This window comes from Rattus norvegicus, chromosome 14, assembly GCF_036323735.1.
Source record: "Rattus norvegicus strain BN/NHsdMcwi chromosome 14, GRCr8, whole genome shotgun sequence".
Lineage (NCBI taxonomy): Eukaryota > Metazoa > Chordata > Mammalia > Rodentia > Muridae > Rattus > Rattus norvegicus.
The window spans coordinates 57457116-57601294 of record NC_086032.1 but is presented as its reverse complement, the minus strand read 5'-3'; the positions used below and the strand labels follow the sequence as shown (position 1 = coordinate 57601294).

The 144179-nt window shown below is 36.7% G+C and overlaps 1 pseudogene; it reads left to right on the top strand.

Annotated features, from left to right (window-relative positions):
• Window positions 1-30111: 30111 nt before the first annotated feature.
• On the top strand, window positions 30112-138266 carry Dnaja3-ps1 (DnaJ heat shock protein family (Hsp40) member A3, pseudogene 1; annotated as a pseudogene).
• The last annotated feature ends 5913 nt before the right edge of the window (window positions 138267-144179 follow it).

The window sequence follows — 144179 nt, the reverse complement described above, 5'->3', positions numbered from 1 at the left end:
TTGGATGCCGTTTGGCCAAATAACAATGTCCTTTGCCTTACAGAAGCTTTGCAATTTTATGAGGTCATATTTTTCAATTCTTCACTTTCTAAGCCATTGGTGCTTTGTCCAGAAAAGTTTCCCCAGTGCTCATGTGATCGAGACTCTTCCCTACTTTTTTTTCTATTAGTTTGAGTGTATCTGGTTAGATGTGGAGGTCCTTGATTCACTTGGATTTAAGCTTTGTAAAGGGAGATAAGAATGGATCAATTTGCATTCTTCTACATGCTGACCTCCAGTTGAACAAGCACCATTTGTTGAAAATGCTACCTTTTCCCACGATATGGTTTTAGCTCCTTTGTGAAAGACCAAGTGATCATAGGTGTGCGAGTTCATTTCTGGGTCTTCAATTCTGTTCCATTGATCTACCTGCCTCTCTCTGTACAAATACCATACAGTAGTTATCACTATTGCTCTATAACACAGGTTGAGGTCAGGGAGGGTGACTCCCCAAGAAGTTCTTAAATTTTTGAAGATAGTTTTCCCTATCTTGGGTTTTTTGTTATTCCAAATGTATTTGCAAATTGCTATTTCTAACTCTATGAAAACTGAGTTGGATTTATGATGGGGATTGCCTTGAATTATGATGGAGATTGCTTTGTCAAAATGGACATTTTTACTATATTAATCCTGCAGATCCATTTACAAGGGAGGTCTTTCCATCTTCTGAGATCTTCAAATTCTTAAGAGACAAATTTCTTGTTATACAGATTTTTCACTTCCTTGGTTAGAGTCACACTGAGGTATTTTATTTTATTTGTACTATTGTAAAGATTGCCATTTCCCTAATTTCTTTCTTAGCCTGTTTATCCTTTGAGTGGAGGAAGGCTCATTGTTTTGAGTTAAATTTCTATCCAGCCCCTTTGCTGAAGTTATCAGGCTTAGTAGTTTTCTGATGGAACTTTTTGGGACACCTTAAATGTACTATCACATGATCAGCAAATAGTGACATTTTGACTTCTTTCTTTCCAATTTGTATCACATTGACCTAATTTTGTTGTGTGATTGGTCTGGTTAGATTTTGAGTACAATATTCAATAAGTAGGAAGAGAATGGGCAGCCTAGTCTAGTCTCTGATTTTAATGAGATTACTTCAATTTTTCTCCATTTAGTTTGATGTTGGCTACTGATTTGCTGTATATTGCTTTTACTATGTTTACTTTTGGGCCTTGAATTCCTTATCTTCCCAAGACTTTTAACTTTGTCAAATCATTCTTCAGCATCTAATGAGTTGATTGTGTGTGTGTGTGTGTGTGTGTGTGTGTGTGTTTTAGTTTGTTTTCATAATGGATTACGTTGAGGGGTTTCTGCATATGGAACCCTCCCTACACCCCTGGGATGAAGCCTATTTAATCATAATGGATGAACCTGTTGATGTGTTCTGGGATTCGGTTTGTGGGAATTTTATTGAGTATTTTTGCATTGATATTCTTTAGGGAAATTGGTCCGAAGTTCTCTTTTTTGATGGGTCTTTGTGTGGTTTAGCCATAAGCATATAATTGTAGCTAAATGGAAGGAATTGGGTAGTGTTCCTTCTGTTTCTGTTTGTGAAATAATTTGGATAGTATTGGTATGAGGTCCTCTATGAAAGTCTGATAGAATTCTGCACTAAACCAATCTGATCCTGGGCTTGTTTTGGTTAGGAGAATATCATAACTGCTTCTATTTCTTTAGGAGTTATGGGATTGTTTAGATTATTATCTGATCCTGATTTTAACATTGGTACTTTGTATCTGTCTAGAAAAATGTCCATTTCAACCAGATGTTCCAGTTTTTTTTTAAATATAGACTTTCATAGTAGAATTTGATGGTTTTTTGAATTTTCTCAGATTCTGTTGTTATGTCTCCCTTTTCATTTCTGATTTTTTAAATTTGTATATGCTCTCTGTGCCCTCTGGCTACCCTGGCTAAAGGTTTATCTATCTTGTCGATTTTCTTAAAGAACCATCTCCTCGTTTTGTTGATTCTTTGTATAGTTCTTTTTGTTTCTACTTGGTTGATTTCAATCCTAAGTTTGATTACTTCACGCCTTCTACTTCTCTTGGGTTTATTTGCTTCTTTTTGTTCTACAGCTTTTCAGTATGCTGTCAAGCTGCTAATGTATCCTCTCTCCAGTTTTTTTTTTTTTTTTTGAGGCACTCAGTGCTATGAGTTTTTGTTGTAGTATTGCAGTCATTATATCCCATAAGTTTCTGTATGTTGTATGGAAACTCATTGTCATTATATTCTACAAAATCTTTAATTTTTTTCTTTCCTTATTCCTTGACCAAGTTATCATTGAGTAGAGCATTGTTCAACCTCCATGTGTATGTGGGCTTTCTCTAATTTTTGTTGTTATTGACCAGCCTTAATCTGTGGTGATCTGATAGGATGCATGGAATTATTTTAATCTTCTTGTATCTGTTGAGGCCTGTTTTGTGCCTGATTATATTGTCAATTTTGGAGACGCTACCATGAGGTGATGACAAAAGGTATATTCTTTGGTTTTAGGATGAAATGTTCTCTAAATATCTGTTAAATCCATTGGGTTCATAACTTTTGTTAGTTTCTCTATGTCTCTGTTTAGTTTCTGTTTCCATGTCCTGTCCATTGATGAGATTGGGGTGTTGAAATCTCCCACTATTGAGGGAGGTGTGAGGTGCAATGTGTGCTTTGAGTTTTAGTAAGGTTTCTTTTACGAATGTAGGTGCCCTTTCATTTGCAGCATAGATATTCAGGATTGAGAGTTCAATTTGATGGATTTTTCCTTTGATGAATATGAAGTGTCCTTCCTTATCTTTATTGAGAACTCTGGTTGATAGTTGATTTTATTCAATATTAGAATGGCTAATTCAACTTGTTTCTTGGAACCATTTGCTTTGAAAATTGTTTTCGAGTCTTTTACTGTGAGGTAGTGTGTTTCTTTGTCACTGAGATGTGTTTTCTGTATGCAGCAAAATGCTGGGTCCTCTTTAGGTATCCTGTCTGTTAGTCTACATCTTTTTATTAGGGAATTGAGTCCATTGATATTAAGGAGCAGTGATTGTTGCTTCCTTTTATTTTTGTTGTTACATGTACATTTTTATTTCTGTTTCTCTCTTCTTTTGGGTTCATTGCAAGATGATTAGTTTCTTGCTTTTTCTAGAGTGTATTATGATCCTTTGTAGGGCTGGGTTTGTAGAAAAATATTGTGTAAATTTTGTTTTATCATAGAATATCTTGGTTTCTCCATCTATGTTAATTGAGAGTTTTGCTGGATAGAGTAGCCTGGGCTGGCATTTGTGTTCTCTTAGGGTCTGTATGACATCTTCTGGCTTTCATAGTCTCTGTTGAGGAGTCTGGTATGATTCTAATAAGTCTTCCGTTATATGTTACTTGACCTTTTCCCTTTACTGCTTTTAATATTCTTTCTTTGTTTTGTGCATTTGGTTTTTTGATTATTATGTGATGGGAGAATTTCTTTTCTGATCCAATTTATTTAAAGTTATGTAAGCTTCTTATATGATTATGGACGTTTCTCTCTTTAGATTAGGGAAGTTTTCTTCTGTAATTTCATTGAAGATATTTACTGGCCCTTTAAATTGGGAATCTTCACCCCCTTCTATTCCTATTATTCTTAGGTTTGATCTTCCCACTGTGTCCTGAATTTCTTTGTCTGGGTTAGGAATTTTTTTGTGTTTTACATTTTCTTTGACTGCTGTGTCAATGGGCTCTATGCTATCTTCTGCCTTTGATATTCTCTCTTCTATCTCTTGTATTCTGTTGCTGATGCTTGCGTCTATGACTCCTGATCTCTTTTCTAGGGTTTCTATCTCCATTGGTGTCTCCCTTTGGAATTTCTTTATTGTTTCTATTTCTATTTTTAAATCCTTGTTTGTTTGTGATTTCCCATAATTCTTTAAGGGATTTTTGTGTTTCCTCTTTAAGGACTTTTACCTGTTTACCTGTGTTTCTTTAAGGGAGTTATGCATGTTCTTCTTAACATCCTCTATCATTATCATGAATTGATTTTAAATCCAAGTCTTGGTTTGTCCAGTTTGTTTGGATAGCTATAATTTTCTTTGGTGGGAGAACTTGGCCCTGATGATGCCAAGTAGTCTTGGTTTCCTTTGCTTTGCTTCCTGTGCTTGCCTCTCGCCATCAGGTTGTCTCTGGTGCTGGCTTGTCTTGCTGTCTCTAACAGTGGTTTTACCCTCCTGTAAGCCTGTAGGTCAGCACTCCTGTAGAGCTGATTTTTTTTACAGCCAGATCTGAGTACCGAGAGCTGTGGGGCTAGACCATCTCAGGGCACAGGCCAAAACCAGAAGGGTCCTGTCCTAGACTCCTCCTGGCTTTGTGTTTCCTGAGGCCTCCAGGATTGCTTAGAACAGAAGAGTTTGTCTTACCTGTGCTCTCAGCTGTGTCAGTGCTCCTGGTTACTGGCTTTTAGCTCTGGATGCAGGCAGAAGCTTGAAGAGTCCTGCCCCTGACTGCTCCTAGCTTCCTGTGTGGAGATGGCACTAGGCAGGTTCTTCTGAGACCAGGAATGTGAGCAGAAGTGGAGGTCTCCTCTGAGTTCTTAGGAATATCTGCACTTCTGAGAGTCCAGCTCTCTCACAATGGGATTTGGGTACAGAGAGCTGTGGGACAGGTTCATCTCCTGAAGGGTCCTGTCCCAGACTGCTCCTGGATTTGTGTGTCATTAGACCTGCAAGCGGGTTGCTTGGAGCAGAATAGTTGGTCTCTGCTTTCAAGTGTGTCAGAGCTCCTGGCGACTGGTTTTAAGTTCATAATCTGATTTTCTTAAATGTTTTGTAATAGTTTCATATTTTCTCACTATAAAAAACAAATAAACTTTAAATTCATGTCTCAACATATACAACACCTGAACTATTCATAGTTTCATTGGCCATGATTTTTAAATTTTATACATATTGCATATTTAAGAGAACATTGTCATTGTCATATGCACATATTTACAGATACATATGTATACATATAGCCATCAAAATATATTTTTAAAGAAGTCTAGATTTAACCACAGTACTTAAAAATGTATATCTGTCTTGAATTATTCTCTAGTTTTACTTACATATACTGATAACAGTATCTTATCTTAAATCTTGTACTTTTCTTGGCAGAAAGAATATTTGTGAGTTCTTTTGCAGACATTTTTGCATAAGTATAAAGTCTCAGTGAAGTAACTAGGTGAACAAAACCATAATCAAATGAATAATTTTAGGTGTGTGGGTGTGGGGGGATAAACTCAAATTCCTCCAACCTCTGTTTCTCAAATGCTGGATGCACAGATGTAACTAGTGTTTCTTCTTTATCTCTTCTGTGAATATACCTAAGTGCATTCAGTAATAATTCTATTTGATCAGCACTTCTGAAAACGTAACTTTTCATTTTTAATGCCACTATATAGCACTTTAGTAAACAAACTTAAAGTTACATTTTTTTCGATGCAATAAGCAAGAGGTTTAATGATCCAGTGTACTGGGGTGGCCCTGTAATGGAGACAGAGGTGACCTCGAAGAACAAAGACACACACTCTTTAAACTTTTTCAGGTTTAGGTTACAACATGAGTTGGCTATTTCTCATTGGCGGGGCTTATTACCTTTCGATTTCATTGGTGGCCGCCTATTGTCACACTTATATCTTTAGGAATGCACGGCTAGGCATGACTTTGAAAGGGTTAATGTTAACTTAGCTTTTATTGAATGTCACTATTATTGACAATGTTATTATAGAAAAAGCTTGTTCATATTATATCTCTAGGAACATTTCAAAATTTAGGTGAATGAAATCTACACAAATTGATGATAAAATAGTAATTTCCATTATTAAACTGGGAACTAAGCTTGGCGATGTGGTACAGTGGATGAAGGTGGTTGCTGCCAGCCTGATAAATTCAGGAGTTATAAAAAAAGAATATATTTCTGTAAATTGTCCTCTGAAATCCACCCTTGCACACAACATACATACATAAACACAAAAACACACTCACTCATAACCAAAGACAGGGAGAGAGAGAGAGAGAGAGAGAGAGAGAGAGAGAGAGAGAGAGCCAGAAACAGCGTGGTAGAGAGGAAACAGAGATAGAGAAGAGTGAGCACTGGGCAAGAAATGTAATAAGATGGAATAAAATATTGAATAAATTGACTTATTTCATAATTTGTGTACAAACCTTCATGATCCTTGCTAGGATTTCAGAATGTGTTCTTCATATTCTGTGAACATTTTTGGTTAGTCATCATCTCTTGACACTCAGAAAATTGCTATAATCTGGAGATTCACATTGCCAACAAAGTACCACTGTCTCATAGATACATATCTCCAGATGACCAGAAATAATTAATATAAATTCAAACACTAATAGTGAGGTAAACTTTCTTTTTTGTTATTCATACATTTTTTTAAAATTTCCCTTCCTGTATTTCCCCACCCTCATGTACTTCCAACAATCTCTACCTCTCAAGTAGAGCCCAGCAGTTGAGGTGAACTTATGGCAAGTCACTATGTAACTGGTACCATGCTGTGTTTTATGACCATTATATTATTAACTCTTCTAAATGCCATTGTGAAATATTTGGCATTATGATTTTTTACTCTATAAGTAAAGTAATTCTGTTTGAAAGGCTTGTTTGAGCAAATCCTACATTGAGAAAAGACCCATTATTTTATCCCCAAATCCTTGTTTTTTTACTACACACTGCACTTCAATTCTTCTCAAAGACTCAACAACACTTTGATCTCCTTAATATATTAGCAGTGAAGATGTCTGTTTGGGATCTATTGACCTATGAATTGATTTAGAGGAAATCCCATATATGGTGTCTTCTTAATTGGATTTATAGCTAATTTTACCTATATTATATATTCTGCATAGGCCATAACTTCCATAGGAAAAGTCTCAACCCTCATACTCAGGAATCTCTAAGATTCAAGTCCACACTAATACATGAATGTGCTCTGTTGTAATCATTATCCTTATTCATGCTAGATGCCCACAACTGGTCTATACAGACCTCTTTCTGGTTAAGTCAACTGAAACAGATTATTAAATAGACACTTGTTCTTTGCTGACAGCTACAATAAAGAGTGTTGTTTGATCAGTGGAGACACTTTATAGAGCATGAGCTTTGTAGTATTGTTCTTCATTGCATACATTACTATTACTCCCTTTCTTACATTTCTACTCTCTGATGAACATTTCCTTTTAAATGTATACATCATTTTTTCCATATTTCACTTCAGATAATTTGAGCAATTATGTCTTTTGTCTTTTGGTTCATCCGTATATCAAAGATTCCAACAGTATAGAAATTCACATCATATCAAGTCCTAGAATATTGGATTTTTAAAGGAACATAGTAATTCAGATGAATTACTATAGCATATATTAAAAATTAATAAACTCTGTATTGCTTTTGAGTTGCAACAAAATTTTGCTTTGGATATTCATGGGGTTCGAATGTTAACTTTTCTACATATTACTTTGTGTATCTCTATACAAAGCTCTTCAATGATTTTTGTCTTCCTGATTTTGACCTTGAATAATTTATGTCTGTTATCTTCTTTCATAATGCTAAACATATTTATAATCAGTAATAAAATATTGGTCATTCATTAATCTGATTATCGCTCCAAGCACAGGGTCTGAGCCTATCTTGCTTATCTTGCTTATGAAAATATTTTCATGCTTCCTAGCAAAGTGGTTGGTTCTAACAATTATGTATTAGAAACTTCTAAATGAATACTTGTTCCAGGTATATGATCACACTGTAAATGCTGAAATTCCTCTGTTTACTGGGGAAAGTAAAACTATTTTTGTTTTGGTGTCCCTCAACCCTAACAAACATCCCTAATCCAAGAGCTTCCTGTTTATTGTAAACAGTATTAAATAAAGACATCTATAGGTTAAGAGTTAAACCAAACATCCAGTTGAAAGGGAGTAGGGGATGGACATGGAGAAATAGAGAGGAAGACAGAAGGAAAAGTGGAGAGACACAGGGGAAGTAGAAGAAGGGAGGGATATTAAGTTTGAAGGATTTTTTTGTTTTGTTTTGTTTTTTTTGTTTTTTTGTTTTTTTTTTTGATGAATTGAAGAACTTTGTCTTTTTTCTGGGACATCTGCTGAGGAGAAAGGTCAGCCTTGTGCTTTGTCTCTCTGTTCCAGCCGGTTTTCACCCTACCATCTGGCTCCAGAGTCCTTATTAGTAAAATAGAATGTTTAAGATTTTGATAAAAAGCAGCAAATACTTAAACTATGTCAAAATACAGAAATTGATGGATAAAATGCTTTAGAATATTTATATTTTATTAATTCTACATAATCGTATAGTATGGTTTGATTCTGAAGTTTTATTACAGGTTAATTGTTTGAATGCTTATTCTCTAGCTAATGGTATTGTTTTAGAAAGCTCTAAAAACTTTGGAAATGGAACATCTGAAGTAAAATGGTCACGAGGCAGGGATTTGATGCTAGACCCTAGCCTATAGGCATAGCTTTGTTGTTATCTCCTAGTCTTCAGGTATATAACAGTCTTCTTCTACTGTCTCTTACACACCATGACAGAAATGCATGAAGGGTAAGCAAACCCGAAAGTTATTTTGGCAAGGTATTTTATCACACCAATGCAAATACAATTCCTAGAGTTCAAAATATTGTCACTTCCATAGTAAGCACAGATGTGTTTAATCAAGAATTATGTAAAATCGAACAAAATAAAAGAAGGTCCAGTTTTGTACAAGTTCTAACACTCATTTAATTACATTTATTTTAAAATTCTAGAATAAATAAATTACATTTATTTTTAAATTACATATTATAGGTTCTGAATACTTTTAGTCTTTACATATTTTACCTGTTTATTGTAATATATATATATATATATATATATATATATCTTTGTTATTCCTCCCCCCTCCAACTTCCTTTAGCCTTGTGTTTCATTCTTAATATCCCTCTTCCCTCTACCTCACTCCAAGAGAGTCTTCCCTTCTGCTTCAAATATACATAATTTATATAATTTTTGTTCCCTTTCTTACATTTCTACTCTCTAATGCATGGTCTTTTAATATGTAAAACATTGTTTCCATATATCATTTCATATATTTTTAGCAATTCTAGTTGTTGCTATTGGTTCATTCATATAACAAAAGATTCTAACACTGTAGACATAGACATCATATCAAGTCATAGAATATCAGATTTCTAAAGCAATATATATATGTATATTTCTATGTGTATGATTATATGTGTATATGATAAAAATGAAATCAGTCTCATTATTTCTAGAAATAATATTCAGAACTTCTGTGGTTACTATGTCTATCTATATTGTTTCATATGACATATTAATATATAATCAATAAATATCCTTACATATAGTATAGATTAGCTTTAATAACTAACATTGTATAAGTAATACATAAGTAAATACTGTGTTTACATAGTTAATTCTTACTGGAAATGAGAAGTAAAGAATTGCCTCTTTCTGTGTGTGTGTGTGTGTGTGTGTGTGTGTGTGTGTGTGTGTGTGAGAGAGAGAGAGAGAGAGAGAGAGAGAGAGAGAATTAGATGAGGAGAAATAATCAACTCAGGACCACAATCAATACATGGAAATAAAAGAACAACAACTACTACACAGCGATAACAAGAAAACACTAAAAGAATCCATGAAACATGGAGTTGATTCTTCAGGATAATCAATAAGACTGATAAACCCAAATCCAAATTAGCTCAAAGGTATAGAAAATATCCATATTAACAAAATTAGAAATCCAATTAGAAATTAGAAATACATGAACATACAAACAGAAATTGACACAATCCAGAGAATCATAGGGACATGCTTTAAAAACCTTCACTCTACCAAATTGTAAAATCTTTTTTCAAAAATTGATAATTGTCTGGTAGTAACAATTTAACAAAGTTAAATGAAGACCTGATAAGAAATTTAAACATAAATAGATAGACCATAGTAAAACAGAAGTAGTCATATCATTAGAAGACTTCCAGCTGAAAAAAATCCCAGGGCCAGTATACTGTAGGGTAAAATTCTACTGGACCTTGAAAGAACAGTTAATGCAAATGCTCTTCAAATTATTCCACAAAATAGAAGCAGAATGAACATTGATCATTTCCTACCTGAGGCCACAGTTATCCTGATACTCACCGTACATAAAAGAACATAGATTACAAAATCATTTATTTATTTATTTATTTATTTATTTATTTATTTATTTATTTGCTTGCTTGTTTGTTTGTTAACAACCCATATGCTGTCATTCCTTCCCAGGACTCCTCTCATAGATTACTTCCCACCTATTCTACTTTTCCTCTGAATGGGTACCCCTGGGTAACCCATCACCTTGGCACATCAAGTCTGTGCAGGATTAGCTATAGACTCTTCCAATGAAGTCAGACATGGGCATGGCAGCCCAATAGGGGAGCAAATTCCACAGAGAGTCTATAGCTTTACTATAAAAGATGCATGGGCTGACAAAGAAATTATGAAATAAACACCCTTCACAATAGCCACAAAAATATAAAATATCTTGGTATAACTCAGACCAAGCATGTGAAAGATCTATATGACAAGAACTTCAAATCCCTGAAAGAAAGAATTGAAGAAAATCTCAGAAGATGAAGATCTCCAATGCTCATGGATCAGTAGAATTAACATAGTGAAATGGCCATGTTACCAAAAGCAATCTACAGATTCAATACACTTCCCATGAAAATTCCAACACAATTCTTAACAAACCTTGAAAGAGCAATTTTCAGCTTTATATGAATAAACCAAAAACCCAGGATAGATAAAACAATCGAGAACAATAAAATAACTGCTGGATGAGTCATCATCCCTGACGGAAGGCTGTACTCGAAAGCCCCAGATATAAACCCACACAAATATGGGCACTTGATTTTTTTACAAAGAAGTCAAAGTCATACTATGGAAAAAGAAAGTATCTTTAAAAAATGCCTGTCTAGTTAGATGTCTGTATGTAGATGATTGCAAATAGATCCATATTCATCACCCTGCACAAAACTCAAGTCCAAGTGGATCCATGACCTAAACATAAAGTGGATACACTATATCTCATAAAAGAGAAGTGGGAAATAGCCTTGAATGCATTGGTACAGGAGACAATTTCCCTGAACAGAGCACCAATGGCTCAGGCTCTGAGATCAATAATTGATAAACACAACTTAGGAAACTGAAAAGATTCAAAATTTTTTAATGTAATACTTGCAAACTAAATCAAAGACCCAATCAAAAAATATCCATATGATCAAATAGGCCCTAATCCATGCTACTGGTATTGTTAAAAATACATAAATTGAAATGATAAAAATCATTGAGACATTAGGGATGCAAGGTTTATACCTAAGCATAATAAAGATAGTTTACAGAAAGCCCATAGTCAACAGCAACTGAAAGGAAGAGAAACTCAAAGCAAACTAAGGTAAAATAAGGAACAAGACAATGTTGTCCAATTTTTCCATACCTATTCAATATAATAATTGATGATTTTGCTAGAGACATAAGAAAACTAAAGGATTCCATGGGGAGAACAATTCGAAAGATGAATTTAAAGCATCTTTATTTTCATAGTAAATAATAGAATGTATAAGTTACCCTAAAGATTCTACTGAGAAAGTCTTACAACTGATAAACAATTACAAAAAAAACAGTAGCTGGTCACAAAATTAATTCAACAAAAAGTACCCCTCCTATATACAAATTATAAACTGACTGAGAAAGAAATCAGAGAAACAATGCTTTTCACAATATACAAAAATTATATAAATATCTTGGAGTAATTCTAACACAGCCAGTAAAAATTTCTATGATAAAATCTTTAGACACGGAAAGAAGAAACTGAAGAAGATACTGGAAAATGGATAGATATCCTGTGCTCATGGATTGGGAAGATTAATATGGTAAAATAGTTATTCCACCAAAAGGAATATACATATTCAATGCCATATTCATCAAAATTTCAATATAATTTTTGAAAAGAGTCTTCATCTTCACATAGGAAACACATACACACGCACAATAACAATCCTAATAACAACAAAACAGTTTGCATACAATTATCCCGAACAATAAAAAAACAGCTGCAGATATTACGATTCCCAATTCAATTGTAATAGATAGTTATAGCAATAAAAATTTCATGGTACTAACACAAAAACAGGAAAATTGATCAGTATAATACAATTGAAGACTAAGACATACATATACACGCCTTTGGTCATATGATTTTTCATAGAAAAGTCTCTCTCTCTCTCCCTCTCTCTCTCTCTCTCTCACACACACACACACACACACACACACACACACACACACACACACACACACAATAAAGAAACAGCAACTGAAACATAAAATACGTAACACAAACACAAAATAACCATAACAAAAATAATCTAGCATCATCAACAAATCATGCTGGTAAATAAGTTGACTAGATGTAGAAGTATACAAATAAATTTGTACTTGTCACCCTGCTCAAAATTCAAGTCCAAACAGATGAAATACCTCAACATAAACCCAGACACACTGAACCTGATAGAAGGGAAATTGTCAAACAGCCTTGAATGTATTGGCACAGGACACAACTTCCTGAATATAACACCAATAGCTCCGGCAATAAGATCAACAATTAATAAATGGGATCTCATGAAACTGAAAATCTTCTGTAAGACAAATAGACCATCAATAGGACAAAACTGCAGCATGCAGAGTAGAATTTCTTCTTTTCTTCTTCTTCTTCTTCTTCTTCTTCTTCTTCTTCTTCTTCTTCTTCTTCTTCTTCTTCTTCTTTTTTTCCTTCTTCTTCTTCTTCTTTGATATTTCTTTATTTATATTTCAAATGTTATTCCCTTCCCTGGTTTCTTGTCCATAAGCCCCCTATCCTATCCTCTTCCCCTTCTTCTATAAGGGTGTTCCCCTACCCATCCACCCCCTCACATTTGCTTACACTGGGGGTCCAACCTTGGCAGGACCAAGGACTTATTTCTGACCAGAACCATGTTACCACAATCAATAAATAATAAATAAGATCTCATGTGACTGGGAACCTTCTACATGACAAAGGATGCTGTAATTCAGACAAGTGGCAGACTATAGAATGGAAAAATTACTAATGACATAGCTAATGAAGAACTAATATCCAAGACATGAACAGGGTGAAAATAATCAATAATTAGATATCAATAAAAGAAATAATGGAATTTAGAATAAGATAAAGATCAAAACAGAGAATTCCAAAAAGAGGCATCACAAGTGACTAAGAAAAATGTAAATAAAGATTCAGTATCCTCAGTCATCAGGGGAAAATGCACATTAAAAAATATTTTTGAGATGTTTAATCTTAAACCCATCAGTAAGGGTAAATTAAATGAAACAAGTGATAGTTCATACTGTCAAGAATTGAGTGTACAGGGAACACTTATCCATTGCTGGTGGCAGTGCAAATTTGACCAACATACAATAGAAATTAGTGTGGTGGCTCCTCAAGACTGTGGGAATCATCTACCCTAGTAGGCAGCTATATATGTACTGGGCATTTACTCAAAGGTTGTTTTGTCCTATCACAGAGACACTTGTTCAACCATGATTTTTTGCTGCTCTATTCATAAAAGCAGAAACTGGAAACAAACTACATATCTTTCAGCAGAACAATGAGTGAAGAAAATACAACACATGTACATAATAGATTATTACTCAGCAATTCAAAAATTGAAATGGAATTCACAGTTAAAATGTATAGAACTAGGAAAGAAAAAAATCATCCTGAGTGAAGCATTCCTGATTAGAAAGACAAATAAGGTATATATAACTTTATATTTGATATTAGCTATAAGATGATAACAGCCATGCTATAATCCATATGACCAGAGATGGCAGGTTTGGAATAAGGGTCTAAGAAGTACAGAGAGATCGTCTTAGGAAAGGGAAATAAAAGATTTAGGAGAAGTGGGAAGATCAAGTTGGGAGAAGGGGAAAGAAAGGTAGAAGAGGGAATATGGTGAAAGATATCTACAATTAAGGGTTATTATGTGTGTGTGTGTGTGTGTGTGTGTGTGTGTGTGTGTGTGTGTGTGTGTGTTTCAAAAAAGTAGAAAGAAGTAGGTGGATGCCACTTCTCTAACATAGAGGATATCTCCAGTAGATAACTACATACAAATAAAAATTTAGTTTTATGCAAGGGAATTTCAATGAGAAAAGCAACCTAGTCTTTCTGGTAGATTCATGCCTAACAGTGTATGGTCAAAAGAAGAAAAATTCGGTAGCATATTTGGAGGCACTTTTTATAATACTATGTAAGGTTAGGGCTATTTCTTGTTTGGTTGCCTGTTTGTATTGCCATATTTATTTATTTTTGCTTATGTATTATTTTTCTTTTCTCCTTTTACCTTACTCGTACTCTGCATACACAGTTTATTTCCAGTTTATTGTTCTCATGGGATTATGCATAAATGAGAGAGCAAGCCTCTGCACCTCCATCTGTTTTTCCATCTTTACTAAACTGGGTATTTCAACCCAGTGGTTTTTTTTTTTTTTTTTTTTTTTTGGTTCTTTTTTTCGGAGCTGGGGACCGAACCCAGGGCCTTGCGCTTCCTAGGTAAGCGCTCTACCACTGAGCTAAATCCCCAGCCCCTATACTGGGTATTTCTTATTTACATCTCAAATGTTATTCCTATTCCCGGTTTCCAGGCCAACATCCCCAAACCCCTCCCTATTCCCTTCTACATGGGTGTTTCCCTTCCCATCCTCCCCACATTTCCGCCCTCCCTGCAACAATCACATTCACTAGGGGTCCAGGATTGGTCCAAGGACTTCCCATTCCACTGGTGCCCTTCTAGACTATGCATTACTACTATGCAGTTGGAGACCAGGGTCAGTCCCTGTATAGCCTTTGGGTAGTGGCTTAGCCCCTGGAAGCTCTGGTTGGTTGGCATTGTTGTTCATATGGGGTCTCAAGCTCCTTCAAGCTCTTTCAGTCCTTTCTAAGATTCTGGCTCAGCCTTTAAAGGCTAGACTCACAACCAAAACTTTTGTTTTAACTTCACAGAAATTTAGACTTTTGCTGCTGGCATTCACCTATGTATTTGCCGTATTCTGGCTATGACTACATCCGGTTCCTGTCATCCTGTTCATTTGCTTCATCCATCTTATCTACTTTGGTGGCTGTTTATGTATGGACCACATGTGAGGCAGGCTCTGAATGGATGTTGCTTCGGCCTCTGTTCTAAACTTTGCCTCCCTACACCCTGCTAAACTTATAATTGTTCACCTTTTAAAGGAGTGAAGCATCCACATTTTCGTCATCCTTCTTGAGGTTCATGTGTTCTGTGCATCTTGGGTAATTCAAGCATTTGTGCTAATATCCACTTATCAATGAGTGCGTACCATATGTGTTTTTCTGTGATTGGGTTCGCTCTCTCAGGATGATATTTTCCAGTTCTATCAATTTTCCTATGAATTTCATAAAGTCATTGTTTTTGAGAGCTGAGTAGTATTCCTTTGTGTAGATGTACCACATTCTCTATATCCATTCCTCTATTGAGGGGCATCTGGGTTTTTTCCAGCTTCTGGCTATTATAAATAAGGCTGCTATGAACATAGTGGAGTACGTGTCTTTGTTCTATGTTGGAGCATCTTTTGGGTGTATGCCCAAGAGAGGTATGGCTAGGTCCTCGGGTAGGTCAATGTCCAATTTTCTGAGGAACCTCCAGACTGATTTCCAGAATGGTTGTACCAGTTTGCAATCCCACCAACAATGGAGGAGTGTTCCTCTTTCTCACATCCTCGCCTGCATTTGCTGTCACCTGTGTTTTGATCTTAGCCATTCTCACTGGTGTGAGGTAAAATCTCAGGGTTGCTTTCATTTCCATTTCCCTTATGACTAAAGAAGTTGAAAATTTCATTAGGTGCTTCTCAGTCATTCACTATTCCTCAGTTGTGAATTCTTTGTTTAGCTCTGAACCCCATTTTTAGTAGGGTTATTTGTCTTCCTGCAGTCTAAGGTCATGAGTTCTTTGTATATTTTGGATATAAGCCCTCTATCAGTTGTAGGATTGGTAAAGACCTCTTCCCAATCTGTTGGCCACCTGTCCTAAAAACAGTGTCCTTTGCCTTACAGAAGCTTTGTAGTTTTATGAGATCTTAGAGCATAGGCCATTGGTGTTTTGTTCAGGAAATTTTGTCCAGTGCCCATGTGTTCGAGATTCTTCCCCACTTTTTCTGCTGTTAGTTTGAGTGTATCTGGCTTGTTGTGGAGGTCCTTGATCTTCTTGAATTTAAGCTTTGTACAGGGTGAATAAGAATGGTTCAATCTGCATTCTACATGCTGACCTCCAGTTGATCCAGCACTATTTGCAGAAAATGCTGTCATTTTCCATTGGATGATTTTGGCACCTTTGTCAAAAATCAAGTGACCATAGGTGTGTGTGTTCATTTCTGGGTCTTCAGTACTATTCCACTTGTCCATCTGCCTGTCTCTGTCCCAATACCATACACTTTTTTTTACCACTATTGCTCTGTAATACTGCTTGAGTTCAAGGATAGTGATTTCCCCCAGAAGTCCTTTTATTGTTGAGGATAGTTTTAGCTCTTCTGGGATTTTTGATATTCCAGATCAATTGGCAAATTGTTCTGTCTGACTCTATGGAGAATTGGATTGGAATTTTAATGGAGATTGTATTGAATCTGTAGATCGCTTTTGGTAAAGTGGCCATTTTTGCTATATTAATTCTGCCAACCCATGAGCATGGGAGATCTTTTCATCTTTTGAGATCTTCTTCAATTTCTTTCTTCAGAGGCTTGAAATTCTTATCATACAGATCTTTCATTTCCTTGGTTAAAGTCACACCGAGGTACTTTATATTACTTGGGACTATTATGAACTGTGTCATTTCCGTAATTTCTTTCTCAGCTTGTTTCTCTTTTTTGTAGAAGAAGGCCTGTTACCTGTCTAGGAAATTGTCCATTTCCTTCAGATTTTCAAGTTTTTTTGAATGTAGACTTTTGTAGTAGGATGTGAAGATTTTTTGAATTTCCTCTGATTCTGTTATGTCTCCGTTTTCATTTCTGATTTTGTTAATTTGGACACACTGTCTTAGTCCTCTGGTTAGTCTGACTAAGGGTTTATCTGTCTTGTGGATTTTCTCAAAGAACCAGCTTTTGGTTCTGTTGATTTTTGTGTAGTCCCTTTTGTTTCTACTCAGTTGGTTTAAGCTCAGAGTTTGATTATTTCCTGCCTTTAAATAATACTGCGTGTGTTTGCTTCATTTTGTTCTAGAGCTTTTAAGTGTGCTGTCATTCTGCTAATATATGCTAATATAGTCAGGCACTCAGAGCTATGACTTTTCCTATTAGCACAGATTTCATTGTGTCCCATAACTTTGGGTATGTTGTACCTTCATTTCCATTAAATTCTAAGAAGTTTTTAATTTCTTTATTTCTTCCTTGGCCAGGTTATCATTGCGTAGAACATTGTGCAACTCCCATGTATATGTGGGTGTTCTTAATTTATTTTGATTTAGACCAGCTTTAGCCCGTGGCTGTCTGATAGGACGCATGGGATTATTTCTATCTTTTTGTATCTGTTGAGACCTGTTTTGTGCCTGACTATATGATCAATTTTGGACTAAGTACCATGAGGTGGTGAGAAGAAGGTGTATCCTTTTGTTTTAGGATAGAATGATCTCTAATAAATATCTGTTAAGGCCATTTGGTTCCTAATTTCTTTAGTCTGTCTATGTCTCTGTTTAATTTCTGTTTTCATGATCTGTCCATTGATGAGAGTCGGGTGTTGAAATCTCCTACTATTATTGTGTGAGGTGCAATGTGTGCTTTGAGCTTTAGTAAGGTTCCTTTTATGTATGTAATTACCCTTGTATTTGGAGCATAGATATTTAGGATTGAGAGTTCATCTTGGTGGATTTTTCCTTTGATGAATATGAAGTGTCCTTACCTTTTTTGATGACTTTTGTTTGAAAATCGATTTTATTCAATATTAGAATGGCTACTCCTACTTGCTTCTTCAGACCATTTGCTTGGAAAGTTGTTTTCCAGCCTTTTACTCTGAGTTAGTGTCTGTCTTTGTCTCTGAGGTGTGTTTACTGTAAGCAGCAAAATGCTGGGCCCTCATTATGTATCCAGTTTGTTAATCTGTGACTTTTTATTGGGGAGTTTAATCTACGGATGTTTAGAGATATTAAGGAATAGTGATTGTTGCTTCCTTTTATATTCATATTTGGATGTGAGATTATGTTTGTGTGCTTCTCTTTGTTTTGTTGCAAAACTATTAGTTTCTTGCTTTTTCTAGGGTGTAACTTGTCTCCTTTTATTGGGCTTTACCCTTTATTATCTCTTTTAGGTCTGGATTTGTGTAAAGATATTGTGTAGATTTGGTTTTGTCATGGAATATCTTGGTTTCTCCATCTATGATAATTGAGAGTTTTGCTGGATACAGTAACCTGGGCTGGCATTTGTGTTCTCTTAGGGTCTGTATGACATCTGTCTGGGATCTTCTGGCTTTCATAGTCTCTGGTGAGAAGTCTGCTGTAATTCTGATAGGTCTGCCTTTATATGTTACCTGACCTTTTCCCCTTACTGCTTTTAATATTCTTTGTTTGTGCATTTGGTATTTTGACTATTATGTGGGAGGAGTTTCTTTTCTGGTTCAATCTATTTGGAGTTCTGTAGCCTTCTTGTATATTTATGGGCATCTCTTTCTGTAGGTTAAGGAAGTTTTCTTCTATGATTTTGTTGAAGATATTTACTGGTCCTTTGAGCTGGGAGTCTTCTCTCTCTTCTTCTATACCTTTTATCCTTAAGTTTGATCTTCTCATTGTGTCCTAGATTTCCTGTAGGTTTTGGGCCAGTCACTTTTTCTGTTATACACTATCTTTGACAGTTGTGTCAATGATTTCTCTGGAATCTTCTGCTCCTGAGATTCTCCCTTATTTCTCTTGTATTCTGTTGGCGTTGCTTGTATCTACGGCTCCTTGACTCTTCCTTTGATTTGCTATATCCTGAGTTGATTCCCTTTCTGATTTCTTTATTCTTTCTCTTTCCATTCTCAATTCCTTCACCTATTTGATTGTGTTTTCCTATAATTCTTTCAGGGATTTTTGTGTTTCCTCTCTAAGGGCTCCTCCTTATTTACATTTCTTTTCCTGCATTTCTCTAAGGGAGTTCTTTATGTCTTTCTTAAAGTCCTCCGTCATCATGATCAAATGTGATTTTAAATCTTGATCTTGCTTTCTGGTTTTGTTTGGATATTCAGTGTTTGCTTTGTTGGGAGAATTGGGTTCTGATGATTCCATGTGGTCTTTGTTTCTGTTGCTTAGGTTCCTACGCTTGCCTCTCGCCATCAGGTTGTCTCTGATGTTACTTATTCTGCTATTTCTGACAGTGGCTTGACCTTTCTATAGGCCTGTGTGTCAGGAGTGCTGTATACCTGTTTTCCTGTTTTCTTTCATCCAGTTATGGGAACAGAGTGTTCTGCTTTCACACATGTAGTCATTCCTTTCCACTGGCTTTTAGCTGTTCCTGTGGGTGTGTGTAGCTGAGTCCACCGTGCAGGTCACTTGGAGCAGAAAAGTTTATCTTACCTCTGGTCTCAGGCCTGAAGTCGTTCCTTGGGGTTGGGTTTCAGCTCTCCTTGAGGGCAGCAACCAGAAGGGCCTGCCCCTACTTCTGGGTTCCTGTGTGCAGGAGGTCCTGATGGTGCTAGGTGTTTTCCTCTAGAGTCAGAAATGTGGGCAGAGTAGTCTCCTCTGGTTTCCCAATCATGTCTGTCCCTCTGAAGGTCTAGCTCTCCCTCCCAAGGGATTTGGGTGCAGGGAGCAGTTTGACCGTGTCTGTTCAGATCCAGGTGCAGTCTTGACTGCAGGGCTCCTGCAGCTTGACCGCCCCTATCTTCCTGTGCCCAGAGGCCCTATACAGTTTCCTCTTGGACCAAGGATGTGGGCAACGGTGGGCAGAAGTGTCAGTCTCTCTTGCCCTGCAGTCTCAGGATTGCCCACATGTCTGGGCTATGAGTTCTCTCTCCCACAGGGTTTGGGAGCAGAGAGCTATGGGCCAGTTTCAGCGAGGTTCGGGTGCCAGCTAGAAACCAGAAATGTCTGGTCCCAGAAATATTTTGCTTTGTGTGTCCTGAGTCAACCAAGCATGTCACTTGGAGCAGAAAAGTTGGTCTTACCTCTGGTCTCGGACCTGAAGTCGCTCCTTGGTGCTAGGTTTCAGTTCTCCGTGAGGGCAGCAACCAAAAGGGCCTGCTCATACTTCTGGGTTCCCTCTGTGCAGGGCACCTCCATCTTTTTTGTGTCTTTTCTTGAGATCTCTTTCCTCTTCTTTTCTTCCTTTTGTCCACATTAGTTATTATTATTATTATTATTATTATTATTATTATTATTATTATTATGTTTAGATTATTTTATTTTATTTCATTAGTATCATAAGCCTATTTTCTCTAGTTCTCATTATTTTTTAATGTTATACATTTCATCCCAAATACATTTTTCAATCCTTCCACTCATTCCTATCCTCTCCTTTCTCTACCTTCTTTTCCCACCAAATTCATTCTTCCTCTGTTTCCCTCTAAATAAAAGCATATCTCCCAGGGATAGCCATAGAACATTTCCTCTCATGTTACAATAAAACTAGGCTCAAACCCTCATATCAAGGCTGAATGAGGTAACCCAGTAGGAGAAAACATGTCCTAGTAACAGGCAATAGAGTCAGTGATACCATGCTACAACTGTTGGGTTCCCAGCAGAACACCAAGATACAAAACCATCAGGTATATCCAGACGACCTGGTTTTGATCCATAGAGAGTCCATGTTTGTCTTGAAGCCTGTTTTCTAATTAGAGACTGAAAAAGGATGGCTCTCCACAGGAGGGGAGTTGTGAAAGAACAGAGGAGGGGAAACAATAATCAGGAAATATTGTGTGAAAAAATCTATTTTCAATAAAAAAATGAACTTTATTTTTCCAATAATTTTATTTTTCTTGGATATTTTATGTATTTATATATCAAATGTAGTATTATTCCTTATCATTGCAAGAGTTAAATATGTCAAAAATGTCATGTATTTAAAATCTTATTAGCTGAGACTCAGTGGACTAATGTGGAACAGAAGAATATTAATGAAATTACAATAAGTATTAAATTATCTCAATTCGAGACTACCTCTGTGTATTTGAGAAATCTTGAGAAATATCATTCAAATTTAATTGTCAATAGTTTTAATTAATAGTAAAGGTATGAAGGGGAAATATATTAAATCCTTTATCCAACACTGTTTTCCAGACATGAAACACAAATACTTTCCATTCAGACCATGAAAAAGCACTGTGCAGACTTTAGAAACTGGATTAAAATAACCTGCCATCTCAAAAAACATAACTTTATCAGTATGTAATCATGATTAACCTACAATTTTTGTTGACATTTTGCTCACTGGTACACAGATATCCACTTTCACTATGTATTACATAAGAGATTCTTGATTTCATGCTAGTTTTTTCTGTAAGACGGCGGAGGTTATTACACAGACGTACACTAAACAAAGATTCTCAACACTGGTATTTCCAATTTGTTAATGTATGAATTTTGTGGAAATTTATGTTTTAGGTATTATGCGTCATTATTGACCATGACTAAGAAGAAGATACACTGATATTTAGTTTAAAATCATTGTACTTCCATTTCAGATCCTTTATTCTTAAGTCAATTATCTTAACAGACCTTATTAACTCCTATTCAAGATTAGTACTTTGCTTTAATTTTGTTATACAGGTCTTAGTTTTGATAATGTGTAAATGAACAAATAAAAATAAATATGATATTGAAGTTAATAATATAATGCAATTTTACCCACAAAACAATACTAGTATTTTTATCATATCAGACTAATGACTTAGTTTAATATATAAAGAGAATTAAAACTCAAACTTATAAAATTCATTTATTTTGATAAGTACTCTTTTAGTTTGTATTTGATAAGCAGGAAAGTAAATAGGGTTAATTGCGGCTAAATCAGTGATTAGCAGGATATGAGTAATATGGAAAAAACTGGAAACACACAGATGAAGATCAATATAAAGAGGAAGAAGGAAGAACAAATTACACTCAGGATACATGATAAAGCTTCAAAGAATCATATTGCTATATACGCACCTAAAATGTCACATGTATTTAAATGGCCTGAAAATGATGTCTACAAAAGTCATAGACTTTGTCACAAAAATCCAAGTTAGGGTTCTCTAAGAGCCTCTTAAAACAATATAGGCTCCTACTATCGCACTTGTGGCTTCTCAGAAGTTGTCAGTAAGACCCAGTGTTGACAGTAAGTTCCCTTTGGACACGGGATTCATAAGATTCAATCTGGACAGAACCTGAAATTCTTTCCTCTGAGAACTAACAGAAAGTCCAATGCAAGCTTTCCTGGAAGAAAATACTCACTACTACTACTACACAGATATAAATATCTACTAACAACAACAATGAAAAGTGTGGCAAGGTATCACTAACAGTACCATAATGGTATGCATATAATAACTGTAAGAAACAACTATTTAATTGGAATTAAAGCCTCCTCATGAGGAAAAAATCTATGCATGCTATTGTAAATTTAAACAAACGCAATCTACGGATTCAGTGTAATCCCCATGTCTCAAACACATGCACACTGGGGAAAATTTCCTGAACAAAACACCAATGGCTTATGCTCTAAGATCAAGAATCGACAAGTGGGATCTCATAAAATTGCAAAGCTTTTGTAAGGCAAAGGACACTGTCAATATGACAAAACATCAAACAACAGATTGGGAAAAGATCTTTATGAATCCTACACCCAATAAAAGCCTAATATTCAATATATACCAAGAATTCAAGAAGTCAGACACTAGAGAACCAAATAATCATATTAAAAATGTGGTAGAGAGTTAAAGAAACCATTCTCAACTGAGGATTATTGAATGGCTGAAAAGCATCTAAGGAAATGTTCAATATCCTTAGTCCTCAGGGAAATGCAAATCAAAACAACCCTGAGATTCCACCTCACACCAGTCAAAATGGCTAAGATCAAAAACTCAGGTGACAGCAGATGCTGGTAAGGATGTGGAGAAAGAAGAACACTCCTCCACTGTTGGTGGGAATGCAAGCTGTTAAAACCACTCTGGAAATCAGTCTGGGGGTTCCTCAGAAAATTTGACATAGTACTACCTGAGGACACAGCAATTTCACTCCTGGGCATATACAAAGAAGATACTCCAACCTATAATGAAGACACATGCTCCAATGTGTTCATACCAGCCTTATTTATAGTATCCAGAAGCTGGAAAGAACCCAGATGTCCTTCAGCAGAGGAATGGATAGAGAAAATTTAGTGCATTTACATAATGAAGTACTTACTACTCAGCTATTGAAGACAATGGCTTAATGAAATTCTTAGGCAAATGGATGAAACTAGAAAATATCATTCTGAGTGAGGTAACTCAGTCACAAAGGAACATACTTGGTATGTACTCACTGATAAGTGGATATTAGTCTAAAAGCATGGAATGCCCAAGATACAATTCTGAACTATCTGAAACTCAAGAAGAAGGAATACCAAAGTATGGATGCTCCTTTCCTTCATAGAAGGGGGAACAAAATACTCATGGGATGAAATACAGAGACAAAGTGTAGAGAGGAGCCTAAAGGAAAGGCCATCTAGAGTCTGCCCCACGTGGGGATCCATCCTATATACAGACACCAAATCCAAACACTATTACTTATGCCAAGAAGTGCTTGCTGACAGGAGCCTCATATGGCTGTCTCCTGAGAGGCTTTGCCAGAGCCTGACAAAAATAGAGGCAGATGCTTGCAGCCAATCATTGGACTGAGCAAGGGGTCTCCAATGGAAGAGAACGGATTGAGTTAGAGAAAGGACAAAAGGAGCTGAAGCATCCCCATTTAAAAAAAAACGAAATTAACCAACCAGATCACCCAGAACTCTCAAGGAGTAAACCACCAACCAAATAGTAAACATGGAACAACCGATAGCTCTAGCCACAAATGTAGCAGAGGATGGACTTGTTGAAGATCAATGAGAGGAGAGACTCTTGATCCTGTGAAGCCACAGTGTAGGGGAATGCCAGGGCAGGGAGGTGAGAGTGGGTGAGTAGGCAGGGAAGGACCTTCTTAGAAGCAGGAGAAGAGGGATGGTATAGGGGGTTTCCAGAGGGGAAACTGGGAAAGGGGATAACATTTGAAATGTAAATAAATAAAATATCCAATATAATAAATAAAACATTAAAACAAAAAACAAACAATAGTGAGGTCATGAATTTTAAATGAGTATTTCGTACCACCTCTTCACTAGATCAGAATAATTTTCCAACTATATTATGAAACTTATTCCTTTTCCTACAAGGAATTGCTCATTTCATTCCATGTCAAGAAATCTTTCTCTCTGCAACAAACAGAGAAAGTGACAGTAAACAACAACTGGACACAATGCAGGCAGCAAATCATCATGGAGAGCCCAGGACCAACAGATGCATATTCAGCACATCTTCTGCATCCAAAGCTCAGAGGACACCAAAGAATAGGAGGAGGAAATTTAGTTAAAATATGAGAATAAGAAATCTGCTGTGAAGTTGTTTCCCTGATCAAAGACAGGGAAACTATACTCATGATACTTCAAAAATATGACTGCCTAATCAAGACCTGAACAAGGCCAACACCAATAGTCATGGTAAAATAGAAGGGGAAAATGTCATAGTCCCACCCTTAGACAAAGAACAAAAGAACTAACAATCAGAAATAATTTCAGAGACAGGGACAATTTATTCCTTCCTAGATATGAGCTCCCTGATTGCTTATCTAATAAAAAATCATCCCTGAAATATACATACATGAACAAAAATGAGCAGACTGAGCAGGTACAGGTTGAATTCACAAATATATACATAACTATTGTATGTGCACATATATACGCATACATACACAAACATACATAACAATAATAACACTAAAAAGGAGGCCATGAATTTGAGAGGGAATGATGGTGGTACGTCATGGGGACAAAAGGGAGGAGGCATGAGCATGGATAGAAGGAGAAAAGAGGGGAGAGAAGTAATATAATTATATTTTAATTAAATATTTGAAGGAATGATATTTTATGCTCAGGGTTTTTTGTTTGTTTGTTTGTTTTTTCAGTGCTCTTTGTTCACTTCAAAACATGTGAAGTAACGTTGAAATGTTAAACATACTAAAAATAGTGTTCTGAAGACACATCAGATCGACCTTTACACTAAACCTAACTTTAATAGTTTTATTCTAGGATTTTATAAGCTGCAAAACACATGTAAAGAGTGATCACCACTTGTTAATGTATTTAATTTTAATCTTTTATTAAAGTAATGTTACACCATTTTCTAATTTTCTATTTCTTGACATTTATAATATGAAGTGCTGATATTTAATCTTTATCTAGTACTAGAGAGTAATTCTATGTATATGATTGACCCTTTATAAATCTGGCAAATGATTTTTGATGGATGTTTTTTTTCTTTTTGGATTTTCCACAATTTGTAATGCTGTCAATGTCCTTGATATTTAACTCTCAGTTGCAAGTACAGAACAACATAAACCATTGTCAAATATTGTATTTATAAAAACTGTAGGCTATAGCCAAGCATGGTGAGAATTATTTCTCTGCAGGTGTCTTAACAAGTACAGATGGTACAATCTATTCCCTGTTACTTACCACTTTATTTCAAGAGAAACATGCAATAGTAAAGTTTGCACCTTAAAAAGCACCCCCAGGAATTTGGATAAACTACAACAGCTTGAGGGGATAGATTATTGAGTGTCTTTTCACACGATGTTAAAACAGGAGTGAGAGTTTCAGTAACCTAGCAGTAAACAGTCTTGGTATCATAATGGAACACCTATTTGCAGCTGTTTCTCCTTGTTTGCTTCTAAAACACCACAAGGAAGTGGGAAGGGAAGGAGAACAAGAGGCGAGCATGTGGGTGACATCAGACAATTATGTGAGCTGCCTAGAAAGTGGCATGCCTGCTCCATTGCTAAGCTATAAGTGGAGGCATATCTGACCTTGGATTTGAGTTTTGTTCCTGGGATCCTAGTTTCTCCTGTGCCCTGCCTGTTTTCTTGATATTATCCTTACACCTTCTCCTTACCCACTACATTCACCTACAATGTAATAACATTATTTCTTGTCCTGAATATGGATCTAAGTGAGACTCAATGACATTCACTGAATTAGACAAACTTGTTGATGTTAAAGTCAGGGTCAGATCAATCGGTCATCTTTGATTCCCAGTTTGGCTCTAGTCTGGGGAGACTGTAGCAGAGACAGATTATATTTACTAAGAGAAAAAACAAACAAAAACAAAAACGCAAATCACTACACCAAGGTGGCTGAAGCCCTCTTCTTGTTCAGGTAAACCATACAATTATCTAAACCAACATTTTAGAACAGCAATTACTTCTTTTTCTTTTACTTTTTCATTTCCAGTTCTTAAGTAAGTACTGGTTTTGAGCCTAGCCTCTTCTTGAACATGGTTCTTTACAACACTAGCTGCCACAAACACAGCATAGAATGTACTTCTCTAGCCTCCATTCTAATTTCTTTTTAGAGTTTGAACCAAACTAATATTAGTATGAAATTATATGTACAGTATTCTCCATGATGCCAGATAATTAGAGCATTCTCCATAAACTATAGACACATTACAGAATACTTAACTGGAGACTGCTAAGCATACAGCAAAGAACAGAAAATTCCATCAAATTTTGATTAGAAATAAGATACATAATTTTCTTTATCTTTATAAGACTAAGGACCTAGCTCTATTAAATGGCCTTAATTATTTTATTGAGCAGACATTCATTGACTTCTAATTTTTATGATATATATGGAAACGTGTAAAATGATAAATTCATACAAGAAAGAAAGTCACATGTTAACGATTATGGTTTGATATTAATGACTGCTAATCTGCTTTAAAGAATCTCCAGTCTGTGGAAACAATACTCATAGTTACTCCAAATAACTCATACTAAAAGCTAAATTTACAACATAAAAGATACAGAACTCTTCCTTCAGAAGGTGTTGAATACATTTAAAATGACTTTAATTTGGAATAGGGCCATAAATGACTCTACTCACTGTGGTCTTCTGTGATTACAGTTACCCTTTGTGATTCCCTCTCCCACCCACTGAGGTCACTTAGCCATCAAAATCAGCCTGGATCACCTGGACAGCTTGAGCAATGGCCATCCCATCACATTTTCAAAATTGCTTAAAACATAGCAATCATTTAAATGGACACTTTGCCCAAAGAATTATTTAATGCATTACGAAAACAGAATAGGCATTAAGAAGGAGTTTTGAGTGGTGGTAAGTGGAATGAACATTTTTCCTTCTTGCATTTATGTCCCAAACAAATGCACACTAAACTATCTGACATTTCAGCTTTCAAACTTCAAAAATGTATTTCTATTTTTTACTCAAATGTTATTTCAGTGCAAAACAGCAGTGAAGATTTCTAAGTTTTGAAGGTATTCTTTAATGTGGACATCTTGTGATTGATGTGTAGTTAATCATAGTACTTTTACACAGTACTATTTATCAGAAGTGCCTGGAGTGCTTTAAAGTCCTTTATTTTTAACGTTATGGGGCAACTGTTGCATTATAATTTTTTAACCTTTGGGGTAAAAAGGAAAGTAGAAAGTAATTTGATCTTTTTGACTTCACAGAATAAAAGGCAACATATAAACACAAATTATTAGGTACTGATTTGTTTATAATTCACAAACCGAGTTAGCTGGGAATGTCTGTCAATAGAAATGTAAGAATTGGCTCTCAAATATTTTACAAAATGAGTTGTTGAGCACTATTTCTTTGGTGACAGTGGGGTGTGACCCTTTCGGTTTTAAGAAGCATTCATAATCTAACATCTGACCTTTCCTTTCAGTTTGTCAAAATATTTCTTAAAGCTAAATAGAAAAGATTATAAAAATTTATATTAAGTGGAGTATTTGAAATACACATTCTTTATCTTATTGCTTTAAATTTTTGCATAATTTAACAAGCATATTGTCAAATTCTAAATTTAATTATTTTGTGCTCATAGAATGGATGGTTTTTCACTGCATATAGTATAATCCACTATACCTAAATTTTCTAGATATCATAAAGATTTACATTTTTATTGGACTTTTAGAGTTGTGTTCTTGTAGGTTTTCTTTTACAATTATAGCAAAAATTAATTTAAGGAATAAAATTAAGTCTATAGCAAACTCACAAGTTAGGTAAATTTTTGTCACTACAGCAGAGGAAAACCAATTAAAGCCAAGGAGTTCGAAGGAAGGAAATACCTGGAACAAATTTATCTTTAATATTTGCAGTCAGTACTTGTACCAAAGAGAACGATATGAGGGCATCAAATTGGAATGTGTGTGCATAATGAATGCCTATAATCTCAGCACCTGGGAAGCTCAGACAGCTGCATCTCTGACATTTGGAGGATATTTGGGGATAGGTAAGAAAATTGCCTCACAAACACCAAATGTGTGAAGAAATATATAAAATATATTATTAAACATTTATTTAAAATCTGACATGAAATAAATAGTAGTTAAATAAAGAAAGTCATACATATAATGTGATTTTGGGAAAGTATCAGTATGCCTCTCTGTAAGTTTATTAACAATTAATACATGGGCAATAGAGAGATGAGTTGGCAGTTAAGAATACTAGCTATTCTCCCTGAGGTCCAGGGTTCAATTTCCAGCTCTCAGAGGATGGTTCACCACCATTTGAAGTTGCAGTTTCATACTTTGTTCTAAAACATGCTGCAGACTCCATAGGGACTAGGCCCTCCTGTGATACAAAAGCATACCACAAAACATGTAAACACATTCTCATAAAACATTTAAACAAGTATAGAAGAAGAGTATATGCATACAAACTGAAGCCACTGTGTAAATTCTTGGAGATTTCATCTTCTTGTTAACCTACTTATGTTTCTAAGGATTTTAGGTATAGAATTAAGTATTTATAAAATTGAAAATATCAGAGATGCTGCTGTCTGAGCTTCCCAGGTGCTGAGATTATAGGCATACAGTTATGTACATCCATTCCAATCTGGTGGATCTACAGTGTGTGTTTATTTAGAAAGCTTCATTATCAGTTCTTAATTTTACTTTGGATAATAAAGGTTTAAAATTTGTAATCATAATTTGATTTGTAATAGATTAATTTCATTTAATGATTGAGAATAAATGCAGAATGCAATGAATTTACTATCTCCAGAAAGTGTTACATTTACCACAGCTATTCTCTATAGACTACCTCAAAGAAGTCAAAATAATTGAGGATATTAATATTGCTTCATAACAGGGTTGGGGATTTAGCTCAGTGGTAGAGCACTTGCCTAGCAAGCGCAAGGCCCTGAGTTCGGTCCCCAGCTCCAAAAAAAAATATTGCTTCATAGTAGAAAATTTAAGGGGACTTCAATAAGAGGTATGGTATATTCATTAATTAGTTCCTGCTTATTGTGAATAATTAAATTATCTATTGGATACATGGATCAAATCTAGGTATAAGAATTATACCACTAAATAGGAATGTAGGAATAGATTTTTGTCATTGTATCTGGTGAAATAAGAATGTTTTACTACTTAGTGTAGATAGGAATATTGAATCGACAATAATATTCTGCTTTATTCTTTTCTTACTTAAGTACTAACCAAATGCTTTATGATTGATAGTCCTTGCAATGGCAGCCTGCTTTTTCACTTAATAAATGAAGAAAATGAATCTCGAGGAATTTATTTATTCCCAATCTCGAAGAGTTATTTGGAATATATTTTACACTCTGTAGTGGGTTTTAAAACTATCCAGTTTGGAATCCTATAAAAATGCCTGTTTTCAAAAGTTTCTTGAATCCCTTCCTTCCCATTCAATTTGCTACTTTGAATCAGCTATGAAATTGGGGAGACGGAGAAACTAATTTCCTTAAAGTTGGGTATGAAATAGAGCAGTAATGCGGACATGGAGGTCGATGTAAGAATGAGGTTTGTGACATCAGTGAATGAACATTTACATTCATATTCATGGCAGAAGAATTATGCCTGTGGTGATAGCTGTGGCATGGTCATTAATGCACTTCTGCTGTCACAGACATGTTCTCTCAACGAGCGAGAGTGTTGTCCAACTCATTAGAAGGTGCACATGAATACAATCTGTACATTCCAGTAGTTGGGTGCTCTTTATAAGCTATTGTTAAAACATTTTAGAAGTAATGTGATTATGTGTATGGGTGGGGTGAGAAGGATATAAGAATTTCTTACCATTCCAAATTCAGGTTGTTGTCAGTGCTGTGATTCCTCAGAAAATTCTTAGAATTAATATATTTTTGTCTCTTCATGTATCTGCTGCTCCAGAATTTCCTTGTGTGGAATACTATTAAGTTGATTAGGCATCAAATACACCAATTTTACAATAATGGGGCAAAACATAAGAGGCTTCTTCTTGAACCAGTTTAATAAAGATCCACCTCGAGTGTGAATTCTCTGCTTTGTGCCTGTGGTTTGCATCTGTCTGTAATCTGCGGTCTAAGGCCTGTTTATGGAGCCTGTTGGTTAATATGAGTGAATGTTCCTATTGCCTGTCTCTTCCATGAGTTTCTAACAAAGGGCTTTTCTCTGTTTTTTTGTTCATATTTTTTTTGTTAACTTGAGTATTTCTTATATACATTTCGAGTGTTATTCCCTTTCCCCGTATCCGGGCAAACACCCCCTCCCCCCTCCCTTTCCTTATGGGTGTTCCCCTCCCAACCCTCCCCCCATTGCCGCCCTCCCCCCACCAGTCTAGTTCACTGGGGGTTCAGTCTTAGCAGGACCCAGGGCTTCCCCTTCCACTGGTGCTCTTACTAGGATATGCATTGCTACCTATGAGGTCAGAGTCCAGAGTCAGTCCATGTATAGTCTTTGGGTAGTGGCTTAGTCCCTGGAAGCTCTGGTTGCTTGGCATTGTTGTACATATGGGGTCTCGAGCCCCTTCAAGCTCTTCCAGTTCTTTCTCTGATTCCTTCAACGGGGGTCCTATTCTCAGTTCAGTGGTTTGCTGCTGGCATTCGCCTCTGTATTTGCTGTATTCTGGCTGTGTCTCTCAGGAGCGATCTACATCCGGCTCCTGTCAGTCTGCACTTCTTTGCTTCATCCATCTTGTCTAATTGGGTGGCTATATATGTATGGGCCACATGTGGGGCAGACTCTGAATGGGTGTTCCTTCAGTCTCTGTTTTAATCTTTGCCTCTCTCTTCCCTGCCAAGGGTATTCTTGTTCCCCTTTTAAAGAAGGAGTGAAGCATTCACATTTTGATAATCCGTCTTGAGTTTCATTTGTTCTAGGCATCTAGGGTAATTCAAGCATTTGGGCTAATAGCCACTTATCAATGAGTGCATACCATGTATGTCTTTCTGTGATTGGGTTAGCTCACTCAGGATGATGTTTTCCAGTTCCAACCATTTGCCTACGAATTTCATAAAGTCGTTGTTTTTGATAGCTGAGTAATATTCCATTGTGTAGATGTACCACATTTTCTGTATCCATTCCTCTGTTGAAGGGCATCTGGGTTCTTTCCAGCTTCTAGTTATTATAAATAAGGCTGCAATGAACATAGTGGAGCACGTGTCTTTTTTATATGTTGGGGCATCTTTTGGGTATATGCCCAAGAGAGGTATAGCTGGATCCTCAGGCAGTTCAATGTACAATTTTCTGAGGATTCTCCAGACTGATTTCCAGAATGGTTGTACCAGTTTGCAAGCCCACCAACAATGGAGGAGTGTTCCTCTTCCTCCACATCCTCGCCAGCATCTGTTGTCCCCTGACTTTTTGATCTTAGCCATTCTCACTGGTGTGAGGTGAAATCTCAGGGTTGTTTTGATTTGCATTTCCCTTATGACTAAAGATGTTGAACATTTCTTTAGGTGTTTCTCAGCCATTCGGCATTCCTCAGCTGTGAATTCTTTGTTTAGCTCTGAACCCCATTTTTTAATAGGGTTATTTGTTTCCCTGCGGTCTAACTTCTTGAGTTCTTTGTATATTTTGGATATAAGGCCTCTATCTGTTGTAGGATTGGTAAAGATCTTTTCCCAATCTGTTGGTTGCCGTTTTGTCCTAACCACAGTGTCCTTTGCCTTACAGAAGCTTTGCAGTTTTATGAGATCCCATTTGTCGATTCTTGATCTTAGAGCATAAGCCATTGGTGTTTTGTTTAGGAAATTTTTTCCAGTGCCCATGTGTTCCAGATGCTTCCCTAGTTTTTCTTCTATTAGTTTGAGTGTGTCTGGTTTGATGTGGAGGTCCTTGATCCACTTGGACTTAAGCTTTGTACAGGGTGATAAGCATGGATCGATCTGCATTCTTCTACATGTTGACCTCCAGTTGAACCAGCACCATTTGCTGAAAATGCTATCTTTTTTCCATTGGATGGTTTTGGCTCCTTTGTCAAAAATCAATTGACCATAGGTGTGTGGGTTCATTTCTGGGTCTTCAATTCTATTCCATTGGTCTATCTGTCTGTCTCTGTACCAATACCATGCAGTTTTTATCACTATTGCTCTGTAATACTGCTTGAGTTCAGGGATAGTGATTCCCCCTGAAGTCCTTTTATTGTTGAGGATAGCTTTAGCTATCCTGGGTTTTTTGTTATTCTAGATGAATTTGCAAATTGTTCTGTCTAACTCTTTGAAGAATTGGATTGGTATTTTGATGGGGATTGCATTGAATCTATAGATTGCTTTTGGTAAAATGGCCATTTTTACTATATTAATCCTGCCAATCCATGAGCATGGGAGATCTTTCCATCTTCTGAGGTCTTCTTCAATTTCCTTCTTCAGTGTCTTGAAGTTCTTATTGTACAGATCTTTTACTTGCTTGGTTAAAGTCACACCGAGGTACTTTATATTATTTGGGTCTATTATGAAGGGTGTCGTTTCCCTAATTTCTTTCTCGGCTTGTTTCTCTTTTGTGTAGTGGAAGGCTACTGATTTATTTGAGTTAATTTTATACGAAGCCACTTTGCTGAAGTTGTTTATCAGCTTTAGTAGTTCTCTGGTGGAACTTTTGGGATCACTTAAATATACTATCATATCATCTGCAAACAGTGATATTTTGACTTCTTCTTTTCCGATCTGTATTCCCTTGACCTCCTTTTGTTGTCTGATTGCTCTGGCTAGAACTTCAAGAACTATATTGAATAAGTAGGGAGAGAGTGGGCAGCCTTGTCTAGTCCCTGATTTTAGTGGGATTGCTTCAAGTTTCTCTCCATTCAGTTTAATGTTAGCAACTGGTTTGCTGTATATGGCTTTTACTATGTTCAGGTATGGGCCTTGAATTCCTATTCTTTCAAGGACTTTTATCATGAAGGGGTGTTGAATTTTGTCAAATGCTTTCTCAGCATCTAATGAAATGATCATGTGGTTTTGTTCTTTCAGTTTGTTTATATAATGGATCACGTTGATGGTTTTCCGTATATTAAACCATCCCTGCATGCCTGGGATGAAGCCTACTTGGTCATGGTGGATGATTGTTTTGATGTGCTCTTGGATTCGGTTTGCCAGAATTTTTTTTTCTTTTATTCTCTTTTCCCGCTGTTATTTCCTTTGCAGGCATTAGCATAGTGTGACATATGTATTTATCACCTCCCTCCAGCCTTTGCATTATAAGCCTCCTGAATCAGAGATTACTTTTTAAATTTGAAATTATAAACATTTAAAGCCTCTACACTTAGACGAGCACACCAAACTATGGCAGGCAAGAGGAATATGATGAATGAGTAAATAAAACTATCAAGAAAGGGATTCCTCTCTGCAATAGCCTGCACTTGCAGAGAGTTCTTTAAAAATATATATGATAGCTGCAACAATCTCTAAATATCCTACTAGCTACTGTTACTGCCTTTTGGAAAGAGCTCATGTCACTGGACCAAAGAATGATGGAGTCTCATATTTAAAACCAATCTGGGAGAACATTTAATACATACCTTTTTTTTAATTATTATTAACTTGAGTATTTCTTATATACATTTCGAGTGTTATTCCCTTTCCCACTTTCCGGGCAAACATCCCCCTCCCCCCTCCCCTTTCTTATGGGTGTTCCCCTCCCCACCCTCCCTCCATTGTCCCCCTCCCCCAAACAGTCTAGTTCACTGGGGGTTCAGTCTTAGCAGGACCCAGGGCTTCCCCTTCCACTGGTGCTCTTACTTGGATATTCATTGCTACCTATGATGTCAGAGTCCAGGGTCAGTCCATGTATAGTCTTTAGGTAGTGGCTTAGTCCCTGGAAGCTCTGGTTGCTTGGCATTGTTGTACATATGGGGTCTCGAGCCCCTTCAAGCTCTTCCAGTTTTTTCTCTGATTCCTTCAACGGGGGTCCTATACTCAGTTCAGTGGTTTGCTGCTGGTATTCGCCTCTGTATTTGCTGTATTCTGGCTGTGTCTCTCAGGAGCGATCTACATCCGGCTCCTGTCGGTCTGCACTTCTTTGCTTCATCCATCTTGTCTAATTGGATGGCTGTATATGCATGGGCCACAAGTGGGGCAGACTCTGAATGGGTGTTCCTTCAGTCTCTGTTTTAATTTTTGCCTCTCTCTTCCCTGCCAAGGGTATTCTTGTTCCCCTTTTAAAAAAGGAGTGAACCATTCACATTTTGATCATCTGTCTTGAGTTTCATTTGTTCTAGGCATTTAGGGTAATTCAAGCATTTGGGCTAATAGCCACTTATCAGTGAGTGCATACCATGTATGTCTTTCTGTGATTGGGTTAGCTCACTCAGGATGATATTTTCCAGTTCCAGCCATTTGCCTACGAATTTCATAAAGTCGTTGTTTTTGATAGCTGAGTAATATTCCATTGTGTAGATGTACCACATTTTCTGTTTCCATTCCTCTGTTGAAGGGCATCTGGGTTCTTTCCAGCTTCTGGCTATTATAAATAAGGCTGCAATGAACATAGTGGAGCACGTGTCTTTTTTATATGTTGGGGCATCTTTTGGGTATATGCCCAAGAGAGGTATAGCTGGATCCTCAGGCAGTTCAATGTCCAATTTTCTGAGGATCCTCCAGACTGATTTCCAGAATGGTTGTACCAGTTTGCAATCCCACCAACAATGGAGGAGTGTTCCTCTTTCTCCACATCCTCGCCAGCATCTGTTGTCCCCTGACTTTTTGATCTTAGCCATTCTCACTGGTGTGAGGATTAAATCTCAGGGTTGTTTTGATTTGCATTTCCCTTATGACTAAAGATGTTGAACATTTCTTTAGGTGTTTCTCAGCCATTCGGCATTCCTCAGCTGTGAATTCTTTGTTTAGTTCTGAGCCCCATTTTTTAATAGGGTTATTTGTTACCCTGTGGTCTAACTTCTTGAGTTCTTTGTATATTTTGGATATAAGGCCTCTATCTGTTGAAGGCTTGGTAAAGATCTTTTCCCAATCTGTTGGTTGCCGTTTTGTCCTAACCACAGTGTCCTTTGCCTTACAGAAGCTTTGCAGTTTTATGAGATCCCATTTGTCAATTCTTGATCTTAGAACGTAATCCATTGGTGTTTTGTTCAGGAAATTTTTTCCAGTGCCCATGTGTTCCAGATGCTTCCCTAGTTTTTCTTCTATTAGTTTGAGTGTGTCTGCTTTGATGTGGAGGTCCTTGATCCACTTGGACTTAAGCTTTGTACAGGGTGATAAGCATGGATCGATCTACATTCTTCTACATGTTGACCTCCAGTTGAACCAGCACCATTTGCTGAAAATGCTATCTTTTTTCCATTGGATGGTTTTGGCTCCTTTGTCAAAAATCAAGTGACCATAGGTGTGTGGGTTCATTTCTGGGTCTTCAATTCTATTCCATTGGTCTATCTGTCTGTCTCTGTACCAATACCATGCAGTTTTTATCACTATTGCTCTGTAATACTGCTTGAGTTCAGGGATAGTGATTCCCCCTGAAGTCCTTTTATTGTTGAGGATAGCTTTAGCTATCCTGGGTTTTTTGTTATTCCAGATGAATTTGCAAATTATTCTGTCTAACTCTTTGAAGAATTGGATTGGTATTTTGATGGGGATTGCATTGAATCTGTAGATTGCTTTTGGTAAAATGGACATTTTTACTATTTTAATCCTGCCAATCCATGAGCATGGGAGATCTTTCCATCTTCTGAGGTCTTCTTCAATTTCCTTCTTCAGTGTCTTGAAGTTCTTATTGTACAGATCTTTTACTTGCTTTGTTAAAGTCACTCCGAGGTACTTTATATTATTTGGGTCTATTATGAAGGGTGTCGTTTCCCTAATTTCTTTCTCGGCTTGTTTCTCTTTTGTATAGAGGAAGGCAACAGATTTATTTGAGTTAATTTTATACGAAGCCACTTTGCTGAAGTTGTTTATCAGCTTTAGTAGTTCTCTGGTGGAACTTTTGGGATCACTTAAATATACTATCATATCATCAGCAAATAGTGACATTTTGACTTCTTCTTTTCCGATATGTATCCCCTTGACATCCTTTTGTTGTCTGATTACTCTGGCTAGAACTTCAAGAACTATATTGAATAAGTAGGGAGAGAGTGGGCAGCCTTGTCTAGTCCCTGATTTTAGTGGGATTGCTTCAAGTTTCTCTCCATTTAGTTTAATGTTAGCAACTGGTTTGCTGTATATGGCTTTTACCATGTTCAGATATGGTCCTTGAATTCCTATTCTTTCCAGGACTTTTATCATGAAGGGGTGTTGAATTTTGTCAAATGCTTTCTCAGCATCTAATGAAATGATCATGTGGTTTTGTTCTTTCAGTTTGTTTATATAATGGATCACGTTGATGGTTTTCCGTATATTAAACCATCCCTGCATGCCTGGGATGAAGCCTACTTGATCATGGTGGATGATTGTTTTGATGTGCTCTTGGATTCGGTTTGCCAGAATTTTGTTGAGTATTTTTGCGTCGATATTCATAAGGGAAATTGGTCTGAAGTTCTCTTTCTTTTTTTTTTTTTTATTAACTTGAGTATTTCTTATATACATTTCGAGTGTTATTCCCTTTCCCGGTTCCCGGGCAAACATCCCCCTCCCCCATCATCTTCCTTATGGGTGTTCCCCTCCCAACCCTCCCCCCATTGCCACCCTCCCCCCATAGACTATTTCACTGGGGGTTCAGTCTTATCAGGACCCAGTGCTTCCCCTTCCACTGGTGCTCTTACTAGGATATCATTGCTACCTATGGGGTCAGAGTCCAGGGTCAGTCCATGTATAGTCTTTAGGTCGTGGCTTAGTCCCTGGAAGATCTGGTTTCTTGGCATTGTTGTACTTTTGGGGTCTCGAGCCCCTTCAAGCTCTTCCAGTTCTTTCTCTGATTCCTTCAACGGGGGTCCTATTCTCAGTTCAGTGGTTTGCTGCTGGCATTCGCCTCTGTATTTGCTGTATTCTGGCTGTGTCTCTCAGGAGAGATCTACATCCGGCTCCTGTCTGTCTGCACTTCTTTGCTTCATCCATCTTGTCTAATTGGGTGGCTGTATATGTATGGGCCACATGTGGGGCAGGCTCTGAATGGGTGTTCCTTCAGTCTCTGTTTTAATCTTTGCCTCTCCCTTCCCTGCCAAGGGTATTCTTTTTCCTCATTTAAAGAAGGAGTGAAGCATTCACATTTTGATCATCCATCTTGAGTTTCGTTTGTTCTAGGGATCTAGGGTAATTCAAGCATTTGGGCTAATAGCCACTTATCAATGAGTGCATACCATGTATGTCTTTCTGTGATTGGGTTAGCTCACTCAGGATGATATTTTCCAGTTCCAACCATTTGCCTACGAATTTCATAAAGTCTTTGTTTTTGATAGCTGAGTAATATTCCATTGTGTAGATGTACCACATTTTCTGTATCCTTTCCTCTGTTGAAGGCATCTGGGTTCTTCCCATTTTCTGGCTATTATAAATAAGGCTGCGATGAACATAGTGGAGCACGTGTCTCTTTTATATGTTGAGGCATCTTTTGGGTATATGCCCAAGAGAGGTATAGCTGGATCCTCAGGCAGTTCAATGTCCAATTTACTGAGGAACCTCCAGACTGATTTCCAGAATGGTTTTACCAGTCTGCAATCCCACCAACAATGGAGGAGTGTTCCTCTTTCTCCACATCCTCGCCAACATCTGCTGTCACCTGAGTTTTTGATCTTAGCCATTCTCACTGGTGTGAGGGGAAATCTCAGGGTTGTTTTGATTTGCATTTCCCTTATGACTAAAGATGTTGAACATTTCTTTAGGTGTTTCTCAGCCATTCGGCATTCCTCAGCTGTGAATTCTTTGTTTAGCTCTGAACCCCATTTTTTAATAGGGTTATTTGTTTCCCTGCGGTCTAACTTCTTGAGTTCTTTGTATATTTTGGATATAAGGCCTCTATCTGTTGTAGGATTGGTAAAGATCTTTTCCCAATCTGTTGGTTGCCGTTTTGTCCTAACCACAGTGTCCTTTGCCTTACAGAAGCTTTGCAGTTTTATGAGATCCCATTTGTCGATTCTTGATCTTAGAGCATAAGCCATTGGTGTTTTGTTCAGGAAATTTTTTCCAGTGCCCATGTGTTCCAGATGCTTCCCTAGTTTTTCTTCTATTAGTTTGAGTGTGTCTGGTTTGATGTGGAGGTCCTTGATCCACTTGGACTTAAGCTTTGTACAGGGTGATAAGCATGGATCGATCTGCATTCTTCCACATGTTGCCCTCCAGTTGAACCAGCACCATTTGCTGAAAATGCTATCTTTTTTCCATTGGATGGTTTTGGCTCCTTTGTCAAAAATCAAGTGACCATAGGTGTGTGGGTTCATTTCTGGGTCTTCAATTCTATTCCATTGGTCTATCTGTCTGTCTCTGTACCAATACCATGCAGTTTTTATCACTATTGCTCTGTAATATTGCTTGAGTTCAGGGATAGTGATTCCCCCTGAAGTCCTTTTATTGTTGAGGATAGCTTTAGCTATCCTGGGTTTTTTGTTATTCCAGATGAATTTGCAAATTGTTCTGTCTAACTCTTTGAAAAATTGGATTGGTATTTTGATGGGGATTGCATTGAATCTGTAGATTGCTTTTGGTAAAATGGCCATTTTTACTATATTAATCCTGCCAATCCATGAGCATGGGAGATCTTTCCATCTTCTGAGGTCTTCTTCAGTTTCTTTCCTCAGTGTCTTGAAGTTCTTATTGTACAGATCTTTTACTTGCTTGGTTAAAGTCACACCGAGGTACTTTATATTATTTGGGTCTATTATGAAGGGTGTCGTTTCCCTAATTTCTTTCTCGGCTTGTTTCTCTTTTGTATAGAGGAAGGCAACTGATTTATTTGAGTTAATTTTATACCCAGCCACTTTGCTGAAGTTGTTTATCAGCTTTAGTAGTTCTCTGGTGGAACTTTTGGGATCACTTAAATATACTATCATGTCATCTGCAAATAGTGATATTTTGACCTCTTCTTTTCCGATCTGTATCCCCTTGATCTCCTTTTGTTGTCTGATTGCTCTGGCTAGAACTTCAAGAACTATATTGAATAAGTAGGGAGAGAGTGGGCAGCCTTGTCTAGTCCCTGATTTTAGTGGGATTGCTTCAAGTTTCTCTCCATTTAGTTTAATGTTAGCAACTGGTTTGCTGTATATGGCTTTTACTATGTTTAGGTATGGGCCTTGAATTCCTATTCTTTCCAGGACTTTTATCATGAAGGGGTGTTGAATTTTGTCAAATGCTTTCTCAGCATCTAATGAAATGATCATGTGGTTCTGTTCTTTCAGTTTGTTTATATAATGGATCACGTTGATGGTTTTCCGTATATTAAACCATCCCCGCATGCCTGGGATGAAGCCTACTTGATCATGGTGGATGATTGTTTTGATGTGCTCTTGAATTCGGTTTGCCAGAATTTTATTGAGTATTTTTGCGTCGATATTCATAAGGGAAATTGGTCTGAAGTTCTCTTTCTTTGTTGTGTCTTTGTGTGGTTTATGTATAAGAGTAATTGTGGCTTCGTAGAAGGAATTCGGTACGGCTCCATCTGTTTCAAATTTGTGGAATAGTTTGGATAATATTGGTATGAGGTGTTCTATGAAGGTTTGATAGAATTCTGCACTAAACCCGTCTGGACCTGGGCTCTTTTTGGTTGGGAGACCTTTAATGACTGCTTCTATTTCCTTAGGAGTTATGGGGTTGTTTAACTGGTTTATCTGTTCCTGATTTAACTTCGATACCTGGTATCTGTCTAGGAAATTGTCCATTTCCTGAAGATTTTCAAATTTTGTTGAATATAGGTTTTTATAGTAAGATCTGATGATATTTTGAATTTCCTCTGAATCTGTAGTTATGTCTCCCTTTTCATTTCTGATTTTGTTAATTTGGACGCACTCTCTGTGTCCTCTCGTTAGTCTGGCTTAGGGTTTATCTATCTTGTTGATTTTCTCAAAGAACCAACTTTTGGTTCTGTTGATTCTTTCTATGATCCTTTTTGTTTCTACTTGGTTGATTTCTGCTCTGAGTTTGATTATTTCCTGTCTTCTACTCCTCCTGGGTGTATTTGCTTCTTTTTGTTCTAGAGCTTTTAGGTGTGCTGTCAAGCTGCTGACATATGCTCTTTCCTGTTTCTTTCTGCAGGCACTCAGCGCTATGAGTTTTCCTCTTAGCACAGCTTTCATTGTGTCCCATAAGTTTGAGTATGTTGTATCTTCATTTTCATTAAATTCTAAAAAGTTTTTAATTTCTTTCTTTATTTCTTCCTTGACCAGGTTATCATTGAGTAGAGCATTGTTCAATTTCCACGTATATGTGGGCATTCTTCCCTTATTGTTATTGAAGACCAGTTTTAGGCAGTGGTGGTCCGATAGCACGCATGGGATTATTTCTATCTTTCTGTATCTGTTGAGGCCCGTTTTTTGAGCAATTATATGGTCAATTTTGTAGAAAGTACCATGAGGAGCTGAGAAGAAGGTATATCCTTTTGCTTTAGGATAGAATGTTCTATAAATATCCGTTAAGTCCATTTGGCTCATGACTTCTCTTAGTCTTTTGACATCACTGTTTAATTTCTGTTTCCATGATCTGTCCATTGATGAGAGTGGGGTGTTGAAATCTCCCACTATTATTGTGTGAGGTGTAATGTGTGTTTTGAGCTTTAGTAAGGTTTCTTTTACATATGTAGGTGCCCTTGTATTTGGGACATAGATATTTAGGATTGAGAGTTCATCTTGGTGAATTTTTCCTTTGATGAATATGAAGTGTCCTTCCTTACCTTTTTTGATGACTTTTTGTTGGAAATTGATTTTATTTGATATTAGAATAGCTACTCCAGCTTGCTTCTTCTGACCATTTGCTTGGAAAGTTGTTTTCCAGCCTTTCACTCTGAGGTAGTGTCTGTATTTGTCTCTGAGGTGTGTTTCCTGTAGGAAGCAGAATGCAGGGCCCTTGTTGCGTATCCAGTTTGTTAATCTATGTCTTTTTATTGGGGAGTTGAGGCCATTGATATTGAGAGATATTAAGGAATAGTGATTATTGTTTCCCTTTATATTCATATTTGGATGTGAGGTTATGTTTGTGTGCTTTCATTCTCTTTGTTTTGTTGCCAAGACGATTAGTTTCTTGCTTCTTCTAGGGTATAGCTTGCCTCCTTATGTTGGGCTTTACCATTTATTATCCTTTGTAGTGCTGGATTTGTAGAAAGATATTGTGTAAATTTGGTTTTGTCATGGAATATCTTGGTTTCTCCATCAATGTTAATTGAGAGTTTTGCTGGATACAGTAACCTGGGCTGGCATTTGTGTTCTCTTAGGGTCTGTATGACATCAGTCCAGGATCTTCTGGCCTTAGTATTTTCTGGCGAGAAGTCTGGTGTGATTCTGATAGGTCTCCCTTTATATGTTACTTGACCTTTTTCCCTTACTGCTTTTAATATTCTTTCTTTATTTTGTGCGTTTGGTGTTTTGACAATTATGTGACGGGAGGTGTTTCTTTTCTGGTCCAATCTATTTGGAGTTCTGTAGGCTTCTTGTATGTCTATGGGTATCTCTTTTTTTAGGTTAGGGAAGTTTTCTTCTATGATTTTGTTGAAGATATTTACTGGTCCTTTGAGCTGGGAGTCTTCACTCTCTTCTATACCTATTATCCTTAGGTTTGATCTTCTCATTGAGTCCTGGATTTCCTGTATGTTTTGGACCAGTAGCTTTTTCCGCTTTACATTATCTTTGACAGTTGAGTCAATGATTTCTATGGAATCTTCTGCTCCTGAGATTCTCTCTTCCATCTCTTGTATTCTGTTGGTGAAGCTTGTATCTACAGCTCCTTGTCTCTTCTTTTGGTTTTCTATATCCAGGGTTGTTTCCATGTGTTCTTTCTTGATTGCTCCTATTTCCATTTTTAATTCCTTCAACTGTTTGATTGTGTTTTCCTGGAATTCTTTCAGGGATTTTTGTGTCTCCTCTCTATGGGCTTCTACTTGTTTATGTTTTCCTGGAAACTTTCAGGGATTTTTGCGATTCTTTCAGGCATTTTTGCTATTCCTCTCTGTAGGCTTCTACTTGTTCTCTAAGGGAGTTCTTCATGTCTTTCTTGAAGTCCTCCAGCATCATTATCAAATATGATTTTGAAACTAGATCTTGCTTTTCTGGTGTGTTTGGATATTCCGTGTTTGCTTTGGTGGGAGAATTGGGCTCCGATGATGCCATGTAGTCTTGGTTTCTGTTGCTTGTGTTCCTGTGCTTGCCTCTCGCCATCAGATTATCTCTAGTGTTACTTTGTTCTGCTATTTCTGACAGTGGCTAGACTGTCCTATAAGCCTGTGTGTCAGGAGTGCTGTAGACCTGTTTTCCTCTCTTTCAGTCAGTTATGGGGACAGAGTGTTCTGCTTTCGGGCGTGTAGTTTTTCCTCTCTACAGGTCTTCAGCTGTTCCTGTGGGCCTGTGTCTTGAGTTTACCAGGCAGCTTTCTTGCAGCAGAAAATTTGGTCTTACCTGTGGTCCTGAGGCTCAAGTTCGCTCGTGGGGTGCTGCCCAGGGGCTCTCTGCAGCGGCAGCAACCAGGAAGACCTGTGCCGCTTCTTCCGGGAGCTTCAGTGCACCAGGGTTCCAGATGGTCTTTGGCTTTTTCCTCTGGCGTCCGAGATGTGTGTGCAGGGAGCAGTCTCTTCTGGTTTCCCAGGCTTGTCTGCCTCTCTGAAGGTTTAGCTCTCCCTCCCACAGGATTTGGGTGCAGAGAACTGTTTATCTGGTCTGTTTCTTTCAGGTTCTGGTGGTGTCTCAGGCAGGGGTCCTGCCGCTCCTGGGCCCTCCCCCACGGGAGCCCAGAGGCCTTATACAGTTTCCTCTTGGGCCAGGGATGTGGGTAGGGGTGAGCAGTGTTGGTGGTCTCTTCCGCTCTGCAGCCTCAGGAGTGCCCACCTGACCAGGCGGTTGGGTCTCTCTCTCACCGGATCTCTGAAGTTCTCTTTCTTTGTTGTGTCTTTGTGTGGTTTAGGTATAAGAGTAATTGTGGCTTCGTAGAAGGTATTCGGTAGTGATCCATCTGTTTCAATTTTGTGGAATAGTTTGGATAATATTGGTATGAGGTCTTCTATGAAGGTTTGGTTGAATTCTGCACTAAACCAGTCTGGACCTGGGCTCTTTTTGGTTGGGAGACCTTTAATGACTGCTTCTATTTCCTTAGGAGTTATGGGGTTGTTTAACTGGTTTATCTGTTCCTGATTTAACTTCGGTACCTGGTCTGTCTAGGAAATTGTCCATTTCTTGAAGATTTTCAAGTTTTGTTGAATATAGTTTTTTGTAGTAAGATCTGATGATTTTTTGAATTTCCTCTGAATCTGTTGTTATGTCTCCCTTTTCATTTCTGATTTTGTTAATTTGGACGCACTCTCTGTGTCCTCTCGTTAGTCTGGCTAAGGGTTTATCTATCTTGTTGATTTTCTCAAAGAACCAACATTTGGTTCTGTTGATTCTTTCTATGATCCTTTTTGTTTCTACTTGGTTGATTTCAGCTCTGAGTTTGATTATTTCCTGCCTTCTACTCCTCCTGGGTGTATTTGCTTCTTTTTGTTCTAGAGCTTTTAGGTGTGCTGTCAAGCTGCTGACATATGCTCTTTCCTGTTTCTTTCTGCAGGCACTCAGCTCTATGAGTTTTCCTCTTAGCACAGCTTTCATTGTGTCCCATAAGTTTGGGTATATTGTACCTTCATTTTCATTAAATTCTAAAAAGTTTTTAATTTCTTTCTTTATTTCTTCCTTGACCAGGTTATCATTGAGTAGAGCATTGTTCACTTTCCACGTATATGTGGGCATTCTTCCCTTATTGTTATTGAAGACCAGTTTTAGGCCGTGGTGGTCCGATAGCACGCATGGGATTATTTCTATCTTTCTGTACCTGTTGAGGCCCGTTTTTTGACCAATTATATGGTCAATTTTGGAGAAAGTACCATGAGGTGGTGAGAAGAAGTTTATCCTTTTGCTTTAGGATAGAATGTTCTATAAATATCCGTTAAGTCCATTTGGCTCATGACTTCTCTTAGTCTGTCGACATCTCTGTTCAATTTCTGTTTCCATGATCTGTCCATTGATGAGAGTGGGGTGTTGAAATCTCCCACTATTATTGTGTGACGTGCAATGTGTGTTTTTAGCTTTAGTAAGGTTTCTTTTACATATGTAGGTGCCTTTGTATTTGGGGCATAGATATTTAGGGTTGAGAGTTCATCCTGGCGGATTTTTCCTTTGATGAATATGAAGTGTCCTTCCTAATCTTTTTTGATGACTTTTAGTTGAAAATTGATTTCATTTGATATTAGATTGGCTACTCCAGCTTGCTTCTTCTGACCATTTGCTTGGAAAATTGTTTTCCAGCCTTTCACTCTGAGGTAATTTCTGTCTTTGTCTCTGAGGTGTGTTTCCTGTAGGCAGCAGAATGCAGGGTCCTCGTTGCGTATCCAGTTTGTTAATCTATGCCTTTTTATTGGGGAGTTGAGGTCATTGATGTTGAGAGATATTAAGGAATAGTGATTATTGCTTCCCGTTATATTCATATTTGGATGTGAGGTTATGTTTGTGTGCTTTCATTCTCTTTGTTTTGTTGCCAAGACGATTAGTTTCTTACTTCTTCTAGGGTATAGCTTGCCTCCTTATGTTGGGCTTTACCATTTATTATCCTTTGTAGTGCTGGATTTGTAGAAAGATATTGTGTAAATTTGGTTTTGTCATGGAATATCTTGGTTTCTCCATCTATGTTAATTGAGAATTTTGCAGGATACAGTAACCTGGGCTGGCATTTGTGTTCTCTTAGGGTCTGTATGACATCAGTCCAGGATCTTCTGGCCTTCATAGTTTCTGGCGAGAAATCTGGTGTGATTCTGATAGGTCTGCCTTTATATATTACTTGACCTTTTTCCCTTACTGCTTTTAATATTCTTTCTTTATTTTGTGCGTTTTGTGTTTTGACAATTATGTGACAGGAGGTGTTGCTTTTCTGGTCCAATCTATTTGGAGTTCTGTAGGCTTCTTGTATGTCTATGGGTATCTCTTTTTTTAGGTTAGGGAAGTTTTCTTCTATGATTTTGTTGAAGATATTTACTGGTCCTTGAGCTGGGAGTCTTCACTCTCTTCTATACCTATTATCCTTAGGTTTGATCTTTCATTGAGTCCTGGATTTTTTCTCTGTTTCAAAAGAAAACCTTATAATACATGGTAAAGAAAAAATTTATAGACACCTTTTTTTAAAACTATTTAACCCAGATTTTACAAGAGAAGGATTTACTTTTCTGATCCAAACTGACACAGAAGAGCATTTAAAAGGACACACAGATGCAATTAACATATATCCACATTTTGCTCCCAACTTTTGTGCAGTATTTGTTTAAAGCATATCTTGACCTGTTTGCTGTTTCAGTGAATGTTTTAAATAACACAACACACACACACATACACACACTATACACAAACATAAATATACATACAGAAACATAAATACATACAAACATAGATACACACACATACTTTATTCGGAACCAGAATTATGAAAATGTATACAGTTTATGGTTAAATTTACACATTTATGCAAGGCTGTATAAAGTTATAGCATGGGAAATCCAAAGAAAAAAGAATATGGCTTTATTTTAAGGGAAGGATGAACTTAAACAGGCTAAGTACACAGCAAGATTCATGACAGGATATGTGTCTTTATGTGGCTGAAGTCTAGAGCAGCATCATTATAAGATGGCAGGATTGGTACTCTAGAAAGACTTTGAGGTTCAGAAGATTCCTAGTTTAAGAGTATCTAAAATAGTTTAAAAACTGGAAAACTGCAACACATGACATGGTTACTAGAAAACTAAGAAAAAGCTCAAGAGAGATACTAATAAAACCAGTCATTTGTCATTTACTGTGTTTAACAGAAATTAATTGTTAAAAGCCTTTACCCAGGAAGTTTTTATTCAGTTGAATTGTATTGTCTATAGCCCTACAACCCTGAATGCATATAATCCCATCAAATATGACTCCTATTTACTGTCTCTGTCAGCATTTTGACATTATTCTCCTCATCTGCAGGTGGTATTATCGTCACTAGAGGCATTTTAATCCCAATTTTATTCTTTGACAACTTCACACAAACACAAATATTGTGTGTGTGTGTGTGTGTGTGTGTGTGTGTGTGTGTGTGTGTGTAAATTTTGGATAATAGATGACTTCCATCTATCTGCCCTCATCCCATTCCATTTCTGCTGAAGCACTGTTTTCCATAATAATTCTACTTTGTATTTCTTTTTCTCTCTCTTCTCTCTCACTCTCATCATGTGTGTGCATGTGGTATGTGTGTGATTGTGTGTACATGTGCATGCATGACTGTGTGCATGTGTGTGTACATTGGAGACCACTGAATGTATGCACTGAGCACTTGGATTGTACAGTTTTAATGACCTAAGTACATTCTGTTTGATCCAAGGAATTAAACACCATCAATGACATTTTAAGTGGGCTACTTAAAACTATATCAAAATTAATTGATAAGTTTTAGGTAAACTGAAAGCAAATAAGTTACAGTAAAGACAAATGAGGAAGACTGAATGGCCAAGTTAGAATTTTATAAGAAGTATTAAAGTACAAGATGGTTTTAAAATATCAGGGTTCTTCTTGGCTTTTAGATTTCTCACATTGTACATAAATGAAAACATTTATCCTATCTTTACCGTATCTTGATAGCAAGTCAATTTCTGATTATTACATCAATAATTTTTTCATAAGGGTGAAACATTCACTTACATAGATGAACAGTAAGGATGAATATACATAAAATCATTCTGAAATTAGAGCACTGGACTTTCCAGGAAGATTGTGAACTGGACTCTAAGTAGACCGAAATGGACTCTGGTAAGAGAAATGGAATGCAAACTATAAGAAAAGAGCTAAGCGACAAATGATGAAAGAAGATGGCTGTAGAAAAAGAGCCTTGGAAATATTTAAAATACAACACAGATTTTGACTTACAAGGGAATATATACTTTTTCAGAATAAAAGTTATAACTTCAATAATAAATTGTTTTTAATACTATATTTTTCTTCCATCTTTATAAAATTGGGTATTTCTTATTTACATTTCAAATGTTGTTCCCTTTCCCAGTTTCCAGGACAACATCTCCCTAACCCCTCCTCTCTCCTTCTATATGGGTGTTTCCCTCCCCATCCTCCCCCATTACCGCCCTCCTCCCAACAATCCCGTTCACAGGGGGTTCAGTCTTGGCAAGACCAAGGCCTTCCCCTTCCACTGGTGCTCTTACTAGGATATTCATTGCTACCTATGAGGTCAGAGTCCAGGGTCAGTCCATGTATAGTCTTTAGGTAGTGGCTTAGTCCCTGGAAGCTCTGGTTGGTTGGCATTGTTGTTCATATGGGGTCTCAAGCCCCTTCAGCTCTTTTAGTCCTTTCTCTGATTCCTTCATCAGGAGTCCCATTCTCAGTTCAGTGGTTTGCTGCTGGCATTCACCTTAAACACTATTTTTAATTGTAAGGAAAATTTGTTTTCTAAGTGATTCAGTCATTATCTCAACATGAAATCTAATCCCTGAAATATTTCAACGGTTTGTGAAAGTTGTCGTCATCTTCAAGTCACTACTAATAGCTTAATAAATTATATTTTATCACTAGCTGGTACATAAAAATGCTGAAAGATATATATATATATATATATATATATATATATATATATATATATATATCACTAAGATTTTGTGTCAATCACACACAGTATATGTTGATTGTAAAATAACGTGATTATAAAATTAATCTGTGACATTATTTGTGTTGATATAACAAGTAATTAGATGTTTCTACAGTGTACAGTTCCTATAAAAGAATAACATTTAATCATTTATCTCATTCTCGTTTTCTGAATTCTAACACTGCCACCTTTTTCCTTTAAATGCATTCCCCACCATAGAAAACATTGGCTGTGAACCTGACTTCTTCTACTAAGCATGCGTGCTAAGATACTATTTGCTTCCATTTCAGTTAATTAAGTGCATAAATATTCCAAATACATTTCATTTAACTGAAATTTGAAAAATAACAAATGTACTTCGGTTTCAATTATAGGTTTTAGAATAATAAATAGGCCATTTTCTGTAAAGTATGGTTTTTGAAACCTTAGACTCTAATGACAAGTATGCAGAACTTCCATTTGGACTTCGGGCCTATGTTCCTATTGCTCATAATGTGGATTGGCAATGTCGTGGAATGGAGAGAATGCCTGTGAGCATTTAATGAACTGACATTTATGAGTTTTGTAGACCACTGTTTATATATATGTAATATATATATATGTAATATATATAATATATATTCTTTTTCTAAATTCTTTTTATTTAATTCTTTTCTTTTTTTTACAAACCAGATTTTATTTCCTTCCCAGTCCACCCTCTGACTGTTCCACATCCTGTACATCCTCCCATTCCACTGTCTCTACTCCACCCACCCCACTGGACCTCTAAAGTCCCTGGGTCCTTCAGTTTCTTAAGGGTTTAGGTGCATCTTCTCTGAATGAACCCAGACCTGGAAGTCCTCTGCTGTGTATGTGTTGGGGGCCTCATATTGGCTGATGTATGCTTCAATGTCTGAGAGATCTCGGGGTCCAGGTTAATTGAGACTTCTGTTCTGGTCCTCCTACAGTGTCACCCTCCACTTCAGCTTCTTCCAGAGTTTCTCTAATTCACCCACAGGGGTCAGCAGCTTCTGTTTATTGATTGGGTACAAAGATCTGCATCTGACTCTTTTAGCTGCTTTTTGGGTCTTTTAGAGGGCAGTCATGATTTTAGAGGGCAGTCCCTTTTTGTGAGCACTTCATAGCCTCAATAATGGTATCAGGCCTTGGGCCTCTGCTTGAGCTGGATCCCACTTTAGGCCTGTTGCTGGATCTTCTTTTCCTCAGGTTCTCCTCCATTTTTTGTTTTTATTTGTCTTAGTCCGGGTTTTTATTGCTGAGACAAAATACCATTACCAAAAAGCAAGTGTGGGAGGAAAGAGTTTATTTGGCTTACACTTTCACATTACAATTCATCATTGGAGGATGTCAGAACAGGAATTCAAGCAGGTCTTCAGGACCAGAACCTGAAAGCAGGACCTAATGCAAAAGTATATGGAGGGTGTTGCTTACTGACTTACTTCCCATAAATTGCTAATCATGCCTTCTTATAAAACTCAGGACAATCAGCCCAGTTTTGAGAGTATTCACCATGGGCTGAACCCTCCATCACTGATCATTAATTAAGAAAATGCCTCACTCCTATATCTCATGGAGGCCTTTTCTCAACTTAGTTTCCCTCCTCTCTCATGAATCTAACTTGTGTCAAGTTGACACAAAAAAACAGCCAGTATAGTATTTAAATATAAAAGAATGAGATGAAAAGAGGGAATGTAGACAGAAGAAAATGAGAAACATTGTTTTCCAATGAACCAATACGAGCATTAGGTATTTATTTTAGCCACCATCCCAGAATGAATATGATTGAAGACTTCCCATACAAATATCAGTTATAAAATAATTTTTCTTTGCTCAGTTTGCTGTATTGAATGTGGTAAATATATCACATGATAACATTAACAAATAATGAACCATTTTCCTATGTTTTATTTCTATAGAAAAAAATAGTTACCAACATTTTTAAAGGAAGCTTACTAAATGTTTGTCCAAGTAATTGACTAGACATACTCCTGTTTCCACCATGATTAAGTATATCTAGTCATGAGTAAATTTTGCAGAGGCTAGGGAACAGAGGAATCCCAAATTGTAAACTCATAACGCCCTTACACAAATATAAAATGGAAAGTTGGGTTTATCTTACTCACAACCCACCCAAGGACATTTGAGAATAAAGAGGCCATGCACTGAGACTATTGTGTTACTGAGAGTATAGCTTGGTAGCAGAGACCTTTAAATGGTTTAAGGAGAATACTGCAGAAAATTAGTCAAGTTGGAGAAAAGCAGAACATCTAAATTTCAAAGGTAGAATACCTCAGGGATTAGCAATGTTCATAGCCTAAGAACCAATTTCACAAACAGAAATAGTCAATTCCCCCATAATTATCCCTTAGGTAATCTAAAGAATGGAGAACACTTAGTGAGTTTGTCTTGAAAAATCCATACTCAGAAGAGACTGATATCTCTGCATGGATGTAACCAAAGAGAGTATCATGCATTCGTTTCACAGCTACTTTCAGGGGACAATGCCCCAATGATGCCTTCAATAGTCCACATTCAGCTTCCTAAATTTTGTTGTGAATACAACCCCTGGTAACTCCCAAATATCCAGCAAAGCAGGGTAATGACAGTGATAGATATGAAGACTGTAGGTTGAAAGGCATTAGACATGTACAGAGCAGTCAGATGCACTGTTCAAAGACAAAAATAATTATAGTATTGCTAAAGTGCTTTTAAAAACCAACTGAATGGATAATAGAAGAGAGTAGGGGACAGGAAGAGAGAGCAGAAAAAATTGATTTTTTAGCATATTCATGGAACATATTAGTTTCAAGAGATGGCTTACTTGCAGTGATTCAGTTTTGTGATGTGAGCTATTGTATTTATTTAGGAATGCTTATTATTTCAAGATATTTGGTTTTTCCTTCTGAAATATTTCCAGTACACATTGCTAAGTGAATAACAGTATAATTTTCCTACAATAACTTTATTCTTATTGCCATTCTTTCCTGTTGTATTATTGTGATACCCAAAAATTATACTTTCTTTAGAAACAGCAGTATTAGTGGTCTCTCCTTGGACTTTCCTTTCTTTAAATATCCAATAGGCAATACATGTTTACCATTTAAGTAAATACCCCATGGTCATTCTCCTCACCTCTGGAGAAGCAGAGTCTTTTGTTGTAATATGTAATATTTAGTAGAATATCAATTACAGTTTTCTCTTTGCATAGTTGCACTTTTGAGGCTATAATGAGTACTAGTCACCATATCTCTTTTTCTTTTTTTTCTTTTTCTTTTAAATATACAGTACATTCTCAACATAGATTCTCCTTCCTCACCTCTTCCCAGATCTTCTCCAACACCATGCACATTCAATTCTGAGCCTTACCCCTTCCCCAACTCTCCAGAGAACGGGCAATTAAACAAATAAGAATTTTCAAAACAAACAAACAGGAAAAGGAAAGAAAAAGGTGAGGTACACACACATACATATGTACAGTCTCTCTCTCACATACACACATACCACACATACATGCAAGCGCACACACACACACGCGCGCGCACACACACACACACACACACACACACACACACACACTAAAAACACAAAATTGGAGACCATAATAGATAAGCAGAGATAAGTAAATTTAAAAAATACCCAAAAACAGAACTGCAAGCAAAATTTTCCTGAAAAGAGCATTGAGTTTATTTTGTGTTGATTGTTTACTCCTATGCATGTGTCCTTTAGATGAGGTTTTTAGTGCCAGCAAGTGCATTTGTGTTTTCTTATAAAGAATTCAAAGAGGCTTAGTGGTTAAGTGTACTGACTGCCCTTCCAGAGGTCCTGAGTTCAATCCCCAGCAATCACATGGGGGTAACAACCATCTGTAATTGGATCTGATGCCGTCTTCTGGTGTGCCTGAAGACAGCTACAGTGTACTCATATATGTTAAATAAAATATTTTTGAAAAAGAAGTTAAAATTCCTGTTATAATGAACTGAATATCTAGAAGTTCAAGTAAATGATTATCAGGAGTCTAGAACAACATTTTAAGTTATTTCATTTTATTATTTTATGGGTGTATGTATGAATGGATGAATGTATGTGATGTATGTATGTGCCTATGTGAATTTATGTATACCATATATATGCAGTGTTTTCAGGATCCAGAAGTGTGAACCACATTTTATGAAGCAATGTGAAATTTGGTTGTCAGCCTTCTGATCAGAGTGCTCAGAATCAAATCCTAGATCTCTATATGAGAAAAGAATAATCTCAACCACACTTTGGGATCTTAATTAGACCCTCAAATCTTCTTTAATACAGTAACAATACAGTTGATTTTCAAGAAACCATTATTAGTCAATTTCAATCAGGTAAATATTCTAAATTAGCCCAGAATTTGTCAAGATTAGTTAAATATGTTATCATATATATCATATGTGTTCAATAGTAATAGATTTTTAAGAACATTCTGAGATACACATGTAGACCAAGCTGCAGATCTGCTACATGTGCACAGGGAGTCTTAGGTCCAGTCCATCTCTTTGGCTTCGTTTCCAAAGTATCCCTCTTCTTTAAATTAATCTGATTGTGAATTATGTGTCAGATAAATGTCTAAGGAAGACAAGGAGTTGAACCTGCTGAGTGAGAAGATCTAAAAACTAACAAATACCATTTTATGATATTTTATCCTCATGCTTAATATGAACTATACTTTTATCTGTTTTAAGTATGGATGAAGATTGTTTTCATTGTCAAATTAGTGATTTTAGGATGGGACATAATACTACATGGTCTTTATTGTCATTCATGCTGATTCAATATTTTGGAAAAAATGCAATTAGTAAATGGTTCCTCTATTAAACTTGGTTAATTAGAATGTCTTTCTGAATAATTCATGTAGGCATTTAATGGTGATTGGCTAAAGTGCACAAATTTTAACTGAGTTGAAACAGCCAGTGTGAGTTCAGAAAGAGCTAGAAAGGGTAAAATTATTCAGCACTAAGCATACATGATGCAAATTACATTTATGAATAGAAGTTCCTTTATAATTTTTATCTTAAAAAATTATAATGTATAACTGCTTAATAAAAAGAAATAAAAGTAAACATACACTATAATAAATAAGCATAAGGACTATTTTTAACATTCTCCATGAATTGTACAATGTCTGGAATATCACCTACCTTGGAGGAACAAGTTAAGATTGTTTGTAAAGTGCTAGAGATAGTTTTGAAAAGTAATACTTTGAATTTTTAAAAGCTGCAGTGTTGTTTTAGCCACTGTTACTGAAATATCCTATTGTGGTCCACTGAAAAAATTAATTATTCACCATTAAGTATGTTTTATATGCCTAATATTAAGGAAGAGACAAATTATACAATTTAAGGGTTCACTGAACATCTATTCTTAGTAGTATCTAGTTTTTATGGAAAATATAGACATAGCAGAAAACTGCATCTTGTAGAATTTTAAATTACTCACTGATACCACAATTAATGATGGATACATACTGGGAGAATTAAATTATTTGGAAAACAGAAAATTTTGGAAGAGGAGAGGAATATAATTTTTGTTTTATCCATTGAATGATTTTGAAAGATGAAAACTAGGAGACAAGTCCCTCCGAACTGAAACTCCTGAACCAAAACACAGGAGAGAGAGATGACCTTAAAAAGAACTTTATAGTACAAAAAACCTATATGAGGAAAATGATTGTGAGGCTCTCAAAGATACAGATCTGCATTTTTGAGAGGCATGTAGTCAGTTCTGCCTGCTCTAAATCACAATGTATACACCCATGCACAGCAAAGAATGACCATAATTACATACTATGTTGTCAAGCTGGTGCACCAAAGATGCTGCATGATTAGCACCTTTATACCTTACTTTGAGTATTTGAAATCACCAGAATTCATAAATTCCATGCATGTGTTGAATTTTAGTTCGTAATTAACACACACCACAATCAGTAGAAATTTTATACTCCTTTATAATACATAAATTTATTATCTTGATACCAAAATCTGCTTAAATACTTACTATGCAAATCAGAACATGCCAGCACACATCACCCCACTTTCTGATTAATGCAGATTTTGATAGTATTTTAACAATTTAAATCTAAATTTTGACAGCTGTATCATCAAAGTGCATACCCCCTTTTATTACTTCTTACCTATATCACACATTTTTCTACTTTTATCTGGAAATGCTTTCGAATATTCTTTTTAATTCCAAAAAGCTGTCTTGATACTTCTCTTCCTGCATTTCATTTGAATCATAGCACATCACTGGAGTGTTTTCTTTTCACAGTATATTCATGTGTATGGCCCAACATGAGTGCGTAGAGGCCAAAGGTAAACATCAGGTATTGCTTAGATTTAAGCTTCTTGTTAGTTTCAGCAATTAGGTTATGTCGTCTGCTCAATGCACCACAATAATCCACCTATATTTGCTTCCTTCGTGGTAGGGGTTACAAGTGAGCACCACCGTGCTAGACATTTTAATCTGAGTCTCTCGATCAAGAGGGGTCCACAGAACTGCAGTACAAGCATTATTTTTTTTCTCCTGAGGACTAGGGACTGTGAAACTCATGCAGGAAAAAATGCCATTTTTTTTTCTTTTTCCATCTTTATTAAATTGGGTATTTCTCATTTACATTTCAAATGTTATTCCCTTTCCCGGTTTCCATGCTAACATCCCCCTAACCCCTCTCCCTCCCATTCTATATGGGTGGTCCTCTCCCAATCCTCCCCCCATTACCGCATTCCTCCCAAGAATCCCGTTCATTGAGGGTCCAGCCTTGGCGGCTTCCTCTTCCACTGGTGCCCCTACTAAGCTATTTATTGCTACCTATTCAGTTGGAGCCCAGGGTCAGTCCATGTATAGTCTTTAGGTAGTGGCTTAGTCCCTGGAAGCTCTGGTTGGTTGGCATTGTTGTTCATATGGGGTCTCAAGCCCCTTCAGCTCTTCCAGTCCTTTCTCTGATTCCTTCAACGGGGGTCCCATTTTCAGTTCAGTGGTTTACTGCTGGCATTCACCTATGTATTTGCCGTATTTTTTTTTTAATGGAACTATCAGCTCAGTCCTTTTCTTTTCAAAAAATACAAATCATGAAATGTTAGTCCAAACTTATAAAAAATTGATGAAGGTTCAAATGTTTTATCTGAAAATCTAATGAAGTAATGAGTCATTTAGTCAAACACAGTTTCTGTTTGTTTCTCTGAAACTGTTTTTAGATTCTACTAGCCTTTAAATACAGAGCCAGCAAATGTCCTACATAAGTATATATGATCCTCTTCAAATGAAAATTTAAGTATAAAAATGCAGATTCACTTATGAAGCTTTCTCCATTACTTAATCCTGAAATCTGAACCTCTTATTGTTAATACATTCTAGTGAAAACTTTAGCCATATAAGGTCTTGAGTCTGTTAGTTTCAGAATGGAATGAAAAGTGCCTGCCCTCCTGTTAGGTGCAGATGTTAGGACTTTTTGGCATAAAAAATTATTTGAATTAATACATTGGATTACATAAATGATTAAGATAGATACTTAGATAGATGATAGATAGATAGATAGATAGATAGATAGATACACTATTTTTATCTCTCTTGTTTAATCACTTGAACAGTTGATGTTTTCATACTGTTCAGAATTTTATTTTAAATATATATATATATATTTCTTCTGCTTAGAATGAAATTTTCCTTCATATCTCAGTTACATTCAACATTTTTCTGTTCAAACATGTATTTTTAAGGATATAAATGCTGTCTAGAACATTTTATGCTGAAATGAAAAGTAACCTTCTCTTGCTACTCCCAAGGACATTCAAATATCTATACATTAGAACAAATAAATAATCTTCTATCATATTGAATATACTTTTAGTATTTATTGATTAATATCTTTTCCTACATTAAAATGTATTATATGTCTGTTAGTTTCACCAAATCCTCTGCCCCAAGAAATTAAAATACACACACAGAACTTAATTGATGATTAATAAATAGTTGTTATATAATCAAACTAATATTTATCAAATCTTAGCTGTGTGCCTGAGACTATTTTAAAAATTAATTTAATTCTGGATCACTTAATGACGCAGTTTATATGATTACCTGATTTTTCCAGATAGGAAATTAAAATATTGTACAATTTGCTTATAGATCAAACATTAAATGATACTAATGAAGATGATAACAGAGATTGGATATGTTCCCCAAAGAACTCAGTTACAACCAAGACAGAAAACTTACACCTGAAAATTGTATTTTTACTCAGCTAAATGCTTATCACTTTGTATTCTAATAATATATAGATGTCAGCTTTTAACATGTTGAGATAAAAATAGAGATGTGTTGCAATATAAAGAGAGAAAGAACATTTGTTATATTTTTTAATGTAAGGTTCTTGTTGCATAACCCACCAGAAATAGAAGTCTAAACTTAATTCATTAGAGATAATGACCACACCATGGCCAAAGTTGTTGCTATATGATGATCAATGAAAACCATAGAATGGTACAATTTGGCCCCATCAAAAAGACATTCATCTTTAAAATTAGTCAAGTGACACAGGTCATAGTGGTCTGTAAACACCTAAAATAAATGTAAAGATGAGAAGAACTGAGAGTAACTAGTCTTCAATCCACTGTTCAGAATACCTAAAACAGGCATTAACTATTCTGATCAAGATACCATGATGCATGGGTTCCCTTTGAAATTATCCTTGATGTATTTTGCAATGGAGTGCAGAGAAACAAAATTGTCATACACTTTTCAAATTGCATGTTCTGAAGTATTTAATCAGTAAATGCACATGCAAAATATTCATGTTGGTATGGTGATATTTATAAGCCCCTGATATGTACTAACAGAAGATCTGGAGCTGTCTGATACTCCACTAGATGTTGTCTGTTGGACATAAATGCTGTACCCATCTGTTAAAGAGTGATTTCTACCCATCTGTAGATCTGAAACTAATGATCCACTATAACAACTAAAATTTTAAACAACTTAAAAATTAGCTTCAAATTTCACATGCTCAACACTTCAGCAATGTCAAGAATCCATCCTTTAAAATATCCTTATAGGCTTTATTTGATAGATGTAATTAGTCTTCATCTTCTAGAATGCGTATATTAATTAAGTTATTGGTTACTTTGATCTATAATTAAGGAAAATACATATTTACAATAGTCAATCTGGCCATTCTAAAAGATCCAAACCAGAGTCATTGTGAAACAAAACTGCTAAATTCACCAAAGATTTGATAGAGTCTTTCAGGAATTGGGAGGAAGAGCCACCCCACGTTATTAAAACAGATGTAATTTTTCCAGTGTGCTAATATATCAACATAATTTCAACACAATGAACAAACATAAATTTGTACTGAATTTAACTCCATGACACATATTATAAAGAAATTTCCTCACACAGAAGACAGAGTAATTATTATAAAACCAGCCCATTGGCATTGTATAAGCAGTTCATAAATCCCATATAGGTCTCAAATATTTGTGGTATGGAAGGAAAATGTAATATATGCAGACCATCATTCATAGTGATTTCCATATTTATTGCATAATATCGATTATAGTTGTCAGACCATTGCTTCCAGTGAATACAAAAATAGGACCTATTGTGATAAGTAGAGATGCTTTATACATCAAGCCAGATTATCAGCTATAGTTCCTGAACTGTAGTTGGAACAGTACTATTTAGTTATATATTGTTTTTAGGAATAGATTCTTCTCTCACACATCTGAACCTCAATTTTTCTTCCCTCCTCTGCTCCCATCTCAGCGTCCCTTCTTTTTTCTATCTTTTAAATTTATTTATTAACTTTATATCCCAATTGCAGCCCCCAAATTTTCCTCTCCTCCAAGTTCTACCCTCTCATACCTCTGCCCTACTCTTCTCCTCAGAGAAGAGGTAACCTCCCTTTGGAACGAATGGGCCCTGAGACTCAAATCCCATAAAGAATAAGCACATCCTCTCCCACTTAGGCTAGAAAAAGCAGCCCAGTTAGGAGAATGGGATCCAATGGTAGGATCAGAGACAGAGATAGCCCAATTGTCAGGTGTTCCACATAAAGACCAATCTGAACATTTGCTACAAATGTGTATGTCCAGTCAAGGCATGCCATTTGGTTGGTGGTTTAGTATATGTGAGGGCCCTTGGGTCCAGGTAAGTTGAGTCTTTTGATCTTCTTTTGGTGTCCTTGACCCCATACAGCATTGTATAAGCAGTATTGTATTGCAAAATCCAATTGCCATTTTTCCACAAGAGTTTCTGAGTGCTGCCTAATATTTGGCTATGGGTCTCTGCATCTCTTTCAATTAGCTGCTAGGTAAAGCCTCTCAGAAGACAGTTATGCTGGGCTCCAGTCTTCAAGCATAGCAGAGTATCTTTAATAGTGTGAGTGAGATCCAGTGAGATTCAGCATCCTCCCTTGGATATTCCCTGATACTTAAAGTCTTGGGGTCTGTAGATTGTAGGATGGTTATCCTGTACTTTGTGGCTAACATCCACTTATAATTGAATACATATATACTATGTCTGTCTTTCTTGGTCTGGGTTACCTCACTCAGATAATATTTTCTAGTTCCATCCATTTGCCTGAAAATGCCATGATGTCTGTTCTTAATAGCTAAATACTCATGCATTATGTAAAGGAATCCATTTTTTTCTTTATCTTTGGTTGAGGGCTTCTGTAGGGCAAAGGACACTACCAATAGAACAGGATGGCAGACAGACTGGAAAGAAATCTTCACCAACCGTACATTGAACAAAAGACTAATATACAAAATATTCAAACAACACAAGTGATTAGACGCCAGCAAATCAAATAAACCCTTCTCTTCAGATTCATTTCACATCTGTTTCCATAACTAAAGAACAGGTCTCCAAGAGAAACAACCAAACATGACAAAAACAAGATACAATAAGACAAGGCAAAAGTCTTCTTATCTAGGCTAAAAGGCAACCCAGTAGAAGGAAAAGTTTTCTAATAGCAGACAAAAAGTCAGAGACCCACCTACTTCCACTTTGAAAAGTCCCACAAAAATACCACACTAACACCCATAGCATGTATGCAGAGGACCTGGCACAGACCCTTGCTGATCCTGAGCTTGCTATTTCAATCTCTATAATATCATATGATCCTTCCTTGGTAGATTTGGTGGGTCATGGTCTTCTAGTGTCTTCTTTCCACTCTGACTCGTACAATCTCCCCTTACCCCTTATTATGGGTTCCCTGAGGTTAAGAGATACTACTCTGAAGACTAGAGAAAGAAAATCTTGAACACAAACCCAATCATAAACCCCTCAATCAGTACTTTGTCCAGTCTTCAAGAGAGGCTGGGGCAATGGTGACACAAAAAATGCAGGAGTGGCCGAACAATGTCTAGTTTAAGTTGAGATTCATGCCCTGAGACAGAGCCCGTGTACAACTCTTTCTAGGTGGAAAAAACTGCTTGCATCTCCTCTTATGACGAAGCAATAAAGGTTTGACTATTTAGAAAAGAGAATGAAATAAAACCTTCAATACAGGCACACATGTAGATACATAGGTTACATGAACAATTGAGTTTATCCTCTATTATTAATCATATGCTGAATACAGTAATACACTTACTGCAGAAATTTGGGTCTATGTTGTTTCTTTGGTCAGTGGAATAAGAGAGAGTTTATGTCAAAATGGCAAATATTTATAGACAGCGTGTGTGTGTGTGTGTGTGTATATGTGTGTGTGTGTGTGTGTGTGTGTGTGTGTGTGTGTGTGTGATGTAGGAAAATAAATAAATAGATAAAAGAAGAGTGAGAAAGGAATTGAAGAGCATGAAAGACAAGAAAGTCAGCAGGCACAATGGATGTTCCAGTGAATACATAGTTCAGGAAACACACAAAGAAATAGAGCCTGCAATCTAGGATGCCCTTCCGTTTTCTTATTTTCTTTCTTTCAAACCAGAGGCCTTGTACTCAGTAGGCAACACTCCACAGGCCTCTGGTTTGAAAAGAAAGAAAACTAGAGAACATCTAGATACTTATTGGTAAATCATTGGCACTTACTAGGCAACACTATGCCAATGGGTTATATTTCAGCCACTGGGGTTAGACATAAGTAATGACACTGTGCAGGTGCAGTAAGGGTCACAGTCTTAGGGAGTTCTATAAGATACCTTGAATACTTCTTACTTTCTCCACAGCTCCTGACAAAACTGTTTATTCACCCTCCCCTTAACACCAATGCTGCTGAAATGGAAACTAAACTCTGCTGAATTTAAGAGTTATGTTAGGTAATACATTCTGAAATGAAACTACTTTCCTGTCTCAAGCAGTGTAGGAACACTATAATGTTGCCTTATAAGTTATGTTTATTGCTAAAGATAAGTGATAATGATAATAGATGCCTATGTTGTTGATTTATTTCTTTACTATATTTTCTCACAAAGAAGAGAACATCTTTGAACAGGTACATGATGAAAACACTGAGGATTTAAGGAGGTAGGTTGACACAGATACACACACACACACACACACACACACATATAGTGGTTATATTAGTTATATCTAAAATTAAGGATATCAGAATTATAACATAGAACATGCACAGCTTATAACATTTTAGGGGGAAGTTTTGAGAATATGTTCATCATTGGAGAAGAATTGTCCAAAAGAAATATGATGAAGTTTCATAGTATATTTTTTAGAAATATTTTACCCAAACTATTACAAATTTGTAAGACAAATGCACATATTTTGAAAATCACAAAAATTGAGAAACTAACATATAAAATTAAAGTCAGCTTGTTGTTATTATATTAGCATTATGCTATATGCCTATTCACTCTCATTAAAGCTGACACAGAACATTCAAAAACACCTTAGATAACTAAACCAGAATATTTTAAAACCCAAATAACATGATTTAATTTTCTGAATCATGTAAAACTGGATTATCATTTTAAAATCTTTTAATGTTATCTTGTCATGTGTACCTAGAAAAATATAAGAAAAAGTTAAAGTATAAAAGAATTATTGAATTCAATACAAAATTCATCACACATTATTCATACCAGAATTAATTGTAATATTAAAAATTAAAACTATGGGCTGGAGAGATGGCTCAGTGGTTAAGAGCTCCAACTGCTCTTCCAGAGGTCCTGAGTTCAAATCCCAGCAACCACATGGTGGCTCACATCCATCTGTAATGGGATCCGATTCCCTCTTCTGGTGTATCTGAAGATAGCCACAGTGTACTACTCATATTCATAAAAAAAATAATAAAAAAAAATTAAAACTAGCCCAAATATCCTAAAATGGAATATTTGCTTAAAGGAACCATGTACATGTTCATTGTACTTAACTACAGGTATATAAGTCAAGGAACTCCAATCATCATAACAAAATATATTAATTTTATAAGCATATGACTTGGTGATGTATCCATTATAGCTCAAGTGTTAAAAGTCAGAAGGCTGCACGACCAGGTACTGTGTATTTACTTAGCAAACAGCCAATCAGCAATGTTGAAGAGATTCATAAAAATCGGCATTTTACTAAAATTCATGCTACCAGGGCTGGAGAGATGGCTCAATGGTTAAAAGCATTGACTGCTTTTCTAGAGGTTCTAAGTTCAATTCCCAGCAACCACTTTGTGGTTCACAACCATCTATAATGGGATCTGGTGTCCTCCTCTTCTGTGTCTTAAGAGAGCAACATTGTATTCATATATATAAAATAAATAATTATAGCTTAAAAATAAAATAAAAATAAAATTCATGCAACCATAAAATTAATACTGTTTGGACACTTACAAAATCTACAGGCATGCTCAGAATTGAAGAATATTTAATGTTCTTCCAGCTGAAATAAAATAAGGGGAGTACTTCTTTATAAGTTACTATATAGAAGTTTCCAGAAGATGGAGAAATTAAAAAAGTGGGAGAAACTTGTCTTCTGGGATTTGTTCCACAGCATTTAAATCTCCACTCAGACACTTGGTTACTAGCACAAACACAGTTGAAGTCTTGTGACTCCTCTAAATAATTTTGAAAGAAAACAAAACACATGACAGTGATTAGGCTTTTCAATTTAAGGTTATATAATCCAAATTAAACCCCCCAATTGCTTGCTTCTCTCTCTCTCTCTCTCTCTCTCTCTCTCTCTCTCTCTCTTTCTCTCTCTCTCTCTTGCACATATGTCTGCTAAAAGCAAGGGTAAGACTTCTTGATTCAGTGTTCAGTTCAGTATTGTGGATATATATTTTTTTAATTTTATAGAATCAAGCAATAATTATGAAGCCAAGAAAATGTTGACTACAAAGAGCAACTCTTTAAGAAAAAAGTTAGACTGAGAATAACAATTTGAAAAAGAAGATGAATGAAATGTAAGAAATTTGTACTCTGATATATAATACATGTATGATGGCCTTAGTTCTTTACTTTGTTACCAACTTACTATATGCAGCATATAAAATCTCTATGAATTCACACATTATGTTGATGAGACTTTTTGAAACAAATATTTTTTAAAACAATTCCCATCAATAAACAAACTATATGTGTTTAAGGCTAAAATAAATATAGTATTGTACATAGGTAACTGTAAATATGAGCATGTTCATCTTTCTTTTAATTTTGAGAGTCAATCTATGGATCATAGCCAAAATATACTGATTTTCATAAATTTTATATTGTATTTTCATAAAATCGTATTAAAATGCTTTTGGCAGTATTCAGTCTGCTCTATAATAGTTTCAATTAGAATAACACCCATGGGCTCAAATATTATACTTGCTCCATAGTTGGTGGAGCTATTTGGGAAGGATTAGGAGGTGAAGTTTTGTTGAAGAAAAGTTATCTCTTGGTGTGGTATCCCCAATTTATTCACTCTGCCTTGTGTTTTAATATGTGAGCACTCAGTACTACCCAAGCATCATGCCAATCTGCCAATAGGTTATATTGGTTGCCATGCTACATGACAGGGTAATCATATACTCAAATCCTATTAAACTTTAAGCTCCATACATTGCTTTCTTTTATAAGCATCTCAAACACATGGGCACTGGAGAAAATTTCCTGAACAAAACACCAATGGCTTATGCTCTAAGATCAAAAATCGACAAATAGAATCTCATAAAACTGCAAAGCTTCTGTACGGCAAATGACACTGTGGTTAAGACAAAACGGCAACCAACAGATTGGGAAAAGATCTTTACCAATCCTACAACAGCTTATATCCATAATATTCAAAGAACTCAAGAAGTTAGACGGCAGGGAGACAAATAACCCTATTAAAAAATGGGGTTCAGAGCTAAACAAAAAATTCACAGCTGAGGAATGCTGAATGGCTGAGAAACACCTAAAGAAATGTTCAACATCTTTAGTCATAAGGGAAATGCAAATCAAAACAACCCTGAGATTTCACCTCACACCAGTGAGAATGGCTAAGATCAAAAACTCAGGGGAAGTCCCACACCCGCGGATCCCGGCCCGCAGCAGCTCTCTGCTCCCAGACCCGGTGAGAGAGAGACCCAACCGCCTGGTCAGGTGGGCACTCCTGAGGCTGCAGAGCGGAAGAGACCACCAACACTGCTCACCCCTGCCCACATCCCTGGCCCAAGAGGAAACTGTATAAGGCCTCTGGGCTCCCGTGGGGGAGGGCCCAGGAGCGGCAGGACCCCTGCCACAGACACCGCCTGACCCTGAAGGAAACAGACCGGATAAACAGTTCTCTGCACCCAAATCCCGTGGGAGGGAGAGCTAAACCTTCAGAGAGGCAGACAGGCCTGGGAAACCAGAAGAGACTGCTCCCTGCACACACATCTCGGACGCCAGAGGAAAAAGCCAAAGACCATCTGGAACCCTGGTGCACTGAAGCTCCCGGAAGGGGCGGCACAGGTCTTCCTGGTTGCTGCCGCTGCAGAGAGCCCCAGGGCAGCACCCCACGAGCGAACTTGAGCCTCGGGACCACAGGTAAGACCAAATTTTCTGCTGCAAGAAAGCTGCCTGGTGAACTCAAGACACAGGCCCACAGGAACAGCTGAAGACCTGTAGAGAGGAAAAACTACACGCCCGAAAGCAGAACACTCTGTCCCCATAACTGACTGAAAGAGAGGAAAACAGGTATACAGCACTCCTGACACACAGGCTTATAGGACAGTCTAGCCACTGTCAGAAATAGCAGAACAAAGTAACACTAGAGATAATCTGATGGCGAGAGGCAAGCGCAGGAACCCAAGCAACAGAAACCAAGACTACATGCCATCATCGGAGCCCAATTCTCCCACCAAAACAAACATGGAATATCCAAACACACCAGAAAAGCAAGATCTAGTTTCAAAATCATATTTGATCATGATGCTGGAGGACTTCAAGAAAGACCTGAACAAACTTAGGGAAGCACAGGAAAACATTAATAAACAAGTAAAAGCCTACAGAGAGGAATCGCAAAAATCCATGAAAGAATTCCAGGAAAACACAATCAAACAGTTGAAGGAATTAAAAATGGAAATAGAAGCAATCAAGAAAGAACACATGGAAACAACCCTGGATATAGAAAACCAAAAGAAGAGACAAGGAGCTGTAGATACAAGCTTCACCAACAGAATACAAGAGATGGAAGAGAGAATCTCAGGAGCAGAAGATTCCATAGAAATCATTGACTCAACTGTCAAAGATAATGTAAAGCGGAAAAAGCTACTGGTCCAAAACATACAGGAAATCCAGGACTCAATGAGAAGATCAAACCTAAGGATAATAGGTATAGAAGACAGTGAAGACTCCCAGCTCAAAGGACCAGTAAATATCTTCAACAAAATCATAGAAGAAAACTTCCCTAACCTAAAAAAAGAGATACCCATAGATATTCAGGAAGCCTACAGAACTCCAAATAGATTGGACCAGAAAAGAAACACCTCCCGTCACATAATTGTCAAAACACCAAACGCACAAAATAAAGAAAGAATATTAAAAGCAGTAAGGGAAAAAGGTCAAGTAACATATAAAGGGAGACCTATCAGAATCACACCAGACTTCTCGCCAGAAACTATGAAGGCCAGAAGATCCTGGACTGATGTTATACAGACCCTAAGAGAACACAAATGCCAGCCCAGATTACTGTATCCAGCAAAACTCTCAATTAACATTGATGGAGAAACCAAGATATTCCATGACAAAACCAAATTTACACAATATCTTTCTACAAATCCAGCACTACAAAGGATAATAAATGGTAAAGCCCAACATAAGGAGGCAAGCTATACCCTAGAAGAAGCAAGAAACTAATCGTCTTGGCAACAAAACAAAGAGAATGAAAGCACACAAACATAACCTCACATCAAATATGAATATAACGGGAAGCAATAATCACTATTCCTTAATATCTCTCAATATCAATGGCCTCAACTCCCCAATAAAAAGACATAGATTAACAAACTGGATACGCAACGAGGACCCTGCATTCTGCTGCCTACAGGAAACACACCTCAGAGACAAATACAGACACTACCTCAGAGTGAAAGGCTGGAAAACAACTTTCCAAGCAAATGGTCAGAAGAAGCAAGCTGGAGTAGCCATTCTAATATCAAATAAAATCAATTTCCAACTAAAAGTCATCAAAAAAGATAAGGAAGGACACTTCATATTCATCAAAGGAAAAATCAACCAAGATGAACTCTCAATCCTAAATATCTATGCCCCAAATACAAGGGCACCTACATATGTAAAAGAAACCTTACTAAAGCTCAAAACACACATTGCACCTCACACAATAATAGTGGGAGATTTCAACACCCCACTCTCATCAATGGACAGATCATGGAAACAGAAATTAAACAGTGATGTAGACAGACTAAGAGAAGTCATGAGCCAAATGGACTTAACGGATATTTATAGAACATTCTATCCTAAAGCAAAAGGATATACCTTCTTCTCAGCTCCTCATGGTACTTTCTCCAAAATTGACCATATAATTGGTCAAAAAACGGGCCTCAACAGGTACAGAAAGATAGAAATAATCCCATGCGTGCTATCGGACCACCATGGCCTAAAACTGGTCTTCAATAACAATAAGGGAAGAATGCCCACATATACGTGGAAATTGAACAATGCTCTACTCAATGATAACCTGGTCAAGGAAGAAATAAAGAAAGAAATTAAAAACTTTTTAGAATTTAATGAAAATGAAGATACAACATACTCAAACTTATGGGACACAATGAAAGCTGTGCTAAGAGGAAAACTCATAGCGCTGAGTGCCTGCAGAAAGAAACAGGAAAGAGCATATGTCAGCAGCTTGACAGCACACCTAAAAGCTCTAGAACAAAAAGAAGCAAATACACCCAGGAGGAGTAGAAGGCAGGAAATAATCAAACTCAGAGCTGAAATCAACCAAGTAGAAACAAAAGGACCATAGAAAGAATCAACAGAACCAAAAGTTGGTTCTTTGAGAAAATCAACAAGATAGATAAACCCTTAGCCAGACTAACGAGAGGACACAGAGAGTGTGTCCAAATTAACAAAATCAGAAATGAAAAAGGAGACATAACTACAGATTCGGAGGAAATTCAAAAAATCATCAGATCTTACTATAAAAACCTATATTCAACAAAATTTGAAAATCTTCAGGAAATGGACAATTTCCTAGACAGATACCAGGTATCGAAGTTAAATCAGGAACAGATAAACCAGTTAAACAACCCCATAACTCCTAAGGAAATAGAAGCAGTCATTAAAGGTCTCCCAACCAAAAAGAGCCCAGGTCCAGACGGGTTTAGTGCAGAATTCTATCAAACCTTCATAGAAGACCTCATACCAATATTATCCAAACTATTCCACAAAATTGAAACAGATGGAGCCCTACCGAATTCCTTCTACGAAGCCACAATTACTCTTATACCTAAACCACACAAAGACACAACAAAGAAAGAGAACTTCAGACCAATTTCCCTTATGAATATCGACGCAAAAATACTCAATAAAATTCTGGCAAACCGAATTCAAGAGCACATCAAAACAATCATCCACCATGATCAAGTAGGCTTCATCCCAGGCATGCAGGGATGGTTTAATATACGGAAAACCATCAACGTGATCCATTATATAAACAAACTGAAAGAACAGAACCACATGATCATTTCATTAGATGCTGAGAAAGCATTTGACAAAATTCAACACCCCTTCATGATAAAAGTCCTGGAAAGAATAGGAATTCAAGGCCCATACCTAAACATAGTAAAAGCCATATACAGCAAACCAGTTGCTAACATTAAACTAAATGGAGAGAAACTTGAAGCAATCCCACTAAAATCAGGGACTAGACAAGGCTGCCCACTCTCTCCCTACTTATTCAATATAGTTCTTGAAGTTCTAGCCAGAGCAATCAGACAACAAAAGGAGATCAAAGGGATACAGATCGGAAAAGAAGAGGTCAAAATATCACTATTTGCAGATGACATGATAGTATATTTAAGTGATCCCAAAAGTTCCACCAGAGAACTACTAAAGCTGATAAACAACTTCAGCAAAGTGGCTGGGTATAAAATTAACTCAAATAAATCAGTTGCCTTCCTCTATACAAAAGAGAAACAAGCCGAGAAAGAAATTAGGGAAACGACACCCTTCATAATAGACCCAAATAATATAAAGTACCTCGGTGTGACTTTAACCAAGCAAGTAAAAGATCTGTACAATAAGAACTTCAAGACACTGAGGAAAGAAATTGAAGAAGACCTCAGAAGATGGAAAGATCTCCCATGCTCATGGATTGGCAGGATTAATATGGTAAAAATGGCCATTTTACCAAAAGCAATCTACAGATTCAATGCAATCCCCATCAAAATACCAATCCAATTCTTCAAAGAGTTAGACAGAACAATTTGCAAATTCATCTGGAATAACAAAAAACCCAGGATAGCTAAAGCTATCCTCAACAATAAAAGGACTTCAGGGGGAATCACTATCCCTGAACTCAAGCAGTATTACAGAGCAATAGTGATAAAAACTGCATGGTATTGATACAGAGACAGACAGATAGACCAATGGAATAGAATTGAAGACCCAGAAATGAACCCACACACCTATGGTCACTTGATTTTTGACAAAGGAGCCAAAACCATCCAATGGAAAAAAGATAGTATTTTCAGCAAATGGTGCTGGTTCAACTGGAGGGCAACATGTAGAAGAATGCAGATCGATCCATCCTTATCACCCTGTACAAAGCTTAAGTCCAAGTGGATCAAGGACCTCCACATCAAACCAGACACACTCAAACTAATAGAAGAAAAACTAGGGAAGCATCTGGAACACATGGGCACTGGAAAAAATTTCCTGAACAAAACACCAATGGCTTACGCTCTAAGATCAAGAATCGACAAATGGGATCTCATAAAACTGCAAAGCTTCTGTAAGGCAAAGGACACTGTGGTTAGGACAAAACGGCAACCAACAGATTGGGAAAAGATCTTTACCAATCCTACAACAGATAGAGGCCTAATTTCCAAAATATACAAAGAACTCAAGAAGTTAGACCGCAGGGAAACAAATAACCCTATTAAAAAATGGGGTTCAGAGCTAAACAAAGAATTCACAGCTGAGGAATGCCGAATGGCTGAGAAACACCTAAAGAAATGTTCAACATCTTTAGTCATAAGGGAAATGCAAATCAAAACAACCCTGAGATTTCACCTCACACCAGTGCGATTGGCTAAGATCAAAAACTCAGGTGACAGCAGATGCTGGCGAGGATGTGGAGAAAGAGGAACACTCCTCCATTGTTGGTGGGATTGCAGACTGGTAAAACCATTCTGGAAATCAGTCTGGAGGTTCCTCAGAAAATTGGACATTGAACTGCCTGATGATCCAGCTATACCTCTCTTGGGCATATACCCAAAAGATGCCTCAACATATAAAAGAGACACGTGCTCCACTATGTTCATCGCAGCCTTATTTATAATAGCCAGAAGCTGGAAAGAACCCAGATGCCCTTCAACAGAGGAATGGATACAGAAAATGTGGTACATCTACACAATGGAATATTACTCAGCTATCAAAAACAACGAGTTCATGAAATTCGTAGGCAAATGGTTGGAACTGGAAAATATCATCCTGAGTGAGCTAACCCAATCACAGAAAGACATACATGGTATGCACTCATTGATAAGTGGCTATTAGCCCAAATGCTTGAATTACCCTAGATCCCTAGAACAAACGAAACTCAAGACGGATGATCAAAATGTGAATGCTTCACTCCTTCTTTAAATGAGGAAAAATAATACCCTTGGCAGGGAAGGGAGAGGCAAAGATTAAAACAGAGACTGAAGGAACACCCATTCAGAGCCTGCCCCACATGTGGCCCATACATATACAGCCACCCAATTAGACAAGATGGATGAAGCAAAGAAGTGCAGACCGACAGGAGCCGGATGTAGATCGCTCCTGAGAGACACAGCCAGAATACAGCAAATATAGAGGCGAATGCCAGCAGCAAACCACTGAACTGAGAATAGGTCCCCTATTGAAGGAATCAGAGAAAGAACTGGAAGAGCTTGAAGGGGCTCGAGACCCCAAAAGTACAACAATGCCAAGCAACCAGAGCTTCCAGGGACTAAGCCACTACCTAAAGACTATACATGGACTGACCCTGGACTCTGACCCCATAGGTAGCAATGAATATCCTAGTAAGAGCACCAGTGGAAGGGGAAGCCCTGGGTCCTGCTAAGACTGAACCCCCAGTGAACTAGTCTATGGGGGGAGGGCGGCAATGGGGGGAGGGTTGGGAGGGGAACACCCATAAGGAAGGGAGGGGGGAGGGGGATGTTTGCCCGGAAACCGGGAAAGGGAATAACACTCGAAATGTATATAAGAAATACTCAAGTTAATAAAAAAAAAAAAAGAAAAAAAGAAAACACCAGCCTCCATTCATCTTCTTCATCCTCCTCAGAGCAATTATCTGATTATTAATGAAGTCATGCTGATTTCACTCTATATATTTTATATGTAATGTATAATTATATATATGATATACACATATAATATATAAATATAAATAAAAATGAGTTATTTGTAAAAAAAAAAAAAAAAAACTCAGGTGACAGCAAATGCTGGCGAGGATGTGGAGAAAGAGGAACATTCCTCCATTGATGGTGGGATTGCAGACTGGTACAACCATTCTGGAAATCAGTCTGGAGGTTCCTTAGAAAATTGGACATTGAACTACCTGAGGACCCAGCTATACCTCTCTTGGGCATATACCCAAAAGATGCCCCAACATATAAAAAAGACAAGTGCTTCACTATGTTCATAGCAGCCTTATGTATAATAGCCAAAAGCTGGAAAGAACCCAGATTCGCTTCAACAGAGGAATAGGTACAGAAAATGTGGTACATCTACACAATGGAATATTACTCAGCTATCAAAAACAATGAGTGTATGAAATTCGTAGGCAAATGGTTGGAACTGGAAAATATCATCCTGAGTGAGGTAACCCAATCCCAGAAAGACATACATGGTATGCACTCATTGATAAGTGGCTATTAGCCCAAATGCTTGAATTACCCTAGATGCACAGAACACATGGAACTCAAGAAGGATGACCAAAATGCGAATGCTTCACTCATTCTTTAAAAGGGGAACAAGAATACCCTTGGCAGGGAATAGGGAGGCAAAGATTAAAACAGAGGCAGAAGGAACACCCATTCAGAGCCTGCCCCACATGTGGCCCATACATATACAGCCACCCAATTAGACAAGATGGATGAAGGAAAGAAGTGCAGACCGACAGGAACCGGATGTAGATCTCTCCTGAGAAACACAGCCAGACTACAGCAAATACAGAGGCGAATGCCAGCAGCAAATCACTGAACTAAAAACGTGACCCCCATTGGAGGAATCAGAGAAAGGACTGGAAGAGCTTGAAGGGGCTTGAGACCCCATATGAACAACAATGCCAACCAACCAGAGCTTCCAGGGACTAAAACACTACCCAAAGACTATACATGGACTGACCCTGGACTCTGACCTCATAGGTAGCAATGAATATCCTAGTAAGAGCACCAGTGGAAGGGGAAGCCCTGGGTCCTCCTAAGAGTGAACCCCTAGTGAACGTGATTGTTGGCGGGGAGGGCGGTAATGGGGGGAGGATGGGGAGGGAAACATCCATATGGAAGGGGAGGGGTAAGGGCTGGGGGGGATGTTGGCCCGGAAACCAGGAAAGGGAACAACTTTCGAAATGTAAATAAGAAATACTCAAGTTAATAAATAAAAAAAAAACGAAAAAAAATAAGTTGTCTTCGTCAAGGTGTTTTATTATAGTAAAAATTTCTGAGACACATAAAAATATGTGTTTTTTATGACATCTTTCATAGAAAGTCAGAAGTTAGTAGTTTTGTTAAAAAATATGTAATTATACATATGTTTTGACATAGATATGACAATCTATTGTTAAATATTAATTTCCCAATTATTCATATATATTTATATGCAAATTTAATATACATATTGTAAACGTGTAAGTGTTCGTGCTTGGAGAAGAAGACTTATTGCGCAGTCCCTATCTACTCTATTTTTTGAGATGCAGTTACTCACTGAACCTAGAGGTATTCATTGTGGATCGACTTTGCTGGTCAGTTAGGCCGTATGGTCTGCTTAGATATGCATGTCCTCAACATGACAAGAACACACTGCCACATACATTTGTGTTCATACTAGGAAGAAAATGCATGTCCTTATCATTTCTTGGGTATTTTCTCCACTAAATCATCTTCCCAGCTCAGACTTGTGTAGTTTAATGAAAATATCCTGGTCGAAAGGGGTTAAAATATCAACTCTCCCAATTTTCAAAAATTTTGTCGCCTCCTTCTTCAGTGCAGTTTCTCAACACTATTCCTAACTAGAAAAGCAATCCAGAGGGCATTTTGATGATAATTAATGAGAAAAGATGAATACCTTTTTAGATTATAAAATCACCCACATGTATCTGATGGTAAGGATTCTGAGTTGGAACAATAAACCAGCACAAAGTACAGAAAATCATTTGTTTTTATACATGATCCATCAGTACAAATGTACTTATGCTTTCTGAGTTACAAGGAAGGTATGTTATACTAAACCCATCTTAAACTGAATACTTTCTAGGAATAAAATACACAGGCTTTACCTACCATAGTGAGCATCACAGTTTTCTATTCAAATAAACTATGGAAGACTAACTGTTTAGATATTATAAAGCTAGGAGATATTGCATTTATACATTTTGAAAAAACATTTTAAGAAAGCGTCAGACAGTATATGATGAATCAAATAAAGTGATGAAATTCCAGAATGTGAAGTAAAATATTTGTCAAATATTCATAATGCTAACAATAAAAGTATAAATTAAAGTAAATTTAATAGTCGGTCTTGTGGCTACATTTGTTTTATGATTCATAAAAAAGAAGAAAAAAGTACTTGATGAATTAAACTATAAGCAATGTACTCAGCAATGATACTTACCTGCTAAATTGATTGAAATAATTACATATTATGACAAAAACAAAAGGTTTTGTTAAAAAATACAGTTTGTAATTAGAATGTTTAAATGTATTTGTGAAAGGTAACATTTCATGAAGCAAACATCATATTCCAAGGATGGTTAATGTAAGATCACCTTTAAAGTTATTTTAGGTTATTTGCATGCTATTTGAATACATAAACAATAAGAGGACAATTAGGATACTTCAACAAAAGCTGTATTTTACTTTTATTCTTACTTTTATTCTTTAAGACTTTGTAAATCTAAAAATGGAAATTCCTTTGAGAGATTGGAGTATCAGGCTAAAGACCTCTCTATTCTTAAAAAAAATTGATGCAGAAAGAAATTTTTCAAAATTAAAATTTGGTTTTTTAGTTTTAAAATTTTTACATTTACTTCGTTTTAAGAGTACTTTCAAATTTTCCCTTAATTCTACGCTTCCTTGTGAAGATCAATTTATCCTGAAAGTGAAATTCTTTCATTAATGGCCTAGTTGATTTTCATCAAAATGCTTTCATTTAGAGTGACATGCTTACAACTGCTTGAAGAATTTCAATTTAGATTGAAAAAAAATCACATACATTATGCTTATATTATGTTATCTAGAATTTGAAAACAAAAACCAATTGTTAAAATTCTTATACTTTGAAATTTATGACATCAATTTGATGTTTTTCTTATATTAAACTATGATACACTATATGATTTCTAAAAGATGTGTCAATGGAATTTACATGATTTAGCTTTTATCTTGTTGCTGACAAAGAGGAAGCCTCATTTGTAGTTGAATTAATTTCTATTACTTTTAAAATCTTTTAAGATTTCTTTTTGACCAAAGACCTTTTGATTATACTCATATTTTCAGTGTAGCCTTTCCAGAACACCCTCACTACCTAAGTGTGCAGAACTATTTATCATTTTCCTGGGGCTAGGAAAACAGGAACCAACCAGGAGATCTCATTTGCCTGGAGACTCACACACTTACAGTGCACATAGTCACAATTCATTATAATTTCCCTTTACTAATTCTACTGGGCAAAACCAGACAATAGCCTTAGTGAAATAACAGTGTGATAAGTGCATGAGATATTTATGTTGCATTTCAACAAGATATTTGGAACCTCTTCTTAATGTTTCCAAGAACAAAAGGGGAAATGGCAAAGAGGTCAAGACTCTCCAATCTGAGAGCCATGCTATACAGAGAAGCTGACCATGAGATAACTAATGGTGGTCTCACGTTGAGATGCTGCTACTGACTCTTTATACTCATTCTTCTCACATAGCTTTGTCAGGAAATATCATTGTTTAGAAAAGCAGTTTTTGCTGGTTTTGTTTTGTTTGTAAATCTACTACAGTCATCTTGATAAATTCCTCTGATTATAAACACTATATATTTTTCATCAAATTGTTTTTCAGTAAATATTTCAAAAATGTAATTTCAAGATGACACATCCGTTTCATTTGTTAATTGTGGAACTAAAGACCATGTGCAAATCTCCAGTAAACAAAAATAAATAGTGACTGAGTGAACAAACGGTAAGAGAGTATTACTGCCTATAGCAGAAGAGTAGAACACAACTTTCCATTTTTTTATATTTTAATTTTCTAAATTTTAGTTATTCAGGATAGGAGAAACAGTCCCATGTGGGTTCTTAAATATGAAACAGGGCAAGAGTTATTGAAAAATTGCAACTTGAATTTTATTTAATTTTACTGGATTTAAATTATATTTTGAATAGTAACTTATAGCTAACATATCAGTTAATTTAGTAGGATAAAATTCATAGATGCTCATGAAATAAAGAACAAGTTGGGAAAAACATAATATTCATCTTGGACATTTGTGAAAATAAAAATCTGTAAAATTTTATGACTAAAGATGAGAAGAACATAGAACAGAAAACAGAAATTGGTTTGAAATAAATCCCGGTTCAAACATGGTAAATCATGACTACTATTTTAAAAGAGAAGTAACATTTGCAAAATCTGAAAGACAGTAGTCTCCTTTAATACTGAATTTTCCCAGAGACACATGGAAATATTAGAACACTCAACAAACATTAATATTTAAGCACTTTACCTCTATAGGTTGCATAGAAAATTAAATATTGTTGGTTATGATAAAAGTACCTGACCACACTGCAGCTTTCATGTTAAAGTTTTTATGACATCTTGAATCCTTTACATATGTTTTATATATATATATATATACATATATATAATATACAATGTATGTCTTAGTAACAGTTGTTATAACTTATGACTCTCTCATGAAAAATTTTTGCCTTTATTTTACCACTTTTATTTTAGTCATGCAGCCATACCAATTTGAAAGTTTTGTCTGTAACTCTCAATTATATGTGAACCACGAAGGTATAACAGAGTATTTAAATGTTAACAATGTACAACAGTTAGTTGTACCTGGCATACTTCTATTTCTAAGTAAAATAAAAGTAACTTTAGTATATTAATAAAATAATAAGTGAATTGATATACATTTGAAAATATTCTCCATTGTATCTGCAATATAGTTCTTAAAATATATATTGGTGGAAGTTTGAATAGGGTTGCGCCCCACAAAATTAATGTGTTTAAATGTTTTGCCATCTCAAGTGGCTCTACTACTGGGTGTGGCCTTTTTGGAGAAGGTGTGACCTTAATAGAGAAAGCATGTCACTGTGGAGGTGAGGCTTTGAGATCTTAAATACTAAAGCTAAGCCCATTGTGAAACATGTCCAGTATCCTCCTTGATCCACCTTTTATCAAGATGTAGAACTGTGGCATACTCCATCACCACATCTATCTGGTGATGCTATGCTCCCTGCCATGTTGATAATGGACTCAACCTCTGAAACTGTAAGCCAGTCCCAATTAAATGCTATCCTTTATAAGAGTTTCCTTGGTCATGATGTCACTTTACAGCAGTAGAAGTCCTAACTAAGACAATATTTAGAATGTGTGTTTATCCCAAACCATGAAAACAGCCTATTGTTCCCCAAATGGTCAGTAACATTCAAGTCTCCCAAAGACAATGTTTTTTTTACCATTCAGACTATAAAACAGAAGAATAGAGGAAAAATGAAAAAATGAAATATAAGATGACCCAAAGAATGCAGAATAATTCCAATGAAAGTGAGACCAAGCCAATGCTATTTGTTTTTAACTTTTGTGAATACATGTGGTCCACATTGTACCATAATCCCCTTTTCTAAGCCTCTTGAGTACTGGTGCTATGAATATGCCTCATGAGAACCATCATTCAATGACAATTTATTGGAAAAAAGACCAAAATAGTAACCGTAACTTGTAGAGATAATTATCGCTGTGAGTTTACCTTCATGACAACCACAATATTGTAAATGCTATTTGACCTCATATTTTGAGGTAAAGCAAATTTGGAGTTTAATATTGCTTTAAACAATGATTATAATCCCATTGAGTTATATATATGACAGTTTATATTTCAGTCGGTTGCTCAAGGCATTCCACAAACTTCATCTTCTAAATGATGGCCTTTGCTTCTGAATGATCCTTAAGTGTCATATTTGCATAATTATCTAGATTTGTGCATATAGTAGCCCTTTGATTTTCTCAAGCTCAGTTTGAAGTTCTGTCTTAAACACACAAGGTATTCTTTTTTAATTGTTATGTTTTTAGAGATTCTAAAATAATTACATAATTTTCTCCTTCACTTTCCTAATTCCAATTCCTCCCAATATGTTTTTCTTTGTTCTTTCTTAAATTAATCTCATTTTTCATTAATTGTTCTTACATACATATATCTAAGGATTTTTATACAGATCCATATTCCTAAATCAATAAACACAACTTGCTTCTTCTGTACAATGTAACTTTATATGCATTTTCAGAAATGACCATTTGGTAAGTTTCTATTGGATTATTTTATTTTTTTACATTTTAAATGTTATACTCCTTCCCTGTTTCCCCTCCATAACTCCTTTTTCCCTTACCCCCTGCCTCTATAATGGTGCTCCCCTACTCACCCATTCCTGCCTCAGTACCCTAGCATTCCCCTATGCTGGATCATTGAGCATCCAAAGGACCAAGGGTCTCCCCTCCCATTGATGACAAATAAAGCAACCTCTGCTATATATCTAGCTGGAGCCATGGGTCCCCCATGTGTACTCTTTGACTGGTGCTTTAGTCCCTGGGAGCTTTCTGGGGTCTGGTTGGTTGGTATTGTTTTTCTTCCTATGGGGTTGCAAACCCCTTCTGCTCCTTCAGTCCTTGCCCTAACTCCTCCAGTGTTGTCCCTGGATTGAGTCCCATGTTTGGCTGCATGCATCCTCATCTGTATTTGATAATGAATTGGTGTTCTCTTTCCAGAAGACTATTCTATCACTCTCATTATTCCTTACTCCTATAGTTTGTTGTGTAGAGTTGAGGCTTTATGGGATTTCTTGGTGTCCTTTAACAAGTCTATCCTTGCTTAGATAATGTTTAGGCCGTCATTTTGGCTAAGACAAAACAATTTAACTTCTGAGATTACTAGTCAACTTTCCTTTGAAATAGACAGAGACCAAAATATAGAACTGTGAGGCCTATTTTCAAAGGAGAAATCTTTATAAATTTATTTTTTAAGATTTTATTTTATTGTATGAGTACACTGTAGCTGCCTTCAGACACACCAGAAGAGGGCATCAGATCTCATTACAGATGGTTGTGAGCCACCATGTGGTTGCTGGGATTTGAACTCAGGACCTCAGGAAGAGCAGTCGGTGCTCTTAACCACTGAGCCATCTCTCCAGCCCCCAGGAGAAATCTTTAAAGCAATTTCTATATCTAAGTCCTGAGGAACATTGCAGAAGAAGAGTAGAAAGATTATAAGAAGATCACTGAGTTTGCTGTGACCTGAATCTGCTATGTATTTCTTACTAAATTGGTCTCAACCATATCAAAGACTCCACTTTCAACCTTTGTGCAGATGAACTTCAAATTTATTTATCTACATTACCTATCTCCTCTGACTTTTCTCCTTCTATATCTCTAAAATTCTTAGAATCTCCTTTATGTTAGATCATACCTTAGAGGAAGGAAGATGACACTAAACAGGGATTTCCATCTTGCAACCCCAGTAGTTACACAGTGTAGGACAATGTGTATTGGCAAATGATATCACTATCCTTCCAAGAGCAGAATCAATGAAGCCCATGTTATTCATGTCACAAACTGCCTATCGCTCATATATCTATCCACTCTTAGTAGATTAATGTACAGATCTATCACTATTGCAAACATTCATACCCTTTGAAAAGGCATCCACAAATTCCATGTGTATCTAACAATTATTTCCACAATATAATCAGGTATCTAATCTTATGTATCTTATCATATAATATCTTATCATTGTCAATCTTATCACAAGTATTATATATATATATATGGAGAGAGAGACAGAGACAGAGAGACAGAGACAGAGAGACAGAGACAGAGAGACAGAGACAGAGAGACAGAGACAGAGAGACAGAGAGAGAAGTCATAAAACTGGACTACAAATAGTGTTGTGGTTGAAGGAAAATGGCTGCCATAGGCTCAGTGATTTGAAAGACTAGGAAGTATAGACTTGTTGAAGGAAATAAGTCACTGGTGGTTGGCTTTAAAGTTTTTAAAGCCGTACCAGGTCCAGTTACTCTTTCTTCCTACTACCCATGCATCCATGTAGAGAATTCTCAGATACTTCACCAGTATATTTCTGTCTACATGACACCATGCCTCCCACCATGATAATAATGAACTAAACTTCTGAAACTGTAAGCAAGCCCCAATTAAATATTTTCTTTCATAATAGTTGTCATGATCTTTGTACCTCCTCACAGCAATAAAACATCGACTAAGACAAAGAGTATAAAATTTTAACTGATGAGCTAATTAATCTATTCATAATATTTTATAAAAATTCAAATCTTTACAATTTTTCATAATTGTTAAACCTCTTATAAGTGATAATTATTAAATACACAATTTCATATAAAAAATGAAAAACAACAATTATTCAGCCTAGGACAATATAAGCATTAATTAATTTGTGTGCATGTGTATGTGTACACATATTCATACATAAGAAGAGATACCTATTTAATATTTTGACTAGATTCAGTGAATTTACTTGTAGAATTTAAATAGCTCTATAAATACTTTATCTTAATTTTAATAACAAAATACTTAGAGATGTAGGTTGATCATAAGTTGACTAAGATTAGAATCTTCACAGTCACACTGTGACATAGTTTTATTGAATGCTAAGCTAGCACTATTCTTAGATAAAACACTTTTACTTAGAGATCTTCTTCACTAGGTCATTACCCACAACACAGTATGGCCTCAGCTTAGCACCTGGGTCACTCCATTTTGTGTTCCTTGTCTTTGCATTGTGGATGAAATAAACTTCTGATCTGTTATTTGGAGATGGGGAAAATTCTCAAGCTATTTGAACCTATAAATGGGTCAATGTTTTCTTCAAACCTACAAAGCAATATGCTGCAGCAATGTGATGAGAAATCGTCCCAAAATAGTATTCCCCATTTCTTTACAAAAGCTTCAGCCTATCATTTTGTAATTGAGATGGGACACTCATAAGCAATAACAAAAAGACAACTTTGTGTTCTATATTACCTTGTTTCTACATGGGTAAATGGAAAATTAATTTTCATATGGTGCTGAATCTTTGAAAATATATAACTTCAAACTTATTAAAAGGTTCCAAAGTCACTATATTTCTGAGGGAGAAACATTGTAACCACCATATGACACCATTATAACTAGATAAAAAATATCATGTTTGTTCTAAAGATGAAGTTGGCATCATTTTCACAATAACAGGTTGTTTGCCTGAATTCAACTTTATATTACTGATCTAAGCATGACAGGTTCTTGTGTGTTCAGATGGCCTGAGATACATAATTAAAGCAAAGATTTCATGACAACCAGAAACATAAATCTGTTTCTATTTTATATCACGATTTGAAAATTTTTTCAGCACAAGATCTTTACACAGACCAACCTAGTTCACCCATTCTTACCAAAGCATATTTGGTCATGAGATTGGTGATCTCTTTGCTAGTCTCTAAGTGAAAAGAACACAATCCTTACTTATCAGGTTAACCTATATTAGGTGATAAACTGAGATTTGTCTATTATAATTGAATCAGATTCAGGAACTTTGGCTTTATTTTCCTTTTGTTTGTGTTGGTTTGCTTTAGTTTTGTTTCGGTTTTTTGAGACAGATTTCTGTTATATAACATCCCAAGCTGTCTAAAACTTGCTTTATAGACTTGATTGACCTGAAATTCACAGAGTTCTGCCTTTGTCTCTTAGTGAGATGGTTGATATCTCATTACATGCTGAGAAAGAATTTGACAAAATTCAACACCCCTTCATAATAAAAGTCTTGGAATGATCAGGAATTCAAGGCCCATACTTAAACATAGTAAAAGCAATATACAGCAAACCAGTAGACAACATCAAACTAAATGGAGAGAAACTTGAAGCAATCTCACTAAAATCAGGGAGTAGACAAGGCTGCCCACTCTCTCCCTAACTATTCAATATAGTACCTGAAGTCCTAGCCAGAGTGATTAGACAAGAAAAAGAGTTCAAAGGCATACAAATTGGAAAGGAAGAAGTCAAACATCACTATTTCCAGATGATATGATAGTATACATAAGTGACCTCAAAAATTCCACCAGAAAATTTCTAAACCTGATTAACAAATTCAGCAAAGTGGCTGTATAAAAAATTAACTCAAACAAATAAGTAGCCTTCCTCTACTTAAAAGATAAACAGCCTGAGGAAAAAAAAATTAGAGAAACTGTACCCTTCACAATAGTCACAAATAATAAAACACCTTGGTATGACTCTAACCAAGCAAGTGAGAGACCTGTATGATGAGAACTTCAAGTCTCTGAAGAAAGAAATTGAAGAAGATCTCAGAAGATGGAAAGATACCCTATGCTCATGGGTTGGCAGGAAAATATATAGTAAAAGGGGCCATCTTGCCAAAAGCAATCTTCAGATTCAATGCAATCAAAATTCCATCTTAGTTCTTCATAGAGTTAGAAAGAGAAATTTGCAAATTAATTTGGAATAACAAAAACCCAGAATAGAAAAAAAAAACAATTCTCAACAATAAAAGATCTTCTGGGAATGTCACCATCCCTGACCGCAAGCTGTATTACAGAGCAATTGTGATAAAAAACTGAATGGTATCAGTACAGAATCAGGGAGGGAGATCAATGGAATAGAATCAACAAATGGGAGCTCACAAAATTGCAAATACACATGGTATGCACTCACCGATAAGTGGATATTAGCCCAAAAGCTACTCCCAAATGGAAGAGTTAATGAAAGGACTGAAGGAGCTGAAGGGGTTTGCAACCCCATAAGAAGAACAATATCAACCAACCAGACCCCACCAGAGCTCCTAGAGACTAAACCACCAACCAATGAGTACACATGGAGAGATGCATGGCTCTAGCTATGTATGTAGCAGAGGTTGGCATTGTCTGGCAACAATAGGAGGAGAAGCTCTTGGTCCTGTGTAGGTTCATTTCCCCAGTGCAGGGGAATGCCAGGGTGCTGACATGGGAGTGGATGGGTAGGAGTAGAAGCATACTCATTGAACCTGCAGGAGGAGGAAGGGGATGGGAGAGGGGGAAAGAGGATAACATTTGAAATGTAAATACAAGAAATATCCAATAACAAAAATGTTTGTACCACCAAACCTGGCAGAACTTTGGCTCCTATAACAATCACTTTCTTGTGTTCTTTTTGATGTGTCTAGGTATATGCTATTTGCTTTTTTTTTTTAATGCTACTTTCAACATTGGCTTTTCCCAACTTCTCAGCCATATTTGATCTTTTCCAGACTCCTTGTATCCCTGTGTTCTGAACAATAAATCAAAATAGATTTGTGATATAACATTGAACATGATAGGCATAAAGGCAGATTTGCTGGGAATCAAACTGACAAGACTGTCGTTGGTAGTAGGGAGCACAGTGGCTGAAAATCAAGCTGATTTTATGACAGTCAGGAGGAGGGGATCCACGCAGACTATCGTGGACTGATGAGGTACTAGGAGCTGTGTTAGAAGCAAAGCTTGTATCTGGACAGACTACACCAGGCCAGTAGAGTTCCACATGAGAGAAGTTTATTGTGAGGGAAAGGTGGGTGACTGAGATGAAGGTGTAAAAGAGAGAGAAGAGAGAGCGAAAGTCAGGTGGATCTGTCTTTTTTTTAACTATATAAAACATAGAGAATTGTATTTATTGTAAGAAATACAATTATACATTTCAAAATGTTTGTGTTATTTGTATGGGGGATAACTGTGCTACATATCTCGAAAATCCATATTCTATGAGATAATATTTCATTAATATTCCTATGTATTTCAATTTGATTAGATCACACATGTAACAAGCCTTATTTTGACAATCACCTTTCTATTACATAGTACACAGACTTCCTCATAGGTTACCAATGAGTTTACTTTTTTTTTTTTTCTCTTTTTCGGAGCTGGGGACCGAACCCAGGGCTTGCGGTTGCTAGGCAAGCGCTCTACCTCTGAGCCAAATCCCCAACCCCATGAGTTTACTTTTTTTTTTTTTTAGTATTCTTTTATTTATTTATTTATTTTTTTATTAACTTGAGTATTTCTTATATACATTTCGAGTGTTATTCCCTTTCCCGGTTTCCGAGCAAACATCCCCCTCCCCCCTCCCCTTCCTTATGGGTGTTCCCCTCCCAACCCTCCCCCATTGCCGCCCTCCCCCCCATAGTCTAGTTCACTGGGGGTTGAGGCTTAGCAGGACCCAGGGCTTCCCCTTCCACTGGTGCTCTTACTAGGATATTCATTGCTACCTATGAGGTCAGAGTCCAGGGTCAGTCCATGTATAGTCTTTAGGTAGTGGCTTAGTCCCTGGAAGCTCTGGTTGGTTGGCATTGTTCATATGGGGTCTCGATCCCCTTCAAGCTCTTCCAGTTCTTTCTCTGATTCCTTCAACGGGGGACCTATTCTCAGTTCAGTGGTTTGCAGCTGGCATTCGCCTCTGTATTTGCTGTATTCTGGCTGTGTCTCTCAGGAGCGATCTATATCCGGCTCCTGTCGGTCTGCACTTCTTTGCTTCATCCATCTTGTCTAATTGAGTGGCTGTATATGTATGGGCCACATGTGGGGCAGGCTCTGAATGGGTGTTCCTTCAGTCTCTGTTTTAATCTTTGCCTCTCCCTTCCCTGCCAAGGGTATTCTTTTTCCTCATTTAAAGAAGGAGTGAAGCATTCACATTTTGATCATCCGTCTTGAGTTTCGTTTGTTCTAGGCATCTAGGGTAATTCAAGCATTTGGGCTAATAGCCACTTATCAATGAGTGCATACCATGTATGTCTTTCTGGGATTGGGTTACCTCACTCAGGATGATATTTTCCAGTTCCAACCATTTGCCTACGAATTTCATACACTCATTGTTTTTGATAGCTGAGTAATATTCCATTGTGTAGATGTACCACATTTTCTGTATCCATTCCTCTGTTGAAGGACATCTGGGTTCTTTCCAGTTTCTGGCTATTATAAATAAGGCTGAGATGAACATAGTGGAGCACGTGTCTCTTTTATATGTTGAGGCATCTTTTGGGTATATGCCCAAGAGAGGTATAGCTGGATCCTCAGGCGGTTCAATGTTAAATTTTCTGAGGAACCTCCAGACTGATTTCCAGAATGATTTTACCAGTCTGCAATTCCACCAACAGTGGAGGAGTGTTCCTCTTTCTCCACATCCTCGCCAGCATCTGCTGTCACCTGAGTTTTTGATCTTAGCCATTCTCACTGGTGTGAGGTGAAATCTCAGGGTTGTTTTGATTTGCATTTCCCTTATGACTAAAGATGTTGAACATTTCTTTAGGTGTTTCTCAGCCATTCGGAATTCCTCAGCTGTGAATTTTTTGTTTAGCTCTGAACCCCATTTTTTAATAGGGTTATTTGTTTCCCTGCGGTCTAACTTCTTGAGTTCTTTGTATATTTTGGATATAAGGCCTCTATCTGTTGTAGGATTGGTAAAGATCTTTTCCCAATCTGTTGGTTGCCGTTTTGTCCTAACCACAGTGTCCTTTGCCTTACAGAAGCTATGCAGTTTTATGAGATCCCATTTGTCGATTCTTGATCTTAGAGCGTAAGCCATTGGTGTTTTGTTCAGGAAATTTTTTCCAGTGCCCATGTGTTCCAGATGCTTCCCTAGTTTTTCTTCTATTAGTTTGAGTGTGTCTGGTTTGATGTGGAGGTCCTTGATCCACTTGGACTTAAGCTTTGTACAGGGTGATAAGCATGGATCGATATGCATTCTTCTACATGTTGCCCTCCAGTTGAACCAGCACCATTTGCTGAAAATGCTATCTTTTTTCCATTGGATGGTTTTGGCTCCTTTGTCAAAAATCAAGTGACCATAGGTGTGTGGGTTCATTTCTGGGTCTTCAATTCTGTTCCATTGGTCTATCTGTCTGTCTCTGTACCAATACCATGCAGTTTTTATCACTATTGCTCTGTAATACTGCTTGAGTTCAGGGATAGTGATTCCCCCTGAAGTCCTTTTATTGTTGAGGATAGCTTTAGCTATCCTGGGTTTTTTGTTATTCCAGATGAATTTGCAAATTGTTCTGTCTAACTCTTTGAAGAATTGGATTGGTATTTTGATGGGGATTGCATTGAATCTGTAGATTGCTTTTAGTAAAATGGCCATTTTTACTATATTAATCCTGCCAATCCATGAGCATGGTAGATCTTTCCATCTTCTGAGGTCTTCTTCAATTTCTTTCTTCAGTGTCTTGAAGGTCTTATTGTACAGATCTTTGACTTGCTTGGTTAAAGTCACACCGAGGTACTTTATATTATTTGGGTCTATTATGAAGGGTGTCTTTTCCCTAATTTCTTTCTCGGCTTGTTTGTCTTTTGTATAGAGGAAGGCAACTGATTTATTTGAGTTAATTTTATACGAAGCCACTTTGCTGAAGTTGTTTACCAGCTTTAGTAGTTCTCTGGTGGAACTTTTGGGATCACTTAAATATACTATCATATCATCTGCAAATAGTGATATTTTGACCTCTTCTTTTCTGATCTGTATCCCCTTGATCTCCTTTTGTTGTCTGATTGCTCTGGCTAGAACTTCAAGAACTATATTGAATAAGTAGGGAGAGAGTGGGCAGCATTGTCTAGTCCCTGATTTTAGTGGGATTGCTTCAAGTTTCTCTCCATTTAGTTTAATGTTAGCAACTGGTTTGCTGTATATGGCTTTTACTATGTTTAGGTATTGGCATTGAATTCCTATTATTTCCAGGACTTTTATCATGAAGGGGTGTTGAATTTTGTCAAATGCTTTCTCAGCGTCTAATGAAATGATCATGTGCTTCTGTTCTTTCAGTTTGTTTATATAATGGATCACGTTGATGGTTTTCCGTATATTAAACCATCCCTGCATGCCTGGGATTAAGCCTACTTGATCATGGTGGATGATTGTTTTGATGTGCTCTTGAATTCGGTTTGCCAGAATTTTATTGAGTATTTTTGCATCGATATTCATAAGGGAAATTGGTCTGAAGTTCTCTTTCTTTGTTGTGTCTTTGTGTGGTTTAGGTATAAGTGTAATTGTGGCTTCGTAGAAGGTATTCGGTAGTGATCCATCTGTTTAAATTTTGTGGAATAGTTTGGATAATATTGGTATGAGGTCTTCTATGAAGGTTTGATAGAATTCTACACTAAACCTGTCTGGTCCTGGGCTCTTTTTGGTTGGGAGACCTTTAATGACTCCTTCTATGTCCTTAGGAGTTATGGGGTTGTTTAACTGGTTTATCTGTTCCTGATTTAACTTTGATACCTGGTATCTGTCTAGGAAATTGTCCATTTCCTGAAGATTTTCAAGTTTTGTTGAATATAGGTTTTTATAGTAAGATCTGATGATTTTTTGAATTTCCTCTGAATCTGTAGTTATGTCTCCCTTTTCATTTGTGATTTTGTTAATTTGGACGCACTCTCTGTGTCCTCTCATTAGTCTGGCTAAGGGTTTATCTATCTTGTTGATTTTCTCAAAGAACCAACTTTTGGTTCTGTTGATTCTTTCTATGGTCCTTTTTGTTTCTACTTGGTTGATTTCTGCTCTGAGTTTGATTATTTCCTGCCTTCTACTCCTCCTGGGTGTATTTGCTTCTTTTTGTTCTAGAGCTTTTAGGTGTGCTGTCAAGCTGCTGACATATGCTCTTTCCTGTTTCTTTCTGCAGGCACTCAGCGCTATGAGTTTTCCTCTTAGCACAGCTTTCATTGTGTCCTATATGTTTGGGTATACTGTACCTTCATTTTCATTAAATTCTAAAAAGTGTTTTAATTTCTTTCTTTATTTCTTCCTTGACCAGGTTATCATTGAGTAGGGCATTGTTCAATTTCCAAGTATATGTGGGCATTCTTCCTTGATTGTTATTGAAGACCAGTTTTAGGCCGTGGTGGCCCGATAGCACGCATGGGATTATTTCTATCTTTCTGTACCTGTTGAGGTCCGTTTTTTGACCAATTATATGGTCAATTTTGGAGAAAGTACCATGAGGAGCTGAGAAGAAGGTATATCCTTTTGCTTTAGGATAGAATGTTCTATAAATATCCGTTAAGTCCATTTGGCTCATGACTTCTCTTAGTCTGTCTACATCTCTGTTTAATTTCTGTTTCCATGATCTGTCCATTGATGAGAGTGGGGTGTTGAAATCTCCCACTATTATTGTGTGAGGTGCAATGTGTGTTTTGAGCTTTAGTAAGGTTTCTTTTACATATGTAGGTGCCCTTGTATTTGCGGCATAGATATTTAGGATTGAGAGTTCATCTTGGTGGATTTTTCCTTTGATGAATATGAAGTGTCCTTCCTTATTTTTTTGATGACTTTTAGTTGAAAATTGATTTTATTTGATATGAGAATGGCTACTCCAGCTTGCTTCTTCTGACCATTTGCTTGGAAAATTGTTTTCCAGCCTTTCACTCTGAGGTAATGTCTGTCTTTTTCTCTAAGGTGTGTTTCGTGTAGGCAGCAGAATGCAGGGTCCTCGTTGCGTATCCAGTTTGTTAATCTATGTCTTTTTATTGGGGAGTTGAGGCCATTGATGTTGAGAGATATTAAGGAATAGTGATTATTGCTTCCCGTCATATTCATATTTGGATGTGAGGTTATGTTTGTGTGCTTTCATTCTCTTTGTTTTGTTGCCAAGACGGTTAGTTTCTTGCTCCTTCTAGGGTATAGCTTGCCTCCTTATGTTGGGCTTTACCATTTATTATCCTTTGTAGTGCTGGATTTGTAGAAAGATATTGTGTAAATTTGGTTTTGTCATGGAATATCTTGGTTTCTCCATCTATGTTAATTGAGAGTTTTGCAGGATACAGTAACCTGGGCTGGCATTTGTGTTCTCTTAGGGTCTGTATGACATCAGTCCAGGATCTTCTGGCCTTCATAGTTTCTGGCGTGAAGTCTGGTGTGATTCTGATAGGTCTGCCTTTATATGTTACTTGACCTTTTTCCCTTACTGCTTTTAATATTCTTTCTTTATTTTGTGCGTTTGGCGTTTTGACTATTATGTGACGGGAGGTGTTTCTTTTCTGGTCCAATCTATTTGGAGTTCTGTAGGCTTCATGTATGCCTATGGGTATCTCTTTTTTTTAGGTTAGGGAAGTTTTCTTCTATGATTTTGTTGAAGATATTTACTGGTCCTTTGAGCTGGGAGTCTTCACTCTCTTCTATACCTATCATCCTTAGGTTTGATCTTCTCATTGAGTCCTGGATTTCCTGTATGTTTTGGACCAGTAGCTTTTTCCGCTTTACATTATCTTTGACAGTTGAGTCAATGATTTCTATGGAATCTTCTGCTCCTGAGATTCTCTCTTCCATCTCTTGTATTCTGTTGGTGAAGCTTGTATCTACAGTTCCTTGTCTCTTCTTTTGGTTTTCTATATCCAGGGTTGTTTCCATGTGTTCTTTCTTGATTGCTTCTATTTCCATTTTTAATTCCTTCAACTGTTTGATTGTGTTTTCCTGGAATTCTTTCAGGGATTTTTGTGTCTCCTCTCTATGGGCTTCTACTTGTTTATTTATGATATCCTGATATTCTTTCAGGGATTTTTGTGTCTCCTCTCTATGGGCTTCTACTTGTTTATTTATGTTTTCCTGGAATTCTTTCAGGCATTTTTGCGATTCCTCTCTGTAGGCATCTACTTGTTTATTAATGTTTTCCTGTGTTTCTCTAAGGGAGTTCTTCACGTCTTTCTTGATGTCCTTCAGCATCATGATCAAATATGATTTTGAAACTAGATCTTGCTTTTCTGGTGTGTTTGGACATTCCATGTTTGTTTTGGTGGGAGAATTGGGCTCCGATGATGCCATGTAGTCTTGGTTTCTGTTGCTTGGGTTCCTGAGCTTGCCTCTCGCCATCAGATTATCTCTAGTGTTACTTTGTTCTGCTATTTCTGACAGTGGCTAGACTGTCCCTAAAAGCCTGTGTGTCAGGAGTGCTGTAGACCTGTTTTACTGTTTTCTTTCAGCCAGTTATGGGGACAGAGTGTTCTGCTTTTGTGCATGTAGTCTTTCCTCTGTACAGGTCTTCAGCTGTTCCTGTGGGCCTGTGTCTTGAGTTCACCAGGCAGGTCACTTGCAGCATACAAGTTGTTCTTACCTGTGGTCCCAAGGCTCAAGTTCGCTCGCGGGGTGCTGCCCACAGGCTCTCTGTGGCGGCAGCAACCAGGAAGACCTGTGTCGCCCCTTCCGGGAGCTTCAGTGCACCAGGGTTCTAGATGGCCTTTGGTGTTTTCCTCTGGTGTCCGAGATGTATGTACAGAGAGCAGTCTCTTCTGGTTTCCCAGGCTTGTCTGCCTCTCTGAAGGTTTAGCTCTCCCTCCCACGGGATTTGGGTGCAGAGAACTGTTAATCCGGTCTGTTTCCTTCAGGTTCCTGTGGTGTCAGCATCTGGGCCCTCCCCCACGGGAGCCCAGAGGCCTTATACAGTTTCCTCTTGGGCCAGGGATGTGGGCAGGGGCGGGCAGTGTTGGTGGTCTCTTCTGCTCTGCAGCCTCAGGAGTGCCCACCTGACCAGGCAGTGTGGTCTCTTTCCCACGGGGTCTGGGAGCAGAGAGCTGCTGCGGGCCGGGATCCGCGGGTGTGGGACTTCCGGTCGCGGATCTGTCTTTTATTTAGGCTGTGATATAACTGCTAGCAGGTAAAGGTGGGAGGTAAACAAGATGGACACTGGGAATTTATGGTGATTGCCATGGTAGCAGATGGGTGGGTCCATGTCGCCTATGGGTATTGCCATTGTCATTACTTGATTCAGAGGAAACCTGTAACCATAAAGATACTTTCTGATACCAACATAGTTGCCCTTGCCAGTGGTAAATGACCTTAGCAAGATTAAGAAAGATTCCTGGAGGGTTAAGGGCAGTTCCTGATGAACACCACCTACTTTAAGGGATCTGTTTCTCTAGTATACTGAAACCGTAGACATCTTTACCCAGTGATAGGCATTCTGTTTATACAGCCAAAGTCCTCCTGTTTAGGATAATGTCACCTACACTGTCATTTGGGTGAGAGAAATTGGACCTGACAACTATAAACTATGTTTCTCCTGTTTTTGTTTAAATTTATTATGATATATTTGTAATAATACACACACACACACACACACACACAAAACTATACACAATTATCAGGGAATGTGTATAATATGCATTAAAAAACTATTTAGACTTTTTTAAACCTGAACCAAATATAAATCACTTTAAGGTAAAGGTTAAGAAATATGTTTCTATGTTCTTAATAAGAGCTTTTTATGACTGTTCTTACTGAATCTTGTTGGACCATGTTCAGTTGATGACCCTAGAAGGCCTGCTCTTTATTTTTTTTTTTTAAGGAGACAAGGAGAAAAGTTGGGAAGGGAGAAGAGAAGCTGCAGTCCCAATCCTGGTATATTATATGGAAAATAATAAATACTAAAATAATAAGCCCTCTCTGGTCTCTTTGTACTGACAAATAGTCTACAAAGTGCTAATATGTTTTACTCCAGGCAATTAAGATTTTCGCTTAATATTTATAAAAACAATAAAAGTTCTACAAACCACATGCTTGGCTTGCTTTTCATCACTATATCTATGAGGTGTACATGTTGCCTTATTTATTGGTGCTTTATTTTATCTCGATGTCTGAGGAAAATATTTTTGCAAGAATATCTACAACATAGCTTCCCCATGGGTCAAATTTGCCATCTATATGAGTAGCAATTGCTGTGAAAACTATTAATTACTACAAAGCATGGCATTTTTCAGTTTCTTTTGTTGTCTCATGGTTTTAGTGGGCCAGTAATATTGGAATAGTTTTTGGATCTAATATCATTTCAAACTTCTCATTACCCATCAAAGCTCTAAGATTGAGTGGAGACTTCACTCAGTCTCTCATCCATGGCTGTTAACTGGTCCAATTCAGGTATTAGAGATTCTGTTTACATATCAACTGGTTTCACTATAAGATTATCAACATGTCAATTTTCTTCTTCTAGAGATAATAATAGGAGAAAAGGCCTTGATCCATGCCCTATGGCATGTACTCAAGTAACTTAGATCAACACCGAATTCTTTTTTTTTTTTTTGACATTTTTTTGACATTTTTTTGACATTTTTTTTATTAACTTGAGTATTTCTTATATACATTTCGAGTGTTATTCCCTTTCCCGGTTTCCGAGCAAACATCCCCCTCCCCCCTCCCCTTCCTTATGGGTGTTCCCCTCCCAACCCTCCCCCCATTGCCGCCCTCCCCCCACCAGTCTAGTTCACTGGGGGTTCAGTCTTAGCAGGACCCAGGGCTTCCCCTTCCACTGGTGCTCTTACTAGGATATTCATTGCTACCTATGGGGTCAGAGTCCAGGGTCAGTCCATGTATAGTCTTTAGGTAGTGGCTTAGTCCCTGGAAGCTCTGGTTGCTTGACATTGTTGTACTTTTGGGGTCTTGAGCCCCTTCAAGCTCTTCCAGTTCTTTCTCTGATTCCTTCAACGGGGGACCTATTCTCAGTTCAGTGGTTTGCAGCTGGCATTCGCCTCTGTATTTGCTGTATTCTGGCTGTGTCTCTCAGGAGCGATCTACATCTGGCTCCTGTCGGTCTGCACTTCTTTGCTTCATCCATCTTGTCTAATTGGGTGGCTGTATATGTATGGGCCACATGTGGGGCAGGCTCTGAATGGGTGTTCCTTCAGTCTCTGTTTTAATCTTTGCCTCTCCCTTCCCTGCCAAGGGTATTCTTTTTCCTCATTTAAAGAAGGAGTGAAGCATTCACATTTTGATCATCCGTCTTGAGTTTCGTTTGTTCTAGGTATCTAGGGTAATTCAAGCATTTGGGCTAATAGCCACTTATCAATGAGTGCATACCATGTATGTCAACATCGAATTCTAATGTTGATTAGTATGAGGGTCAACAGGAAGTCCAGAAAATCTGTAGAAAATGATGCCAAGAAGTGCTTGCTGACAGGAGCCTAATATGGATATCTCTTGAGAGGCTCTGGCAGAGCCTTATTTATACAGTTGAGGATGCTTGCAGCTAACTATTAGACTGAGCACTGGGACGCTAATGGAGGAGTTAGAGAAAGGACTGAAAGGGGCTGAAGGGGTTTACAACCCCATAGGAAGAACAACGATATCAAACAACCAGACCTCCCAGATCTCCAAGAGATTAAACCACCAACCAAAGAGTACACATGGAGCGACCCGTGGCTTCAGATGCACATATAGCAGAGGATGGTATTTTCTGCCATCAGTAGGAAGAGAAGTCCTTGGTCCTTTGAGGGCTCTTTCCCCAGTGTAGGGAGGGGAATGTCAGGGTATTGTGGTGGGAGTGGGTGGGTGGGAAGGAGAGCATTCTCAAGGAAACAGTAGGAGGGGAAATGGGAGAAGGGGGAAAACAGAAAAGGGGATAACATTTGAAATGTAAATATATAAAATATCCAATAAAAAAGAAAAAAGAAGGAAAAGTATCTAAGTATAGACTTATATTCAGGGTAGAACTGGGAAGTTCAAACTGTATTTCTAAGACAGAATATGAAATATTAATCTATAAGCTAAGCTTTTTTAAAACAACTGTACTTTTCATAAAGGTTTTCAAATGCTTTAACCCACCTTCTACACCACCCACCAGCATCCAAAGGAATGGAAGAAAAGATGGTAAATAAGACAAGGGGATGAGGACCTATTTAAATGTAGTTCTTTGAGGTGATTTGAATCTCTCTTTGTCGGATACCAGCAGTCTAGTTCAATAGAGTCATAAAACCAAATAAGAAGCAGTAGCAGGAGTTATGATCCAACAGAAAGTGGCAGGTCTCTGCTTAGTCAGCAAGAGTCAGCAGGAGGGACAGGAATCATCCAGGACTCCAAGAAAATTTCTCTGCATGCCTCTCTCAATGAAGTGAAGATCAGGGAAGCTCACGAACAATAAAGCTTTGCAAAGCTAGTTATGCAAGTGTGCTGTCACTGTCCATAGAGCCCTATTTATGCTCTTTTCAAATGTCACCTGTCCTCCCATGGATCTTGCTTTAGTGAAAAAAACACATCAATCTTCCTTAGCAAAACACCACTTTAGGTTGCATCAAATGGTACACACACACACACACACACACACACACCACCACCACCACCATCACCACCACCACCACCACCACCACCACCATCACCACCACCACCACCACCACCACCACCACCACCACCACCACATATATCAGAAACTTCCACTTTATTAAACCTTTTGTTTCTATTCAAATTTAGCTATTGTCATATATTTCTTGTTACTATTTTGACCTAAGTTGACTTGAGTATGAGTCTTTTTTATTAAAGGAAGTTCTATTTATTCATTATATATGAGTATACTGTAGCTGTCTTCAGACACACCAGAAGAGAGCATCAGATCTCATTACAGATGGTTGTGAGCCACTATGTGGTTGCTGGGATTTGAACTCACACCTCTGGAAGAGCAGTAGTGCTCTTAACCACTGAGCCATCTCTTCAGCTCCGAGTATGAGTCTTAAATAGATTCAAATATCCATGGATTTTGCTGTTCTCAAGGTTCCTATGGTTTATTTTAGTTGAATACTAAATTTCTACTCCTTAAATTTAAAGTTCTAGGCAAGCTCATCCTCTATATTTTCTTAATATTAACACCATATCATAGTATTATATATACTCCAAGTACAGAAAAAGCATGTATATTCACTTTGGATAATAGTAAATAGCTTAAAGAAGTTGATATTGTTATTTATTTCGGACAATTGCCTTGAAACATGCATATCCACACCTCTCTGTGTTTGCATACATTATGATTTCTTCCTGCCAGTGGATAACATCAATAAAAGAAAATGTTAGTCTTACCTACACAGTTTGATTATAACTTTATCCAGTAGAGTCAGGTCAAGACATGTAAATTTAGTGAAGTTTATTTAGTTTTCTACAGTTTTAATTCATTTAAAATAATGAAATACTAGTGACAACCTCATTTTATAGACAAAAATTGTACTACTATGCTTAGAATAGTATAAAATATAAAATTATCAAACAGTATTAATTTTCTAAAGACTTCCCCACTGCATTCATTTCAAACTAAGAGAATACTTGATGATGTAATTATTAGTAGAAAGAACATTTAAAAATGGGAAAATGTTGTGTATGCTGATAGAATGATTTCCTAAAAACAACTTTAGGACTTAATTTTGTTTATCAATGATTGGTACAAACACAATGCTATAATACTTTAACAGAAGTCATATTCCCAAATGTTTGTGTTATAAGTAAACAAAGTAACTGATTGCTCAGTATCCTTCTTCCCTCTCTCCTTCTTTCCTTTCTTTTCCTTTCCTTTCCTTTCCTTCTTTTCCTTTCCTTTTGTTAATGATGTCAGGTTTGCACAGCTTTTTACTACTTAGCTATGTGGCCTTCCCTAGAGTGTGTCATCTGCCTCCCAGTGAGCCAATCTTTAAATCTGATTTCCATCCCCATCAGCCAATACTTACCAAAGTTTCCTCAGCCATGTGTGGGACTTAGTGCCTATTCTTCATCCTATGATTCATTCTCCAATTCATGTTTATATAAACAATGCTAATTAAAGACATTAGCTTGCCAAAGGAAATGAAAAAGGAAGATATGAAAGTAGGAAAGTAACTAATTAGAAAGAGAGGGATCATTGAATGTGTAAAAAAAAGTTGGTCTTAGAGTAGTGAGAAATGATCAAGATACATTATGCATTTGTGTTCAATTATAGATTGAAAATTTTGTTATGTATAATTGATATATGTGACAAAATAAAAAGAAATCATGAAATATTAATTTTATATATTAAAAACAAGTGCATTACTCTTTATTAATATTATGTTCTGTCAATATCAGTGAACAAAACTTGGAAGAATAATTTACTTTTAAACTTATTATTAATTAACATAGTTTCAGTTTGTTGATGTGTTCCTGTAAACCTTACATAGCAACATATTTAGAGCCTGCAAGTTGACTCTTTGTATTAAGGCAAATCTCAAGTTCTAGATCTACATAGTTTAAGGACAGACATGACTCCCAAAGGTTGTCCTAGTAACCCAACCACCTGACATGACTCAATTAAAATTAAAAAGCTAAATATAATACTCTACACATTTAAATGGTATATAATAGTGACATCTAACACATTTATTCTATGTTGTGTGACAATATAGTTTATATACTTGATCTATTTTCTGTTCTGTATTTGAAAATTTCATAGAATACAACAAACTTCCTCTATTTGTATTTGGCTGTATGAGTTCTTATATAAAGTTAAAGACTAGAAAATCTGGGACTATGACTGACTGATGCCAGGCTGATAAGTTGGGTAGGTTAATGATGCATTTTTATGTTCCAATTGGGTGATATTGTACATCTTATGAATACTTTAACTCGTTTGAGTGACATCTCATAGTGGCAATAAGATAAGGGAAACAAAATGAGGCTATTTTAGTTATAGCACAATTTGTCTCGAGACAGAAAATATAAGAAAAACATGTGATAGCATCACTTAGTATTTGAATATCTCATTATATTTTCATAATTAATCATTCTGCATTAAAGAAGTATAGAAATAATAAATGGTGCAAAAAAATTGATTAAATTATCTTGTTGTTACAGATGGTCCCATTGTATCACAATAACCGATTCTTTAAATGAAGTCAGGAAACATTTTTATTAAGCATCTATTTTGTTAAATTAAAATATGAAATTAAATAGACCATGGGGCCTGCTAACATATCTGTCTGTTTGCCTAAATCAATCTAAATTATTATTTCTATATGCTTAGAAGCAGAATTTGTGGACCTCAAAGATTTATCCTCACAATGAAAAGTGAGAGAATTGGCTGAAACTTAGGGATATTTTTATAGACTTTGCATTGACATTGTTAAATACATAAGCATGCACATAATTTTCTATATTTCTAATAAGTCCCAGGTAGATTAATTCTAGCTGTAGATGTTCATAGGCAATTAATTTTATTACTCAGTATATTTTAATAGTTTGAAATTGCCTAATGAGATTGATCAAGTATCTTCTTCATGATAAATGGTTTATTATTGATTTTAAAATGTGCCTTGATGAGATAAAAGATAATAAGAACTAGCTTCCCCAATCAAAAGTTTTGAACATGTAGACAGTGACTTCTGCATTATTAGGTCTTCCTTGGGTTATAATCCATCATTTTCAATACTTGCCATGAACAAAGTGCAGTCTGTGAATCAAGAGTGATATTAAAGAGACCTAGAAGCTTTATTAAAATTCAGAAATGCACTATCCATAACAATAATTATAATATAAAAAAATGAGATTTCCTGGTTACTTGTATGTATGTTTTATTGTGAGAAACAGTACTAACATTTTCTTAGTATGCATTTCAGAGTCTTGAAACTTCTGAACGTTAGTCATATGCTCACAAATTTCTTTTGTAATAATTTCTGCTTAGGTATAATTTATTTATTCTTAAGTGCATGCATCTTAAGTGAATAACTTAATCACTTTTATTAAGTCTATAATCATCTATATTACCAACATTAACCTGAAAGTTGTTAATGTTCTCATTACTTGACACGAATGCTCTGAATTTCAGGAAAATTCTTCATTGCTTTGTATCATTAAAAGTTAATTTTTCAGTATGCTATATCATTATAATGATGAGATAATTTGATGCACGTTAATTTTTGTTAAATATTACTTCAATCTGATATAAGCAGTCTGAGATTTGTCCATGTGGTTGGATACAGGAACAGTTTGCTAGCTTCCACTGCTATGTAGCATCCTGTTAGGTAAATATCACACCATTTGTTTACCCATTCTGTCTGTTGTGTGGTAATTGGGCTTTTCACAGTTACTGGTTGCCATAAATATTCTTGACTAGTTAACTTTGCTAGCATATGTTTTCATTTCTCTTAAATACTCACCTAGAAATAGAATTATTTTGAGTACAAATGAAGGTTTAATATTTGCAGGGTATTATCTAAAATATTCAAACACAGAGAAAATTAAAATAAACTTTTCAGTGACCAGTCATATCTACCACCACTACCTAGCATTTGCCACTAATCTTTGATTACATTTGATTTGCTACATATCTATCAATTTAGATAATTTTTGTCTATGCATCATTCTAAGGGATTTTTAAATAACCAAGTTATAATCCCCCTTCAATATTACAGCCAGCATATAATTAGTGTTTTAGTTAGTGTTACATTGCTGGGGAGAGACACCATAACCAGAGCAAGTCTTATAAGGAAAACATGCCACTAGGGCTGGTTTACAGTTCAGGCTTTTAGTCCATTACAATGGCAGGAAGCATGGCAGCACAGGCAGACAGTTCTGGAGAGTTCTACACACTTCCTCCATCAAGTCCACACCTACGCCAACAAGTCCATACTAATAGTGTGACTCCTTGTTAGTCATTGGGGGACATTTTCTTTTAAACCACCACAACTACTAACAACTATTTTTACTTATATACCTTCTTTAGAAATAACATGTAGATGAAATAAAATGTGTACATTTGTCACGTTAGATGTAGACATTTATCTATACAACTTAAACCTATTTTTCTTTCCTGAACATTACTATTGTCTAGATAATCTTTTTATACTTTTATTTCTCCCAAGACCTTTTTGCAGTTTATATCAACAAAGTGTTCTAGGGATTTTTCTCCATCAGAGAGTTTATTTGGGCTTGAAAATCCATATGAATTAAATATAAATGTTATTTATATGATTTTAATCAGTTTATATCTTTTCTATTATTACACTTCCTTTGTGATTTCTCAATATTTTTTGTGTTTTTTAGCAACCCATCTCTTTTTCATGACTGAAGAATATTTTGTTACATAGCCAAATTGTACATAGGCTTAGTCTTTTAGCTACTGATGCAAACCTAGGAGTTCTACTTCCTACTATTTTTAAATGAAATAAGTCAATATATAAGCTTATCGAGACTTTCTGAGTGATGCTTTTTATATAAATTGATTTTGATTTCTCTTTGTGTTCTATCTAGAAGTGGAATTTTTGAGTCTAAAGTAAGAGTAAGTGTATATTTGTTTCTGCCAGAACTCATTCTAAAATGATGCCCCCTCACTAACATTTGGTGTTGTCAGTCTGCTTTATTTCAGTCATGCACGTGGGAGTAGAGCTATCTAACACTGTAATTTTCGTTTTCGTTCTCCCACTGACTCATGGCATTGAGGCTTTCTTTTAAGTACATTGATCATTCACACATTCCGTGTGATGTAGCTAAACAAACATATTTCCCATTTTAAAAGCCAGGGTTCATATTGATAGAAGATTTCTTAACTATGTTAAAGACATTGTGCATCCTAGTACATATGCTTAACACATAAGCTTTCTAGAAGTAATTTATACCAATCACCCAATTCTTTTGTTATTTTGTTTAGGTGGTCTTTTATTGGGCTTTCAAATTTGATTTAACATAATTAAGGCTTTCTTTTACATACCTTCAGGTCAGAATACAATGTCTGGCTATTTCTTCTTTTGTTTGGTTTGTTTTTTGAGACATTATCCTATATAGCTTAGGTTGTCCTCAAATTATCTATGTGGTGAGAACAGATCCTTAACTCAAGATCCTCCTATTTCTACTTGCCCAGGTTTTTGGATTACACTCCTATAGTAGTTCCATGCCTAGCAACTTTAAATATTTTAGACTGTTTACTTGCTTTGTTTGCTAATCTGTGACACATTTTGCATCTAATATGTATATACTATGAAGAAAGTTCATTTTCTTTCCAAGTCATTTTCAAGTTTTTTGAGAACAATTTTAAGAAAAAAATGATGCTTCTGCCTTTTGAAATGCTTTAATATTTGTCAAGCAAAGAGTAAGAAAATAGGGATAAGACATGAAAAAGTCATGTATTGAAGTCATGGCAAACAATCAAAAGATATAGAATTTAGAAAGAAATTTCATAATAAAGTGCTATTGTTTGCATCTGGGTAAAAAAACAAGTAGTTTCTCATATGGAATATAAATGAATAAATGAACCACACTCAATGGTAAGCCCCATGCAGTTTCCATGGTTTTGTTTGGTGTGGGTTTTTTATTTTTTTTGTTTTGTTTTTTGTTTGTTTGTTTGATTGATTGATTGCTTTGAAAGATAAAAACAACAACAAACAATAAATTTGCCTGAGGAATGGAAGAAAATGATCAGAATACAGTATATGAGTAGTTCTAAAAGTTAAAAAGAGAAAAAGAGGGGTTGGGGATTTAGCTCAGTGGTAGAGTGCTTGCCTAGCAAGCACAAGGCCCTGGGTTCTGTCCTCAGCTCCAGAGAGAGAGAGAGAGAGAGAGAGAGAGAGAGAGAGAGAGAGAGAGAGAGAGAGAGAGAATAAAGAGTGGTTGGAGAAATAAAGGAGGAGAGAAGAAAAACCTATGGAGAAGGAAGAAGGAAGGAAGAAAGGAAAGGACAGAAGGAGGAGAATGGGAAGAAAGGAACTAGGTACAAAGAAAGGAAATCAGCAGGAGTGTGGGGACCACAGCAGCCAGTCAGTAATGGGAAAGATGCAATCAAAAATTATAAACATATGAAAATGACATGAAGAAATTAGATTTATTAATGTGTGTCATATATAAATTATCTAGGAAAATATATGCTGAACAAAACTTTAATGTAAAAATTTCTATTTTTGAATCTCATTTCTGGGTTGTATATTATTTTAATGGTTTATACTATTATCTTTTATACCTTAAAATTTATTTTTTGTTAATGCTACAATAAAACATATGTAATCATTTTCCATCCAGTAAATAACTGAAGTTCTTTACAGATATGAAAATGTGATCATCACTATTTCTATTTTAGTTCTTTTATGAACATTTATTTCTTTTATTACATATTAATATACTAATCATATAAAAATTGTTATTATAGGATCAAAACAATCATGAGAGAACACTTCAGTTAACATTTTATGTGATTTGTCAATTTTCATTACTGAAATATTTAATTTATTCATAGTACTATTTAAATAAATTAATATTCTTTAAATTTTGTATTTCCCTACTAGTTATTCTGAAGTTCAGAAATTATTTTTGACTATTGAGTATATCTGGATATTATTTTAAGTGATTATTGTTCACTTTTAAACTTAACGGATCTATTTATATTTGACAAAGGAGGACATAGCAATGAATTAGACATATTCCTTTTTTTTTTGTTTTATCAGATTTTTAGAATTGTATCTTCAACAGTATTTTTATGGAAGGCTTTTATCTGTCTTTGTTGGTTGCTGTGAATATTTTCATGAAAACATAAATTCTACAATGTTATTACTTTGTTCATTAATCTGGAAACTTAGCTTTCGTGGTATGTTAAATTCCCACAAGAACTAAAATGAAGTAATTATCAAAATGGTAGATCCCTTAACAAACTGCTCGTGTAAAAACACCCAATGAACTATTATTTACTTTTTCAATTGTAAATTTTACTCATTTATTTGTCTTTTATGGAGGACTGTTGAATTACCTTTCATTAAATTAGCTATCATATATTTTGAGGTTTTATTTATTTATTTATTTACTTATTTATTTATTGGTTTTATAGCTTTAGGTTTTTCATTTTTTAAATATTTTATTATATATATTTCTTTACTTACATTTCAAATGTTATTCCCCTTCCTGGTTTCCTGTCCATTAGCCCCATTCCCTTCCCTCCCCATCCCCCATACAGGTATTCCCTCTATATATTCCCCTTATTGCCCTCCCCATATCCCCCTGCACTGGGAGTCCAACCTTGGCAGGACCAAGGGCTTCCCCTGGTGCCCCAACAAGGCTATTCTCTGCTACATATGCCTTTGTTTTTGTTTTATTTTATTTTATTTTTTTATTATTAACTTGAGTATTTCTTATATACATTTCGAGTGTTATTCCCTTTCCCGGTTTCTGGGCAAACATCCCCCTAATCCCTCCCCCTCTCCTTCTTTATGCTTGTTCCCCTCCCCATCCTCCCCCCATTGCCGCCCTCCCCCCAACAATCTAGTTCACTTGGGGTTCAGTCTTAGCAGGACCCAGGGCTTCCCCTTCCACTCGTGCTCTTACTAGGATATTCTTTGCTACCTATGAGGTCAGAGTCCACGGTCAGTCCATGTATAGTCTTTAGATAGTGGCTTAGTCCCTGGAAGCTCTGGTTGCTTGGCATTGTTGTACATATGGGGTCTCGAGCCCCTTCAAGCTCTTCCAGTTCTTTCTCTGATTCCTTCAACGGGGGTCCTATTCTCAGTTCAGTGGTTTGCTGCTGGCATTCGCCTCTGTATTTGCTGTATTCTAGCTGTGTCTCTCAGGAGCGATCTACATCCGGCTCCTGTCGGCCTGCACTTCTTTGCTTCATCTATCTTGTCTAATTGGATGGCTGTATATGTGTGGGCCACAGGTGGGGCAGGCTCTGAATGGGTGTTGCTTCTGTGTCTGTTTTAATCTTTGCCTCTCTATTCCCTGCCACGGGTTTTCTTATTCCCCTTTTAAAGAAGGAGTGAAGCATTCACATTTTGATCATCCGTCTTGAGTTTCATGTTCTAGGCATCTAGGGTAATTCAAGCATTTGGGCTAATAGCCACCTATCAATGAGTGCATACCATGTGTGTTTTTCTGTGATTGGGTTACCTCACTTAGGATGGTATTTTCCAGTTCCAACCATTTGCCTACGAATTTCATAAAGTCATTGTTTTTAATAGCTGAGTAATATTCCATTGTGTAGACGTACCACATTTTCTGTATCCATTCCTCTGTTGAAGGGCATCTGGGTTCTTTCCAGCTTCTGGCTATTATAAATAAGGTTGCGATGAACATAGTGGAGCACGTGTCTTTTTAAATGAGATACATATGCCTTTGTATCCCTGGGTCAGTCCATGTATAATTTTTCTGTAGTGATTTAGTTCCTGGAAGCTCTGGTTGCCATTGTTGTTTTTATGGGGTTGCAAGCTCCTTCAACTCTTTTAATACTTCCTCTAATTCCCCCCAAGGGGGTCCTGTTCTCAGTTTGGGGTTTGCTACTAGCATTGACCTCTGTATTGGACATGCTCTGTATGTGTCTTTCAAGAGCAATCTACATCCAGTCCCTTTCAGCATGCATTTTCTAGCTCCATCAATCTTATCTAGTTTTGGTGGCTGTATATATATACGGGTCACATGTGTGTCAGGCTCTGAATGGCCACTCCTTGAGACACTGCTATAAACTTTGCTTCCATATCGCCTCCTATGGATATTTTCCCCCTTTTAAGAAGGAGTGGGAGCACCTGCATTTTGGTCATCCTTCTTCTTGAGCTTCCTATGGTCTGTGGATTGCATCTTGGGTAATTCGAGCTTTGTGGATAATATCCACTTATCAATGAGTACATACAAACTATGTTTTGAGGTTTTAAATCTTTGAACATAATCTAATTTTTACAATTTGGTGTTTAATATATATTTATTTTCTGCTTCACCTATTTACTTTTGTATACAATGATTGTTCTCTTTTGCTTATTTCTTTTTTTTTTTATTTTTGTTAGTAACAATTCAAATGTTACCTCCCTTTCCAGTTTCCCCTCTCCAAATTCTCTATCTCCTACACCTACCCTCTGCCTCTATGAGGATGATCTGCCATTCATGTTTCAGTGCTCTAGCATTCCCCTATCCTAAGTGATAGAGCGTCCATAGGACCAAGGGACTCCCCCCTCCAGTGATGCCAGGTAAGACAATCCTCTGCTACATAAGTAGCTGGAGCCATGGGTACCCCCCATGTGGACTCTTTGGTTAGTGATTTAGTCCCTGGGAGCTTTAGGGGTGTTGAATAGTTGATATTGTTGTTCTTCCTATGGGGTTGCAAACTCCATGACTGGATTTCCAGGTGGGGCAGTCTCTTGTTAGCCTTTCCTTCAATCTCTGCTCCAAACTTTGTCTCCATATTTCCCCCTGTGAATATATTTATTCCCCCTTCTAAGAAGGACTGAAGCATCCACACTTTGGCACTTTGGTTGTCCTTCTTTATCTAAATGTGGTCTGTGGATTCTATCTTGGGTAATTTGAGCTCTTGGACTAATATCCACTTATCAGTGAGTGCACACCATGTGTCCTTTTTTGTGATTGGGTTACCACATTCAGGATGATATTTTCTAGTTCCATCCATTTGCCTGCAAGTTTCATGAAGTCATTGTTTTTAATAGCTGAGTAGTACTCCATTGTGAAAATGTACCACATTTTCTGTATCCATTCCTCTGTTGAAGGGCATCTAGGTTCCTTCCAGCTTCTGGCTATTATAATAAAGAAGGCTGCCGTGAACATAGTGAAACATGTGTCCTTGTTATATCTTGAATATTTTTTGCATATATGCCCAGGAAAGGTATAGCTGGGTCCTCAGGTAGAACTATTTCTGTATGGTTGAGTGGGCCCCATGTCTGCTCCCTCACAGGGCTTGGCTGCTTGGGGATCTGGGAATCTGGAAGTTTGACTGCGCTTATCCCACACTGTAAGCCTGTGGGTGTTGGAACTTAGGGAAAGCCCCTGGATAACTCTCTAGGGGTGGGAAAGTGCAGTCTGATGTGTGAGATAGTCAGACTGGTTCAGGGTTCCCTGGGCCTGCAATGAGGCCAGGATCCTCTGATTCTCAGGCTCTTGAACATCCAGCAGTGGATGCCTCAGAAAAGCTGAGAATGGAGTAGGGGGCCTCAGGCTGGATGTAGCCTGGGGCCAAAGGAGCAAAGAGAGGGGGAGCTCTGACTGGTCGTTGGTTGGCTTGAGCTTGTCTTGGTGGCAGCTGGGAGCAGAGAGAGACATTCTACGGGAGATTAGACAGTGGCTCCATAGGTAAGGCCTTCTCTGTGGCTCCCCATGGAGGACATTGATGAATAGAAGCAATCCATGGTTTTAAGGCATTTATTGTCATAATGGAAAGTGGATGGGTAAAACCATACTCCCCTTCTCAGGATGGGACGGAGGAATGTCTGAGAAGGAAAGCTTATTGACTAAGCCCTCCAAGTCTTTAGGTGCCTCATTAAAATATAGATCTTGAGGGGCTTGGAGCATTGCCATTATAGGGCTGATGGCCACAAATCTATGGAGGCTGCAGCGAGTGACAGGGTCCTGGTGCCCAGGAACAGGCGAAATGCCTACCATCACTTCATGTTTTCTGACCTTTGGAGCCTTGGCTCAACCAGGAACCAGGCTACCTTTCAAGGTCTCCCATATTTCCAATTATCTGACGAACCAACAAAGTGATTTCTAGAGTGGTTGTACCAGCTCAAAATCCCACCAGCAATGGGAGTGTGGTCCTCTTTATCCACATCCTTGCCAGCATCTGCTGTCACCTGACTTTTTGATCTTAGCCATTTTGACTGCCGTGATGGGATCTCAGGGTCATTTTGATTTGCATTTCCCTGATGACTAAGGATGTTGAACATTTCTTTAAGTGCTTCTCATTCATTTAAGATTACTCAGTAGAGAATTCTCTGATTAGCTCTGTGCCCCATTTTTAACAGGGTTATTTGGTTTTCTCAAGTCTAACTTCTTGGGGTCTTTGTATATTTTGAATATTAGGCCTCTATCTATTTATGAAAGGATTGCTACCTGTTTATTTTGGGTTTTCATTTAAAGATGTTACTTTTGGATCTTTTAATGCAAAGCATTTATTGTTTCCAGCTATTTTGAAGTTAGCCAGCCATGAATTTTACATTTATTTTCTGCTTCTGCATCTTACAAGTGTTGTCATACTCTTCTGCTCATTCATTTCCTCTTCCTCCAGTACTCCATGAGTTAACCTGACATTTCGAACCTTTGTCACTCTTATTTCATAAATTTGGAGTTACTTTGGCTTATACTCAGCAACTTTCAGATATATTTTTCTGTCAAATTACTCCATTTTTATAATCTTTTTAATTCTTCAAATTATAATTATTGCAATTCCCTTAGCTGTTTTCTCCTTGAAATCTCTCCCATATACATACTTGTTCTCTTTCAAATTTGTGGACTTTTCTTTAATTTTTATTACATATAAAGACACACACACACACACACACACACATACACACACACACATACATACACCCATAAGATTTCAAAGGACTCGTTAATGGATATTGGATAAGTAGTTAGGAAACTCTTCCCTGTGAAAGATTAATTTCTTCTTTCAGCAGTTTGTGCTTGCCTGTGCTCTTTTGTCTAGGACTGACTCTCAGTGATCTTTCTCTTTTTCATGTTAGCAGCTCTAACTTATTCTATTTTAGTATTATTTTCTTAATTTCCTCTTTGAGCCTTTCCTGTTATTCTTTCAGTTGCCTTGTATATAGACTCTACATATCAGATTTCCTGCAAGGAGCTGGTTCTTTTCTTCACCAAATAATTGTCTAATTGTCTTTTGTAGGAATAATATTTATATGCACTGTATTAAGATATATATCTCTGCCCTTTCCTTCCTAATTAAGGAAGCTTTGGCTTGGTTTATTTACAACTGACGACCTAGAGCAAAGCTAGGAAGTGGAAGATGGGATGTCTGAGAAGAGATAGGACTCTGGGAAAGAGTGAGCCATGAGAAGATTGGCCACCCAGCCTCAGAAACAGACCTATGAAACTGAGGAGAGGCAAGCAGCCACATAACAGTCATGGAATCGTATAAATGCGTTAATAGAAGTTAGGGGCGAGGTGGGGAGCAAATCTAAAACAATGCCATGAAAACTGTAAGTTAAAAGAGGCCTCCAAACGTTTACAATGTATTTAGACTCCATTTATACCTGTTTTATTTTCCCATGCTCATATATAAAAATGTTTTCCTCATTGTTTAACATGTTTCTTTCAATATAAAACTACGTGTTCTGTTAGCCTTCTCAGCTAAGAGAATATCAGATTATGATTATTTTGTGCTTGAAGTTGGTGAAAATAGAACTGTTATTAATTTAAATTAATATTTATTAATTTTTAATTTGGTGGACTGGATCTTTTGGTATAGCTAAGGTCTTCTTTAAACTCATAATTATCCCTCACATCCCAGTACTCTTGTTACTGGGATTACAAGCTAAGCATGCACTATTACAGACAGCAAAGTTGCTTTTCTAGTGGTCAAATCACAAAACAATAACTTAACCCATCTTGGGCTTGTTATTGCTTACTCTTTCTTTGAAATGTCAGTCATCACCCTAGGAGTTTTACTTCATGAATAAGTTATGATTAATTCTTCAAGTTTTTTTTTCTCACGAACACCTCCCTCCACCAAATGTCAATGAGCAACCTTTCACAATCTTGCTTTCAACAAGTCATTTGTATATAAGCAATGCTAAATAGACTAAGTAGTTCATACACATGCGTGTGCGTATAAATACCAAAACACATGTATGTGCATGTATAGTTCATACTAACTTAGGAGAAATGGGCAAATAGGAACAATTAAAAGAAGAAACAAGAAATAAACAACATGTAGGCACATTGTTCGTATATGACATTCTCCAAATTAATTATTTTAGAAATAACTCTTCAAAAGCAAACCAAATAATACCCCCCAATTTTTAAATTGACTTACAGTTATTTGAGGTCTCAGTAAACTAGTGGCACATTAAAACAAATCCATCTTGTTTATCTGCAAAGGTCCACAGACAATCAGATTTCATTATTTAAGCAAAGTTTGTAACTAGTGTAGTGATAAGCATACCAGGATCTTAAAAGAATTGTAAAATCATAAATAAAATAATGGGAGAGACACACTTGTGTGTGTTGAATAGAGAATAAACTCTGCTGAAGTGCTATGGAGGATGAGTCAGGGTTTGCAGGTCAAGATATGATAACCCTTCTTTCTACATTAAGTAATGTAGAAAAAAAGCTTTACATGAAAACCTCAGCTAAATGCTTTTTGTCAATGCGCACACTTGTCCTCAAGCCTCTCAAATAATATATTCTCATCTTCACCAGTGCTTTTTACCTAGATAATAGCATGAAGAAAATTTTCTTATTTATCTTCATGTTCATACTGTACAGTAGAGGAGACAGAAAGCTTTGAAACTCTGGGAAACATACGTGCAAGTGTCATCACTTCACCTTGAGCCATCACTTCTGCCTCCATTGTGATAAAAGCAATAGAAACCGGTCTTCTATTTATGAATACATCATGCATGTAAATTTCTTCTTAGAGTTAAATTAATTATTCACAACAATATTTAAAATAATATTTTGACAGGGATTGCAAATATACCACCTTATGAACTGAGGAGGCTTTGATTTCAGTTTTCATAACTATTCTAATTAGAATTATAGTGGAGTTAAATCCTGGAAGAATGAAAAGTGAAATCTTGCCAGAACTGAATCCATCAAGATTTTTAACTTTGAGCCTGATAAAGTTCTCTTTAAAATATGTAGCAATGAGAATTTTATAGATATTAGGTTAGAAATGAACTCTGACTGCAGGGTCATATCGCTTAAATTAAGAACAAGACTTAACCATAATTAGCAGATTTCAGATTTGTTTCAAAGCTCTTCTGCATGACTCAAAGAAAGATCCATTGTGTAGTTGTTCTATTTTCCTCTCCAGATTGATTGCATGATTATTCTGCCCCCACTTGATTGGGTGCTCCCAGTCACTGCACAATCAAGGTAGGACAAAAGCAATCCAACTGTTTTCACTAGGACTTGTGTTTATGGGGAAACTTCTCTAGGAAACATTGGACAAAATGGAATTATTTTAACAAACTGTGGGGGAAAATCTATTTTAGAGAGAGAAGAAAACATTTAATCAAGTAGATACCAAACCTAATTTTAGGCTCTGCTATATTTGAACCAAATTTGGTATTTTATCAGAATATAGTGAAAATAGGTATGTATATGAAAGTGGAAAAGATTTTACAGGACAAAGAAAGTTGATGAAGAAGCAATGGTTAGAATGCACATTTTTCTTCAGAGGAGTACAGCAGAATAGTTTTGAAGCCTGCACATTAGGGAACAAGTAAATAGCAGATTATTTTGTAAGGAACTGTTGACCAGTGACAGGAAGCTACTGTCTAATACATGGGAGGTGGTTGGCTGGCTGACAAGTGAGTGATAGGGATTGACTAACCTTATCTGATACTTCAACTGTATGATTATAGGCACATTCTTCCTAGGCACACATTATTGCTTTTTGTTGTGTTGCTATTGTTATATTTCTCTTATTTTTGATAGTATAATATCATACTGTCTACCTAAAAACTGAATTAGATGTTTTGTCACTTTTCCTGGAGAGAAGCAAACAAATTCAAGTATACCTCAGACAGTGTACTAATACCAAACCATGTAAGTTACTTTACCTAAGTCATGAAGTAAGCCAGTGACTTTCTTAGTGTTACCTACAGGAGTATACATGAAGGATTACTTACAGGAAAAGGAAAACACATAAGGCATTATCAAAATACCCAAACTGCTGACTGGGTGATGGCTCATTAGAGGTGCATCCCTGAGGTTCCCTACATAGTGTACAAGGGGTTCAATTAGACAAAGCATCTCATCTGCCCAGCAAACACACTGTTTTTATAACCTTAAGGACAGGCATTGGGCCTTCTGTAAATTGCAGGAGCATGCCAAGGCTTGTAAGTATGATTTACTTCCTGAGCCTAAGCCTAGTAATTTTCATTTACAAAGTTTAGCAGCCCCTCCCCTCGCCCTAAGAGATAATTCTATTTGGAAGAAATACCTGTAATATTAGCAAGAGATGAAGAATAAGTACCATTAAACTCTCCAACATGAAAAACAATAAAAAAATTAGGTTGTACTTTCTGCTAACCAGAACTGAATTGAAGTTCCATCCAAATTCTTAGCTCTGATTTACTTTCTAGGGAAAATGACAGAACTCAGGGAAGTCCATTGACTTACAGGTGTATTCCACTATACTTTGCAACAAAGCACACAAATAAATAGCTCATTTGAAATAAATACGAATCACAGTACAAAAGAAGCATGGACTCTCTGAGCTTTAACTCTGACATATTTGCATGCAGTTATAAGGAAATCTTCACAACTCAGTGCTTTGTCCATTTTTCTCTGTTTTATTCAGTTTGCTTTGGGGGAAGCTTCATTAGTACCCAGAATTGAAAAAGTCATTGGTTATTGAATGAAAAGGAGACAGGACCTCTTCTAGGTATGGTTAAAGAGATGGATTATATTGAATAAATGAAGAAGAGACCAATCAGGAGCTTTTAAGAGGGTTTAAACAGAGTTGAGTCAGAAGAGAAGAGAAAGAGAAGGAGAGGAGAGAGAGGTGGGCAAGCAGACCAAGAGGGAAGCTATGGAACAAGAGGCAAAGAGGGCAGAAGGATCAAGAGAGTGCAGGAGAACCAAGAAGGCATGTAGCCTAACTGCCTGAGTGATATAGGAGTCCAGAACCTGAAGGAATGGAAGCAAAACCCAACTCCTGGTTTGGAGATGTTTAGGGAGAGGGTAGAGTGAGAAATGGTGGAAGGAACCACAAGTACTGAGTCTGGTCTCTGGTTTACTGGGGACAGCTATTAGCTTGCTAACTGAAAATTGAGCTTCTCTTGCCTCTTTGGAGATTATGGGTTAAGACTAAAAGTCCCAGTCCTATAACCACTTGGTTGCCTCTCCTCATTAACACTTCTATATTGACTAGATTTTTTTGTTTGTTTAGTTGGTTTATTTTTTTGTTTTGTTTTATCTGACTTGACATAAGCTATGGTCATTTTGGAAAAGAGAACCTCACTTGAGGAATTTTGCTAATCACTTGTTCTTGATTGATTATTGATGTGGGAGGACTCAATCACTATGCTATATCTGAATTGATAGCCCTTTTGTTGTCTAAAAAAGTAGGTAGAGCAAGCCATGAAAATAAAGCTAGTATGCATCATTACTTTATGGCCTCCTCTTCTGTTCCTGCCTCCAAGTTCTTGCCTTGAGTCCCTTCCCTATCTTCCTTTGTTAATGGACTTTAATATGGAATTGAATACTTTTCTCCCCAAGTTACTTTTTATAGGGTGCTTTATTCACAGCAATAGAAACACTAAGTAAGACAAACTCCAATCCAAGATATCCAGCTTATAGTCCTTTCCTACTTGTGCCCAACAATATAAAAAGATACACATACTTTTGACAATTTTGTGTGATTTGGGATCTTTGTGTCAGAAATAAAAATGTTAAATAAAAATGCCTGTCTCACAATCTACACATATCTATATATCTGTATCTGTATCTATATCTATATATCCATCTCTGTCTAGAACATCTATCTCTATATCTATCTCTATCTATATTCATATCATCTATATCCCTATCCATATCCCTATCCATATCCATTATCCATATCTGTATCTATATTTATCTATCTCTATATAATCTATATCTATCTATATCTAATATATATATCTAATATGTATGTATATATATATATATATATATATGTGTGTGTGTGTGTGTGTGTGTGTGTATGGGAACAGTCACTAAAATCTTTTTTTTTTTCGGAGCTGGGGATCGAACCCAGGGCCTTGCACTTGCTAGGCAAGCGCTCTACCGCTGAGCTAAATCCCCAACCCCCAGTCACTAAAATCTTATATACCATTTAATGAATTTATTAATCTGGTTTGAATAAAAACATATATATTTTATTCCACAGAAATATATATATATATATATATATATATATATATATATATATATTCAATCATCTAACCTCTGAGCCATCTTTCCAGCATTTTTCCAAATGTTAGATCAAACTGCCCTGGATACATGGTATCCTTGCCCCTGAATACTTCAGCAAATTCTATTGCCATACACTACCACAAACAGCAAGAGAAAGAAGGCAATCAGTCCACTCCACAGTTCATCTATGCCGCTTTTGATCATACAGCCAAAGTTGGCTTTATCTTCCCACAGAGATACTTGCTCAACCATGTTCATTGTTACCTTTTCCACAATAACCATAAATTTAAAACCTAAATGTTAATCAAAGGAAGAATAAAGTACTGCTATACATGTGTGAAGACCATATGTCCAGCCTGACCATACTCTTTGGTTGATGGTTCAGTCTCTGAGAGGCCTCAAGAGTCCAAATTAGTTGATTCTATTGGTCTTCCTGTGGAGTCCCTATCTCTTTCAGGGTAGTCAATCCTTCAGAAACTTGTCCACAAGAGTCCTTAAGCTCTTCCCACTGTTTGTCTGTGAGTGTGTGCATCTATCTGAGTCAGCTGCTGGGTTGAGCCTCTCAGAGGGTGACCACGCTAGGCCCTTTTCTATAAGCATAACAGAATATCATTAGTAGTGTCAGGAATTAGTGTTTGCCCATGGTTGGGTCTCTACTTGACTTGGTTACTGCTTGGTCATTCCTCAGTCTCTGCTTCATCCCCCTGTCTCTGTAATTTTTTGTAGGCAAGATAAATTTTGGATTGAAAGTTCTGTGGGTAAGTTGGTGTTCCCATCGCTCCCCTGGGATTCCTGCCTGGCTACAGGCGGTGTCCTCCTCAAGTTCTATATCCCTGCTCCTGTTTCATCTCAGGTCACCCCCGTCTCATTGGGACCTCCCCTATCCCAGGTCTCTGGCACAACCTCGGGACCTCTGCCCTGCCTGCCAGATTTCCACTCATTCTCATGGCCACTTGGCCATCTCCCTTGTCTCTCCCCACACCTGATACTGAAACCTCCCCATTTACCTTGCCATCTCCTCTCTGACCCAGTTCTCTCCTTGACATGGACCCAAAAGATGCCCCACTCCATCACAGAGACACTCAATCAACTATGCTCATAGCAGCTTTATTTGGAATGACTAGAAGCTGGAAACAACCTAGATGTCCCTCAATGGAAAACAGATCAAGAAAAGGTGGTACATCTACACAATGGAACGCTATCTAGATATTATAAAGAAAGCCATCATAAATTTTGCAGGCAAATGGATGGAACTTGAGAATATGATCCTGATTGAGGTAACCCAGATCTAAAAGGAAATGCATGGTATGTACTCAATTATAAGTGTGTATTAGTCATAAAATACAGATACAAATCATGCACTCCAAAGACCCAAAGAAGCTAAACAAGAAGGAAGGCCCAATTTCTCCTAAGGGTAGGCTGTTTGCCCAGTACTAGGCAGCCAACTAAAAATAAACTCACTGGCATTTTTTGGAAGTTCCTTGACTTATAACTTCGTATCAGAGATCTTGCTTTAAGGTAGCCAAATCACTTCTCTCCAGCCACTGATTTTATGACAATATTGCTTTTCTAAAATTAGTTCTTTAAATTGAGCAAAATTCTCTCAAGCTAAGTGGAATATATATATATATATACATATATATATATGTATATATATATACATAAATTATTTCAGGGACTGCTAAATATTATTTATATTGACATTTCATTGCATTTGTAAATATTTCTTCTGAGAAAGCATCCAAACTTAAGCTAAAAACGTTGACTATAATTCAGAAAATAATTGGGATTATTCTAAAACAGAATATAATAATTTTTTGGCTTGTATTTAATACTTTATTTAAAATTGCTAGTACTGTAGTATTCTTCAATGAAATCTTTTCAATAACAATTGTGGAAAGAATGGTTTAAATTGTTTTAAAATTATAATTCTAGAATCTATAGTTTTATTAAATAAAATTACAGTTCCATTTTAAGTCAAGGTTCTACCATTATGAGCAACCATTTTGGTTTGAATTTAAACAAATGGCACATGTCTTCAATTATGCCGTTCATCCTGAGGTAAGCACACAAGTACTTCCATATGGTGCTAAATTTAGTGTTATTAAGCAGTGTAACAGATGTATGTTATGGCCAGCAAATGTAATTCCAACATTAGGGTCATTCAAAACAATGTTTTCAAATAATTCAGAGGGCAGGAAACTCAATGTAATCTTTCTAACAGATATTTTTTTAAAAATGTCTGTCATTATTATGGATTATTATGGATTATGAGATGATTTTCAATAATGAAAAACAAATATGTTCTACTATTACAAATATGTGAATAAATATTCAAATTCTCAAACAAGTTTATTTCTTAGAGACTTAGTATTTGAAAATTGAGTATTAAACTTCAATACACAGATGGCAATTATATTATCCCTATAAAGTGAAATTTCCAGGGATAAAAATGCTACACTTGTGCTAAATATTGTAAGAGAAAGATTGATTAATCAGGAGACAATTAGAACATTGCAAATTCAGGATCAAATTTTCTTGGGCTGATATTTTGGCCTTTAATTGGTGTGATAGCTATTTTTGTTCATCAAATTAACTAAATTTGGATTTAACTACAATCCAAAATTGGATATGAGATCTTTTTGCTGAATTTGAAATGGTAGATTCAATTCTAATCTAGATCTTTGATATAGAAAGACTCACTTGGTGAGTCTCACTTCGTGAACCCTCTGAGGAGTTAGTTATGGTTGGACCCTGTCTACAAGAATAGCAGAGTATGATATATTGTGCCAGAGGTTGGCTCTCTCCTATGGGATGAGTCTCTATTTGGGGCTTTAATTGGATAGCTGTTGCCTCAATTTCTGCTCCCTCTATATCCCTGCACATCTTATAGGCAGGACAAATTTTGTCTTGAACGTTTTATGGTTGGGTTTATGGTCCCTCCTTCCACTGGATGTTTTGCCTGCCTAGAGCAGTTGGCTATGTCAGTATCAATATCCACAGCTGCTAGGAGTTTCAGCTAGGATCACAGTATAATCCCTGTATACTCCCAAGTACCAGGTTCGAGCTAATCCCAGGGATGTGCCCTACTGATTTCTGTTCTCATTCCCAGCCTTCTCCTCATCCCAATTCCAATCACACCCACCCTTCCACCTTGTTGCCTCCCTCCATTGACCTCAAATGTCTTTTATTTCTCCTTCTCAGTGAGATTCAAGCATCCTTCCTTGGGGGCTCTTTTATAACTTAGTTTAGTTAGGTCTGCGGGTTGTAGCATAGCTATTCTGTATTTTCTGGCTAATGTCCATGTGTAAGTTAGTATATGCCATGTATGTCTTCCTGGGTTTGAGTGACTTCACTCAGGATGATAATTTGTCATTACATCATTTGCCTATATATTTTATAATACTGTGTTTTTAATAGCTAAATAGCATTCTATAGGGTATTGGTTATGCTTTCTTATTCTAACACTGAATATGGTCAAAGAAAAATATATATTATATCTAAAACTTTTAAGAAATATTTTCCTAAAATCTATCATACAAAAATTGCCTAAAATTTAACTTTCATAAAGTCAAATGACATTTTAGCTTATGCTACTTAAAAAGCTGTGATGGTTGACATTGTTTAAGTCTACAATATTTAATTATGTAGTCAGTATTTTTTATCAAATTATATTTAATAATAAATTATTTTGAAATAAGTTCTCTGCAAACTCTTTTTGCAATTTGTTGTTCCTGGTGCAGTCAGTTCCTTAGGCTATATATGATTAAATTAGAAAATTTAAAATGATACTTAAAAGTAAATTAGCTTTAATGCATTCCTAAGCACCATTCTATTTTATTAATGAAATACAAACTATATGTTTACATACTCCCCTTTCAAATATAGGACAACTATATTAATCACATTTTCACAATAAAATAAGATATTAAATTCTAAATATAATAATTTAGATAAATTTTAAGATTACTATAGAATATTTTTCACAGTGATTCTAATGTAAAATTTGTATAGAACTAGGTCTGAATATAATTTAATGAATTTTTCATATATTGTCAGTAGCTTTTAAATAAACTTTCCAGTAAAATATGTTCTCATTTATATATAAGAATAAAACACACAAAGAAATACACAAATATAAATTATTTAATACAGAACTTATAGGCATAGACAATGGAGTATATATTTATAGAAATTTTAATATTTGTTTACCAAAATCCAGCCCCAAAATAGGTATTTTGTGTTCACAAAAATATAAAATGTTGACATCCCAAAAATTTGGCTTGCTATGATTGTTTTTTTACTACATAACAAAAACGTGTTGTTCTGAGTTTATTCCAAGAGCCTAGCCTATTTGTTTTCAAGTTCCTTTCCACTGGATACTGTGGCAGTAAATGGATAATCCATAGCTTGATTTCACACAATTAGGCATCCCAGCATGCATTGGGAATAAAGCAAATTGCAGAAACAGGACATTGGTAACAAAGCTCCCTGCAGGCTCATTAATGGCAGTGTCATGAACCATTACAAGCCTTTGGATCAGAGAGCTCAGAAACACATGTAGTGATATACCACATTCATTGAAATATAGCATAATGCATTTTCTAGTGCTCTAATCTATATTAACCTTCCCTCTTAACAGTCATTACAATTATAATTCACATATAGGCAAGCATTAATTTATAGTATTTTCAAGTATGAAACACATTAGGAAGTAGGAAGATACAAATATATGAGTAATTGAAGCTTTTAAGAGTCTTCTGATTCAAAATAATGCCATAGTGTGGGGTCAAATTATTCTACAAAACAACACCCCATTTAATATAAGGTTTTGTGTATTCTTTCAAAACGTATAAAGTAATGAAAATTTTATATTGACTACATTATATTAAAAGTAAACTGTTAGCAATATAGACATTTTCAATGGAGAACAAAACCTTTAAATTTGTCACTCTAGCAAATAATATAAAAATGAATTCACAGTTCAGAAGGCCGTATAATAAATAGAAAAGGTAGGTATACCAAAAAGTGTGGTATCCATGGATATGCCTAAACATCACAAATATCAGGGATATATAAAGTGCATCATGATCGATCAATTTAAGTTTAATTCTTTTTACTATGTGTGCATGAATACATGCATATACCATTGGCGAGCAGAAGCAGCATCAAATCTGCTGGTGCTTGGGTTTGGTACCACTTGAGTGTGGGTATTTGGAAGAGACCACTGGTCCTCTGTAAGAATAGCAAGCATCCTTATCTACAGAAATACCTCTCTGCTCCAAGACTAACCATTTCATAATGCAGTACAAAACAGTTCTTTATTTATACTATCGAAAATCAAAATTAAGGTTTGGTATGTTTAATAATGAATTCATGGCTGCCTTTTAACTACATTTTGAAGTCTATAGGAAACCAAGGACATAGCTATTATAGCATAATACAGTATGAAATACAGATTATAGATAATCTACATAAAGTTTCTAAATGTGGGCCAGAGCAGATGATTTATGTTCTGACTTCTGTATCTTTTGGGGTGTGTGTGTGTGTGTGTGTGTGTGTGTGTGTGTGTGTGTGTGTGTGTATGTGTGTGTATGTGTGTGTAACAATTTCAGTGTCTGTGTAAATAAATGTTACACACACACACACACACACACACACACACACACACACACTCTCACACACACACAGTTACCTAGAGTCTAAAGTAATGCGTGGATAGATCTCTTGGAACTGCACTTACTAATAATACTGAGAGCTAATGTTGGGATCCTCTGGAAGACCAATATGTAGTCTTAAACACTGTGCCATTTTTCTTGTGTTCTGATAAATAAATACCTATTTTTATAACTATAATTCAGCATCAATACATTTATTCATCGCATCAAACCTTATACTTATATAATGCCTTATACATAGACAAATATGTAGTAAGTAATAAGTAAATATGTTAGTTAAACTCACCTTAATTTAAAATAGCCATGATCCCAAATTCCAAGCCCTTAATTGTTCATTCTATTTATCAAACTAAATTTAAAAGCACTGAAATGATGAATCTGTTTGTTGAAACTATTGTGTAGCTACAAACACATACTGATCACTTACATATTATCATAAGAATATATACTTTACAGCAGTTAAGTAAAATATTGAAAAAAAGCTGCATACTTTATATAACCAGAATTTTTTAATACAAATCAAAATAATTTTAGTTTAGTCAGTTTATATCATTTAAAATTGTTTATACGAGATACCTATTTTTGTTTTCAACTGATTCTGTTAGGGTTAGTGTAGTTTTGATTCATAAAGGAAAACAGAGGGACATGCTAACAGATGCAGACTCACTGCCTAGAAGGTATTTTAAACATTATGAATCTCACACCATGCTAAATGTGTGAAGAAGCATATTCAACATTGAAAACAGTCTTATACACATTTTGTCCCAGAGTCTAGATCATCAGTTGATAGCATATGGCAAGCTCACCATATATAACTAGGAAATAATTTTTAGTAAAGACTTTGAGGATATATCTATAGATAAAAACAAGTATTACTTTTAAGAAAAATAAAGATCAGGAAGTAACATTGGAGCTATTTTCACTGGTCTTGCTCCATTTTTGGAATTTCTTTCTATGTGTTCCTCTGAGACTCCTAATTCACTCTTTAAACACTTATTTACTTTCTTTATATTGATTATTTTATTTATTTACATTCCAATGTTGTCCCTTGTCCCCCTTCCTGGTTTCCCCTCGGCAAAACCCCATTTCATCCCCCTCCCCCTGCCACTATGAGTGTGCTTCCCACCCACCCATCCACTCCTGCCTCACCACCCTAGCATCCCCCTCTGCTGGAGCATCAAGCTTTCACAGAACCAAGGGCCTTCCCTCCCATTGATGGCCCTAGATAAGGCCATCCTCTGCTGTACATAGAACTAGAGCCATGGGTCCCTATGTGTATTCTTTGGTTGGTGGTTTAGACCCTGTGAGCTCTGAGGGGTCCAGTTAGTTAATAATGTTCTTCCTGTGGGTTTGTAACCTTCTTTAGCTCCTTCAGTCATTCCCCTAACTCTTATATTGGGGTCCCTGTGCTCAGTCCAAAGGTTGGCTATGAGCATAATTTAGAGCGACTTTTAAGACATTAACCAAAAATTAAGAATTCACCTTATTGGTGTAAACTAACTTCAACTCACACTTTTTATCTATTTGAAGTGTGTAATATATTGAGTAAAAATTTAGCTAAACAGGGCCTGGAATGAAGAAAAGTAGGGGAAGTTTTAATGAGAATATACAAAGCCCTGGCCTTGACCACAAGCATCAAAGCATCAACAAAATATAAATGCCAGAATTCATAGGTGTGTACATAAATATATATGTATAGACTCCCACATAATATGTATATCTGCATAGACATTTTAATATATATACACATATAAGAGATCATCCATATGTGTGTTCATACAGCGTCATGAACCTTTAATGCATAGAAAACCTAAAAGCTCACTCTTTCTTATATAATAAAATGGATTATCTTGTGATAAAAATGAAACTAGCTGTTTTTTCCAAATACACCCTTAATTATCAGGCATAATTTGATGAAAACTTGATATCCCCAGAAAAATGCATTTAGCATAACATCTTCACCAAATGCTCAAGAGTATCTGTGTGTTCTGGAGCCACAAGGGAGAAACCTACCCGAATTCCTAAGGATTTGAAGCATAATGGAAGATGAGAGTCAGGTCATATGGCCAAAGTCCACACTGATCCCCCACGGTGCTGAAGAAATAAATATCCAGGCCTACCTATTTGCAGTCCTAGTGGAGTTAACAGCTACTGGAAATGAAACATTAATAAAGAACTGCTCCCTACAACAATGCAATGGATCCAAAAATAGACATTGAGTGAAAGACGGCACAATCAAGAGGATTTGTTCCATGTAATTATGTATTTTATGTAGTTCACAAAAGGCAAAACTCACTGCATGGTGATAAAAATCATAAGCAGAGTTATTTTGGAGCCTAGAGACAAGGTGATGGCTTCCTGGTTGCTGGTAGTTTTCTATTTATTGATCTTCATGGTAATTAAATAGGTGTGTTTGCTTAGGGATAATCATTCTGTCATTCATCTATAATAGCTATAATTTGCAATGTGTATGTTCCCATTCAATTTTATAAAGAAACAAGAAAGAGTAGCAGTTTCTTTATGAGAGATGTTTTGGAGAAAAGTGTTAAGCCACCTAGCACACATAACTATGGTAAGGATCAATAACATTTAACAGCCATTAAAAAGATATTTTTAGGAAAAAGAACAAAAAGTATCAAAAACATACAGCTTCCATATACCACTCACAGAAGAAAGAAAACATTTTGAAGTCACAAAATTTTAATGTATAAGTATGCATGTGTTGATACATAAAGGATTGTGACTTTTTTCATTATATGTTTAATATGATTTTTTAATGAGATGGACATTATTGACCTAATTTTAAAAGTTTCTTTTAAAGACAAAAGATTCAAGTCTAATATCTTTCAATATTCTATTTCCCAGAAAAATATGTATCTTACTTTATTCTTTTATTTTCTGAATATAAAACAATATGATAATTTCTTCCTCACCTTTCTCCCTACCCAAAGCCCCTTACACTCTTCCTGTGCTCTTTGTAATTCATGCCCTTCTTGATCATTTATTACTACTTTTATAATCTTATGTATTTAGAAATATATACATACACACATATAATATGTTCCTCAATACAATTGTCTATACAATGTTACCTTTATGTTTTCAGGGTTGACCTTCTGGTATTGGATAATTGATTGGTGTGTTTTTCCCTGAAGAAAACTATTTCTCCCACTTTAAGCTTATTTTAGTTGCCTGTAATTCTCTGTATAGTTTGAGAACTTATTTGCTTGTCAGCGTCGACTTTGTCATGTCCATTGTTTTAATCCCAGCTCATGCCTAGACACTCATGTTGGTGATACTTTATGGGTGCACCCTGTCACATAAAGTTTCTATTATAAACAAATGCATGGTGTACTGGCCAGTTTTGTGTGTCAACTTGATGCAAGCTGGAGTTATCCGAGAAAGGAGCCTTACTCAAGGAAATGCCTCCATGATATCCAGTTATAAGGCTTTTTCTCAAATAGTGACCAGGGATGGGAGGGCAGCCCATTGTGGGTGGTGACAACCCTGGGCTGGTAGTCCTGGGTTCTGTAAAAAAGCAAACTGAGCAAGTAAAGGGCAGCAGGCTAGTAAGCAGCACCTTCCCTGTCCTCTGCATCAGCTCCTGCCTCCAAGTTTCTGCCCTGTGTGATGAGCAGCAATGTGTAAATGTAAGCTGAATAAACCCTTTCCTCCCCAACTTTCTTCCTGGTCATAATATTTTGAGCATGAATATAAACCCTGACTAAGGTAGGGGCCAACTCAAATCCTGGTTGGAGCTGTGTGAGACATGGAGAGTTTTTGTGCTCATATGAGCATAAGGAAAACCAGTAGTGTTATGCAATACCATAAATGATAAATCTAAGAATATAGTGTATACTATTTCAAGGCAATTTTTCTACATAAATAGACTCAGAAATACATAGTACTGAAAATCACTGACTTGAAATAATGAATTCACAGCCACCCAATTAGATAAGATGGATGAAGCAAAGAAGTGCAGGCCGACAGTTACCAGATGTAGATCTCTCCTGAGAGACACAGCCAGAATACAGCAAATACATAGGCGAATGCCAGCAGCAAACCAATGAACTGAGAATGGGACCCCCATTGAAGGAATCAGAGAAAGAACTGGAAGAGCTTGAAGGGGCTCGAGACCCCATATGAACAACAATACCAACCAACCAGAGCTTCCAGGAACTAAGCCACTACTCAAAAACTATACAAGGACTGACCCTGGGCTCCAACCTCACAGGTAGCAATGAATAGCCTAGTAAGAGCACCAATGGAAGAGAAAGCCTTTAGTCCTGCTAAGACTGAATCCCCAGTGAACATGATTGTTGGGGGGAGGGTGGTAATGGGGAGAGGATGGGGAGGGGATCACCCATATAGAATGGGAGGGGGAGGAGTTAGGGGGATGTTTGCCCAGAAACCGGGAAAGGGAATAAAAATCTAAATGTAAATAAATACTCAAGTTAATAAAGAAAAGAAAAGAAATAATGAATTCAAATATTCTCTTTGTACACCATAGGTGATTCCACACTGTCATTTGCATATAAAAGCAGTAATTAAACTCAGTGGGTTATAAAAGACATAGAACTTGATGTTGGGATATGGGGCATATAGAAGGAGAAGAGGGAAATAAAGTGCAGATGTGACCAAATATATTCTGAGCATATATAAAATGTATGGAATGAGTAAACAATTCTTAAAGTATGATTTGATGTTTCAGTTTGCACTCCAAGCATCTGCTACCATTTAATAGGATATATGTTTTAACAAAATAAGAGTTATATCTTTCTCCTCTTATTCTAAGCCACCAATGTATTTTCAGTTCCCTTAATGTCATAAAACATTAGATTTCTATTCCATAACTAGCAGCTATTATGAGCCTGCCTGTAGTGATATGGCCTTTGTCTTTTGCAGTTTAATTAGTCCTCCTTTACTATGTACTTTGTGTATTTTAATGAAATATATTCCACAGGAGTTTCTTTCTGGTCCTGTCTATTTGGAGTTCTGTAGATATCCAGGTAAAAGTATTGGGAAATATTTTTATCATTTTATTAAAATTAATCTCTGTGATATTTGTATGAGGTTCTTCTTCTTTGGATATACATTGTGAGATTTCCAAATACTGTCCCCAAATTCTCTCATGTTTCTTTTGCAAATATTTTAAATTTAATTGTTGAGGTTTACTAAAACTCAACAAAATATGGAAAGAACTAAGGCCAAACTTTCTCAAATTATTCCTAAACATTAAGTAGAAAGACCAGTTTGAAATGGACTGTACAAGAAATGATTTACCCAATACCAATACCAGCCAAATACAATATTCATCAAAAATTTGCTCATTATAAACATTGAAAATCTATTTTTATTTATAAGTCTAGACAATTAAGCTCCCATTCAATATTAAATGTTATATTTGTTTTATATTGAATTGTTACTCAACAAAATATTTAAAGAATTTTCAATATTCCTTAATTAGTCTAACAAGATTTTAAGCATTGAATGATAAATACTTACACAGTGTGAAAGGCATGTTGATAATGTGGTTATTGTGAAAAATAATGGAGAGGAATCAAAATGTTTAAAACAGAATTAGCACAATATTTGCTCTAATAGTGATAAACATATGACTAAGAATTTGAAATCAGTATATCAAATGTTATCTGCTACCCACTGTTGTTTCCTTCAATCTCCAGAACAGAGAAATCATCTAAACCATGCCATAACCTCTGACAAAATAGAAGTAGTCATTAAAAGTCTCAAAACTAAAGAAAGTACATGAACAGAGAAGGGTTTAGTGCAGAATTATATCAGATCTTCAAAGAAGACCTAATACTAATACTCTTCAAAGTATTCCACAAAATAGAGACAGACGGAGCACTACTCAAATCTTCTGTGAAGCCACAATTACCCTTATACCTAAACCACACTAAGACCCAACAAAGAAAGGGAATTTCAGACCAATTTCCCTTATGGGTATCAATGCAAAAATCTCAATAAAATTCTCGCAAACTTAATCCAAGATCACATCAAAATGATCATCATGGTCAAGTACACTTCATCCCAAGGATGCAGGGATAGTACAATATACGGAAATCAACATAATCAACTATTTAAATAAACTCAAAGGAAAAGAAAATATATGGTCATCTTATTAGATGCTTAGAAAGCATTTGAAAAAATTCAACACCCCGTTATGCTAAAAGTTTTAGAAAGATCAGGAAATCAAGGCCCATACTGAGATATAGTAAAAGCAATAAATATACAGCAAACCAGTAGCCAACATCAACCTGAAAGAAGAGAAACTTGAAGCAATCCCACTAAAATCCGAGACTAGACAAGTCTGCCTACTCTCTCCCTACCTATTCAATATAGTATTCAAAGTCCTAGTCAGTGCATTTAGACAACAAATGGATGTCATAATTGGAAAGGAAGAGGTGAAGATATCACTATTTTCAAATGATATTGACCCCAAAAATTCCACTAGAGAAATCTTACAACTGATAAACAACTTCAGCAAAGTGGCTGGGTATAAAATTGCCTCAAACAAATCAGTAACCTTCCTCTACTCAGAGAATAAACAAGCTGTGAAAAAATTAGGGAAATGGCACCCTTCACAATAGTCACAAATAATATAAAATGCCTTGGTGTGACTTTTACCAAGCAAGGAAATGATCTGTATGATAAGAACTTCAAGTCTCTGAAGAAAAAAATAGATCTCAGAAAGTGGAAATCTCCCATGCTTATTGGTTGGCAGGATTAATAGTGTAAAGATGGCCATCTTGCCAAAGCAACCTACAGATTCAATGCAATCCCCTTCAAAATCCAACACAATTCATAGAGTTAGAAAGTTGCAAATTCATTTGGAATAACAAAAAGCCCAGGATAGGGAAAAATATTCTCACCAATAAAAGAACTTCTGGGGGAATCACCATCCCTGATGTCAAGCTGTATTATAGAGCAATAGTGATAAAACCTGTTTGTTATTGGTACAGACAGGCAGATAGATCAATGGAATAGAATTAAAGACCCCAAAATGAACCCACACACCTATGGTCACTTGATCTTTGACAAAGGAGGTAAAAACATCCAGTGGAAAAAAAGACAGCATTTTCAAAAAAAAAAATGGTGCTTGTTCAACTTGAGGACGAGGACAGCATGTAGAAGAATGCAAATTGAGTCATTCTTATCACCTGGTACAAAGCTCAAGTCCAAGTGGATCAAGACCCTCCATCAGAAAGATACACTGAAACTAATAGAAGAGGATGTGGGGAAGAGTCTTGAATATATGGGGAAGTTTTCCTGAACAGAATACCAATGGTTTATCATTGATCAAAGATCAATAATAAACAAATGGGACCTCATAAAATTACAAAGCTTCTGTACGGCATGGGTCAATGTTAATAGGACAAAAGGGCGGCCAACACATTGGAGAAAGATTTTTTACCAATCCTACATCAGATAAAGGGCTAATATCCAATATAGAAGTGAGACGCCTGAGAATCAAATAACCATATTAAAAACTGGGGTACAAAGTTAAACAAAGAATTCTCAGCTGAGAAATACTGAATGTCCTGAAGCATCTCAAGAATTGTTCAACATCCTTAGTCATCAGGGAAATGCAAATCAAAATAACCCTGTTATTTCACCTCAGACCATTCAGAACAGGTAAGATCAAAACCTCAAGTGGTAGAAGATGCTGGTGAGGATGTGGAAAAAAGGAACACTCCTCCATTTTGGTGGAATTGCAAGCTTGTATATCCACTTCAGAAATCAGTCTGGAAGTTCCTTAGAAAATTGGACAGAGGAATTGAGGAACCAGCTATTCCACTTCTGGAAGTATACCAAAAGATGCTTCAAGATATAAGAAGAACAGTATGTTTATAGCAGCCTTATTTATAATAGTCAGAAGCTGAGAAGAACCTGGATGTCCTGCAACAGAGGACTGGATACAGAAAATGTGGTACATTTACACAATGGATAACTACTCAGCTATTAAAACCAATTACTTCATGAAATTCTTAGATAAATGGATGGACCTAGAAAATATCATTCTGGGTAAGGTAGCCCAATCACAAAAGACCACACATGGCATATACTCAGTGATATGTGGTTATCAGCCCAAAAGCAATTTATAGACCACATGAAACTCAAGAAGAAGGAAGACCAAAGTGTGAATACTTCAGTCCTTCTTAGAAGAGGGAACAAAATACTCAGAGGAAGAAATACAGAGACAAAATATGGAGCAGTGACTGAAGAAAAAGTCTTTCAGATACTGCCTCACTTGGGGAAACCATACCATACACAGCCACCAAACCCAGTCACTATTGGGGATGCCTAGAATTCATGCTGACTGGGGCCTGATATAGCTTCCCCCTTAGATGCTCTGCCAGAGTGTGACAAATACATAGGTAGATACTCACAGCCACTCATTGGACTAAGAACTGGATCCCCAATACAGGAGTTAGAGAAAGGACTGAAGGAGTCGAAGGGTTTTTCCACCCCATAGGAAGAACAACAACATCAACCAACCAGACCCCCTACACCCCCCAGGGACTAAATCAACCACCAAAGAGTCCCCATGATGCAACCCACGGCTCCAGCCACATATGTAGCAGAGGATGGACTTTTTGGACATCAGTGGAAACTGAAGGTTCTATGTTCCAGTGTAGAGGAATGCCAGGAAGTGGAGGCAGGAGGAGGGAGTGGGTTGGAGGGTAGGGGAGCACTGCCAAAGAGTCAGGGGAAGGGGGATGGGATACAGGGTCTCAGAAGGGAAACCAGGAAAGAGGATAACATTTGAAATGTAAATACAGAAAATATCCAATAAAACTAAAGAAAAAATATATAGTCATGGTAGTTGTATGTGTCCATCTGTAGAGGACTCAGAAACTGTGACACTAATAACCAGGTGTCTATAAATCTATGAAAATATATATGTTGAGTAGAAATACCAAAAGTTCAAGATACACACACACACACACACACACGCGCACGCAAGCACGCGCGCGCGCGCACACACACACACACACACACACACGGAAGAGAATAATACTTCAGTAAGTCATTTGACATCTTTGTCAGTTCTTGGAAGGCAAGTATATACTGACTTGTGCTACTGAAAAATTTATTTTCTGACAAGTTATGTTTAAGACAAAGGTTTTGCCAGCAGTATTATATTCTCTTGAACTGCAACTGGCTAAGCATTTACAGCTCCAGGCCAAGCACCACATTTCTGGCAGTATCAGGCTGCCATTTCTAAAACAGTGTCAGAGAGTTCATGTAGACAGATGGATAAATGAACAAAAGCAAAATATCATCCTAAATTTTCTTCTTCTACTATGGCTTGCTGCCAAATGGAACTATATTTCTGTAGAACACTGAAAAAACACACAGGCACATTTTTTTCTTCCCATATCAGTTTTTTCTCTGAATTTTACTTTCTCTAGAACATCTTTGTTTCATAGACTGTGTATTTATAGCAACATTTAACCAAGCTTTCTCTGTTTATACATTAGTCCCCAGGAAAAAGTTTTTATTTACACATTCAACAATTAAATTTTCTATATTTATAGGGTGATCCATGTTCGTTTTAGGCTAATAAAGTGATGTGTGTGAGCTTTAGCCTGGAGTGACCATTTGCCTGAGAACAAGCATTCACAGGAAAAAAAACACATGAAGTTCCAGGAAGGCATGGCTGTCTCATGAAGCCTTGTTAACATGTTGACCTCAGATTTTAGCCTTAAATAATGTGAAACAACAAAATTCTCTTTAATCCTCAAGTCTGAGGACATTTGTTATGGAAATCCTACAACATACATAGAGGAGCACACACACACATATACGCAGAGAGAGAGAGAGAGAGAGAGAGAGAGAGAGAGAGAGAGAGAGAGAGAGAGAGAGTTAGAGTTAAATTCAATTTGATATGGTTAACCTTAAAAGGCTGTTCTGTTGAGCACTGGTTGTGTTATATATCAATGACAAATTTCAGATTATTATACCAACATCATACCCCAGAAATCAACTAGTCGTAAGAATGAGTTAAGGATTATGGCTGGGATACAGGACATTAATTGCTTGAAAGCTCTGTGATTGCTCATTAAATTTAAAGTGCAATATTTGATGCTATGTTGTCAAAAGTTATTCTTTTCATTGAAGAAAATGTAATGTCTTTTATAATTAATAACATTGAAACTTACTCAAAGGGTTGGAGGAATGCATGTCTGTAAATAAAAAAAAACAAAACAAAAAAAAACAAGTCATGTGCCAATATTCTGTATTGTATTGAGATGATCTGAGAAAGACACCTTCTGTCGTTTAACTGCTACTTAAAAAATAATGAAACATATAAGTCTAGAAGGGAAGGTGTGGGATTGCTACTAGCATCAAATGTGATGGCAGCATGATTGTGGAATCAGATCAAAATAAACACAATACAAAGGCTAGGCATAGACAGGGAATGGCAGTACTACATGTGAGAAGTAATCAATGGGTGTGATTCCTTAGATTAAGCATTGTGTGTTAGAAAATATTAGGATGTAGTTAGTTGCAAGAATTCAGAAGAAGCACAAGATTTAGAAGTAATATGAAAGATACAGAAAGGCTTTCACAGAGGAAGATTTCTTAATGAAAATAGTGTGTAAAACACATGTGTCAGGCAATGCAGGCTATGCATTTCCTTGGTATTTTAGTTTTATGATTGTAAATAAAAGATAATGAAATATGACTTCAGAAATTGAGAGGATTAATTACAAAAGCTAATGTTTGTAAGGAACTTTAAGAAGTGCCGAATTTGGAGGTTTATTGCCTCTGAGTTCAGAGCATTTGAATTCTCTCTCTGGTAAATTTCTGTTTATATTTTCTGAAGTTGCCTTTGAATGGGCTTTTTAAAAATGGGGTTACTGAGAGCATTTCTGGAAATGAATCACCTGAGGAGAGAAATGGGTCCTTTTGAACCCCTTGGCAATGTAAGAAAGGCCAACATCTCAGGATTGGCAAGTTCACAAGAATAAGTTTCAAAGAGTAATAGACAACCAAAGATCATTTCTGTCTAGCCCTTCTCTTTTGTTCACGTTTCAGAGCCAAGCTTTTGGTCCACTCAGGAAAAACTAGAAGGTTAATATAGCCAGTACAAAAGTAATTAAAAGATTTAGAATCTATTTTTAAATGTTTTAACATATTTTATCATAAGTACAATAAAGTAATGCTGTTGGAGGACAAATCAGTTTAGTAATATAAAGTATACTTAACATGTTTAAATACAAATTACACTGACTCCTAAAATATGTATTATTCTTGCATGGAACTCCAGCCTTAGATCAAATATATGAAGAAAACCTTTACCTTTTTTTCCAATCAGTTTGCAGTGATAATTATAGCTCAAATAATAAAATTCTGAACATTTTATAACACAAGATTATTTCAAAAACATCTACTAATATACGTTATGTTGCATTAAAATGAAATTTTTAAAAGTTTTTTTTAATCCCATGCTAATGAAGGCATCCTAGGGCCACATGTCATCTATGGGATTTTTTCATCTCAGTCAGCAAAGCATCTCACCCACTAAGCTTCATCCCATTTCACACCACTGACGGCTACTTTCTGAGCCCAGCAACAATCACTCTACCCATCCAGTTCCTGAGGCAGGTCGCTGCCACACTAGTTTTATACAGAGACGGCTTACCTTGCGGCTCTCTTACTGTGAACTCAATTAAGTCGCCACATGAAAGATCACACCACACAATAATCTCTGACCTGTTCGATAAGATATAATTTGCCCATTTAGACAGCACAAAATCCTGTACACACCCATCCCTTAAAAATAATAATAACAGCCAGTATCTATGTGCAGTGAGGAATCTTAACATCTGCTGCCATGTTCTCCCAGCTCCTCCTCACTCCTCTTCTTCCTCCCTTCTTTTTCTTTTAATATTTATTTGTTTTATGTAAATATACTGTACACTGTCATTGCCTTAAAACATACCACAAGAGGGCACCAGATTCCATTACAGATGGTTGTGAGCCACCATGTGGTTTCTGGGAATTGAACTCAGGACCTCTGGAAGTCAGTGCTCTTAACCACTGAGCCATCTCTCCAGCACCCTTCTCCCTCCCTTCTAAAACCTCTGTTCCCACCTCTTTTCCTTCTTGTCAAATGACAGGCTTCGTTTTATCTTGTCTGCCTTCACCTGCATAATGACATCAACCTATAGCATTATAATAATCTAAAGATGAAGTTAGAAATTATTTTTCATGTGTTACATTTAATCTTATCTGTCATCACAACTGTATTAATATTGGACGTGTGAAATTAAATAAAATAAATTATTTTCTTTCTACTAAAATCCTTACTGATGCAGAAAGGTTCTTGGGTGAGAAACTCCATAAACCATTTACCTTTCCATCTACTTATTCAAAACAGTATAAAGGTTTTCAGTAGTAATGAAGAAATGCATAAATTTATTTTCCTTAAGAACTATGTATTAGCCATACAAATATTGCTAATGCAAATATTGGTAAATAATACTAGAATAGAAAAGCAAACAGAATCAATAGTTCCCAGACTAGGGAAATAATAGGCCCATGATAGAACGGGTGATCTACTTTTGATGTTTTTCTAAATACTCACATTGTCAAACTGCATTCCAAATATTCATGATTTAACCTGAAGATTTGTATTCCACTCAGCTTTGATCAAATACACCTTCATTCTTGTTGGGTTTGTGTTTTTGTTTTGGAGTGGGGAATAGTTATTGGTAGAGATACATACCTGATAGAAGTGTTGAGAATAAATATTTTTGAGTGGTCAGTTATGGATGTGTCATCTACACCAACATTCAATCATATCAGTCTGAGGAAACACATGAAGAGAAGGAAGAATGACTATAGGAGCCATTCTAAATGATTGAGAGTTGTCAAATACCAAGATGTCAACCTGAATTTATAGTTGCATATATTAACTCTCAATAGCTGTAGTTATGCACAGCATACTTGGAAAACAATACAGGTATGCAAACTTTCAGCATGAGTGTGACATAGAAAGTTCTGGTTTCTTTGAAGACTCGGTTGTGTTATATAATGTTTTTTAAGAAGCTGTCTTATGAGAAAATATTGTGCTGACACAAATAAGTGAGTTGATGCTTTGCTCAGGCAGACACTTGAGAGGATGCATGATGTTTGGAAAGAGTATAAATAGAATCTAACAGAGAGTGAATGATGCTCTTGCTTTGGTTTACTTTGCAGGGCGTAATGGTCTTCACTGTTTTTCTGCTTGTCATACCTTTGTAGAGAGAAATCTGCCAAAGAACTTCTCATAGTATTCTGAATGCTTCCTGCCACTTCTGAGGACTCATGCCTCTTAGGCTGAACCTGACTTCTTCTGGATTGAGCTGCTGCTATTGATTCTTGTCTGATGTTTGCTGAATGGACTGTACTATCATGAGTGATTTGTGATTGGTGTCTTGGACTAGAATAATGACATCCTAACAACAAAGACTGAAATCACCCAAAGGAACTACTTCTAAACAGGTCCATATCCCCCTTGTGGGCTAGCAAAGAGGTTGAAGCTATTGAGAGCCCGTATACAAGTGAGTTTTGAAAAATCTAGACCTGCATGGGTCATTGTTGGGAGATGAGTCTCCAAAGACCCAACCAGTTTTGAAAGTGACTGGCTGCTGATAGCTGCTGACTGAGAGTCTCTTTGAGTACATGGCCATTGGTAGGTGCTCATGCCACTGGATGGGCATACACTCATGTGACTCTGAGCAACATTAGCTAGACTCTAGTGCTGTCTTAACTACAAAAAGTAATTAAAAGAGGAACAAAAGCTTGAAGGATATGATGTAGGGGATACTAAATAGAGAAATAAGCAGTCAATGGATATTATCAATATACTTTAATCAATTCATAGATGTTCTAAAGAATACAGCATTATAAAAACAGTAATTTCACATTTCCACTATAATTTATAATATAATGAGTCTATGTATGTATTTTGGTGAATTTTCTGGGAAACACAGGGCTTCAGAACACTAACTAAGTACTCTGCCACTCTCAACTTTCTAGCCTTACATAGTTATTTTTATTAATGTGTACCTGCTTTGATTTCATAGAACTTTGATTTCATGGGGCTTTCACTTCAAAGTATTGTGAATTAGTCTACAGTTCCCTGGAACACAGAAATGTAATAAATAAAATAAAATCACGAATTGTGATTTTATAATTGCAGAAATGTGAAATTATTAAAGAAATATAAGTATATGGGAGATTTTGCCATCACATAGTGGAAAATATCACACAAACACTTCACTTATTACAGCTGCTAAATAGTATATTTAAGGTTTTAATACTTACTTATGAAGAAAATGTTCCTGCTTTCTAGCTCTCACAAATCTATGTTCATATTCATTGTATCAGGAATATATTTGAGGTAACAATTCATCCACCTGTGTGTATATCATTAAGCAGATTAATTAAATGGTGGAAGCTCTTTATAATAAAATTAATGTGGTTCTCTTTCTTGTTAATTGTATTAAACAAAATCCTCTCTTGAGACTAAGTCATTAAATTTATTCTCTCAACCTAGACAATGGAGCCATTAGATATTCAAGCTGATCGATATAAATAAATGCCCCATTAAAGCAATTCAGACCTAAATAATGTTCCTGTTCAACTGATTTTTGTTAGATATTTCAAGACAGATTTAGTAGACATGAAATTGTTTTCATATATATATATATATATATATATTACATATACTATTACTAAATGCTGATACACAAAGACACAATCAAAGGAAGTTAAAATATAAGAATATTTTATCATTTAATCAAAGACTAAATAATGAGGTTGCAACAGAAATGTAATATAATCTCTGTTAGAATTCTTTAAAACATTATACTCTGAACAAAATATTATTAGACATAGATACCAAAACATGCTCCAGTTATCTATACCCAAATGATCTCCAATTGAGTAAAGATCATCCTAAAATACAGGAATCAGGTATAAGGTATAAGGACCTAGAGACAGCAGAAGCCTGGTATGAGGGATGGATTTGGGGAAATTCCAAGAGTCATTCAAAATGCTTAAATGGGCTATTTAATGGTATTCCACCTCACATGTAAGGGCTTTGCAAGAGTCTGCATTTGTCTCTATGTATTGTTATTAACAATGATTTTGTATCTACAAAATAGCATTAATATCTACTGTATAATTCATAATTTAGTATGAATGTATGTGTGTATGTGTCAGGTCAGAGGTTTTCAATAAGAATCTTCCACAGTGTCTCCTCCAATTACTTTCTGATGCAGATTCTTAGTCACAACCAGACTTCTTGACAAATCTCATCCTGCTGGCCAGTTTGCTTTGAAAGAAATTGAAATAGCAGAAGTTGGGGGTGGGGGAGTTTAAGCAAAACATTATATTCTTATGTAAAATTCTCAAACAATAGATTTAAAAAATGAATTAATTTAAAAGAGCTTGAGTAGTAATTCTCATGATAAACACAGTATACATGGTTTATTTTAGTGACAGGCTAAAAGATACTTTATAAATCTTATTCTTATATTCTTCCTATTTTTTGAATCCTTTTTGATTCCTACTTTGTTTGGTATTCACACATGCATTCAACCTTAGTGGTTTCTTATAAATCTGTCATTGTATACTTTTTGTGTTATGGTGCTGATTGGCTTGTCACTTTTTCTGTCAATGTAGAATTTATGTCACTGATACCTATTTACTACAAGTGAGAGAGTTTTCAGGTTGGAAAGTAGAATGGCAAGAAAATGATTTTAAGAGTGCTGGAAAGATGGCACAAAGTTTAGTAGGAAATTCTAGTCTCCAAGAAGACCCAAGATCAGTTGCCAGCACCTGTGTTCCTATGTTGACTTGACTGTCACTGAGGCTGCAGGGATTCTATGGCCTTTTCATCTCCATAGACAACCCCACACAGGTGGCATACAAATACATAAACATACACATATTCCCATAAAGAATAGACTTAAAATTGATGTTAGATTGTTCCCAAAAATTCTACTTATTTAATCTGTGACTGAAATTTTTACACTTTAACTAAATTAACTGTAGTTTTTTTCTCCACAATTTAAATTTTAAAAATTTTATTAATCCTGATATTATTTGACAATATTAAAATTTCTAGAATATATCTTCTCAGAATTGAAGAGGTCAATCAGATAATTATGTGCAAAAGGCTTAATATTATTACATGTTGTTAAATAAAATTATCCAGACTCAGAAAGACACCACTTAATGAAATAAAATAATTATAAGAGGTACTAGAGACAAAAGAGGTCAATTGGTTGAAAATACAGTTTTCTTTAAGTGTCATAGTGAATTAGATTATTTTGTACAAATGATCCATACTAATTTAAAAGAAAAAATACAAAGCTGGAAAGATAGGTCAGTGGTTAAAAGAACTGGGAGGTTTTTCTTTTTTTCCATTAATCATTGTATTCATTTGCACTTCAACAATAACCCCTTTCCTGTTTCCCCTCCATAAACTCCCCATTTCATCCCCCCTCTTCCCCATCCCCTTTGCCTCTATGAGAGTGCTCCTTCGCCCATTCACCCAGTCCAACATCACCCGTCTAGCATCCCCCTATGCTGGAGCATCAAGCCTCCACAGGACCAAGGGCCTCCCAGCCCATTGATACCTAGATTGAGTTCCAGCAGGTACATCATATGTCACAACCACCCAGTTTCTCAGGATCCTTTGCCCTCTTCTATCTTCTACAGGCCTGTATGCATATCGTACAGAGGCATACATGTTAGTAAAACATCCACCCATACACAAAAAACAAAAAAGATTTTATAATACAAAGCTGGTACACAAATGAAATAAAAACTACTTTGCCCAGAGTTTATAAAGAAAAGTCACTTACTTTCATTTCTATTTAATGTGTGTTAAGATGAAGTAGAGGATTCTCATTGCAGTAGAAGATCCAGATTACTATTGGATTTAATCCTATAAAGCTAGAATACTTATAATCATTTAAGACTAAGTTTCTGTTCCTATTAGGAGGGTGGACATACATAAAAAAAATCTAGCCCTATAAGAACATAAGAAGAAAGATGCTCATGACTCTCAATGACAGGCCAAGTAAACTGTACTGAAAGTCCTCAACTTGTAGGATCCACGACCACCTTTTATATTCCTTTCTAAACTACAGGTGAAGCAGATAAGAACTATCTTGAAATTATTGGATGCGAAGGACATCTAATAGTTTAGATACATTCACAAGTGACCCTAACAGAGGAAACTTTGGAAACCCCTGGCTTCTTTGACAAAAGCCAGTTGTACTGATTTGACTTGGTTTGGGTGGCTCTTTCTTAGCGTTCAGTTTTTGACAAGGCTGACTTGGATACATATCTCTGCTGTATCAGAAACCTTCTGACTCACTAAGGAGTATATCAAAGTTAGTGATTCAATGGGAGTCTCCTAATTCCCACTTTCTGGATCGTGTCTGGGGTTGTATATCTGACTGGTCAATTCAATGCACAAGAGTCTCATTTTCCAATAAAACTTTCCACTAAATGTTTTCCTGCCATGTATAGTGCCATTGCTTAGTGTTAAAAAAAACAAGACAGAATTGAAAACTGCCTATGTTGCTGTGGTTGAACACAATAAAGAGTATGGAATGTACCTAAATGCATTGGTGTTGCAGTAATAAAATAGAACAGTTTCATTGGAATAAGACCATTTGAAAGACAGTATAAAAACCTAATACAGAAAAAGCTTCTTACATTAGGTCCCTATCTGAAGGTGATCTAAGTGAAATTGGCAAATAATGGAGACTAGAGAGCTCCAACTGGACATCTCTTGTCACCAAATGAAGCTTCTTGTACCAGAATAGGATATATCTGAGTTATTGTGGGAAAGGATACCATGAGAATCACCAAGCAACCAAGGTTGTCGCCAAGAATACTGGTTGCTCTCCACAAACTGACAGCAAGGTCCCATTGCTGAAAATAACACCTACACAACTCATTGAACATGAAGAGAATGAACTAGTGCTTTTCTAGATCTTTCATTCTGATGAGCTCATGCTCATATTGGACAGTACTGTACCCACAGCCTCTTAAAGGAGAAACACAAACAAAAACCCAAACAAATCCTTTGATCTTGATGGTCCCCCTCCAAGGTATGCAGCCCTCATCTTCTCATTTCCAGTTGAAATAGGAAGAGTTTATGAGAGATCAGATATAGGACTCCTTCAGTCTGTTGTTGAAATATTTTCACTCATTACGACACAAAAACTACATAGAAATAAAATATTTTCCTTTTTTCTCCAAGAATACTTAGCCTGAATAGAGATTTAAACAGTATTTCTTTAAAGTATTTTTTTTCCTTTTTTTCTTTATTAACTTGAGTATTTCTTATTTACATTTTGAATGTTATTCCCTTTCCCGGATTCCAGGCCAACATCCCCCAATCCCTCCCTCTCCCCTTCTATATGGGTGTTCCCCTCCCCATCCTCTCCCCATTACCGCCCTCCCACCCAACAATCATGTTCACTGGGGGTTCAGTCTTAGCAGGACCAAGGGCTTCCCCTTCCACTGGTGATCTTACTAGGCTATTCATTGCTACCTATGAGGTTGTGGATTGCCCTGAAGTTATCTTTATTTTGATGCTAATTCCACTGCCCCAAGGACAGCGGACTACTCAGGAATCAGGTGACTTCACCAGAACCTCTCCATTGAATTTGTAAAGTACAGGTAAAGGGCAGGTACAGGATAGAAGGAGGCCTGTCATTGGAGGAGAAGGAAGGATGGTTAGGAGAGAAGTTTGAAGGAAGAGGAGGAGACTAGAGGAGAAAGAGAGAGAGAGAGAGAGAGAGAGAGAGAGAGAGAGAGAGAGAGAGAGAGAGAGGAGAAACCGTGGCAGGACAATATGGCAGGTGACGTTAAGATTCTGCTCTGTGTATTTGTAGGTTGTTATTAATGTTCCTAAGGGATGGACGGTACCAGGCTTTGTATGTTTAAGTGGGCAATTATATCTCATCAATTGAATCTAAGATTATTGTGTTGTGTGTTCTTTTATGTGAGGGTTTGAATGTAGGAAAGTGTGCATCTGGGATGTGTTTCCGCCAAGATATCTAGCAGATATCCTGGGGCACTGAGGTGCCAGACCTAGCAGGGTAAAAAACACAAATACATATTTTATTTTTTATATTTTACAACAACGATTTTATTTAATATAAACTATTCCATACAGAAAGGAAGGGAGTTGGGAGTTTGCAGCTACTCAGTAATTGAAGGCACCTAATCTACCATGGCTTAGGTTCTACCACAACCTCAAGTCAGACCCATGTGATCCACACAGCGCTCTAGTTCTAAGTCACCAAGCATACATTCTGTCTATACAGTACCAGGAAGGAATAGTTAAAGAGATCATTAAAGTAATCTATTAGCTTATGACTATAAAATATTAAATTAGAATCAATTATAGATGCATAGAAATGAGGGAGAATTAAGACATTTTCTAAGTGAAAACACACAGTTAAGTGAAGATTCTGTACATTATGAAAAGTACTTCTCCTGCCACTACATGTAGTAAACTTCCATGTGTCTTGTTACTCACCATAGAGGAAATGCTGTCACCAAACCTGTTAGGTGTTAAAAAGAGAATTATCTACACAGTTCTATGTACGTATTGTTTTTCCTGTGTTCATACTTAAAGAGAATAGCTAAATACAATCACTTCTAAGGTGATTTTCAGAGAAGCACAATATTGAGGAGATTCCAGCTGTTCAAAGGATATGATATTGTAAGAGCAAATTACCCCAGGATATTTACTTTTATTAAGACCCGTGGATTCACTTTCTTAATATTGTCAGGGATAAGACTGCTTAGATATTGGGGAGATAGCCCTGGCAACAACATTTTAGAATTCATCATGATTCTATCTAAAATGTCAGTACTTCCTTTGAATTTATTACCTACATGAAAAGATAAACAAGGTCTATGAGAAAAGCTTTAAAGTTCAAATTTCATTATAAAATTTACAAATGATTTTAATCACCATAGTGAGTGCACCCTGCAGGTTGGTTCCCTCAAGTTCCTGATAAAAGAGCATTATCAAATGCATGACATTTTTTCATTTTGATGAGAAGGTTTTTTTCCCATAAACAGGAAAATTATTTAGAATCCCAGCCATACTTGTAAACATTGAAATTTTTAAATGATGGTTCTCAGAAAACTGATACCAAGGGGCAATTTGGCCATTTGCCAAGGGATTCCAATCAACAAATTAATGCAGTGAGTTCACCAGCTGTGTGATTAAACTAACCAAATAATGTGCTCTTTTTAATGTGAAAGGTGTAGAGTAACTGCCAGGTAATTCATTAATTCTATTCCTTTGACTATGGTCTGAGACCTCTCTGACCCCTGATGTGAGAGGATTCATTGATTTACATGCACTATGGCTATAGAAAGGTCACATATCTATATCACCCCAAGGACAAACGCCTGTCTAGGAAGAATGAGAACTAACGAATCCAGCGTTTCCTTTTACTTTCTCCTCTGAAACCTGGAGAACTTTGAAGGAACAAGGAAAACACCTTGTAAGATAATGATTTAGGGTTAATGATTTTCTTTGGAAAAATGTCATTGATATAAAATGATAATTTTGGAGTGCACAGACACAGTGTCCCCAGTTTAAGAGGGCTCTGTTCTCCATGCTGTTGAGGGTGGCAGTAGGAATATTTCCACACACACTCAGGTTGTGGGTTGCAGATGGGAGCGGGACCCAGCAGCACCACTAGAGACATAGTGGGGGGCATTCTTGTGTCACAAGCTGAGCTCTCTGCCTTCAGGCTTTTCATGGGCGCCCTGAGGCACTGCTGACATTGAGACCAAGTGTCTTTTTGACAGGAACAAAACGTTTCCCTTTTATTTGTACTGCCTCCTTCCACACACTCACTTCTTTGGCCAAAGATGATTATTACCAGATATTAGGAGTGCCCTGAAATGACAGACAGAAATATGTCAAGAAAGCCTATTATCAGATTGCCTAGAAATATCTCCCGGACATGAATAAGGATGATCCCAAAGCCAAGAAGTATTCCCAGCTGGCAGAAGCAGATTAGGTGTTGAATAACAAAGTAAAGAAAAAGCAGCATTGTACTTAAGGTTCTGCTAGCTTTCATCTTGGGACCAAGTGCTCTCGGTAGGGCTTCTGACGAGGAGGTCCCCTCTGTTGACCCTATTTCCAGACTGAGTTCGGTCAATGTCAGGAATACATCATAGAATTGACATTCAATCAAGCAGCCAAAGGTGTGAACCACGTTCACTGTGAACAATGAGTGCTGTGATAGCAAGGGGAGTGATCCTAGGAGGAAAATACAGCATCCCCACTGCTGTGGCTCCTCAGGTATGGAAACTTGCAATACAACTTCTCAAGCTATTCTTGTGGGCACAGCCAAAGGCCAGGGATCTTGTGAGATATCAATGTGACAATCCTTGCTGGGATTCAGACACACTAGAGAATTCGCTTGACTTGTGAAAGACATGCCCCCAAATTAACAGCTGTGGCTACAGGGGCCACTATATTCATACGAAGATCATGGTTCCAAAGAGGCTAATTCGTAGTCAGCAGAACCTGATCCTGAAGTATGTTGAAGATGAGATTGACGAGGAAACAGTGAATCGTGACACCCACACAAGCACTGGAAAACGGTAAACCGGAAATGAAATCAGGAGTGGAGAGGCAAGCAGTCACTCTTCATGGCCAGGGGATCAGACTCAGGAAAATCCCACAACAGTAGCAGCATTGAGCGCCTGCCTACAAAGCCCACTAAACCGCCTAGCAACAGCAAAGCTATGTGAAGACACCACTCTACATAGAAGCGAATAATGGCAGTGACATACGGCCCTCAAGCTGGTGCAAATATCCTTCCCGTCCGCTGGTAGGGGACTTGCTTCTTCTGATTCAGGAATGGTAAAACACTTGGACTCTTCTTGCAGCACTAAAAATAATTTGGAATCGCAGGTAGTAGAGAGCTGAAAGAAGTAAAGGCTGTTTTTACAGCTTAAAAGGAAGCTTTAAGCTACACAGTATTGTGAAGTAATTTCCGCCTCAACAAACCTCATGGTGGTTCCGGAATAGATCCTTCCTGAGGTCTTCTCTGGGATCGGGGCCGCACACCCCACTAGCACCATCCTCCCTGACAGGTTCTGCTGAGGTCTATCTTTGTTGGTTTGTTTATTTGTTTGTGAAGGTACCAAACAGCTGAAACGTGGGTACCAGGGCCCTGGATGGCACACTTTTGGAACACAGTCCCTCTATCCACTTCAACTCAGATGGCAGCATGTCTTTTTTTCTGTGTAAATGTTAGTAGAGCGAAGCACAGTGTCACTGGTGAAGGCTCTCCACCATGCATTTAACAACCTCATTTCTAGCCTCCAGTGGCAGCATGTGGGGATTTCTATGTGTTCAGGGTCATGGAGCTACCTTAAGACAAGCTGATGAACACTTTATCTATAGTTTCCTTCTTTTCATTTAAATTTACAAAAGTAAATCACCTTATTGGTTTTTCTATAGTGCTTTTAAAAAAAAGTTATGTAGATAGGTTTGATAGACTGATGAGGCCATTTTGTTGGTGTGGTTGGTTGGTTGGATTTCCTGTTTGTTTATTTGTTGGTTTTCATTTGTTTGTTTGTTTGTTTTTCTAAAAATCTTTCTTTACCAGGTAGCTCTGAGTGCATATATACTTGTTAACTTGCAGACAGATTTTACTACATTCTTTCTACATCTATGAAGTAACTTCTCAGAACATCTAATTGTGAGATACAGAAGGGGTGAGAGAAAATGGGATATATGGTAAAAAGAAGGGAATAAAAGAAAACAGAAAGATAGGGAGGTAGTATGAGAAGCAGTCACACTTTTACTATCTGCAGATACAGTGAGAAATATTCTTCAGGTTTAGATGTTTGTTCTTAAGAATGTTTTCTAATCAGAGTATTTCTTCTCTTTCCTCTCTCCAACTTCTACCACATATCTGTTCCTTCTCTCCTTCAAATCCATGGCCTCTTGTCATTCTTATTTGTTTTATCCTCAAGTATAGTATAGTATGCTCTGGTTTGATTGTTCTTTTTTCCTTCCTTCCTTTCTTTCTATTCTATTCTATTCTTTCTTTCTTTCTTTCTTTCTTTCTCCCTTTCTTTCTTTACTTTCATGTCTCTCTGTCTTTAATTCTTTCTTGTGTGAGTGTGAGTAATGTGTGTGTGTGTGTGTGTGTGTGTGTGTGTGTGTGTGTGTGTGTGAATTTTTCCTTCGGTTTCTTTTGCTGTTTATGAGATTTTATGGTTGGTGGTTTAATCTCTGGAGGTCCCCAAGGGTCCAGTTTAGCTGAGTCCATTGGTTTTTCCTATGGAGTCTCTATCCTCTTTGGTTCTGTCAATTCTTCCAAAACTCTTTGACAAGATCCCCAATCTCCATCTATTGTTTGGCTGTGGGCCTCTATATTTGCATCCATTAACTTCTGGGTAGAGCCTCTCAGAGGAGAGATATGCTAGGCTCCTGTTTGTAAGCGTAACAGAGTATCAATTAGTAGTGTCAGGCATTCATTCTTGGCATGAATGGGTCTCACAGTGAGCCAGTCACTGGCTGGCCATTCCCTCCATCTCTCTTCCATCTTTGTCCCTGCCCATATTTTAGGCAGAACACATTGTGCGTGAAAGATTTTGTGGGTGGGTTGCTCCACCTTGTCCTTCCCTGGGAGTCCGGCATGACTACAGGAGTTGGCCACTTCTGCTTCCATATCCGCCACTGCTAGGAGTATCAGCTGAAGTCACCTTTATAGACACGTCAGGGCCTCTTCTTGTCCAGGTTGGTAGTGATTTGAATATGCTTGGAGTAGCGAGTGGAACTATTAGGAAGTGTAACCTTGTCAGAGTAGGCATGACCTTGTTAGAGGAAATATATCACTGTATGGGTAGGTTTGAGGCACTCCTTTGTGTCACATATGAGCTAGGCTTCTGCTTTTTGACTTTAGAAAAAGATGCAGAACTCTCAACTACCCTAGCACCATGACAGCCTATATGCTACCATGTTCCCATCTTAAAGATAATGGACTGAACCTCTGAACCTATAAACCAGACCCAATCAGATGTTGTCCTTTATATGAGTTGTTTTGGTCAGAGTGTCTCTTCATAGCAATGGACACCCTGAGAAAAGGTCTCCAGAATACCTTAGAGATGTCTTACCCTGCCCACTACTGATTTCCATTCCCTCTTCTTGCTTTCCTTAAATCTGACCCCCTTAGCCCTCCAAACACTCTCCTACCCAGTTTTCATCCTCCATCCAACGATAATATCTATTTGATTTCCCCAAATGAGAAAGACTCAATCATCTTCCCTCGGGCTCTCCTTGTTAGTTGTCTTCTTATAGTTTGTAGATTATAGCATTGTTATTTTGTTATTCATGGCTAATATTCACTTATAAATGAGTACATGTCATTTTCTGTATGGGTTATCTAACTTGGGATGATATTTTCTAGTTACATAACAAATTGTCTGCTTGTAGAAAAACACAAATAGTTCTATATTTATCACCTTGCACAAAACTCAAGTGTAAGTGGATCAAAGACTTCAATATAAAACAAGTACACTGAATCTAATAGAACAGAAAGGGGGGCATAGCTTTGAACTCATTGGTAAGGGAGACAATGTACTGAAGAGAACACTAAGATCAAAAATTTCTAAATGATACCTCATGAAATTGAGAAGCTTCCATAAGGCAAAGGAAAACACTGTCAATAGGACAAATCAGTAGCCTATAGATTGGGCAATGATCTTTATCAACCCTACATCTGACAAAGGGCTAATATCCAAAATACGCGGGGAAGAAAAACTCAAGTTAGATGCCAACTACCAAATATGCCAATTGTAAAACCTGGGGTATTATTTGGGAATATTATGAAGGGAGTCATTTCCCTTATTTCTTTCTCAGCTTGTTCTCTTTTGTGTAGAGGAAGGCTACTGATTTATTTGAGTTAATTTTATACCCAGCCACTTTGCTGAAGTTGTTTATCAGGTTCAGTAGTTCTCTAGTGGAATTTTGGGATCATTTAAATATACTATCATATCATCTGCAAATAGTGATATTTTGACTTCTTCTCTTCCAATCTGTATCCCCTTGATCTCCTTTTGTTGTCTGATTGCTCTGGCTAGAACTTCAAAAACTATATTGAATAAGAAGGGAGAGAGTGGGCAGCCTCAGTGTGACAGTAAGCAAGCAATAAGAACTTCAAGACTCTGAAGAAGGAAATTGAAGAAGACCTCAGAAGATGGAAGATCTCCCATGCTCATGGATTGGCAGGATTAATATAGTAAAAATGGCCATTTTACCAAAAGCGATCTACAGATTCAATGCAATCCGCATCAAAATACCAATCCAATTCTTCCAAGAGTTAGCCAGAACAATTTGCAAATTCATCTGGAATAACAAAAACCGCAGGATAGCTAAAACTATCCTCAACAATAAAAGGAATCACTGTCCCTGAACTCAAGCAGTATTACAGAGCAATAGTGATAAAAACTGCATGGTATTGGTACAGAGACAGACAGATATACCAATGGAATAGAATTGAAAACCCAGAAATGTACCCACACACCTATGGTCACTTGATTTTTGACAAAGGAGCCAAAACCATCCAATGGAAAAAATATAGCATTTTCAACAAATGGTGCTGGTTCAACTGGAGGTCAACATGTAGGAGAATGTAGCTCGATCTCTGCTTATCACCCTGTACAAAGCTTAAGTCCAAGTGGATCAAGGACCTCCACATCAAACCAGATACACTCAAACTAATAGAAGAAAAAGTGGGGAAGCATCTCAAACACAAGGGCACTGAAGAACATTTCCTAAACAAAACACCAAAGGCTTATGCTCTAAGATCAAGAAACAACAAATGGGATCTCATAAAACTGCAAAGCTTCTGCAAGGCAAAGGACACTGTAGTTAGGACAAAACGGCAACCAACAGATTGGGAAAAGATCTTTACCAATCCTACAACAGATAGAGGGCTTATATCCAAAATATATAAAGAACTCAAGAAGTTAGACCGCAGGGAGACAAATAACCCTATTAAAAAATGGGATTCAGAGCTAAACAAAGAATTCACAGCTGAGGAATGCCAAATGGCTGAGAAACACCTAAAGAAATGTTCAACATCTTTAGTCATAAGGGAAATGCAAATCATACAACCCTGAGATTTCACGTTACACCAGTGAGAATGGCTAAGATCAAAGACTCAGGTGACAGCAAATGCTGGCGAGGATGTGGAGAAAGAGGAACACTCCTCCATTGTTGGTGGGATTGCAGACTGGTACAACCATTCTGGAAATCAGTATGGAGGGTCCTCAGAAAATTGGACACTGAACTACCTGAGGACCCATCTATACCTCTCTTGGGCATATACCCAAAAGATACCCCAACATGTAACAAAGACACATGTTCCACTATGTTCATAGAAGCCTTATTTATAATAGCCATGAGCTGGAAAGAACCCAGATGCCCTTAAACAGAGGAATGGATAAGGAAATGTGGTACATCTGCACAATGGAATATTACTCAGCTATCAAAAACAATGACTTTATGAAATTCATAAGCAAATGGATGGAACTGGAAAATATCATCCTGTGTGAGGTAACCCAATCACAGAAAAACACATGGTATGCACTCATTGATAAGTGGCTATTAGCCCAAATGCTGAAATTGCCCTAGGTGCACAGAACACATGAAACTCAAGAGGGATATCAAAAATGCGAAGGCTTCACTCCTTCTTTAAAAGGGGAACAAGAATACCCTTGGCAGGGAATAGGGAGGCAAAGATTAAAACAGAGGTAGAAGGAACACCCATTCAGAGCCTGCCCCACATGTGGCCCATACATATCCAGCCACCCAATTAGACAAGATGGATGAAGCAAAGCAGTGCAGGCAGACAGGAACCGGATGTAGATCTCTCCTGAGAGACACAGCCAGAATACAGCAAATACATAGGCGAATGCCAGCAGCAAACAACTGAACTGAGAAGGAGACCCCCGTTGAAGGAATCAGAGAATGGATTGGAAGAGCTTGAAGGGGCTCGAGACCCCATATGAACAACAATGCCAACAACCAGATCTTCCAGGGACTAAGCCACTACCCAAAGACTATACATGGATTGACCCTGGTCTCCAACCTCACAGGTAGCAATGAATAGCCTAGTAAGAGCACCAGTGGAAGGGGAAACCCTTGATTCTGCTAAGACTGAACCCCCCAGTGAACGTGATTGTTGAGGGGAGGGCGGTAATGGGGTGAGGATGGGGAGGGGAAGACCCATATAGAAGGGGAGCGGGAGGGGTTAGGGTGATGTTGGCCCGGAAACCGGGAAAGGAAATAACAATCTAAATGTAAATAAGAAATACTCAAGTTAATAAAGAAAAATAAATAAATAAAACCTTGGGTAGAGAGCTGAACAGAGAATTCTCAACAGGAGTAAGTCCAATAGCCAAGAAACACTTAAGTAAATGTTGTACATGCTTAGTTATCAAAGAAATGCAACTCCTAATGTCACTGAGATTCATCTTATACTCATCAAAATGGTTAAAATTAAAACATCAAGGGACAGAATAGAGGATATGGAGGAAAACTCCTACATTGCTGGTGGGAGTGCAAACTTGTAACACCATTCTAAAAAATTCATTTGGTGGTTCTTTAAAAATTGGAAATAGTTCTATCTGAAGACCCAGATATCCCATTCCTGGGCATATATCCAAAAAATATTCTACCATCCCACAAGGACATGTGCTCAATTATGTTCATAGCAACTCTGTACAGAATAGCCACAAACTGGAAACAACCAACCAAATTCCCCTAACTCAAGAACAGATATAGAAAATGTGGTTCATTTACTTAATAGAATACTACTCAGATATCAAAAAACCAAAACATTGTAAAGTTTTCCCTATTTTTTTTAACTTTAGATTTCCTCAAGCTCTGAAAGAGATGATTGTTGCAAGGTTTCTGGCCTAGTTCTTTCTATTAACCCTTCTGTGGAACAAGTGAATATCCTTAACCTTGAAAACAAATGGCAATATGGAAACATTTGAGATGATGTGAATGGCTAAATCTGAATGTAAAATTCATGATGATAAAACAGTGGATTCATTGTATTACTTCTTGCCCTCAACATACAAAGATTTTCAGGAGAATAAGTTAGGATCCAGGAACAAGTGGAACACTTTTGATAGAAGATTTATAGAGGAAACCAAAATCCAGTAACTCTGTGTCTGACATGAATATGATTTTAGCACACTGGCAATTAGTATTTAATTTTTTTCAACTCACCCCACTGGTTGTGATCATCCTGGGTTTAAACTTTAATAATTTTTTATCATTATGGTTTTGACTTAATTTACATTTTAAAAATATTTAACTAAACATTGAGTTAACTGATTATAGATTTTAGTGGCTGACCTTTAAATTTCATCCCTAAGGTAATTTACGATTCACTGAGTATGCATAC